This window comes from Parambassis ranga, chromosome 19, assembly GCF_900634625.1.
Source record: "Parambassis ranga chromosome 19, fParRan2.1, whole genome shotgun sequence".
NCBI classification, from domain to species: domain Eukaryota; kingdom Metazoa; phylum Chordata; class Actinopteri; family Ambassidae; genus Parambassis; species Parambassis ranga.
The window spans coordinates 10,244,847-10,366,742 of record NC_041039.1 but is presented as its reverse complement, the minus strand read 5'-3'; the positions used below and the strand labels follow the sequence as shown (position 1 = coordinate 10,366,742).

The following is a 121,896-nucleotide window of genomic DNA, read 5'->3' as shown; positions in this document are numbered from 1 at the left end:
GCATGGTTCCTGTTCGGCTGAGCTCACAATGCTTCAACTTAATGCTTCACTTGAACTTCATCATCATTGTTTACATGTTTTGCTTTAAGCTGGGACTCAAAACATGCCTGCAGGATTGTTTCATGAAGGACATTGTTATTGTAGTAACACTCCCAAAGATGGCGGTTGTGATGAGATAGGGAGGGAGGTAGCAGAAGAGCCAGACTACTAAACGGGGTGGAGAGAATGAGCTGCTTGATATCCTATGAGCAACAAACTCAAGTGACCCCATTCTCTGCTCTCTCTCTCTCTCTCTCTCTGTAGCTCTGATATTCCCTCCCTCCACCCTTTCTCTCTCTCCTTCCCTCTGTACTTTCCCCTCTCTCAACAGCCTAGCCAACTGTGAAGCAGTTGTCCAACACGCCCGTCAGCCTGCCAGCCAACATGTTGGACTGAGTCCCATTATACACAATCATAACAGACAGAAAGGGTACATGCAGACAACTGATAGAATTGCGCTAAAATTGAGGGCAGAGGCGAGTGGCAGGCAGTCACTCTGGCAGCAAAGTTGGTGAGCAAGCACAGAAAGAGGGAATAGTCCTGGGCTGTGTGGCTCTTATAGCAGGATAGGCTATATGAGGCCAGAGCAGGCTGGGAAAGATTGTTACAGCTTTGAGCTTCCACATGTGAATGCACCGCAAAACCCCCCCTCTCCCTTTTTTGCCTCCCTCCCACAATCCTCCCTAAGGATAGAGCAGTGTTTTAAAAGAATCACAAACAACTGCCGACTCCAAATTCTGCTTTTTATTTCGGAAAGACAGACAAACCTGCTTTGGCTTCCTTATCCACGCTGAGCTGGAGGCAGCCTGATTCACTCCTAAACAGTACAGTCCCAGGATGACACTCAGGAGGCATTGGCTAAATGTGTGACTGGCAGGATTCCACACAAACATTGTCAGGATATTGGAAAAAAAAATGTATTTCCTGCGGAGAGTTAAATGACACACAATGTCTGTGTGATAAGTTTGAAACCAGAACTGGAAGCTGGTTGAATTAGATGAGGACTGGAAGCAGTGGGTAGCTTCAAGATTAAAAATACACATTTCAGCACCTCCTTCCTCACTGTGCTATGTGTGTAGTACTATGGTTGACCGACAACCAGCAGTAAACTCCACAAACACCCCTCATGCCTGGGTTGTGCCCCTATATTTACATTGTTTAACATGATGCACATCTCATTCACTCATCACTTACAATAAATAATGCAATAATATGTGTAACATTTACACCCTACTATCCAAGGCTAAAGCAATGCATGGGCAGTTAGCCAGCTAGCCCATTAGCTCTGCTAGATTGATCAGATATTGTTTTTTAATGTTTAATAGCAAAACTTAAAGTTTATTACCCACTAGTGGTATAAATAGGCTTCTAGACACACCACATTCACAGGTGTCAAACCTGGACATCCTCAACAAACTTCTGTCTGCCCAGCATCTTTAAACACACACACACACATATACAGTATAAGGGTTGCACCCTCCCTCTGCTGCATCTTCCATTTTGGATCGTCAGGGTGCCAGTCGCCAACATGTTCTCCTTCCCAGCATCTCATCAGTGGAAACCCAGAGAGTATGTCCCTTTAATTAGACCGCCCGTGAAATAATGGTGCATTAATGACATTTCTATGGGGGCCAATGAGCTGGAACAACAGAGGAAAGACTAAATCACAAATCAATTCCAACAAATGTAATTAAGGTTTAATTAGCCTCTAGGGTGTCACATGAATGCCATGGAGGGGATGATGCTGAAGAAGAAAGAAAGAGAATGGGGAAGTGAAACAGAAATTTAGAGAAAGTAAGATGATCGCAGGTCAGGAAAACTAAGTGGGCTCTTTTTGGAACCACTAGCCCATGTATGTCATTTGTTATTATAATGGTATTCAGTGCTCTCAGTGCTTTGATCAGTATCAAAAGAAACGCTGTATAGCGTCTGTATGCTAAATGTGTGGCTCTTGGCACGTGCCGGGGCGGTTTTAAAGAGGAGGGCTGATTTAAAGGCAAAACTTCCAGCGTGGAGCCGCACAGCGAGCACTGGGTAGAGAAGTGCTAATTCTCTATAAAAACAGCAGCATGTACGGTTAAGCCCAGCAACATTCTGGTGTTAAAAAGAAAAAAAGGGGGGAGAAAGAAAACAACAGAGGGGAGGGAAAAAAAAAAAAGAAATGCAAAACCGCAGGGAGGGTTTGGATAGCACTGGCCTGCCTCGCTGGATGCCACATCATACAAACACAGACTCTCGCGCCAATAAATGAGCTTCATAAACTGCAATTAAAACCCTGGGCACTAATTTAGTGGAAATGGCAGCCTGTAAAAAGCGAAGACTGTTAGAGAAAGGAGTAGAGGAGGGAGTGAGGCAGAGAGGGGGAGACGTTTCTGGACTTCAAGAAAGGTGTCTTTTTCATCTCTGACATTAATGCAAAACATGTTCGTACATTTTTCAAGCTTGTACCACACACACAAAACAGACAGACTTAGGCAATTATGTATAATTACTTGCAAATACTGATAGATATTGAGAGAAAACAGAATCTCTCTGAGATATTCACAAACACACGATGTCTCTCATGTACACATCTGCACTCTTTGAAGCCTTTCCAGAGGCTGGCAGGCAGGTTTGTCATCTTAGAGGTGTCGGGGGTGGACTAGGCACGGCTGACGGGACACATCTGCCAGGTCTGCCTGTCCATCAGGGTCAAAAGACTATAGAATGAGGTGTCAGCTTTGCGATAACAAGCCACACACACACACACTTAAATATATAAAACACATCAAATGCATGGAGCTACAGAAACCACTTCCATAAACACATCTCACTGTGTAAACCGTCAAGTGACATACTTGATATGCTCGTCAGGTGTGTATGTGTGTGTGTCTTAGGGCTGTAATTAAGTGGTAATGTCATGCAATGCAGTGCAGCTCCGTTAGATAGTGTTGTAAATGGCGAGTGCGGAGTGACGACTGACTATCAGAGGATGGGGAAATCAGTGTGACTGTTGCAGGCGCAGCTGCGTGTGAATTCCTTGTAAAGCAGCAGCAGCCATCCCTTCACACAGGATGGGTGGTTTCAACACCTCTTCCTGGTTAAGGTTACTGCTGAGTATCGTCTGACCTTGAGCTGGCTCGTCTTCCCCTCCTGTAAGACTGATCGTAAGCTTCGCCTTCGAGTGTTATTCAAGGAAGCTGCACAGTCAACTCGTTGAAACGGCAGGAACACGGCAAACATGGCAGCGATGTCAGTAAAAACAGACAAATACAAAATGTCACATATTTATATGTAAGTAATATTTTACATTTTTATATGTCATGGTAAGTGTAAGTGCACACCAGCGGTCTCACCCCTGAGAGAGCTACACACAAGCTAAGACCTGTGCCATGTTGCCTTTTTTTAATTGCTTATTGATTAGTATGTCATGCTGTGACAAAAACAGGGGAAACAACAGAGGAAAACCTGGAAGTGATGAGAGCTGAAGGATGCAATGCATGGCTGAGCAGGAGGCCTGTCTCAGAGGGGGCGAGCGCAAAGTTAACTCTGCTGGAGAGTATATAAAAGTGGAATGTTTAAAGCCCGCAGAAAGAGGGGGTTCCAGTTTTACAGCAGGACATTATTTTTGTTTAATTTTTTTTTGTTTATTGCAGAGTTCTTGAAAAGTTACAGAAAAGAGCTGCACTAAAAGAAAGAAAGAAAAAACAATCTGAGTATCAAGTGAACGTTTGTTAAAGAGAAAAACAACATGAGCTTGGCGACGGAAGTTTGAGGTTTATCACCACCCCAATCCTCTGCGCTATCTTTTTTGGGTTTCCTGTGTTTTCACCATGTGCCCTTGAGGACTTTGTGCATAAGCAGATCACATGCAGTTTAAATATAAATTCAGCTTAGTGTAAACCTAACAGTCAAAGCATGTAATTTGATAAATAGGTGTGTATTAAATAGGTGGGCTTCCCTGTGGCATGAGTATTGAAAATATGTGTAAGGCTTGTTGTTTATTTAGGTCAAAGGAGAAGAGATTTTATCTTGTAATGTACTTTCAGTGCCCTCAAATGTGAAAGGAAAAACAACACCTTACTTCAAAAGCTACAGTCATTCATGATGAATCCTGTTTTTGTAGTGCTCAAGTAACTTTTATGCCCATGCATTGAGATGATTATATATATATATATATATATATATATATAAGTATTAGTCTCTATATCATCATGTTGATTCTCTTTCATTATGACTCATTGCACACAGGCATGCGAATGGGAAACGATACCCACGTTGTAGTGATCAGTCAGGATCAGATGTTGCTCATCTGTGACTCCTGCCATCTTTCCCAGGGCTACAAAACAGCCAGTGAGGAGTGACCCATAATCCTCAAATGTCTCCCTGTGATCCACAAGGAACCTACTGCTGATCTGATCCAAATGAGGCAGAGAGGAAAATCTGCTTCTCTTGATCTCTGTGCAAGAAAGAAAAACAAATTACACACATACACACAAGGACAGTAAAAGGACCACAGCAGCACGATGGTTATCTTGCATCACCATGTGTCCAGCTTCGAGTGCAGAGATTTTAAGGAGGGTTGTCAGGTTCAGATTTCATTTTTTTTCTGTATAGTTCAAAGTTAGTATGTAAATAAACCACCAAAACTCCCATTGCAGCACAGGCACTTTACTACACTAGCATAAATTCTGCTTTTTCCTGTTGTCTCTGCCAATGTTGGTGTGGTTTCTCTGTATGCCTACAAGGGGTGAAGAGGAAGTGAAGACTTTCTTGTGTATCTCTACAGCATCTGCTGGCTCCATTTTGTGGTAAATATGACTAATGCAGACCATTCAAAAAATAATAATTTAAACGACTCCTTAAACAAAACCACACACATGCACATAACATTAATACACTATTAGCTAAGATGATAATGTATTGACTGTATGTAAGCTAGCAGGACTTTACTGCAGACTCAAGCTGCATAACAGTCTAAATTAACTTTCCCTCTGCAGTTAATATCTTGATTGCTGCTGTACGATGAAGCGGCCAACTGGCATGGTAGTAAAACATATGATGGAAATTAGTTCTACATTGGCAGGAAAATTAACCATAATCCTGTGCAAAAGTTCTCTCTCAGATTTGGAGCTAATTTGTGGCCGTAAATTCCTAATTTTATAACCTAAGCGGCAGAAAGTAAAGATACAAAGTGTAAAGACTGCTGAATGGATGGGCATGAGGTGAGTGTGTGTAATCTGTCTGGAAGAGTGCCATGTTTCCTTGTAATCCTCCTCATCTGACTTCTCATTATTCCAGCGCTGATTGGGGAGTGCAGTTTAATAAGGGCTAACCTATAGCAATGTCAGGAGGAGGCTGTAAAAACAGTCAAGGATTATCACGCCCACAACGGGGCACACAGGAGCAGCAGAGGCAGGCCCGGAGATGGCCAGATGTGTCGCGAGCTCAGTGACAGTAGAAGAGATTAAGGTCGCACTGTCCTGGTTGGATTAGCGCCAGAAGCTACATGATGCTAATGGGCTGGCACTGCCAGGCAGAGTGAAAGCGTCGGTAGGCTGGCAGATGTCGACACAAGGCTTTTATGTCTGTGCCGGGCTCCTCCCTCCACATGGCTCCTGGTTCTACACTGCAAGCCATCTTTACCCACAGATAAAAGATAAGAGGTTTAGTAGGTGCAGCAGCAGGGCCAGAGGTCAATAACCTTTGGACATAATCATGGACAGAGACAGCTTTCATATACTTTACTATTGTCTCTGTAACACACACACTTTTATGCATCTGACTTGTTTATTAATTTCCTCAACATAAAATTTACTTTAACAGCTCTGAGTGCTATAAAAAAATTGAAAGTAGACACGGACACCTGTGTAACGTGTTGCAAGCTTACTGATATTTTCCCATGTGAATCTGCCAGAATAAACTGACTTGAATTATGATGAAATCCTGTGATTTGTAAGAAGATCACTTGTTGATTGGCACAGAGAAACATTATCTGTATACCGCACACCATAATCTGAACATTGCCACAAATGTATGAAAAGGTCAAACTGGTTTAATCATTTTTGTTGATATTTTAACAATGAATGCCTTAAACACTAAAAAAATGGCAGCACAACGGACAGTGAACTGGCCAAGTAGGCAGGAAAGTGGCAGGCAGACTAGATCCTCCAGGGAATGGATGGAAATGGGAACGTCCACATTTCTAGACAGTGACTGGCCTAGTTTCAGAAATACAGTCCATTCTCTCTCTCTCTCTCTCTCTCTATCCATCCTCTTTTCTATCTCTCTCTGTTGTAGAGCAGCCAAACAAATCATGCAAAGTTAACATCAAAGTTTGCACTCAAAGGTCACTGGATCTCTCAGAGAACAGGCGACCTCTGTGCTGCTGGGGGATGGAGTTGACCCAATGAAAGCAGCAAAATTGCTGTCTGATATTTTAACCTCCTTCCCTGATCTCCTGATCTCTCATACCTCCACCTACACATTCAAATATTATTTAATGTCTCCCCCCCCTGTCTGTCTGTCTCTGTCAGGCCCTCTGCTATTTTAAGGACACAGGCCTGTTTGAGGAGAAAGCCGGCCTGTCACTTGACATTATGGCCGATGTAAGACGGGCGGAGTGACACAAGGTGCGCAAAGCCTAAAAAAAAGAGATTTAGTCAGACTAGACTTTTACATTTGCTCTCCTCCTCTGCTTCTTCTCTGTCTGTCCTTATACGTCGTCTCCCCGGACAGAACAAACACAGAGAGATGTGTGGAAGAACAAGAGGGAAAGAACACAGAGATGAAGAAGAAGACAGAGATGGAAAAATGAGCCTTTAACAGAGAGAGAAAGGACAGAACATCAGAGCAGGAAAGAGAGTCTTTGGAGCGAACCATAATCCAATAACAGGTCTTGTAAAAAGACACGCTGACCATAAAAACTCCAGAGAGGTTACATGAGGACTGGAGCTGGATATATAGAGTGTACCCCGGCTGATGGGACAGCAAGAGAGAGACAGAGAGGGGAGGAGAGAGGACATGTATGTTCATTTGGTGATCCCAAAACACACCCTTCCTCCAATGTTTCAATCCAGCAGAACCCCCCACCCCCACACCCCCCACCCTTCCCTTCCAAGATTTCCCCTGAGAGAGTCAGATGGTGCCACTCCACTCCACCCCCCATCCCAATTCCATTTTTTTTCTGTTTTAACCCTCCTCTCCCTGTGTCACTCTCTAACTCTTTTTCTTCCTCCCTTGGCATCGTATCACTCATTCCCATGGCACTGATGTGTGAAGAGCACTGGGGGGGGTGGAGGGGTGGGGGGGGCAACAAAACCTCCACCAAGGGGCCTCTTAAGTATTCAAGGTCACTGCTTGACAAAGCGTATGCTGCAGCGCGTGGAGTGTTTCACAAGGCATGTGATGTTTTGCAATATTCGATGCGCTTCCTTGCAAATCTGATAGTGTGTGTGTGTGTGTGTGTGTGTTTCTATATTTGCGAGGACCTGTTTGACTTGTTTTTTTAAAGTTTTGGAAAATAAAGACATTTAGCCCTAGGACAGATTTTTAATGGTTAAGATGAGAGACTTAGTTACAATGGTTAAGGTGTGGGAAAAATAAGAGTCTTCACAACAGCTGAGTTGTGCAGCTTGTGAAACAGGATGACCTGTGGACAGGGTGTGTCCGAGCAGCGAGAGTGTTTACACTCTTAGATTTTCTGTTTCAACATCAGCAGCCCTTTTCTAAACACTGAGTCGATTCACATGAGTTTGGATGTAGTTTGTTAAATCACCATGCGATCACATACATCTCCAAAGTGATGACTTTTCAGGAAGGAAATTAAGCTGCAGTATTCTGGCTGTGTGGGGTCATGAAATGAGAGCCTATCTGTCAGCCATCAGTGTGGTGGTTGATCGTTAAAGGTGATATACACAATATATACAAAACTGCTGCTCTGTGAGTGTCGAATAAGTGCATATAACATCTACTGGCTGGGGTGGAGATAGGAGAAGATTGTTTTATAGCGTGCGATTCAACTGGTGTGCTTTAACCGACAAGCAAACAACACCTGTAAATGAAATTAGATCAGAATAATTCATGAACTATATTCTTGTCTCTTGTCTGCTTTAAAAAAAAAAAAAACAAACAAACATTATAACTAAAATACCAAAAAGCTGTTTCACCTGCAACATTATGAATTTTTAATCTGCCCTTTCGGCTCTGCTTCGGGCCTAACTTGAGTCTGAGCAGCAACGTTTGCTGAACAAAACTGATGCTAAATATATAATATGATGCAGTAAAGAAAACAAACAACCATCCATCACAAGTGATAGAAGACTCACTCACACTTATTTCGACACACACACTGTGGGATGACAATGATGTAGGGTCTGCGGCCGTCAGCCAAGCTAGCATTGATCAGCACCGGCTGTCAGTGCACCACCAAATCAATCATGTCCATTGATCCAGCATCATGGGAAGAGTGTGTGTGTGTGTGTGTGTGTATAAATGGAGAATGTTTGTTGTTGCAGGCTAAGAATATGATATTAGTCCAAAATTAGAAGAAAGCTGAGATGATGAAAGATGCTGATTTACAAGGTTGCAAGGCTAGTGGGGAAAAAGTGTTTCTCAGTTGCTCAATAAAACAGCATGAGATTAAGGCTGAGCCAAGATTTGTGTAGTACACACAACAAGTCCACTCCATTAAGGATGCAAATGGCAGCATCCCTTAAAGTTTCCATGGAAACATTTTTTCATTCAAATGAAAAGCTATCACACCAGTTGCACCTACGTAAGTGCCAAGTTGGATAAACAATACAAAAAAGTTCATATAACGTGTTGGTGGGTAAAACTCAAGGGGTTAAAAATTCCAACAAACACAGAGAAAGTAATGTGGACCCAGTATTATCAGCTTTGGCCGCACACCCTGGAACAGAGATCAGAGTAGATAAAGAGGAAGAATAGAGCAAAAAAAGAGTGGGAGACATGGCCCCAAGACCTATGTGTCTTTAGAGCCTCTCAATCCTCCTCTCCTTTTTTCAATAGTCTGCCCCGGCGGTGCTGAAGATGTTTGACACAGACGTGCTGATAAAAGGCAAGAGAATAAAGAGAAATGAATGTTACAGTTGGTGGGATGAGAGGGATAGAGTGTAGTAAAGAAGGGGGAAAAAATACAAATGATGCCATGATGGTGGAATGAAGCATACTTTTGCTCCTCTTATCTATCAGGAGAGGAGATGAAAAGTGAGAACCACACAGGGGGTACTACGTAAAAATCACATCGCAGGAGAAGAAGAAAGGAGAGAAAAAAAACAATTGGAACATGAAGATGGTTTGATGGTTTAAGAACAATGTCCTGCATTCTTTCTCCTTACTGCAAAACTGCACCCACCCGCCTGTGTCCACACACCGCCTTCAAAACACAGAAAAATGCTGGTGTCCTCACACACATGTTCATGCACAGAGGTACATTTCTGTAAGAAAAAAACAGGCAAATTACACATGAAAGGATGTGGGGGGAGAGGTGAAGGGTGGTGTGTTGGTGGTGGTGGTGGGGGCAGAGCAGGACGGCTGTTCTGAGTGTGTGTGTCTTTTTATCAGGTGAAGGAGAAGCGGAGAGTGGTGGTGGTGTTGGTGGTGTGGGGTGTTGGTGGTGTAAGATTTATCTGCTGCCGTCGGAAAACTTTGACCCCGGAGTTGTAAATCTGTCAAAGGAGTCTAGCCAGCTCAACAGGAAACACGAAAAGGAAAGGGGGGGTTGAGGTGGGTTGGAGGAGTGGGTGGGATGTTTGAGGGGGGTGGGTGTAGGGAGGTGTGTGTATGGGGGGAGGGGGGGCACAGCCATAAGCTCAAGTATTTTAAAAGAGCCACTTTTCGGAGTTGAGGTTTGGAGAAGAAGGGGGTGAGGGGTAAGGGTGGGGGGGTCCTTGCCATGTTTACAATCCTGAAACTGATCCCTCACAGCCGGCGAATCTCCCTTTAGCAACACACACACACACCTAAAAAATATCAAGCACAGAGCTTGGCAGGAAATGAGTGTTTTGATCTATGAATGTGTGAATCATATTTTCAGGCAAAGTGTGGGTGGAGTCTAATGTAAACATTATTATTACATATTTTTTTCAGCGTAGACCACCAGTTAATCACAAGGCTGATAATCATCTTGTGATAATGATATTTCCATCCAAGGGCCTAATCTAAAATGCATGTGTATTGTCCCCTGTTTACCTAACACACACTTACATTTTGGAACATTCCGATCTGTGTTCATCTCATGGCCACATTGAGAATTCAGGGTTCTTCTATCTTTTTTTTTTTTTCAAAGCACATCTTCATTGGGGGATTTATCAGATCTATTAAAGAGATTGCTGCTTAACCCCTTGTTATTTTCCACATTTTTCTTTTTAGATGAGGCAAAGATGAAATTTTACCTTGATAACTTTCAACAATGCTAGTTTATCCATTTACATGTATACATACGATGACAGAAGATTGCAGGGTGGAACAATATATCTAACAAAGCTGAGCATCCACTAATACAAAAATGATGGTCAGGTGGATCCACATCCAGCGTTGCATCAATAGGCTCACTCGACCTAACATGTTTCCGCTGGGACAAGTGTGACCGGTCTGTCCTTTGCATCCAGTACTGCGAGGCCGCTCTGTGCCAGAGGGCAGGGCAATTGGACACACATTACATGTACTAAAAGCGTCTATTACTGAGCCCTGGGAAACGCCAACACCTTGGCACAGGGTGGCACGCTGTCACAGGCTGCCCTGGGAACAGCTCAATTAGCCACCTGGCCACTGCCTACCCATCACAAAATTGAGGCTTTCAGCTTGTGGGCAGAGGTGCTGTGGATCAAGAGAATTGGGGTAGGGGGCCAGGGGTGGGGTGGGGGTGGACGCTTTTGGCAGCCAATCGGAAGAGGCTTGAGGGAACACCTCAACGTTGGATGTAGTCTTTTTCACTAATCATCCATAAACCATCTCCATGACAGGAGGGAATGAGATCATCCAAGAGCTATTGTTCAATACTAGCAGCCCACACCTTCACATTACATTGCTTTAACCAAAATCCCACAGGAAAACAATAAGGGACAATGACACGGCTGAGCTATTGTCAGCTAGTTCATTCACAAATTACTAAAAGGGGGTTTTGAGGCTATAGTGTGACTGCGAAGGAGTATAGATTTGGACAACAGAGATGTGCAGTTGCATGTAAAAAAAAAATCCTCACGAGCGCTGGAGTTGCTGTGGGTGTGTGTGTTTGCATAGATGCATGCTAACAGAGCTGAAGCCAGTGTGTGAAAGGGCACACAAGCTTGGTCTATTTTCTGCATGTGAACATATATAGTAGGTGTGTAAAAGACAAAGAGAGAACAAGGGCATGGTTAGCCTGTGCCCCAGACACACACAGACACAGATACACACTTCTCACATTACTGTGGGTGAGGGACTTTTTTTCATGCTTTCGTTGACTGAAAGAGAGAAAGAGAGGTGTGAAGCCTCAGTCACGCAATGCCAGTTTTTTTCATCCTAGCTGCATGTGTGTATGTGTGCGTGTGTTTTTTGGGTGCCATGGCACCAGCAGTTTACCAATTTAGTTTTGTATGTTGCGGTTAGGGAGCCTCTCACATACCTACACAAAGGAAGTGACGGTTCGAACTTTATGCTCAAAAACAAATTAGCACCTATAAAAAAAATCTGTTCTAAAACTAACAACAATGAACACAAGACACAGCTTCACTGACCGGGCTGCCTCCATCAATGTGACGCACGCTGGTGGCAGCTTTCTATATATATATATATATATATATATATATATATATATATATATATATATATATATATATATATATATATATATATATATATATATATATATATATATATATATATATATATATATATATATTTATATTAATATATATACATGCACACATGCCTGCAGGCACATGTGTTGGCATGAGGGGGTAGGGGGGGCATTAGAGGAGGGCATTAGAGGCCACATTTAGGGAACTTGTTGTGGTAACAGATACATGTGTGGTTTCATTGGAGGGGAAGTGAAAGCTTGGCGCTGCAGCTGTTCATGTCTAGAAGGCCTCATCTTTGCTAACAATGAGAGAAAGGAAGTGAAGAGCAGAAATTGCCTCTCGTGCCACTGTTATCAGTGTTACAATCTATCATGCATGTGAGTCAAACTGCAGATTATAGGAGGCTGGGCCAGCAAGACACAACAGTCACAACTTCCATTTTTATCAGTCCTTCCTTGGTAACCGTTCACAGTTGATAAACAACACATATTTAAATGCAAGTTGATAAAATTGAGTGATTCATTTTGCTGACAAATCAATTCAGAGAAGGTCATGGTTACACCATATAGAAACTGGCACAAAGCCTCACCTAGACTGTTTCCTCTTAAGCTATGTGTCATCTGTACCCACAAAGGTCATGACGGCTGGCAGTCTGTGTGAAATAAAACTGAAACATATTTTTCACCCTGCTGTAATGAATGGGACTTTTTGTACTCTGTTTGTCACTTGAGTAAGTCTTGCATGAACAAGACTGTACTGTATTGCACTGTGGCCTCTCCCAGGTGTTGAGGTGTGTGTGATTGTAGAGAGAGAGTGAAAAAAAGAAAGAAAAAAAGAGTGTGCTCAGATTTTTTAAAATCAGCAGCGAGGAGTTGAGAGAAGTAGAGTTGAAGGTTGTTTTTGGCGTGCACTCAAACGTCCCCCACACTTTACCTCCCCGTGTTCCACCCTTACCCATCTCACAGACTCCCACTCTAAGCCCTGAGCTCCAGTATGAAATCAACATTGGGCCTGCAGGAAATGAGAGATCTCCACAGGAGATAGAGGAGGGAGGGAAGGAGGGAAGGAGGGAGGAGGAGACGCAAGAAAAACAGCAGAAAGAACCATAGATTTGACTTCTGACATCCAAATGTCTACTCTTCATCTCATGGTCCCTCTCATTGTTTTTAATCCCCTCCTTCCTCTGTCTCTCTATCTTTCTGCCTCCTTCAACATCTGCTTGCTCTGTGTGTTAGAGCATGCAGCTGTGTCTGCATCCATACAGTGGAGCTGGAAGGGCTCGCCTTATGAAAGGCTCCGGGCTTGTTGTTCTTTCCTGGCACAGTAATTCGCTGGCTAAGCCAAGAAAGTGGACAAGCAGTGAGCTATTTCAGCAGGGCCTTGTTTTTGTTGTTCCACACTCAAAGACAACATGACCTCATGTGACCCCCCCCACCGCACAGCACCGCACCCCGCACCGCACCACTCTAGCTACTCTCGGCTGGAACACAGTGAAGTGTTCAAGGTGTGGGAGGCAGATCACGGCACAAGCGCGCGTGCGACACCAAAACACACCCGAGTCTGCGCTTTGCTTCAAGTGTTTTACTTCAAAACACTGTGATTTAACAAGAGAGGCCACCTTAAGAGACGATGTCTCCGATGTGCAGAGCAGGGGCCAACTTTCAACGTGCATACAAATGTGTGCATCCCTGTGTGCAGACTCAGATAAGCGAGACAGAAACGGAGACACACACTCATACACTCAAATGGGTGGGGTAGCAATGAGGGGCTCGGTTAATGGCTTTTAAATTTCCACTGAGTGAGTGACTTACAACTGTGGAGGAGCACAGCTGTTCCTGATTTGGGGAACAAAGAGGGGGGAACGGCAGCGATCTGAGAGACTGGACTGGGCTGCTCTCATTTAATGGGCTAAAATCTCCCAGGAATGACACAGATGTGTGTGTGTGTGTGTGTGTGTGTGAGTGAGAGAGAGAGAAAGAGAGCAAGAAGGAGACTGTGTGTATTTGCCCATAAGTATCTGTGGTCATCTTTCATGTAGTTACTTTAGCTCTGTCTCTTTCTTGTGCATGCTTGTGTGTAGGAGGCAGGGAGGGCAACAGGATACGTCTGCATCTACAGCCATACATTAGAGCAGCAGAGCAAGCGAGAGCAGACTTATGGCTCTACAGAGCTGAGGAACAGTGAAGGTCAACTCATTTGGGAATAAAGAGGTTCAGATGCATGAGATTTAATGCAGGAGGGAGAGCAGGGAGGAAGGGGAGAGGCGATTCAGGCCAGAGCTCGTCTGAGCATGTCAATAAGAGTTGAAAAATCTCCATCAGCCAGGTGGAAAACAATCTCTGCTTTCTTTGATCAAAGATTTTCCAGGCAGACAACAATGCAGCACGTTTGAATGCAGCCTCACTGTCACATCAAACTTTTTTTTTATAGTGGAGTTCCATCCCTTGAAATACTGCTTCCTGACCCCCCACCACCCACCCACACAATCTACCCACTCACACACACTCCCCTTCTCCCCTCAGAGTTTGGCTTTGTTTTCTGCCATTGGTGAACGCAGACCTTTTCCTTAGAGTATCCCTATCCCCGCCCCCTCCCTCGCCTTGTAAAACATAGCAGGTCAGCATCACATGACTGAGGTCTAGGACACTGAAGGCTGGGGCCAGCCCTCTGCCACACAGAGCAGGAGTTGGGTGTCAAAGTACGCATGGGTGGGGCAGCGTGGAGAAAGAAGGACGGAGAATGAACAGAATAAGGAGAGTAAGTAGAAAAAGTAAAAAAAAGTGTTTGCAGTAACAATAACTCTCTCCAGAGCAGCTGAAACCACTAAAAGAATATTATTTCCATCCATCCCTCCTTCCCTGAAGAACACCTTTCTCAGTCCTCATCTATCACCTGCTTCCAAAAACAGAATACCCTTTTTTATTCTCACCTCTGGTCTGAGATGCACAGTCTCCATCTACATCACAGAGCGGGCCTGTGCCCACCCCCCCAACACCACTACCAGCAGCACCACCATCCCCGCTTCCATTGAGCGATCAGAGCTGACATACATATGGAACACACTCATCCTGGTAGCACTCAACAGAGAGGGGGAGTGGAGAACATGCACACAGCCATACATGGACCCACATGCATTTACATGCCAGCCCATCAATCTCCATGCACATGCATTCATATACATACACAGTAAATCTGCTTTTCAATTATGCTGTGTATAAAGTTCAATTGCTTCACCAGGCTCAGTCACACTCACCCCGTGTCTGACACTTTTTTATTTCCTTTAATTTAAGTTTGTCGTATCCTCCTGTCTGTCTCTTATTCACTCTCTCTAGCTCTTATTTTTTGCACTAAGCACTTTGAGTGTGTCCCCAGAGGTCTCCTGCTTTATAGCAGGCCTGTCACACTAATAGATTTCACCTTCTCTCATTTTCTCTCTCACTGTCATTCTCAGCCTCCTTCTCATTTGCTGCCCAATACAAGCATGGGAGTCTGTTCACCACAAGATAATGTAACTGCATCTACCGAGGCCATTAAATATGTGTTGCTATTTTTTTCTCTTCGGAAATGGTGTGGAATTCAGCCTCCCTCTGTGTTATTGTGCAAAGAATTTAGAAGAGAATATCCACACATGCTACTGACATTAAAACAGAAAAAAGCCTAACACACCACTGGCAGCATAAATGGTCTGCATTTATATTACACTACTTCACCCTTTCACACTCAGGCATGGTGCAACCACTGGCAGCAACTTTAGGTTAAGTGTTTTGCTGAAGGATACCTTGGCGTGCAGCCATGGCGGGGGTTGAACCGCCAACCTCATACCTCATTGTTAGTAGGAAGCTGCCACAGGTAGTAAGAGTAAGAGACAGCAAATTTGAGTAGTGGATGAATTAACATGAGCAGATTCTGATCAATTATTTACATGTGTTGTAATGTTCTCTTCCTGTGGAGATCTTACATACCAAAGGCAAGCTTGTTGGGATTAATTAGGAACGCTAAATTGCTATGGGTGTGAATTGTTCCTTTCTATGTTAGATAGACTGGGAACATGTCTAGTTTGTACCCTCACCTCTCACCTGTTGCATTGACAGCCAGAGAAGGCCCCAGCCCCCTCATGACCCTGTTGTAAAGGAAAAAGTGGGTTCGGAAAGTGGAAGGATGGGTGGTAGCACATGTAGTCGTGCTATTACTATTTGTTATATGTGGTGTGATGGTGCAAAATACCACATGAAAAGTGTGAATTATTCGACAAAGTGTCAAAAACATGACTAAAAAATCTGTTAGAACAGTGGAATTGGAGAGTAGTCAGTTCTTTAAAACAGTTCCTGTTTTTCACCTAAAAGCAATCCAACAAATTTCAGTTTCCACCCAATACACTGCAGTGGACTAACGCAACATATTATTGCAAGAATTCATCAGCGCTGATGTTTTAAGGCTTTAATATTGTTTAACTTCAAGTGCTCTGTTGTTGAAATAGACAGAGAGCTGTCAGTGTAAACATTGGCCTCCCTGCATATTTACTTCAATAGAAAATCTGTCTGTCTCTGTTTATGCAGGGGTTTGTCAGGATGCACTCTGTCTGTGTCTGTGACAGCCTGACTTTGTGCATCTCGTGTGTTTGGAAATGTCCCTGACTCTATCGTCGACAACCTCACCTAACCCTCTTCCTCTTCCTCCATCTCCTCCTCCTCCTCCCTCCCATCCTCACTCCATCTTACTCATCCCACATGTCACATCACATTTCTCAGGCAGCCTCAGGAAAAGGGCAGAGGCCTTACGAATTGATGTGGGTCGCTTACAAGAGCATGGCCAACACAAGGACAGACACACACACACACATATACACACATATAAAGGTAAACTCTGAGGATGAAGTATACACACACACTGTCCTTCACCTGTCACCTACTTTCATCTGGAGTGTGTTAGTGACAGAACTGCAGCTTCAGTGTCTGCATGCAAAACATTTGTGAATTCATAAATCTGCGTGCACACGCTCGCACACACACGCACTCACGCGCACACACACACACACTTGCCTTTGCCACACTTTTTCTGACAGAGCTATGGCAACAGTGCAATGTTATACCACATCGGTGCCCCAGTAGTTTGGAAAGGGAAGCTCTTACTGCCTGAGCTGGGCAATGACGCCACCTATTGGTGACTTTGTTCTGCAGTAGGAGCTGTTACAGAGAATATATGAGATGAATAACCAGTGATATTGAGTGCATTCATCATCCACTGACAGTAAATTCACAGAAGAAAATTGACATTAGCTCATAAACATCTATCACAGGCCTGTGTATTCGGCAAACGCACATTTGAGTGCGGAGTGTGCGACAGATGCAGTGGAGCAGAAGGGGGCTACGGTGATATTTTCCCTCCATGCTCCACTGTTTTTCTCTTCCTCTGTGTCCCTTCTTCTCATCATCTCCTTTCCCATGATGCTTCTCTGTAACTCCTGATTTATTCCTCTTCCCCACAGCCTACACACAGTCTTTTATATGTCCAGTTAAACAGCTCTCTCCTCTAATTGGTTAATGGGGAGCAGAGGGGTTTGCTGTTAAGGGAAATCCCAGGAGCCTTGCCCAGGGCCTGCTTTATGCCCACTGGACTGGAAGGGAGCCAAAATGTAGTCCCCTCCGCCCCCACCCCCCCCTCCCTCTATGCCTCCACTGGACTGGAGATGATCCAAGATGGATGCCTTCAGGGCTGTGCTGCTGTGAAACTTACACTATTGTACATGAAATCTGGAAAAGAGGGGCTTTCTCAGCAATGCTCAGTTATTATAAATTACAAATGATTGATGTTTCAACAAATTCACATAACACAATGTTAAGACACCAAACTGCCTCCCTAAATATGACTTAATGAAAGGTGACAAGGACAAAGAAATTACATTAATAATGCATCAAAGCTTGATCCATTAACTCACAGAGCAAATTCCAACACAGGAGTGGCAGCATCATATCAGGTGGCCTGTCCCGCTCAGAGCTTTAGAAAAACGCTCTATGGAAAAATGGAGCAATTTTTAGAGATGGTGTCTTGAAGCTCAGTGATCCACAATGCTTCTGCATGCAGCTGCATCCCTGAGGACAGAGAAAAACACAGGATGGGAAGAGAGGGGAGGAGAGATGGTGGAGAAAGAGGAAGAGGAGGGGAGGAGAGGTGAGAGGGAGAGTGATGCAGAAAGGAAATATAGACATGGTGTTCAGTCTTAATATAGATTCCTCTGTATAAAAGGTCAAAAGGAGCGAGCAATGTCCGATCTATGGCCTTAATCTGATCTCGCCCTCTTTTTCATGCTTCATGCTCAAGTATACTCGACAGAAAATTTCAATAGCAACAAATTCATAATATTCAGTTGACTTTAATGTACCCCCCCCCCCCCCCCCCCCCCCCCCCAAGCCATGCTGTCCTCATGGATCTATAGTCCAAGATGGTTGATCAATTCCTAAAACAAGCTAAAAAGGTCAGAAATACCACAAAAGTTACAAGCTTAAAACTACACCATAGGCCACACATGCTTGCACCATAAATACTGTAAAAAAAGAGAGAGGGATCTTGACTTCCATCGCTCTTTTTATTCACTTATGTTGCTTGTTAATAAATACAGAATAAAAGCTTTAGGAACATAAACCACAGCTCTCACTTCTCCTCACACAACAAGTGAAGCAGAAGGCAGTAAAAAGTGAAATGCTCCAGTGGAGCTGCTCACTGGCCAAAGGATGGGCCTTTTATCCAGCAGCATCCAGGCGTGAAAACGTGTAATGGTATAAATATGAAACAAGATGCTGCATGATAAATCAGCTTTTGCCAGATACTGTTGCTGAAGGTTAAAAGAGAGGTGCCACCTTGTTCTTTGAAACCAGGATGAGACGATAGCGTAGTATTTTAATTTCTCTTTATCATAGTGTGAACTCTTGGCAGCCGCCAAGGAACAGAGGTCGAGGTTCAAGCTGTGACAACTGCAAATGTCAAATGACTGCTCCCCTACTGTGACTGTCACCTTGGTTCATCGTTTAGTCAGCCAACCAACCAGAAGGAAGATGTTAAAAGAGGGGGGAAAGCAAAGTATAGAACTTGCATCTCAAGAGGGTAGGAGGATGAACATAGGAAATGTGGCATTGCATAATAGGAAATTGCAAAACGTGTCCCATTTTATACCACGTCACTACAGTAGGACCTAGCGTAGTGCTGTTAGTAGACAGGAAAGAACATTTGTTTTGGTGGTGGTGGTGGTGGTGGTGGGGTTAAATGAAAAGATGAGGGGAGAGAGAACATGAAGGGCTTATGGCGCTGTCTCTGAGCAGAAGACATGGAGTGACGGAAGTAGACAGCCAATGGTGTGTGGACATAGCGCTGCGGAGTTGGTGATGGGGGTGGGGGGATGGTGGCAGTGGCGGGTGGAGATGGTGTGTGTGACGGTGGGTGGGCGAGAGCGCGGTCGGTGCTGGTATTTCTACCCTGTCACATCGCGTTAGTGTGCAGTCGAGCACAACTGCTGAGCACACCACTCCGGACAGCTCTGCACACACACGGGGCTGAACCACACACACGCACACAGGTTTAAATTCACAAGGACACACTATCTACACTTGAGTACACACACTCACTCACATGCTGTAATCTCCCACGAGGACCACAAGGACATTGAAAATAAGTGAGCATCAATGGAGATTTGACAGAAACCAGAGGAGAGTGCTCAACCTCACAACTTTACTTCCATCCATCGAAAGGAAGCTCGATTTCCTTCACACACACAAGCGTTAACTCTTGATGGAAAATATTGCATCCTCATGTTCTTGGCTCAGCATTTCATCAACACACGCAATATCTTGTTTTGGAAAAAAGCTCTTCAAGCCCAGATGTGCACAGAGAGTTACAAATGAACCATAACAATTTACTTTTACTGCCATCAAACACACTGCAACACCAGGCGGGGAGAGAGGTCAGGAAGCATCATCAGCGTCAAACAAAGCTAATGTGTCAGCAGGGACGGAGCAGTCAGCTCATTCACTTTCTCCTGTAACTCTATGCAACATGGCGTTGTGGCCTTGAGCCCAAAGTGCTTTTACACAATGTTTTTCCTTGAGAAAATGAGAGGGAGATGACGGTGCACCGTTTACTGTGACCCTCCCCATCTCCCCTTCAGGCAGACGAAGTGAGTAAAGCAGATGGAGAGGGACAGAAAAAAAATTGTATAAATGCTGCGTTCACACAGTGCACCCCATGGCCAAAAAACAGACAGGAGAGAGGGGGAGGAGGGTCGGGGATGGACGGATGGGAAGGAGGAGGAGATAGAGTGGTGAGGTGTGATGTGCGGTGACCCGAACTCTTCAGTGACGCCATAAGCTTTGAGGCACGCTTCAGCTGCTTTCAGCAAGGACACAGATACTGTATAAACCATTAGCTTTGTGGCCGGCTGTGTGACAGGTCAGAGGTCAGCACTGCACAGGGGCAGAGAGGTCACAGTTACATAACTGGGCCTTTATTAAAATCTACAGTGGTAGCATCTATAAAAGTTCTGTTGTGTATCATACATTATGTGCTCTAAAACAGCAACAATCAAAGGGTTAACAAAATAAAAGCCCCCCCCTTCTGTGTTACAGGATGTGTCAATGATACAAAACATTATTTCTCTTGCAGATTAATCAGACATTGTAACAACACACTAATATAAACTGTTATATTTGTCCTCATATGCTGAGTGGTGTTTGTCCTCACCTACACAGATTGGAATCAACATCATTGAGTCACAAGTTACTAAACCTCAGTCCAGTAAACAAGCTGCTTGATTTGCTTAGAAGCGGGCACTGTGCCATAAATAAACCAAATCAGAGAGTAATGCAGCAGAGTGAGCTGTTAATACCGCATTTGGAATAAAGTGTCTCCTGACTCTCTCCATGAAAAAAAAGAGAAAATAAAGCAGCTCTGTGATTTTTTTCTTCTTCCTACATGACTGAGCAGAATGTGACACTCCACAAGAAGCTGTCACTCAGACAGGTGTGTACTGAGAACGCACGGGGGACACAGGTAGAGTGAAGGGAGCCTCTGAAGTGTCTGATTCGAGGTGGTGGGAGGGTGAAGGAGAAGGAGGAGGAGGAGGAGGAGAGAGAGAGAGGCAGAGAAAGATGTTATCACTTCCATCTCCTCCTCCATGTTAGTGTGAAGGGAGTCGCAGAAAACAGATGACCTACATTTTCTTTGAGACAGACTGAAACAGCGAGGCCTCCCTGGATTCAGAAAAAAAAGAAGACAGAGTGAAGTAGGGAAAAAAGGGAAAAGCAGGAGGAGGTGTAGAAAGAGAGAAACAGGCAGACTTCCAGTTTGACAAGGCAGACATAAAAAGGCAGTGACGCAGACAGACAAAAGGAAACAGGGAAAGTTTTGACGGTAATCCTCTTCGACTCTTCCTCCCTTCCCTCTCCGGCGGTTATATAAAACACATCTAGAATTCTGTTGTACGCACTTCAAAGAGCCTCCGCCGCTTTGCAATCTGCATATATGATGCGTCCAGGGAACTGCAGGAGGGGATCGTGAATGTGTGTGTGTGTGACTGGGAGGAGTGTTTGAGTCAAAAATAAGCTTCTTCAGAGAGTATTTAGATTACTTTGTGTTCAGATGAGCCACTTGGATCTGTGACTGCTTAAGTCTTCAGAAGACAATCACACTGCCTCTGTTTATCAGAGAGTGTTCTGACTGCTAACACTGCAGTAATCATTAAAAAACAAAAGCACCAGTTCATTCACTTTACATGGCTGCAAAGCTTCAAGGTGGAACAGCTGAATGATATCATATGGCTTCCGACTGAGAGGATCATAAAGAATAGAAGGCATATCCATTACACATTCGTCACAGAATACTTTGCCCCTGCTGTGACTCTGTTACTTGAATAATGTGGCTGCAAATTAAGCCATCTTACTAAAGATGAAAGTGTCATAAGAGAAGAGAGCTGCTGCTTCTGTGCCAATGCTGCCATCTACTGTTAAAAGAATGCAGCTACTACATACATTTATATAAACAGATATTTTTACTTTACTTGATTTTTACTGCCAAGAAAAAAAAATGTGATCAGTTCTTAATAACTTTTCATGTCTAACCCCCAATTTAGAACACAAATACTAACCTTTTAAAGGTACACTTCAGATAAGGGTCTACCAGGACTCCAGTCCTTGCAGTCCCTGCAGGCCAAGCAGAAGTGCTGCCAGTAATAAAACACAAGTAGTTCTGTCAGTTCTGGTAAGCCAAGCAGACATAACTCTCTGAGAAGGAGGGGAGGCGTTCATATTAATACTTGTACAGGTGAAGGAGGACGATATGAAGCCAGTTTGATACATGTGACAAAAGTATTTGAGATGGGATAAGAACATGACTTCCGCTGAGAGGCTTGACTGTAGAGATGAATCATATAGCAAGTTTAACATGATGAGTGAGTCATTTCTTCAATGGATATTTTCAGCTGAACGCTAAATTTGTGGGAACTGCAGAGAAGTTTAAAGACTCAAAGTAAATCAAATCACAAGGTTTTAATTCAAACACACACGTGTAAAAAAAAAAAATGGAATTGTCCCCATACAGGTTGAACCAAGCTCCACTGTGCAAGCGTGAAGTGCAAAATAAAATGCCACTGAACTTATTACAGACTACATTTGTCATCATCTTACCCAATCACAAAGTGCTTTAAACAAATTAACATATGATACAATGGTGCCCATAAAAATAGATTTGTCAGTCTGTGTTGACAACATTCTGTCACAAAGGAAACTTTCGATTTCACCAAAGTACATGTGTTACATTCATTCATTCAAGGTAAAACCTGATCAACCAGACCAGCTGCATTCTGCACACATTCCTACATCCAAGTTATATTTACAGTTCACTCTAAACATGTCATGTTTACAGTTTTATAGTGATGGAATGTACTGAAGTTATAATGTATAAAGAACTGCACTGGCGTAATATAAAAAAATGCTGTAGATCTTAAAGGGCCAGTTCGTAGGATTTAATTGCTTTGGAGTGTGGGGCAGTGTATGTACAAATTGATGTTTTTTTTAGATGGTTGCTCAAATCTCACCACTAGGTGTCTCTTAATCATACAAACTGGTCCTTTAATTGAAACCATAAAGTGTTTTCAGTTTGAGTAGTGTGAGTCAGTTGCCTTTGAAGTAAAGAAGCAATCAGCAAATCACAAGTGTACACAAACTGCCCTCCTGGCCTCAGTTGTTTATGGTCTGTAATGACTCAAACAAGACAACAATCCATCTTATCATCACTGTTGTCTTTGCCCATATCCTGATCTCGTGACTGTCTCCCATACTTATCCCTTAGATGTCTCCCATCTTAAAAACAAAACAAAACTAAAACTAGCCTACAGGATTTAAAAATGTAAATAAAAGGGGACTGTAATTACAGCCTCTCAAACATTGGGTGTCCTGGTGCTCACATGTCTGCTTCTCCTGTGCTTATTAGTGATGCTGGAGGACTTCCTGCTGGATTTGCAACTCAGCGATCCTTTGGATCTCACAGGACCTGGCCCGGGCAGCGCCTTTTCTCCTGGTCTTTCCTCTGTCTTCTCGTGATGGAAGGTCTGAGGATTCTCACAGATGTAGATGCAGTCTGGGGTGTAGGGATCCTGGCTCATGAAAAACCACTTCCTGGAGCTGTGTAAGAGTTCCACACAGCTAGAAATAGCTGATAGTACCCCCACACCAAAGTAGAAGCAGAGGAAGACTGTTTTCTCTGTAGGACGGGAGGTGAAGCAGTCCACCGTGTGGGGGCATGGGAAACGGCTGCAGGGGTACTGTGCCTGCACAATGAAGCCGTACAGAAACCATTGGCCCACTAGAAAGCCAATTTCTGCCACAATGCGGAAGCACAGATTGACGATGTAGAGCCTCTTTAAATGCTGATCCTCCATGAAGTATTGGCTGCTGGTTCGACTGCATATGGAGCTATCACTCTTCTTGTCATGATGATGTGTGGCATACATGAGGTAAAGCAGGGAAGGTGTAGCAATAAGGACAATATGGAACACCCAGAATCTGTATTGGGAGATGGGGAAGGCTCTGTCGTAGCACATTTGTTTGCATCCTGGCTGCAGGGTGTTGCAGTCAAACTGCTCTTGCTCATCTTCAAACAGGTCACTGGCCACGGTTCCCAGGATCACTATCCGAAACACAAGCATCAGTAGGAGCCAGAAACGACCAAGCATCGGCGAATGAGCCTGAAGGCTATCAAAGAGTCCAGAGAGGAAGCTCCATTCACCCATGATTGCACCTCTGTCAGGTAAGACTTAGAGATCTATTCACCTGTCTGTCTCACAGGAAAGGATGATCTGCAGGTCAAGGATTGGTCCAAGGTTTGGGCCCTGAGGTACCAATGACCTGAAATAAAAAGCAAAACATTATAGCACCTACAAATGCAATACAAGCAGATCACTAAGTTAATAAAATAATAGCCTAAATTATTTAATTATTTGCTTTAACATCTATTCAATCCCACAATTAAAATCAGTAAGGATCTTTTCAAATACTAACCAACAAATCATAGATTGCCTATCACACATTTAAACTCATTTCAATCACATAAAAGCTGCTACATGCCAGCTACTCGCATACAACATCAAACAAGCCAACAGTAGCAGGATGACAAACAGTTCAGCCTGATGTAATGCCTCACTGTAAAAATAAAACCTCTTCACCTTTTACCACCGAACAGGATTCTGGTTTAAACCAAAAAGACATAAATCCTCATGTTCTTACCATTTTACTGTATATTCCTCTGCTGTTCTCTCCAGATGAAGTATGATTAAGTGTTTAAGGTTCAGCAAGGTCTTATAATTGAGAGGGCGGCAACAGTTTAGGAAATTCCTGCAATGTCCTAATCTGCTCCCATCCAGTCTCAAATAGAGGCGATGTTTACCCAAGAAAGGCAGACTTCTTGATGAGCATTTCAAAGAGTTTCCTAAATGGCAGGAAGGATATAAGTTGTACCAGCAGTTTCACCACTCACATGGCATAAATGCACAACATATGTGACATGAATAAAAAAGAAAGAAAAACAATTAAAAAGTGAAACAGCTATTTACCTCTGGACTTCAAACCATTTTAATGTTACCCAGAAGTACACCAACTTATGTAAGAACAATTTACTTAAAATGGAGCAAATTCCCTGTTGTCATTCTAGCACAGTGTATCTCCGTTTAGCTGATACTCCTCACTATCTTAAAAGCCTTAATCCGACTACACACAGGCACAAAACACACAACTGTGAAAACAGAGTACGGTACAACAAATTCACAACTTTATTATTAAAACGTATAAAGAACACTTAGAGAACATTTAAAAAGTTGATAAACACAGCCAATGAAATATTTACAAGACACAAACAAGGGAATACAAAGAAACTTAATCTGAGTCATCGGAGTCCACGATGTAGGCAACAGGCTTTCGGGCCCGTGAGGGTTTATCTCGTGGCTTAGCAGAGACTGGAGCTACTTCTGCTTGGAAGCTGTCATCATCGTCCCACTTCTTGATTTTCTACAAACAAAAAGAAAATATGCAGGTTTGAAATCTGTCAAAAGTGTCTCGAATTAATACAAAATGGTGATCTTTAAAGGCATGGTGCACAATGCCTGTAAAGATTGTTTCTAATAAAAAAAATAAATAAAATAAAAAACAAAAGAGTAAAAACTGACCTTGCCAGCAGCAGTTGTCTTGGTCTTGAGGCGTGACATGAGGTCACCCGAGTCGCTGTCCGAGTCGTCACTGTTGACTTGTTTCCTTTTTTGAGCAGGTTTTTTTGCCTTTGCCTTGGCAGGAGCCTTCACTTCACTCTCCGAGTCACTGGAGTCAAAGGTGGGCACTGCCTTGGCTGCAGAGCTAGACGCAGGTTTGGGCTTGGAGAGAGCATCCAGAATAGATGGCTGCTTTGCATCTAGGGAGAAATCATCAGGGGAAACAACCCATGTCAACTTTTTTTTTTTTTTTTTTTTTTTTTTTTAACCACTGGAAGAAATATTTGAAATAAATTAGAACAAAAAAGCTTGAGTTACTACCTGCAGCTTTTTTCTTGGATGCAGCTGGTTTCTTGGTCGCAGCAGCTTTCTTGGGTGCAGCTTGTTTAGGTTTGGTTTTGGGTTGAGCTGGAGCCTTAGGTGCAGGCATCTGATCGTCCGACTGAGCTGTATCACAAAGTAAATAAAACAGTATTCCTGAGCACATCGTTTTCAAGCTTCCTCACAAGCATCCTAAGAAAATACTTACAGCTTGACTTGGAGTCACTTTTTTTGAGTGTTGTTTTGCTCTTTGCCGCTTTCTTCCTGTACAGAGATGACAAATATGTAAAAAGAACCAACTACTTTAACGGTAAAACCGTTTTATGAACAACTCATCTGTTGTTTCATGCTTACGTGGGCTCTGGAGCTTTGGGTGGTGGAGCTGGAGAGTCTATGTCGCTGTCAGACATAACATTAGCCTCTGGATTGAAGGAGGTGTCGTCATCACTGATGACAGCTTTGCGTTTTGGAGCATCTTTCTTGCCCCAGTCATCAAACTCATCTTCACTATCAGACATGTTGTATTTCACAGCAGCTTAAAGACACATAAGAAATGGAAAATTTAGGAACGCTGAAGTTTATTTCCTCCGGGATTTCCCTAAACTGAAAGAGTAGTCGACCAAGTTGGTTCAGTCAATGAAGACTAAACTGAGATCAGAGCACTAATTAGCAGGAAGCATTTCTAGATTGTCTCACAATCAGGGGAGAGCTTATTTTTTTGTAAAGTGAGAGTTACAACAAACAAAACAAAAAACAGCAATACATGGCAACCTGAAACAAATATGCTTGAAGTTTAGGGGATCGGAGCCTTTTTGTAGACTAACCTTTTGTTTTGCGAACTGCACGCTCCCTGGGGACAGCTTCTTCCTCTGCCTCCATGTCACAGTCGGAGACACCATCAGACTCCTCATCTGACCATGGGTTCTTCTTGGGCTGCGCAGCAACTGGCTTGAACTGAAGAGTGGTCTGCTTACCAAGCTTGGATGCTGCTGCAAAGAAGAAGAGTGTTTTTTAATGCTGTATACTGTGTTGAAGCAGCATCGCTGCTAACAGGGTTCCTACACATTGCTGTGGGCACAGTAGCTTATACCAACATATTAACAAAGCCAGACAAGATTAACCAATAAAAATGGAGTAATATCTCTGTTCACTACATACTGCCCTAGTGCCATTTATGCCTACACATACATTTCACATTTAATGCTTAAATGAAAAGATAACTGTACAGACTATTCAGTTTTCTTACTGAAAAACATAGTGTTGAGAGTATATGTCTGTCCTGCTTTTTTAAGTAAATATTAAAGGCACATTCTCAGTGACAAATGATGACGTGAATGAAATATTTTCAGTTGTTCTTCAATATTCTCTCACCTTTCCCCTGAGTCTTTGTTTTCTTATCTAGTCGTGCAGCCAAGCCAGTTTTCTCAACAGAGTCTGTATTTCCCGCATCTTCTTCAAACTCCATCTTCATCACTACATCTTCAGTCTACAGTGTCAGAAATTAGATAAAACGTGTGTGATATAAAATCTTCGAAATTAAAACATTGTTATATTCAGGGTTCCTACACATTTTCAAATTTAAAATTCTGTCTTTTGTCATCACTATATACATTGCTCAAAATACATATAATCCCACCCTGACACATGCACATCCTCACAGAAAAGTTGACACACTAAAACACAGATGTGTGAAGATGTGAAACACATATGTTGCACAAGTATGCACACAGGCTTACTGAAGCTTATGTAACATTTGAAAACAACCATTCTTGTATTTACTATTGTGTTATATGAAGGCTCTGTATTAGTTCCACTGTAGCTCAAATATTGATTGTCTACATACCAAGATGTGCTGGAAAGAATTTATAGGTAATAGAACATTCAGTAATGTCATTGTCGAGTGACATTAACTCTGGTGGAATTAATGAGCATCCATACTATGTTGATCTAACTTTCTATTACGCTGATTTTACACGCCAGCGGGGCAATGTCACTTTCTCTGCTCTACTGAGGGTTAACCAGTTGATTTGTTAGAACGTTGTCGACTGAACTGGCAAACTAGTTAACCTAGATGGGTATCCAAGTAGGCCTACTTATCTTCATGTCAGAACAGTCATTACTTGGGCGTCAGAAGCATTGAAAATGTAATTATTACAAGCAATATTTTTTGTATAATATTATGGGGGGTCTAGGGGTCCTCCTCCCGAAAATTTTTAATTTACTAGATGCCATTTCCTGCATTCTGGTGGATTTTAACAGGTTGTTAAACACCTGTTTTACCTACAGAGGTAAATGCTTAGTTTCCATTTCTTGAATCAGATCAGATTGCAGCCTGTAACCCTCCTCCTCATGTCCATTGCAGATAACAAACAACTTATCATCAGCCAAATAATACCGTCTACTATAACTTTAAGTAATCAATAGCTTCCTCCCAACTTTTCTTTGTTGAATCTAACATCAATTTAACGTCACCTAGAGCAGTGTTTGCGAACCCCCGTCTCTACAGTCTCTGGGTTTACAGTTCTCTGGTCTCTGTATCTCACGCAGCGGAGTTCACCCCAATACACACAGACAGACACAACACAAAAGTCCGCTGGCACAGACGAACTACGGTACAATTATAAAGCTTACCGTAAACTAATAATAATTTTTGTACCAATGAAGCAAAATTAGATCGCAATGTCTATGATCACTCGAAATGATAAATTGTTTAACATGTCAGCAACAACAACAACCCTTTACAAAACCCTCCAAGGAGCTAATCTTTTTCAAAAAAGTTTGTCTGCGGCATGTGAACAACGCTCCTCATTTGCATAACGTTCATCTCCACTAGCTCCTCTCGACTCGCTGCTTTACGTCACAATTGACAGTTTGAGAACACAGAACACCGCGTTTCTCTCCCTCTGCAGGCATTGCAGCACATTTCCTTGGCAAAGTGTAATGAAATACGTTGGTCGATATTTCTGAAAGTTGAGCTGCATTTTATAATGTAGCGGCAAAGGTCTGGAAACAAATATTTTTCCATACCCTAATTTCCCTTTTTTCCCAGACCTGGAAAACACTAAAATCACATTCCATACTTTTCCATACTGCGTAGGAACCCTGTATATTTCACATGAAATAAGACTTCAACAAACAAAATAAAATAATTTTAATGGAATCTAAGAACAATTGGAAAGACATACCTTGACTTTTTTGACTTTCTTGCCGTCACCTTTCTTTTCCGCTTTCTTGTTAGCCTCAGCTTTCATTGCACTGGTGACACGTGGAATGACACGGCGGCCCTGTGGTGTGGGCAGAGTCTCCTTCTTCACCTTCAGCGCCTTGCTTTTTCCAGTCACCTTTATAGGCTCCGGGTTATTTTCTTTGGCCTCAATGCGCTGATAACAAGAAGGCACAAGATCAGAAGATTTTTTTGTCACATCTGGACTGGACTTTGTCACATCTGAACATCTGTATGTGCCCATGTGACGAACAAACTGCATTTATAGTTAGATGTAAAGCAAAACCATACCTCCAGTTCCTCTGAAAAAGCAACAAGGTCTTCCTTCCACAGGTCAGATGGAATTTTCATTTTTAAGGTGTTTAGCTCTGCCATCTTTAGATCATGTAGAAAAGGGGACAAAGACAAAACAGAAGTGAATTTAAGTGTTGTTAAGTTTGTGTGTGTGTTTTTTTTTGTTTAAATCAGTGAACCTGTAGCAAAGATGAAACGCCTACCTTAGCATCCCGCTGTTTGCACAGTTCCTCTTTCTTCTCTTTGGTCAAGAACCACATTGGCATGCTCAGCAAGTAGTTATAGTCAGGTCCAGTAGTTTCTTCTTTGTCTGTTGTTTCATCCGCCTCCTCCATCTCCTCATCATTCTAATGGGATTCACACACTAGTCATATTTAGCGCTCCTCACAGCTGTAGATAATGACCATATAAAGAGCATTTTACCTTCTCTTGAGCCTCTTTCCAAGCCTTGACTGGGTCAGAGTCGTAGCCGTTCTCCTGCAGCATTCGAATTAGTTCCTTTTTAGGCTTGTTCTCTACAAGTAGATAGATATGCATTTGATTTTGATGTATTTGGCCAAGGAAAACCAAAGCACTCTCTAGGTTTGAACATTTGTGGTTAAATTGACTGCAAGAGATATCTTTAAAATAGCTATTATGCAGCATTCAATATTTTTACACTGTAAAATCATAAATTATCAAACAATCTACTAACCAATGACCAAGGTGCCCTGAATTTTCTCCAGAATGAAACGAGCCTGATTGCTGAGCCTAGAACTCTCTGCCCCCAGCATGCCTAATAACCAGTCCTTCCTCAGCACATAGTACTTCATTCTCAATTCAAAGAAGTCCTTGAAGATGTCCTCCACAAGCTCATACTTTTTCAGGCTGCCCACATGGTCAAACAACACCTAAAAATGTCAGGTGAAAAATCTTTAATGTGGTTAAGATGTCATTCTTCCTTTTATGAAGGTGTACACGTGGGTTTATTCCATTACCATAGAATTGCAGGTGAGGGGGTTCTGCAGTTTGAAGACTTTATGGAGGCCAGCAGCCTCTGCCTCAACAAGTTTCTCCTCTGTCATCTTGATCACAAAGCGCACGGTGGAGTCAGTGTGGTACTCCTTGTAGTCAGTGATCAGAGGAGGAACCTTCTCCGTGCCATTCAGCATCGGCTCAAGCACATTCTCCTTGTAGGTCTACACCATAAAAAAAGTGTCACTACTTGAAAAGGTATAAACAGTATGTTTCTGTCCCTATAAAAAAAGCTTGAATAACTAACCTGTGTCCAGGATTTGACAGGCAGTTCAGAGATCTCAATGGTGGTGGAATCAATAATGGCCACCTCTCCATTATTCATGTAGTGGTTGTCCGCCAACTGCTCAATGGTGCCTTTGAAGCCTTTATAGTTTGGCAGCTATTGGGGGAAAAAACACTCATTATTTGTTTTGGATATCAAATACAGAAGAGTTGCGGATCTTAGAGGCCACTCCCTGTTCTCACCATAGGCAGAGGTTCCTCGCCATTGAGCATGCGGTGGATGTTGTTGATGATTTCACGTACGTCATAGTTGGGAAGTTTGCTGGCCCAGCCTGTGCCGATACCTTCAGTGCCATTCACCAGCACCATGGGGATGATGGGAATGTACCACTCTGGCTCGACACGCTGGTTGTCATCATAGTTGTACTTAAGCAAGTTGTCATCCACAGCTGGGAAAACAAGACGGGCCAGGGAGCTAGAAGAACAGAAAATAATTAATGAACTGAAACATGTCTGTCGACTTAGAGGATTTGTAGTCTGTAAGAGCATGCAGACCTGAGCATGGTGAAGATGTATCGAGGGCTGGCAGAGTCCTTGCCACCATGCAGCCTAGTTCCAAACTGGCCCAGAGGCTGCAACAAGTTCAAGTTGTTGCTTCCAACAAAGTTCTGAGCTAGACCAACAATGGTCATCATCAGAGAGCTCTGAGAAAGAAAGTAAGAAAACAAAAGTTTTACCCAATAGGCAAACAAATGTCTTTTCCCATATATATGTTTAACATCAAATCTACAGGCCACACTAAACAAACAGGATAATCTGCATTGTTTGTCATCTCACCTCTCCATGGTGGTAGGCAGACATCTCAGCCACAGAACCAGCCAACTGGGCCACCTTCACCTCCCGCTTGTCATTTCTCTTGAAGCAACAGAAAAGCACTTTCCTCTGCCCTGGTTTCAAACCTATAATACAAATACATGCAAACATTAAACAACCGTAATCACACAGTATTGCTACTATGTTTTTGAAGCTCATAAGCACTTTACGCACCATCCACAAGGCAGGGGATCGACCTCTCGTTGTCTGAGTTAGAGAAAAGTACCAGCTCCTTGTTTACAAAGTCGTTGTAGGAGAGGGACTTTGTTGCCTGACCATAAAGGTAATCCTGTACAGAGACAGCCAAACATACGGTCAGCCATAATACAAAAACAGCGACACAAAATTCAAAAAGTGTAACAACATTACCTCAGGCAGGTTGTGCTCCCTGCGCTGCCGCCTGTTGATCATGAAGTTAGTGAGCCACTCTTTTCGCTCATCCACTTTCTTCTTGCTAAAGGCCTGGCCAATACAAAAAAACAAACATTAAATATCCACAAGATATGGAAAGCAGGGATAATTCAGAATAATTTGCTTACAGGAAGTTTATTAAATTGATATGACTAAAAACTAGAAAAGCATTTCCTGAAGAAAATGCAAGTTTGATTGCCGCAGCTGAAGCATTGCTTTGAATGCTGATGTGAAGGATTGCTCTGAATTGCTGGAGAATCTGCAATCTGAATTTAATTTGCTGAAACACGGTTAAGAATTTAGAAAGATGAAGCTCTTATTTGGAAAAGTAGAAAATGTTTAAATATTATGAAGCTATGAAAGAGAAACAGCTGAAGACAAGAACAGTATGAAGTCACGACCTTAAAGAATAGCCTGTGAATATACCATATGAAAGGTCTGAGGCTGGAATAATACCATAAGACTATAAGAAGCTCAGGCTGTGTGATTTGAGTGTGGAATAGTAGTATACAGCTGAAGGATGATCAATATGACAGAAATAATGCTTGAAGTCTGATAAAGACTTTAGTGTGTCAGCCTGTCACCATGGTAACAGCCCTGCCTGCATCCATGGCATCCTAATGTGTTTGAAGGGCTCTCATTGACTCCCATGTTAATTTGAGGGTGGAAAATGTTGTATTTTTAATATTATAATATTTGTAATTATTATTGAAGGTTTCCGGGAATGTCCTGAATGAGCTGAATCTTTTTATGTTTGAATTGTTTGATCGGTCAATGCATTCTGAAGATACGATGAGCCAAAAAACGTAAGGAATAATAATAAAGATGTAGAAGAACAAGAGTTTGATTGCCTAGCAACGGCAATCGAACCAGAATGAACTCATAACATCTTACAAGGGTGATAGCTTCATCGTCTTCGGGCCCAGAGTACTTAAATGGGATACGATGTCTCTGCATGTCAGAGAAGTACTCCTTGGCTTCCTGTGATGTGCTGGTTCCCAAACCTAGATGGGCAGAGACCACAAGAGAACAATTAATTGACATCAATATAATAACACACAAATCTATCATACAGTTAATTAGTGATGGGTTGCTTACTTGTTGGTTTTACTACCACACAGGGGTTTATAACAAACCTTTGTAGTACTTGATCTTCCAAGACTTGTAGTTGGACTGGCTGTCCTTCCATGCATTGAACTCAGGGATACTGTAGAAGGACAGCTGGGATTTCTTAAATGATGCCTAGGAAGTGGGAAATAAAATGTCAGCAATCATCGTTCGCAACACTGCCTTGTCATTGAATGTCATCCATTTTTGGTTTGAACACTAGAAGACAGTTTATCTTCACATTTGGGACTTTGTTTTAACAGTTTAGTCCTTTCTCTAGGCCCTGCATAAATTAGATAATTTAGCATAAGACATAAAGTGAGCTCATGTACCTTGATGATGGGAGTGATGAACTCCTCCAGGAAGTTATGACGCAAAAGAGATGGCCAGTTGTGGTGGATGAAGTTGATCAGTAAGCCCTTAATGTGGGAGCCATCTTGATCCTGACAAAATTATAGTAATATAGTTCAAGGCAAGTGCACCAAAAACTGAAGCTTAAGAGCAACGCATGATTTCTTAGAGGAAAATTAAGATCCACTAAAACACCTGATCTGTCATGATCATGATCTTGCCATAACGCAGAGACTTGAGGGATTCTGGGTCACTGTAGTTCTTCTTGTACTGAAGGCCAAGGATCTTGATGATGTTGTTGATTTCAGCGTTCTCCATAATCTGAAAAAGACAACCAAACAACTCTGTTGTTTACTAAGCCACACTAAAACTTAGTAAGAAGCAATTATATTAATACTATCTATTTGCATTCTGTTCTTACTTTGCAATTATTGAATGACTGAAAATACTATTCAAACCAACCTGTTTGTGTGAGGCCTCCCGAACGTTAAGCATTTTTCCTCTAAGCGGGAAGACACCGTAGCGATCCCTGCCTACTACTCCCAGCCCAGACACTGCAAGTGTCTTGGCCGAGTCTCCCTCAGTAAGGATCAGTGTACAGCCAATAGAGTTCTTCCCACCTACCACAAAAAAGGATTAGTTCAGGGTTACAGGTACAGGAGTAGCAACATACTTGCAATCACAAGTCACTAGACTGTATCAAAAAGTATATATACCTGCATCGTTGGCATCATCAAGCTTTGGCACACCTTTGATTTTTGAGTGTTTGACAGCCGAGCATTTTTTGTTGAGCTGGTTTTGAGCCTTGAACTTCACCCAATTCATGATATTTTCCACAATTCCACAAGATGAGGCCTAGTGAGAACAGAAGAAGAGTAACTGCTGAAATCTGAATAACTACACAACAACGGATTGCAGTGCTGGTGTTTTTTTTTTTTTTTTTTAAATCAGCACCTGTTTAATGAACTTCTCACTCAGAGAACATGTGGACCCAAAGTTCTTCTGTTGCAGTGTCATGTTCTCTTTGGTCTGAGAGTCAAAGGTGGGGTTCTCAATCAGGGAATTGACAAACAGCCACATGTGATTCTTCACCTATCGAAAGATTGCGCATGTTCAGTTATGCCTTTAACCAATAGACAAAGGAATATTTGTAACAGCTGCCCCAGCAGTTTGGACAATTAGACTTAGACTGTACCTGAAATGGCTTGACTGCCACCCCAGCTTTGTTCTTCTTCTTCACGACTTCAATCAGCTTTCCAACCACCTGGTCAGCCACATAGTCAATGTGCCTGCCTCCCTAACATCCAGAAGACAAACATCAGAAGACATTCACAGTAACTATAAATGTCCTAAGTCTTGTGTCTAAGTCACAGGGAGTCGAATGAACCAGGGTTTTTGGCTTAGTTTTCCTTAAAATGTACATTTAAAATAGGCTGACAAATTAAGAAAAAATATACCTGGCACCCTGTATTTTAACTGGCTTAAAATGTTACATTTGGATTTAGGATACAGTTAAAAATACATAATTCATTAATTACTGTTGATGCCACTAATAGTACAAACCATGCCCTATAGAGAAGATCTACTACTGTATTGTTACCTTCGTTGTTGCAATGCTGTTGACAAAGCTGACTTGCTGGAAGCCCTTTTCACTCATGGTGAGGCAGACTTCCCAGCGCTCATTGACAATCTCATGTATCACAGTAAGGGGACTGCCCAGCTCAGACACCTTGTCCTTCAAATACATGTCCACATAGCTACGGAAACCTGTAACCTGGAGAACAAGAGCTGTTGTTAATGCTCAGTAGATATAAACAAATATCAGCTGACAACAAGGAAAAATGTGAAAAACCAAAGTGCACTGGAACTTACAGGCAGCCTCTTGCCATTGAAGAACACATGAACGCCCTTTGTGGAACCTGCAATGTCATAAGCCCTCCTTGTCATCAGAGCCACTGTGTCTTTGTCCAGGACAGTCATCTTAAACTTAGGAAGATCTGGCCTGAATGTGATGCAAGTGTAATCATCTCCATCAAAGTATTTGATGTTAGCATCTCCTGCTCTGCCCATGTTGTCATACCAGCTCTGTACAAAACATGGACATATGTTAAAACACATCCCTACATCAGCACAATTTACATTTACAAAAGGGGCAAATGTGGTTCATCATTCTTCCTACCTGCTTGAAGACTTTCTTTGACTGTCTGCAGGCAGTCTCAACAGTGAACTTTGTACTGAAGATATTACAAAGCTTTGCACCATATCCATTACGACCACCTAAAGAACAAGTATTAATATCAGGATGCAAAGTTATGTTGTTATAACATGACAAATCAAGTTGATTTGTCACTGATATATGTCAACATTTAGGGTAAAATAATTAACCTCCAAATCGATATACACAGATAAAGATGTTACTTTAGGCTTTAAGACAAAAACTGAATTACTCAATAGCCCAAAATGAGAAAAACTGGTCTTATTATATCGGGCACTAACCAGTGACTTTCTTCTCATCATCATCATAGTTGCTAGAAGTAAGGAGCTGTCCAAAGATGAGAGCAGGCACAAAGACTTTCTCCACTTTGTGCTCCACCACAGGGATGCCCTTTCCATTATTCCATATACTGATGGTATTGTTTTCACTAAAAAAAGAAAGAAAAAAAAAATCATACACATACCACCACAGAAACCTGAATAGGAGCAGCTTTAAAGCAAAGCAAAAGTGCTAAAATCATAACATTGGGGTGTTTATATCATACTTACACATCTATGCTGACTTTGATGCAGGTCATGCTCTTGTCCCTCTGCTTATTGTCAGCTGCATTTACTATTGGTGGGATTAAAAAGGGGTTACATCAGTAAAGAAGGCTGGCTATGAGATGAACAGTATTGTCTAACGTACTTATCATAAGCAGTTTACTCACCAAGGATCTCATCAAAAATTTTGTACAGCCCAGGTACAAATGACACATCACGGCAGTTCAGTCCAACACCCTCATCGATCACCCACATTTGCTGATGAAGAAAGTCAACTGATGAATGCAAAGATCTCACATGCAATAATACAATATTATTATCCATGGGTTCTTCTCATAAATGGCCTGCAATACATCATCACCATTGGAATGAAAATCAACAGAAACTGCTCAAAGGAATCAATTCATCAATTTTAGGAACACAAATATAGCTATGTGACTTCTTACTTGAGTGACAGGCTCCACAGAGCCTATGTAGGAGTCTGGTCTGAGCAAAATGTGCTCCAGTTGTGTCTTCTTCTGATAAATCCTCTCCACTGATAGCCGCTTTGGATCCTTCTTTGTCTTTTCCACCAGCTTGTTTTCAAAAAAGGCCTGGTAACAATAACACAAAGATGTATTTCTTGTCTTGCTTTTGTGCTATAGGTGAGCTTCAGAAGGTTGCAGCAGAAAAATGTTTTAAGAAAATTCTAGAAGTCCAGATGCCTTGCTTCAACCTTCTGAATGGCAATGACCTAAATGACTGAGAATCCTTATAGATATATAGGTGAGCTTCATATGACACGACTACACTTATAAGAACTGCAATGTGTTAAACCACCTTCACATCGCCGTACAACTATAGTTGAATTTTAAAGCGAACATAACCCACAGACAAATTGATTGACACAAAATCTTGTACTGATTGATGTCGTAGACCTACATTATACCGACACATTTTCATTTGATTTTCACTCTTGATTACGATGGATAAAGTGCCCACTAAAGAACATACGTAAATGGGTATATTAGGTTTTTGGCGTTAGCGAACTAGCAAGACAATCAGTGTTGGTACCATCACATCGGGACTGCCTCCCATGTGATGCTCTCATGTAACGGCGCAAATCAAGCATTGTTGTTTTATTGACCAATGGATTTCGCAAAGTGTGTTTTTAGTTTTAACATTACGTGCAATGAAATTACACACTGGCAATGATGTTATTGTTACCAAACTGTGTTAGCTACCCAACTTTAGCCGTCGCTAAAAGATTTCACTCTCGCTCAGAGCAGCAGCAGGCAAACTGTTACGTTTAAAAGTAAATTAGCTGCAAATAACGAAGTAAAATTACCTTCAGTGGTTCCGCCATGTTTCTTGTATTTGGGACTGAACTCTGATACTCAAAAAACCGTTTACAGCAAAGTAAAAAAGCTCCTGTTAATCCTAACGACAAATGTTCTCCTAGCTGTACTAAAAGATAGGAACGTTTGAAAATTCAAAACTCGGTGGGAACCTCTCGCGCCAGCTGTATTACCCAATCCAACGAGAGTCCACGAGACACTCTTCTCCAATGAGGAACGCAAGTCTGTCCTTATCCGGTTAACTAGCCAATCATCGACAGTAAACGTAAAATGAGCACACCCACTTTGTCACACGGCCAATCAGCTTTCCAGGTTACAAACAGGAAGAAATGCCTATTTAAAATCATAGTGAGTAAACGCAAAAGTGAGTGTGATTTTATTTGAAAATGTAAAATAAGTCTGTGTTATTTGAGTTTGTCGTTGTTTTTGGTATATTGTTCTGGTAATAAAGCATTAAAAAACGCAAAGGTCCTGCTGAGTGGTTTGTTTTACCCAGAAAGGTGAAACGGCGTTTCTTCAATTTCGCCGCTTCCATGTGGGGTCATGGGACACGGTTCTAAGTAAAAGTACACCACAAATGTTTGTTGTTGTCTCAGAGATAAATTAAATTGTTAATGTTAACATGATTATGTAAACGTATCATGTTGCCATGTGTCCAAGAGATGAAGTGACATGTTGATGTCCAAGCATTATCAGATAGAAAAGGTAGCACTTGACTATTAGGACCAGCAGACTCATATCTGTTGTGTTCAAGGTATAATATTGTAACATTCCATAATTAAAAAAAAGAGTATGTGTGGAAATGTGTTTATTACTTATTTATAATAAACAGAATATTAAAAAATATCAATAGTAATTGACTCCAACTGTATGATATTGTTAAAATCCCTATAACCCCTGTATTGCATTGTAGTTAAGAATGCTGCCAAACAACAGAAATGTGCTTCAGCCTGTTCCTTTTTTCAGTTGTGATCGTGAAAGTGATTCATGTATTGTAATATATATGGCCAAGAATAACCTCATTCATTCAACTAATTGTAACAGATGACATATGTAGTTAGCAATGGCACTAAAGCTAATTGCAGCCAGTGTGAAGTGTCCGACACAGCTGCAAAAATGACAGACGTCCACACTTTATATGTCGTTTTCATCTTGCCACAATCCTCACACTCTTAATGTCACTTCCATATTGGTTCACCAGGACATCCGGCACAGCTCTACCTCGATCTCTACCTTTGCATTACAAGGCATGTAGCACAGGCCACAAGAAGATCTGAGTCCATCATTTTTTCAAAACATTTTATTTAAAAGGGAATACTGAGCAGTAGAATCTCATACCCAAAGCAATGTTATGTGCCAAGGAATAAGAGTTGGCCTGATATCTGACTCTACATACAATACATGTGTATCAGAAAAGATGCACATTGCAACAAACACTTGTTATTGTTTACATGTTTATGAACAACATGCAGAGAATGTGTCACAGGCAGTCATGTTAATATGTTTTATATGTGACACAGCACACATTTGCTATGAAGGCAGTTTATTATTCTGCAGTTTCTCTCAGTCTCTTGTACACACACACACACACACACACACACACACTTAATACTTTTTAAGTTGTACATTTGCACAAAGACTTACAAAGACATTTCCCTCTGGGATTAATACAGTATCTAAATGACAAGACAAACAATAAGTTTGGTCCCAGACAACCAGAGGGCTGCAATTATTATGCAAATATTAATTAGAATCAGGAAGTATTCAGTACCAAACAGGAAACAAAGCATGGGTACATTTCAATAATAAAAGGCTAAATAATGAGAGTTGCAGGTTATGCTCTCTCACATGCCTGTTTATTACAGGTAGGGTAGGACATTTTGAAAACTCAGTGAGAGTCAGCCAGATTTCGAAAGTAAACACATGCCCCTTTCTCTCGAAGCTCATCCCGAAGCCACGCCTCCAATCACATGGACGAGCATTACCTGAAGACGAGCTGCGGTCTGTGACTTCGGCCATCATGCACGTACCTCTCTGGTGCTCGCAGAGCAGGAAGAGAGTGACAACCAGCCAATACTCCGCACAGGGTCGTCCCGGAGGATTGGCTGATGTTTTTAGCGTTTTATAGCTTCCACAGATGATTAATATTCTTAGTTTTAATGCGAAACTGCCGAACTACCCTACCTTTAAAAGTTTGTCCCAAAGTGGTTATACATCAAACTGTATTTTCTTTTTTGTTTTTTGTTTTACTCAACTATTTATTCTGTTTTCACAGAGCTGGAATTATCAAAATGAATACCTCCCTTATTATTATACAAACCCATTTTCACGTAAACATAAAACACATTCTCTTATGGTATATTACATATTTATAATGCAAGGGTAACTTTTTTTTTCCCAAACAAGAAAATCATCTTTCAATTAAAAATGATTGCACATAACAGCTGGCTAAAATATGTCAGTGACACAGGGCAACATTAAAAATGGCACTCTCATTAAAAATACATAAAGATTTAAACAAAATTGTCCAATGTGCTTTTCTTAATCTTTTACAAAATGAGGATATGACTTTTTTTCCTAGGAATAAAAAAGTAAGAAAAGCTGCTGAGAATAAACAAAACTGACAGACCTACATAAAAAAAAAGGTTTAAAACAGACCCTTGCTTTTCTTCAGATTCTTTTGCTTCCAGTTTGGCAGGGCATTGAACTCAACACGACTCATCTCCAGAAGTGTCTGCAAAACATTAAAGCAAGAGAATAAACAAAGAAAGTAGGATACATTTTATTTGTAAAGTAAACACCCTGCTGTTTTTTTATTTAAAATGTTTCTTTCTAATTCTACCTTGAAGTCCTGGTCAGACAGGTAATCCTCCAGACGTAGAGGGTCCACTCCCTCAGGCGGCGGCTTCCTCGTCAGCTCCTCGATAGAGTACTGCTCCTTACTGAGTTTAGACAGCGCCTCCTGCACTAAGACTACTTTGGTCTTGGAGCTCTCAGCCTGTAAACATACACAAACAGTAGGTAAAGTGAAATAGTGGCATTTCCATCCATGATTAATTTACTGACATGCTGCAACAGCCCTTCATCCCAACACCCACCTTTGTAGTAACACTGGCATCATTTTGCCAGTATGGGAAAATGTTGGTGAAGGTCAGAGGTTCACAGCCTGCTAGGACCAGGTAGGCCAGAGGGGGGCGCCGAGGATTCTTCTCTGTAATGAACCACAAAGGAAATAAACATGTAATCACTTAGCTATGGCTACGGAGTACTAATAAAAATGTAAATTTTAGGATGATTTGGAAGCTTTCTAGTGTCTGCATTTTACATAAATGTCTGCTGATGTGCAATACAGGTGAACCTGTTGGAGAAAAAATGTAGGCCATGTGGCTCAGTCACTCTAACCTTTGCAGTACTGCAACACAGTCTCCATGGCGCACTTCCTCTCATTATCCCAGCGCATCTTTGCAGAGCCGGTGCACGGTGAGTCGTCAGGCTGCCGGCCCTGCCACAGATAGACCTCCATGTGGTTGTCCAGCAGAAACAGAGCTGGAGAAAGTAATGGACCAGGATTTTGTGAAAGTGTTGGCAGCTAAAAAGGCTTGAAAATTACACGGGGAAGAACAGCTTCTTTAGTGTTGTGTCTTAGAGATCTGTCACAGCAAAATTACCGATATTCAGAATAAAAATAACTGTGCTGTATTGGCAGTAGAGCAAACCAGAGGTTGCAGTGGTGTGCTTGTGTTCTACCTACTGCCACGTTCCTTTTTGTGCATCTTTCAGTATACTACAGTGTAGATGATGTGTCACTTGTGTATGTATGCAATACCTGGCTGTTGTGCTGTGTAGAGGTTCTCCTGCAGGAAAGGCATCGCCATGACTCCGTCCGTCACCCTGGCGGGATAATGCTGCTCTACCCCTTCAAATACTCCGGAGCGAGCGCTCAGTCGGAAGAGCCGTGGTGTGTAGTTGTACTTCCCGGGATCTACAGACACAAACACATACTTGTTGATGACCTCACCTACACATGATGTGTCTCTAAGAAATCTGTAGCTGTCCATCCATACCTTCCAACATACAGTCGTAGGCCTTCTTGTCTTGTGTGCCCAGAGCCTTCACAAATTCTGTTGGTTCAGATCCTTCCTCCACCTCCTCCACCTTTAAACGGCTGCTGCTGCTCAGACCCAACTCAGCAGGACACCTTTAATTAATACAAAACCCGTTAGTCTTTGCAAGCCCCATAATCATCCACCAAACATGCATCCTGTGCCATACCTCTGGGTTAGTTTGTCCACAGCTCTTTTGGCCACCTGCTTGGCACTTGCATGTGCTTTGCAGCCATGCCACAGGTAGAGTTGGCCTTTCTGAGCATGAAGCACCACCAGGCTTGCACGGGAGCGCAGACTGGCATTCTGACACTCCACCTCCACCAGTGAGGCCTCCACCTCTGTCTCGCCACGGACACAGAACATCCTGCAGCCACCTGCAGATGAGAGGCAGTCATTTGCAGGAGACATTAAAGAAATTTAAAAAAACTATGCTGCAAAACATTTTGTATTTACCTGTGTTGTCGGCACTGTTGTCTCTGCTGCCCATGTGGATGATCAAACCTCCCTGGAAGAGCTGCAGGAAGCAGGGTGGCTCTTTGCCTTGACTTACCAACACCTGGTTAGCCAATCAAACAAAAAAAAAAACAACACTGATGAAATAGTGTCAGTACAGTCATTTAGGACCTGGCATTAATGCTGTGAAAGAACACAGTGTATGTCTGTGATGAACTGACTTGTGATCCTCTGTGGCTCCCCAGTTCCACTGTCATTAGTGCAGAAGTTCCTTTCTCACTGACACTGGAGTGGCGCCCCTGCCAGAAAAAACATGCAGTCCTCTCTCTTCCAGGTCCGCCAGTACTCAGCTCCCCAGGTTTCTGCCGCTTCCCCACTGACAGACCAGAAGAGAACCACAGTAAATCCAGAGGATGTAACCAGAACTGCTGTTGACACACTTTGCAACCACACTTACATTCACTTCAGTGACATAATGGCCCCCTCTCAAACATGCCACTGTTCTTTCTTTGCTAAAAACATGACTCACCCAGTGTGGTGATAGAGTACTTCCAGCGGATGATGTAGGCATCACCCTCATGCAGCTGGCCCAGACTCTCTTTAGACAGCTCCTCTTCACCGTGCTCCTTTATGTGCCAGGCTTCCACATCCACTGTGGCCAACTCTGCCTGTCTTCCATCCTCTGTCCTCACCAGGCCATGGCCCCGCTGGACATCCACTCCCTCCAGGATGGTCTTCACCGGCCCTGGTTCATTGTCCAGCAGGGTTTTGGCATCACATTGCTGCAGGTCCAAGTCAAGTACGGGACGTACAGAGGTGTGGACTGGGCTCTGAGAAGGAACACTTTAATTTAGTTTTCATTTTGATAATTTACTCTACAAAACAATAGATAAAAAGCCAGAAGATAACAGGACAAAACAAAAACCCAAACAAGAAATACAGTGCCATTAAACACAAACAGCTCTCACATTCTTTGGGCCTCTTGTTGCCTACCTTGCACTCCTCTGCTTGAGATGCTTCCTCCTTCTTCCTCTCAGCCCAGTCCAGGAACTTCTCTCTGAACAGGGACGTCTCGTTGTGCTCTGACAGACGGCCAAACAGAGTCCAGCTTGGTCGACCCTCCCCCTGCCTGATTTCCACACACAAAACTTTCTATCAGTGCCGCTGCAGTGGCAGGGTAAAACCACTAGAGGCTACAATAACACAACAAACGATTTAGTAGTCATTCATGTCGACTTTACATGTGAAGTCACTACAAAATATGCAAAAACCTGCATCAAGCAGTACGATCTTAAACATCTCGTACTCACTGAGGCACATCTTTATTTGTGCAGGAGGCGTCTAAAGGGTTGACTCTGCAGCTGCTGTAGTCGTAGCTGCCAGTGTAAAGCTGTTTGCCCAGTTTGACTGCTACTTTTCTGTCACTCAAGGGCACATCTTTCCCAGTCCACACATACACTTCACAGCCAAAATCGAACACAAGGACCTGTAGAAAGGAGTAAAAAAATTTAGGCTAAGAAATCTAAAGTCTGCATAAACGTCTTTGACTGAGTATTACCTCTTTAGAGTTGAGTAATGACACACTCGGAATGGAGGCCCAGGCATCTTCATGAGGCACCAGTTTGTCTCCCTGAAGTCTGTACACTCCATTAGAGTCTACCACACCACTTTCAAACAGCTCGTCCTCCTCTGGCTCCCCCGCCCCTGTTACACACACACAGAGCAGAAAAACTGTACAGTGTGCATCTCAAATGAGTAGGTGCTACTTTTCACTTAAGTGACATAATAAAGTGTCTGTGTGTACCTCTATATTCGCCCTTTCCACCCAGCAAGCTCCAGAACTCTTTGGCCCATCTGCTTTCAGTGTTAATGCCCTCCTCTAGCACCGTTACCTGAGGGGCTTTACAGCCGAGATCCCTTTTGGCCTGAACGAATGACGCCATTTCTGATGCCTGATCACACAAAGCATATGGTTACGCCTGAGTTCCTTTAGATTCATCACAGGAAAAATGTTGCTTTGATTTTAAAATGATAAGCACCTGTCTTAACAAGCCAAATATGCAGTACTCTTTTTATTCTTTGCATGGTGTACCTTAGCTTTCTCGATGACGTTGGCAAACTCTCCACTCCACATGAAGCAGTGCTTTGGGGTTATTAGCAGGAAGCAGTCTCCACTATTTAGAGAGTGTGCTGTGGGTTCCACCAAGCGCACCTGGACATGCCGCCGGCCTACAAACAAAATCAGCTTTTACTTCTTTGCAAAATCAACTACTAAATTAATTATATTTTCACTCTATTTGCCATTTATTCTAAAAAAGAAACATGACACGTTTTATTATTCAACGATTTATAGAAAACAACTCCTCTTGTTTTTTCTGACCTTTGATGCGAATAAGCATGAGCTTATTGAAAGGCAGTGCGCTGTTGTTGGTCACAACATCTGTGGACTTCACGCTGCGCAGGCTGACTTTGCGAAAGTTCTCCTTGCTGGCAAGGCCCGCCAAGGCTACGTCAGCCAGGTTAGAGTGTTTTGCCACTAGGTGGGAGCACACAAAGACATAACTAATTTTGAATCTCAAGCCAGTGCACTATTGAACTATCAGACCATGTTGCAGAACATGCTACCTACAAAGATAAGTTGTAAAGGTTTTTCAATTCCTTCTTTAGTATTAGACTGAGTAAAGTCAAAAGATCACTGAGGTTAGTCTAGTCTGAGAAGTATCAATAGAGGAACTGAATATAGAGAATATGTAAGGAAATATATATAGTAAGTAAATATAGTATCACGAGTGAGGAGTCTTACTTCTCTCCACCTGGATTCTCTTGGTCTCCACTGTGGCCACATTAAGCCTCTGCTCTGTGTAGACCTGCCGGATGTCATTGCGGGCAGCCAGGGCCCGCAGAGGGTTCCTGGAGCCTTGATTTCTTCTGGTTGGTCGCACAGATCGCTTGTGTTCTGCCACAGCAGAGGTTAGCCTGAAGAAATTATTTATTGATTTCAGAGAATGACAAATACGAGAAAATAATTTAGACAACTTTAAACTGATATTTTTATAAACCTTTAAAAAAAACTAATACAAACTAACTTTGGTGCATCAGGCTGGATCTTGCTGAAGTCCTCCTCAGTCAAGACCACACTGGTGTCCTGTAGCATGATGGGTGAGATGGGTGTGTAAAAGTTCCCAAACGTCTCCTCATCGTCCAGCGTCATCACTTCTTTCTCTGTTTCTGCAGTCACCTCGATGGTGGAGGTCTGGGCTTTGCTCATGCCTGACATCAGAAAACACAGGAAAGACAAAACAGGATCTGTTCATTTTCTGTGGCTATTGAGGGTTTCTTTTGCAGAATTGGGCTCAAGGTGATTCACATGTATGTATGCATGTGCTGGATCGCTTGTGAGATGTGCAAGTTTGTCCATAAACTACAGGGAGATATACCTTTATTATGTAACTTGTCCAGGAAGGATTCCAGCTTGTCGAGCCGTTTATCTCCCTCCACCTTGCCAGCAGTCCTGCTGGAGATTTCTATTGGGTGGAAATAAATAATGATGAGTTTGTAGTGGCATTTGCATGATGTAGTTATTATCAACAGGAATTATTGAGCAATTTTAGTCACTTAACATGCTAGATTGTTAAAATTCATGCATTGACACACAGACCTTCCTGTGGTTTCACGGGTGTGGCGGTGGACTTCTTTAAAGCAAGCGGTGACTCCTCCTTTTCAGTTTCTGACACAAGACCTGGTAGAAAAAAACAGTAATCTGTAAGATGCTTTGCATTAACTCCCATAGACAACCTTTACAGAGAGACCTGTAAACTGACCTCTCTTGGCCATGCGTCCAGCTACAGTGAACTGGATCGAGTCATTGGCTGCCCCTTTGCCTTTGCTCTTCCACTGCTCCTCCTTCTCCTTGAGGATCTTCATCCTCTCACCCAGAGACATCTTGGGCTCAAGATCTACATTGGACTTCTGTGGGAACATTTAGTTTAAGCATAATTTAACTTAGAATTTGTTTTGTTAGAATTCAACAGTTGTGATTATGCAGTAAAGTAACACAAAAAAGTGCTGACACAATCATGCAAGCAGATTAATTCAAGGATGCACTGGAGAAAAATAAATCACAACTTTCTAATTATTTCTGCAGAAACATTCCAAGACAAACTACTTCCAGTGTTTATACAATGTTTATCAGACTTAACACAAACATGAAGAATGTTGAGTCCTGACAATAAAACACCAAAGTCCCCTTTTAATACACTGAGGTAATCCATTACCAATTATTCACTAGAGCATTCTTAAAGTGATTTACGTCTGCTGCCATTTTTGCACCTGAACTCCACCATTAAAAATGAATTAGCGGTGGTTTAACTGGGCCCACAGTCCCAGTGGAGCACAGGAGCTGTGTTAGAGTAATTAATGATATTCCAATCCTGAATATTTGAAGCATTTTATGGCCCTGTGTGGCTTGTTTTTCTTTTCTTTTCTTTTCTTTTTTTTTGCTGTCACCCCCTCTCCTTCTTCACCAATAATGCGTGCTGCATGTAATGTACCATGATGGTGACTTCCTTTCTACACTAAGTTACCCACAGCTCTGTCCATAACTCCATACTATGACAGCATAGGAAAGAAAGAAATTCCACAAAGAAGCTGCTCGTAATGCAGAACATACAGAACTGATTCACACAAGGGTACCAGGAGCGCAGCTTGTACTGCATATAAAGGCAAACAAATGTTTAGGATTCCCAAAAGCAGACAGCTTGTTGCAGTCATACTGCGACCATGAGCACCATCTTTACTGTAAGCTCCAGAGAGTTGACTTAAACATCTGCAGATGTCAGCAGCTGTGGCAAGCTGCAACTTGGCATTAGGAATTAGAACTGGAGGAGTTTTCTTAAAATAAGCTGCCCATTCTCTCTTTTTTTTAAAAAAAAACCATCAACATTAAAGCCACCATAAAATCACATGGCTGAGAGACATGAGAAAAATGTTTTCTGACCATTAGAGTAATTCAATTTGCCTCCAGGTCTGTAGGGCTACTCAGTGTATGGCATACAGACATAACAGCTGTACTAAAACACAGCAGAAACTGAGCTGCCTCCTTACCATGACGAAAAAATTACTTCATGAATCAAGGCAAGTCACTCTGGAATTTAAAAACAGCCACAATGAAAAAACATCAGTTTTCAATTAGCATCAACACACATGTTGACACCATTAAACACTCGTCTTCACAAATAACCCACACACTCTCTCGATCACTACATAACCCCTTTCTTGTACTTTATTGTCAAATATGTTGCATCATGTGGTTAAATATTAGCCTGACATGAGAGAAAAGTTCAGAGAAATACTAGTAATCACACTGGCATGCACTTAAAGGGGTTTGTACAGTTTTACAATATTCCTTTCTTTAACAGGCACACAAAACTCAAAAGGTCACTTGGAAAAAACAAAGCTAGGCTCAACCTGCTCTACGCACTGGCTGGACAAACGTTTATACAACAATACATAGTAAATCCTGAATACTGCAACCTTGTAATATTCCTTTCTACAGCCATGCTGCATTATCTGTCTAATCACACAGTACTGAAGCCCTCTCACACACCGACACAGCCCCTTCCAGCTAGCAGCCCATCTCTGGAGTTAATCAAAGAGGGGAAATACCTTGGCCTGACGGGACCCAAGAGAGGGAGAGGGAGGGCCTCAAACACCCACAGGAAACCATTTTTCTCAGCCCTGCCTTACTGTACGCTGTAGGCATCACATCAGCCAAACCACTAATACAGATATCGACCACCTGTGGACAAGCAAACCACATTTATGTCGGCAAGTGTGCTGACAGTTCTTACTTCTTAGCAGGAATCAGCAAGGGAGTGGTTGTCCAGACTACAGGTTCAGAAATTGGAGCAAAATATTTTTAAGGATTAAGCCCATGCAATCATACACATGCACACACACACACACTCACCTGAAGGGATGGGGAAAGGCTGACAGGCAGGTGTCAAAGAAAGGCAGTCTGCAAGTCATAGGAACAACAGAGGGCAGAGGAAACAGGAAGAGGTGAAGAAGAAAGGAAACATTTTTGACAGGAGAAGGGACAAGAAGCAGGCCAACGTTACACTGCAGCAGCTGGAAATTAGCATGGGAGACTGAAGAGGAGATATGGGTTATTTGGCTGGCATAGAGTGGGTGGGATCATTTATAACGGAGCATTAGGAGAAAGCAAAGATTATAAGAAGAATGAGTCATTTATACTTATAAGGTATAAAACAAGCCAATTTGCTTGTGATGATGGCAAAGGATGATCCTTATTTAATTCTAACAGTCTGCTGTGCCCAACTGTAGTTGATTATCTCTAATACAGTTTCTGAGAATGAACACTTAAGGAAGATATGAACTGTTTATGTGTGGGAGCTGCAGAGAGATTTCAGATTAGTCAGTACTGAGTCATCACTGGAGTACAAAAGCCAGTCATTTAGCCAATCCTGAAGTATTTTAAAGCAAACCCTGCATTTTGTAGGTATTCTTCTAATGTCTGTATGGATTTTGTAAACGGACACTTAAAAACAGTAGCCACAAAGCAGTAGTTTTGTCAGATACAGCTAATCAGCATCAGGGACACACTACTATCCGTCAATTTTACATGTGATTGACGGTCATTCTTTACAAAAATATAACAGACTCTCTTTAAATTGAAATAACAACAAGGCATCACATTACAACACTGTGGTGTATAGAACAGCTTAGCAAGTTTAACAGGAAACATCTGGAGCTGACCGTAGTCTGCACCACGCAGTCTTTGGTCTTCCACATATCCACCAAAGGGCAAAAACATCTGAACTAACTTGGAGATAAAAGAACCATGAAACATCAATGGACATTTTTCCCCTAAAGAGATAAATGTAACAGGAATAGACGCATGCAACTAAATGCCCCATAGCTAATAGCATCAATGTAGTAATGTGGCCAAACTGTGTATTATCTGCTTTAAAGACATAGGTTAGTTTTCCTGATCCCTACAGTAGCAGCCACATTAAACAGCAGTTTCCAATTCGTAGGCAATAACTTCTGATAGAATTAAAGGGAGAAAATCCGCAGACTCTCTGGTCACCGTTCATGCATGCGAGTGTGGATGATGCAGTTTTGGTGCCATTAGATGAAATGTACTAAATTTTTAAAGACTTTGTGTAGAAAGACCACACAAATGTAAAATGACATCATCAGTATCTGACTGGGGATTTGCTCTAATTTTGGTTGCCTGTACTGACTTAGAAAAGTGGCCTTTTCCAGACAGAGAGTAGATTTATTGTAAGGTTCGCTCATCTCTGGATGATCATCCCCCCTAAAAGAGGATCCTGACAGACACCCAGCCAAAAGATGCATTGTATAAAACCATGACATCATCTCAATTTTACAGTCTAGTTTTTGGGGATTTCTCCACTGCTGGAGTATCATTCTGTGCTGGCACCATTCATGGAAGCTAAATGGATATTTCAGAGTTGTTTTTCTACTCAAATCCACAGGCACAGTGGCCATAGGTACACACAAGAGACCATAAAACCTGCATAAAAACTCCAACTCTAAGCATATGTTTCTAAGCCCTCTTTGCTCACCTGTGCATAACTGCATGGATTGAATGTTTATATCCATTTCTGAGAAAGGAAGAACACACAAGTACACAAAAGTTTGCTTATGGACAAACTTATTTTTCTAACTTTGAGAAGAAAGAAGAGGACAAAATCCAACAAGGGAAGGAAGCCTTAGCTTGGAGGCTTTGCAGGTGTTTGGTCATGGTGTAGGATTTTATTTTTACAAGGGGGTAGTAGGTGTGTCCTTGGTTCTCTTTGGGAGGTTTGCTGAGCCCTGGATCTCTGGTTTTGGCATCACCACTCCCCAAGCCCTCCTAACCTCACACCCTACTGGCAGAAAATCAAGGAAACGAGCTGATTCAGCACAGGGAGAAATGTGTCCACAGCCAAGTCTTTCTTTGCACACAAAGCTGAGGGGAAGCTGCAAACAATTTTTTTTCAGTAACTTGTTTTTTTTTTGTTTTTGTTTTTTTAAAGCAATTAACTCCAGCATAAAGAGGTGCAAGTTGGACAATCTGATGAACCTTTTGAGCTACAGAAAGAATGTGAGTGTTTGTTCACCTTTTTCCTCCAGGCGTTTTCAGCATCTTGGAGCTGGTTGAAGCGATCAGACAGTGGTGTCTGGATCAGATCAGATGGCTTGGGCTTCTTCAGTCGGTCTCTCTTTTCACCGTCTCCACTAGAAATCTCATCTAATCTGAAAAAAAGCAAACAAAAATCTATTAGTTTAAGTTAAGTATTAAAATTTACATGTGAATATTTGTGTGTATGCTTACTTCTGTTTGAGCAATGAGCTCTGGCTTCCATCCAAACTGCTTTCCAACTCCTCCACATCCTCTGACACTGTGGAGGTCTGCTCCAGGCTCTCATCTGGCGAAGGACTTCTCATCTCTACGGAGCTCCCTCTGCTGCTACTGCCCTCACTCAGTTGTCTATCCATGCTGAAGCTCCCACCATCTGTAATATCATCAATTAAAGACTCATCCTCTTTGTCATTTTCCTTGTTGACCTCTTCTTCTTCTTCTTCCTCCTCCATGTCATCTTCCTCCTGCTCCTCTTCCTCCGCCTCCTTACTCTCGGCATGGCTCAGGGTGAGGCTGCTTTGCCGGGCTGGCACATGCTCCGGTGTCGAACCCTCGCTGTGGTCTGACTCCATGCTGGTAGAGCGGCTTTTCTTGAGGATTCCCTTGATGCCATGAGGCCCAGAGTCTTGACGCTGCAGTAAGGAGGGAGACTGGCAGGGAGGACTGGGAGGGGGGGAGGCGTCTCTGTTCTTGCTGAGGGGAACAGCTCTTTCAGAATGGAGACTGGAAGGCTGAAGTAGAGGGAGGCAATGAGAGGTTTGTTTTTATTACCAGCCATTATATTTAAAAAAACTGGAAAAGACTGGTAAAGCTGCAATAGAACTTTTGATTATATCAAGACCAACATTTTCCAGCACCTCTGTGTGTTTCCATATAAAAAGTAAAAACCAATTTTCAAAACAGTACAATACAAAACCACAGACAGAAGCTCCCATTCTAGCTACTCCTGTGTCAAGGATTCAAAACTTTATTTACTTTGTCAATAAATCTGACTTGTCTGATGATCTGAGAGCATACTGACTGTTCAAAAGCAGCTATTATGAATCTAAAATACTAATATTTCCCTTTAGAATGGAACATAGTTTTGGCTGTGTGTGTGCAATATGTTATCACTTGAAGGACACAACAGCAGCTGGAACAACAGCAGACATCCTACTGACAGGTTAAAGGTTAGCAGGGAGGGCTGATTTAGGAGGAGATGAAGGAAGAGGAAGATTGTGAGGCCAGCTGGGTGTGAAAGTGCAACTCTAACCTGGTGGTCTGCTTTAATGAACTCCAGAGTGCATGACGTGTATGTGGGTATTTGTATGTAGAAAAAAGATCAGTTTAAGATCTGGGTGATGTCATTCAATTCTGTCCAGATGAGTATGAGTGTGTGTGTGTGTGTGTATCTGTGACATCAATCATAATCTACAAACAAAACTAAACCAGAGCAGAGGGGAAAAAAAATAAAGTTTAGGTGAGTAAGAGGTTTGGAATTGGCCTGCATGTGGTGGAAAGAAGTAGAAGTACAACAGCAGCAGCAGTGTGAAGTATGATCTAAACACAATTCATAAATATTATCTGATGCATTGATATTGCTTTTCATATAAAAGGACACCTCACCCCCTTCTCCTCTGCAGTGGCTGTAAATTCACGCTCCTGCTTCCATGAAGCTTCCTCTGTGGACCTCTCTTTTACTGCCTTGCCTGTGCAGGTTACTGGGAGGCTGAAATGTCAGCAAAAAAAGATAAAGGTGTTAGGTATGCACTATGAGCAAGTTAAAACCAACAGACAATCACTTGGGGTTTTCTGATCAATGTAGGCACTGACCAGCATAATGATTTGTTGATTTGAGAGCTAAAGAGGATAACAGCCTCATAGAGCTTTTTAGGAGGAAAAACATTTTCTTAACAATGCCTTCTTGTTTAGGTACTTAATAAAAATATTCAGATGAAAAATGAGTGCTTTACTGCATGCAGTGTAATTAGTTTTACTGAACCAGCCCAGTGCCAAAGTTCACTTATGGTCACATACAGTGAAATGCTTCCCCCGTTAGGAGCAAGCTAAAACAGTTTGTGGTCCATTCAAACTCCATGAATGGATGAGTTATGGCTTTAAACTATCCAGACTCACACAAACTACAGTGGTTACAGTGCTAAGTACAGTCTGGCTCGTGGTGCTACAGCTATTAACTTCACTCTGGTTTGCATCACCATGGCTACCACTGACCCCAGAGTGTTTGTATGAAAGAAAGTGTTAAAGGGCAGCTCTGCAGGTTTATCTGGTTCATATCTGCAGCTGTTTACGACATTAGACAGTCAGTCTACTCTGGCTGTGTGTGAATCAGTTGGTGTGAAGTGAAATTGCTGAAATATTGTACTTGTGCTGTGAAGCACCACAGCCTATAAAAGTCACTATGTGGAAAAAAGGCAAACCAAGTTTTATTTAGATAGTCTGACAAAGCTGCAATGACAGTCAGTCCTAACGGCTCACCTGGTAGAAGCTTCCTTTTCATCACTGCTGCTTAGCTGATGCTTCACTCTATCAGCGGCGTGCCGACTGCTGCTTTCATCCTCTGTTTCCTCCATTTCCTACAGAGAGAAGCAGCAAGGCCGTAGCCTGAAGGTTACACTTACATTTGAAAGAAATGCTTCTGAAGTCCCACACTGGCTGTAAAGAAGATTCTTGATAAGGGAAGTGAATGAATGAATAAGACTCCACCCATCCACATCAGAAGAGTAGTTAACCCCTACAGTACCACAGCTGAGTTGTTTAACAGTCGTGAGGGGAAAAAGAAGGGTATATTAAGTCAAAAAGAAAGTATGAGACATCTTTACACTCCGAGTACATCAGCTTAAAATTTAAATGGTAAGGGATGAAGGCTGCTGGTACCACATTTTCCACATTAAAGTGAACTATCCTCAGGGGAATCATTGTGGTTATTATTTTTTGACATCTCTGTGGGTGCACTGTCTGACTCAATCTCCTTTTTAAGACACTTAAGTTGGAAGGTCGTTCTTTAATATCCATTTACTGGTTGCTAACAGTTGTGAGGCATACATACAAATTCAATAATCCTATTGTTTCTGCTAAAAGTAAAAATGTACAGAAAAGGACCTGATTTCTAGTTTGACCTCAGTCCACACTTTTCTGAGAGGCTGTGTGACCTGGTAAAAATAAGTGGATCTTCAGCTGTAAGAAAAATACCAGCAATCATTTTTATAATTTAGAACACAAGTGATGCTCACTGATTATAAGGTGTATTCTACTCAGCAGGATGTGCTGCCTTCTGCAAAACACATTCAGGAAATTCGCTTAGAAAATATAAATGAGCTGCATCTCTCCATGCACTCCTTTTATTGCCTCCATCCATGCTGGAAAGCAGACGTTCTGTAACCTCACTCCTGCTCTGTCTCCTCTGATGGAGACACTGACTCACTGGAGGAAATAGAAATGAGTGATAAGGAAAAAGTGAAGACAAGAAAGGGGTATCAGACCCTGCTTAAGAAAGATACCTTAAAATAAAAGATCTGGGTCAAAACAAAAGCCAAAAACAGAGTGAGTAGAGTGACTTTAAGATTGTTTGTGGGAGCTTGCTTTCCCAGCAGGTTTTTGGTTGGAGCAACTAGCTGCCATCTGGGTTCACTTGGCCAAACTTGGCACCAGTCCTGGTCTGTAAAGGCCAAGTTAGAACAGCTATTTACATCAAACGTCATGAAACCTAACCACTTCTGAAACCTGAGCAGCCTGGGAAAACCCAATTCTCGGTTCATTTCTAAGCACACATGTGGAGATATCCCTCAGGACCGGGGACATTATCAAGTTCTTGTTCCTGCGTACATCTTTTAGTCCGCTAGCCTCTTCTTCCCACTGTTTTAAACCCCCACCCCCCCTATGGACTGTGTGAGGTGAAGTCATGACTTTGGCCAAGCTAGCATCCAGGTGCAGGACAACTCAGCTCTGTATGGAACAGCTCAATTTGTTATTAATGGAGCAAACTTCCAGAGGGGAGTTGAAGTGTACACCAGCTGCACTGGAAAAGGCTGTAAGTAAATCAGCAAGGAAAATCAAAAGAATCAACCATAGACAGCAGAAAATTTATGATTTAGTAACTGCGCCATCACATATAACTTCCTAAATTTATACTTCTAAAACCATTTGTAACTACAGAATTTTAAAAAGTGACAGCCTGGTAGAGGAAAGGTACTTCCTCACATGCTCTTCCATCACTTCAGAGGCTAAATCTTCAATCCAATCTGGGGACCGACAGGCTATTGAACGCTGAGCAAACGTGAGCAAAGGGCCAATTTTTCTGGGATTCCAGTGCAGCAAGCGGATATCAGGAAAACAGATATCAGCCATACAGGCCAAGATTGCCTGTCCATGTGCCAATCATTGTTTGCTCGACTAGCCGCAAAACTGGACTTGGAAACAGGACATGACGCCTACGAGCAGGCAGCATACAGGTCGGTAAACAGGATTGTTTAATAAATTTGGTTAACAAATAGGATAGGTAACGACAGGGCCTTTCGATTCATTTGCTTTTCACACGGACCATTTAAACGTGGTCTACAAACAGACACAGAAAAAAGCTACCCATAAATTCATCATATTCACAAGCACATATCACAAGCAGTCACAAAATCCAAAAACCTTTCATAAAGAGAGTCAGATATTAAAATATTGTACCTTAAAATTGGACACCTTGGAGGTTACACTCTTTCTGGCTGAGTCCTCTGGCTTCTCATCCACTGTAAAACACACATTTACATCAGAGTGACCATAAACAACAATGAGTATTCATGTGTTCAAACAGTGAGTAGTCTTCCTGCCAGTAACATATTGTAGTAACAGCAAGGGTGTTGCCTGATAAGACAGACCATATGTGTTTGGTATCCACAACATGATGCATTGTTGGAGGTCTGAGGAGACATGCAACTAGAGAAAACAACTGACAGGCACATTCACAAAGACAGCCTGACCAGGTCATTTATGGCTTGCATGCACACATTGGTCTATCTCAGTCAAAATACACTCCAAGGGGCAATAAACTGCACACACACTCACTTAAAGTCTTTTGGGTCAAGTGGAAGTCATTGTCGCTGAAGAGAACAGCTTGAAAAACCTAGATTTATGAAAGTGACAATCTTATTGGCTTCAACAGTGTTTCTAAGAGGTTTTTGGACCAGAGACTGAAATAAAAGGAGGAATATTTACCTTGTGTTTGGGAATATACACTGGAGAGAATTATGTCTCATGTGAGAGGTCTAATCAAAACCAGTCTTGAGAATGTAATCTTCTAATCTGAACAAAAGGAAACCATTACGTTTAATGGTATTCCCCAACAACACAAATTTCTTAAGTCAGCACACTCTGATCCACTCCCACTCTAAATCTGTTTTTATTGCCCTGACAATGTGACATTTCAAGCCAAAATAATAGCATGTCTCTGACAAAACTCACAGTTTCCAATGGAAGAAAAAACAAAAGCTCCAGTTTTGATTTATGTCTCCAAGCTCCCCTGCTGTCCAGAACCTAGCATGATTTAACTCAGATGAAGAAACATTAAGCATCGCAGACTGGTGACTCCACTCAGACTGTACTCTTATAGTTTTGACTTCAGTCCAAATGTTTTTACATCATCATCAGTCCAACATCCAAACTAAAGAGGAAAAAAGGAAAACTAGAGATGGGGGGGGGGGGACTCTCTTAAGACTCTTCCATAAGTGTTTTCATCCATCCTAAAAGGCAGCTCTCTTAGAGCTGCTGAGAGCTTATTGGATAGGCCTTTGACCTGGGAATGGCAAATAAAACACACAGTATAAAGATGTTTATATGTATGAAATAAAAAGTGCCAGAAATTTACATTATTGTTAAGGGTTACAGTAAAGGTGTTCTCTCAGAACCAACAAATGCAAAAAAGAGTACTTTAATTCAAACACAAAGGTCTTTTTTAACTAGCAAATGTCTACATGTACTGTATATATTATTTGGAGAAACCCTTGGCCTGGACCTGGAATTCAACATTGACTCCTCTGCCAGCTTGGACAAGAAGGCCAATCAGCCATTATGAATGCACTGCTGAGGCTGTGCAGTGCAGAGAAGCCACATGTGAGCCATGTGAAAATGTATGTGGTATTGTGTGTGACAGTCAGTGGAATATTGACAGCACCAAATGACTGCTCATTTCTGTCCTCACGCTGCATTTTAAATTTCACACCCTATCATCACAGATCAGACCGTTTACTGAAGAGAAGAAAATATAGCCAGCACTACTGCTGCAATGACACAAGAGATACAGAGGTTGGCTCCTACGACAGAATATAATCTGTGTTTGGATAAAGCATGTGGTTTATTTACACATGAATACACCTGCTCTGTCGATCAGAAATAAAATAAATCTTTCAGACTTCCTGATTTAAATTAAAGGGCAAATAATAATTGTAATTGTGCAAATAAGACATTACACAACAGCTTAACATGTTCTTAACATGTTATTCAATGTGCCATATAACCTCTGTCTCTTCTCTTGTGCAGTCTAGTGCACACACACAAACATCACTCACTGGCAAGTAAGCAAACACAAAGCAACGCAGACAGTGAGAAGCATACGGGTGGTTAAATAGGCAGAAAGCCATTGACACAGACACAGACACCCGAGCTGTGGGCTCAGGTGGCTGAATGTCAAAAAGGCAGCCAGCAGTCCGTGTGTAATTTTGGCACTTCCTTCTCATTAAAGCAGAGGGCCTTTGCACACGTAATCTTTTTGTGTGTTTCAGTTAGATGGTTAAATTAAGCATTCCCAGTAAATATCTGCGAGGAACCACCTTTATGGAAGGACAAGCACAAAAGAGTCTCCAAACATATGCCAAACATTATCTCCCCCACTTTAAAAAAAAAAGCATCACCTGAGGTAAAACATTCACTTTAGATTATACATCAACAACTAACCCGAGCCAAGCACATCAGTAGGTTTATTTTCTTTCGCTCCTCATCAGTGAAAGAGTACTAAAAAGCCAACATCTATAAAACCAGGTTGGTAATCTGACATCAGCAATGAGCTCAGTGTTCCTTTCACGCTGAGTAATATGGGACCTGAATGACTTTGGGGATAGCGAGGTCTGTGGAACAATAGAGGATCTGAGTGCAGTGAGAGTGGAGAGTTCATCTTACCCTTTGGCTTCTCTGTGTCATCAGTTTCCAGCAGCCTAGCAGAGACAGAGAGACAAATGAGGTCACTCTGCAACATAATGAAGTGATGACAGAATTTACATGTGTGATCGACTGATGCTTAGCAGGAAAAATAAGCGGTCTTACAAACACAGACGCACAATCCACACTTGTACAAAATAACTGGATACATACACGAAAGAGACAGAAATGCAGCAAATCACTTACTGTGCCCCATATGCATCCAATAACATTTATTTATTCTGCTCTCCTGGTACCATGTTTTCCATGATATAACAGCGATGCAGTGTCTGAAGGTGGCCACTCATCTCTAAGTAATGGGCGTTAAAAATGGATGGGGACAGCAGCTGCCTGTGGGGCAGCAGCGATGATGTAACAGGAGGAGGGAAGAGAACTGCTTCAAACACAATAGAGTATCATGGTGGACATCTGGGAGGGGTCAAAGGTTATTGAAGAAGAGGACACAGATGCAAGCTGATCTGCTGTTTTATTTATTGGCTAAATAAAACCTGCTCCATATGAAATGCTTAGCTTAACATAGTGTTCTGCTCAGACACACATCTAGTGATGGTGTACGACAGCATGCCATTTGCAGGTGAAATCCGAGCCACTTTGTTTTTTTGTTTTTTTTTTTTTAAATCAGATCATGGAAATGTGTAGAGGGTGGAGGCTTTCTATCCTTTTCTATCACAAACTAGCTGTGATAATACTAAACTGTATTCCAGGGTTGGGTCTGACTTTCTATTGTTTGAATTTTCCATCCTGGTGTCATGTTTAAGTACAAAAATAATATACAAAATTATTTTTATTGCATAATAAACAGGTCCAAGTTGAGGTTTGCTTACCATTGAAATTAGTCTGTTTTGTGGCAAAGTATTTCTGGCATGTGAGTAACAATGCTCACAGTTACAAGCGAGAGTGAATGTAAAGTGCAACACTACATTCAACACTGGTGATCTCCACCTCAACCTACTGTTGTCCTCGAGATCTAACACCCTCCTTTAGAACCACACCCACACTTTGACACCCGACTAAAAGAGAGAGGTGACAACAGTGCACTGCCAAAACTAACCATAGAAGAAGAATGGTGTGCAGTGCAAAGGGAGTGCAAGAAGTGAAACAGCAATTCAGACAATTCAATTCAGAGAGTAATGGGAAAGTTAAACCCATCAATTTAAAGCAGGTCCTTGCTGCTAGATACAGCTAGACATACATTTTCCACAATTTGTTTATCGTTGCCATTAAAATGTGCCCATCTGTTTTATACCATATCTTTCTAGTGAATTCATCCCTGTAATGCCTCAGTTAACTTTAACTGTTGTTGACAACACACTGAAGACCTCAGCCTCACTTCACAAGACAAAGGCAGAGTGCCAAACATGCGGGTGGCCAACACAGGTGGCAAAACAACCCAGAAGGCCATGTGTAACTAATGTCTGCTGTTCAGACCCAGAAGCTGCTTTTATCCAGTGTTTGAAACATTAATGTTATACAGGATACCCCATTTGTGAATCATATTTTTGTTCAGTGATTACTTTACTGATTAGTTTGCCGGCATTCTCTCCAGATATTTTGTAGCAACAGCTTTAACAAACTTTAACTACTCACTGTGACTGTCACTGTCTTCTCTTACATATAAGAGATAAGAGATATACAGTACATAAAAAATAACAAATGATGTAATGAAACACTATACAACCTGCGTTTCTTAAATTACTAAAGGGTATTTAATTAACAATAAATGTCAAAATGTAAAGGTTTGGAATGTCACCCTTCAACTGTAACGTCACAACCACAGGATTCCTGTCTGTGGAAGATAAACCTGTTGACAGACGTTTTTCATTTTCACTGTGACAGCAGAGCTCCAGTTTCCTTTATGCTATTCTGTCACAGACAGACAAGCATGTCACTTATGGACGATAGTGAATTTTATAAAAGCTCCAAACACATAGCACAAACTAAACTAAACCAGGAATACTGAGTTTAAAATACAAATTAAAATACAAAATGACAGTTCAATTACCCAATAGACCTGAGGTTTAAAGCAAAAATATAAACCGCCAGTGTCTAACAGCCACTCTGTATGTTGCATAAGACAGCACAGCGGAACTGTAAACCTCATAACAAAACTGACAAGATTAGTAGCTTACATGAGAGGCATGTGAGACAAGCACATCAACACACCAAGCAGTCGACGTGTTCTCTTTAATTAAAAATGTACTTCACTCTGTATTTTACCAAATATGTTTTGTGCTGTGGTGAGTCAATACTCTTAAGAGACGTTTTTATTGCATTTCATGAATTGCAAGACAAAATGTAATCCATATCCAGAAAAATTACTTGGAGCAGGTTAGGAAGTCACTCGTTACAATATTTTGACAGATTTAAACACACCATCCTGCAACTTGCCATTAGCACAAACTTAAAGATGAACACTTGATAGCTTGGATTTGCTAAGACATGTCAAGCTACCTTTTTTTGACATGCCTTTTCTCATTAAATTAAGTGGTTCATAAGATCTAACTGTCCATCAATCACATTCATCTTGATATCTTGCTTCATTAGGCATGAGCCATGAAAACTTGGCAGGGCTCAACTCTGCACCAGCAAGCCCCAAATTCTGACATTATCTCAACACTCTGTCCTTCTCAATGCTTCTCTTTCCATCGTCACTGCCTCGGGCAGTTTGTTCAGGAACAGACACGTCCGGCTATGTGCACACACGAGAATCCCCAGCTTGATTACAGCTCAAACATCCCCAGACCTTCGACTGGACATGTTTTACTCCATTTATGTACAATTCTAAGTACAGCATTACCGGCAACCAATGAGAAAACTGCCAAGGTCTTCCAAGTAACCCTGACAATCCCACTTAGTAGATTTGGTAAATATGTGCGATCCCCCCATTTCACTGTGAACATAAACAAGCAGCTTGTATGTCATCACAGCAAAACATACCATGGCAAAATAAATGTGGCTGTGCTCTACACACATGGCCAAGTTTGGGAATGCTAGCAGTTGTGTTTACTTCAAACGGTAGATAGCACTAAGTGTTCCCCAAATGTGCTGATTTGTTCAGTCACTGGGGGCTCATCTACAGTAATGACCATCTTTGAGCTGCAGTACATCTCATTGAAGTATTTGTTTGTTAACAATTGTGTGTAAATGAACTCACCTGGAATGAGAATACATCTTTCTGGAGCTGATGGCTTCTGATTTTGTGTCTGTTTTTAGCTGAATAGTAGCCTCTTTTTCCTGAGGTTCATCCTCAATGTGTTCCACAGATGCTTTATTTCTGAGGCCCCTCCTGGTATACATTTGTTCTGATCCATTATCCTCACATTTATCCCTCTCCTTAGTTGCTGAAGACACCGTTTCGGATGTGTCACTGATCTTCCTGTCCCGTCTGACATATTTGGAGGTGAATTCCTCTGTGTTGCCATAGCGCTCAGCCAGCTCCCTCCTTCTTTCAGCTTTGTAACGAGCGATTCGCTCAGCTTTTGTCTCTGGTGCAGAGCTCTGCAAGGTGTCTATTCCGTCCATCATGCAGTTTGGTGGCGTTTATGTGATGAAATTCAAAGTTGTTCCTTCAAATGATGTGGTGTGCAACTTTTTTTTTTTTTGGCTGATCTCTCGTGGCAGCAATGTCTCACTCCATCAAAACCACCACAGTGCTGCAAACAAGGAAGGAAGACATCATTAGCAAATCACAATTAGAGCACAATTTCCGCTGGCTGGTTCTTCAAGGCTGTGCAACATTGAACCAAAACATGTACCTCTGAAAACGCCTCAGCTGCAGATCTCCAAAGCCCTGCCCAGCCCCAAGCAACAAAACCCCCCAACACTCCCTCCCTGAAAATGATATCAGCCAGCTGAAAGACTGCTGACCACCGCATTGAGACTCTCATATAACCTCTGTTCCAGTGACTCATTTTGAGCTAGTTGGAAGGAGGAGAGAAATAACAACATCACATTTATTTCCTTACTTGTTGTGGCTTAATAGCTGCTAATCCCTGCTTGGAAATTACCCTAATATATAATGATTTTATATTTTTACTGCATATACAATAATTGAGAAAGCTTACATTGCCTGTACCTGAACCAACGTGTTTTTTTCCTGTAGAGTTGTACATAGCCTCTCAAATAGTGCACGCTAGAACAGGCCTTTGCTCTCTGTGTTCGTTGTAATGATAATCAGTTAAGGATCTCCTTTCCACAACTTTTAATACCTAGTGAGTTCCATTTAGGAGGTAAAAACTAGGAGGCTGAATTGAACTCATTTTGTTCCATTAAGCATTCACAGAGCAGAAAACCGCACATGGCTCGGTTGCAGCGGTATGAAAACTCTACTCACTTATGTGCATCGCCAGCTGACAGCAGCAATAACCATCATATGTGTACTCCATACTGAATGCAGGGGCTTTTCCACAGACATTTCTCACTGCACAAGTATGCTAACAATTCTTAGCGACAGGAAGGGAGAAGAGACAGAGTAGCCCCTTGATCTCCCTTCAATTATAGGGCACAAGTTAATTTAGCAATTTCTCCCATTTATAGGATAAATAGCATCATGATGTCTGGACAATGTTAGTAACAAGAGTCAAGAAGAACCAAAAAGAGAATATGATAAATGGGTCAAGGCAAGAGGGCAAATAAAGGTGAGACTAGTCATGAGGTGGAATAAATGAGTTGACTCCAAGAGTCTATTCCACAATGATGTCAACCTTCAAAAAAAATCTCCAGTGCGCCCATTCTGACCATGGACCACCTGCTGGTGCATAAAATCCAACCCAGAACCAGGACTCTTGGTCCCCCTGAAAAAAAACAGCTTTGAAATATTACACAGGAAATTAGTGTGACTAAGAATGTGTGTGTGTCAGTTTTCACCTTGACCTTTCTGATTCAGTGTTTAGCTAAACACTGAGGGACCTCCCGTGTGTACATTTAAATGCTGCTTAACCATAAAATGTGGCCGAGCCGAAAAAAATTACATGCTGTCTGTTAAGTCTAGGGATGTCCAAGACACCTACACTGTCCACCAGGACAGAAGTTTTCCTTCAACAGATCCCTTTACACCGGTTCAGCGTACAGCACTCATAGCTACTTAAAGAACAGAAATAAGAACATAATCCAGCACCAAGGCTCAGAGAAGGACAAAGCTTTTTACAAATGGAGTTTATAGATTATGAAAACCAAATGGCCAATTAAACATGCAGGCATAATCGATTGATAGTAGCATATCCACTACTTCTAAAGTACCTCAGCTCAAGACAAAAGGATGTAGTTCAACTAGAGGTTTTAAAAATGTTACGGATGTCCGTCAACAAAACATACAGTACCATTAACAGCCTTGACCTGCCTGAAATACAGGACCAACATCAAAAACAATGATGAATGTGCCTTCCCTTTTGGGTACAAACTGAACTTTGCTCCAAAGCAAAACCCCTAAATTGCCTTATGAAGGCAAAAGGGATTCTGACTTTGGATGTTGATTGCAGGACTATGCACACTTACATAATTCACCCAGGTCACTACCTATAAAAGGAGAGCTACACAGAATGCTAAAGCTTGCCCATGGAGACCCAGACTATCGAGGCTGCTTTGTTTGGAAGCTGCCTCTGTTATTTTAAGCAACAAGGGGGGGACTGAACACATGGTGGTGAGTCATACGTTAAAAATCATCACCCCTCTATCAAAAAAAAAAAAAAAAAAGTGAACTCACCCAGAAAGTTTGCTTTGTTTGGTGATTTACGCCACCAAAACACATGCATGGTGTCTCTACCTATTTATGGCTGTTTCTACTGAAGTACAGATAAGTGGAGCAAGCAGACACATAAGGGATCAAACCAGCCTATAATAAGTACTAGCACTAATAGCAGTACAAGATGATAGGTGGTTTTGGAAAGGGAAAAACCATATCTGCGTCCATCTGCATTAGATTACATCAGATACAATGTGAGCTGGTTAAGTCACAGCTGTCAGAAAATGAGGTTTGTTGATATGAAAGACACGATCGGCTTTTGTGTCACTGGTAATGTGCATCTGTCTCGCTCAGTATGCAGCTATACCAGTCCAACCTGCAGATTCATATGGACAGTATCATTTCTGGTCCTCAAGAGCATGTAAACAAACTGACTCCACAATTTCCACTCACCAGAGTGTTCTCTGACCTTTTGCGGCCCATTGGGGGCCGTTACTGGAGAGAGGAAGATCTGTCTCAACAAAGGCCAAGTGTGTCACTTCCTGACCGTGCCCCATATCCTTCTTCAGAAAGGCTCGATTGATCTGGAAATGTTACTCGAACCTGGCAAATGACCAAAACTCTCAAGAGATATGATGGTTACAGGCAACAGGAAAACTCAGACTCATTTCAAGAGCAGGACATTAACCTTCACATTCAAAAGGGTTTTGGATTTTGTGATGTTATTTCCTCTTGTAGCGGAGAGAAGTACTTAATGATACATCTTTACATATTTACGTCTTTGCAAAGACCACAAAGATTCATAATAAACATTTCAAGGCTAACAAGCGCCACAGACAACAAATGGAGAAGTTACAAAAGAAGCAATGTGTGAAGAAAGTTTTTGCTTCTTAATCCTTATTATTAAACGTGACATAATTTAAGATTTCATTAAACAAAATGAATAACAAGCTGCTGGTTTATTATTCAAATTTGGTAAGTTACGACAACAAAAGGAAAAGTACCTTTCATGAAGCCATTGTTGCTCACAACCCACCAAGGTCATTATGTACACAGGTGGAGAAATGGGAAGCACATGCACATTCATTCCCTGATAAGGGCCAGACAGAGGTCTGACCTGTCGCCGACCAGACTGTGTATTCTCTCAGAAATCGCATGTCTTCACAAGCGGACAGAGCAGGAATGCAGTCGACACCCTACTCATAAATGGTGGACTTGCATGGGAAAGGTAGGGGATTTTTTACTGAATTTAAAAAATGCTGGCAATGCTCTACCTTTAACACTGCTGAGAGATTTTACACCTGAAACGGCAAGTTAGACCTAAACTGTACACCTTCCCAAAGTTGTATTTACACTTTCAATTGACAGTGCACAAGGTATATCAGTGCTGTGTATATTGTGACAACATTTTGCCAGGAATCCACATAAAACAACCACAAGCATCCAAGAGACTGTACAAAAAGAGGAGGCAGCTCAAGACAGAGCCAGCTGCTGACACATTTTCTTCCTGAGGAAGAGGGTGGAGATGGGAAAGTTTGCTGTACTGAGAAAACCAGGTGCCAGTGCAAAAACAAACTGCTTTCTATTTCTACAAAGGGATTTTCAGCTGTTGCTGTTCTGAAAAATACATTTCATCCAGCTTCAGGAACCATAAAGGAGCAAAACAAAAGATGGAACTCACACGTACACAAGTGAAAAATTTCAATGCACATGATAAGTGAGTGACTTCTAAAAGTACTGCTTCCTCTCTTTGAGGCCCGGTCATGTTATGTGTGCATCTAAATATAAGTAGAGAGCAGGAAAAAATGTGTTTTATAAAGTTTACCTTTATTCTCTTAAAAGTGAATCCAGAAAAAAATGACATACTGTTGACAAATCCAATCAGGCAGGAAGCTTTCAAGGCACATGTCCTGCAGTTTCAACATAAAGTATGTTTGCATAGGTGTCTCTGCAACTAGGTCATCAGACCAAACACTGAAAGCAGATAGGCCTAAGTACAGGTCACCAAGCCCTAATCCAATAACTCCATCTACCACATACTGTACATCAAGCACTAGTTTCCAACCAAGTTGTACAACCATACAATGCATCCGAAAATGCAAGCTAGAGGAGGCGGGCTAAATGCAGGGTGTGTCACACCCTCATACGACAATCAACCACATACTGAGAGCCCAATGTGTTCCTCATTAAAAAGCAATCTTTCAGCACTTAAAGCGGTTTAAGTGCCCTGCCTGCAGAATGCAGTTTTAATTGCTGCTGCAGAGCCTCAAAACACATCTACACATCTCATTGAAATAGGTCTCTGCTAATAGAGAGCTTCAAAGGATACGTCTGACAGCAGGGTGTGTTGGTCTAACATGGCACAGACTCTACATTCACATGACTCAAGTCTCCCTGGTTCTGAGCTGTAAAGAAAAGGAAAAGGGGAGGGGGGGGGACTCTGTTTAAGAGGCAGAGGAAGGAAAAGCAGCTGAAGGAGGAAGAAGCGTAGGGATGGTGGAGGAGGGAGGATGAAAAGAGTTCAGAGGAGAAGAAGGGTGCATACAACAGGAGAATTGAGAGACGAATTAAGAGAACAGCAAAGGTCAGAGCAAAGGGGAAGGGGAAAGGAGATAGAAAAAAAGCAGGAGAGAATAGGCTTTTTGTGGGGGTGGATGTGATGGCTTTGTGGGGCATGTGTTTCTAGGGTGCCAATGGGGCCCAGAGTGGTGATATGGTGGCAGAGGGAGGAGAAAAAGATCTGCTGCTGAGGAGGAGGAGGATGGGGCAAAAACACAGTAGAGGGGAGACTAATCCATCTCCCCCTCTCCCTCCCTCTGTCTCACAAAAGACCCAAACTCCCTCAAATCCCTTTTACCAGAAGTCCTGCTGACTGTAGCCAGTCACCCGAAAGGGAGTTGACATAACAACCCCCTGGGTACTCATGCTTGCAGTCTGCTTTGCCTTAGTAACTGACACTGTAAAAATGTACTGCTCTGCTTGAGGCAGAGTTACCTCTGTCACCAGTAAAAACAGTGTGCTGCTTCCCCTCCATGAAATCTTTGTCAGCTTATGTCATTCAAACTCATTAAATACAGTACAGCATGTGTGTGTTTTTCTCTGTCTGCCTCTTTTTATAGGCCAGCTCTTTGTCCCAGTCTTCCGGCTTTCCATTTGCTGCATTCAGAAGAGTCATTAAATGTGACGTATGGGAAAGCAAACAACAAGTAAATGGACACACACAATGCAGCGCACACTAACTAGGCTGCAATCGTGGAAGCTGGAGTGGTGAGTAGGAAGGGTGGGGTTTATTGTGCTCTAGGGGGATCATATGCACACATACACATATTGTAACACATAATGTGCCAAGCTGGAGTCCTTACAAAGACTTCATGTGGGCCAGAAGCAAACACCCACAGCTTTTAAGACACATGTGGTGTAGTAGCCACAGTAAAAGCAAACAGACTGACACTAACCCCTTCCGTGCACAATGAAATTCAGAAATTACTGCCATGGTCCAGCAACACTTTAAGTTTATAATTTTGGCAACTTATTATGGAAAATGTGCAAACTGACCAAGACATTTATCAGCAGACTGAATAAAAGCAGGGCCAACCATTCCACAATTACACTAACGAGTAATCAGTTCCCTTTAGTAAATACAGAAATTGTAAAAAAAAAAGATAAAAAGTAAAAGTAATCCAATCCACAGAAACGTGTGATGTGTGTAACTGTACGCACACACAATAACTACATGTATATGAATTACTGTTGCCATATATTTCATTCTTCCACTAACTTCATCCATAGGTCTACACAGCTGCCATCACCTAGAAACCATAATGAGATTTTTTTTTACGCTTGTCAACAACTTATCAACATGGACATTATCCCCAGAATGTGGATCTGTAAGATTCAAACAAGACTGAACAGACAGAGGGCAACATGAGGGGGGAGTCTGTGGGGTGGAATGTCTCATCCGGAGAATCCATGCTGGTGGGGTTTCTCCCTCTCGGCTGTCTGTGCTGTCCACTGTGCAGAGCAGACACCATCTGGCCAGCTGGAATGCTACTGAGCAGGGGGTGGAGGGGTTAAGGGGTCTCCTATATGGCAGGGGGATGGGTGATAGCTGGGAGTATTAACAGTAGTCGTATTAACCATTTATTGTCAGACATTCTGAACTCTTTTGCGCAGAACACAACTGTGATGTAGAATCAAACATCTCGAATCAAAACACATAATGTACCTGAAATGTTCATTAGTACAGCATTCCTTAATTTTTTACTCTGCAAATATAGGACACATGCAAGCAGCCATTAAATCCCCTTTTCATTTTGCACTCCAACAGAGAGTTATACACTATATATATTTATATATTATTTATATACTATAAATCCCTTGTTGACAGGGATAAAAAGTGTCACATCTTTTGAAAGCAGATTCAAAAGTCTTTGATATTATGTTCTACGACTTGTGATGGTGTCGGATGAAACTGTGCTCTGGCGCAGAGCTAAAACAAAGTCAAATGCAGCACCAAGAAAGTTGCTTTGCTTTCCCTACTCATGGAAACTATTATGCGTGTGTGCAAATCAAATGAAGGGCTGAAGTATAACCATATGTTTATGAGCCATGCAAATATTAAACTGGCTAAAAGGCGTCACTGAAGTGGGCCCTGGTGGTGCAGTCGCTGACCAAATACAGTTAGCATCATGGTGTTGAAGCTGGAAGCACTCCGTTCTAACTGCTATCCAGGTTTATAAATATGTCTTAGTGGAGATTAGCCTGTGGGTAACCCCAAGCACTTGTCCCAGTGGAGTTCCAATTGCTCACACTGTCACATCCCTTCTGCTTTATATAAATATTTGGACTGCAGAACTTCTGAGGAGAGAGAATAGGTCAGAGCTAAAAGGAGGGGAGAGATGGGGTGGATCTTGTCCAGCACACTTTTGCACTTCAGCTCCTGCATGATACTTAACTGTTAAGTAACACAGGCCAGTACTGTATCATTCATGACTGGTAAACGCTCATTAAACATGGCTTTACACTGGCCAGGTGAAACAATATTGACTGAAATACCAAGCTGTTCCTACATTGCTCATAGGCCACTCAAAAGAAGATAGACAATCCTGAGTCCTGACTGTCAATCAAGTGGAACGAAAGAAGCTTGTGCATTAGGACCAGTATTTAGGTGAGCAATGCATTGTGTGGATGACTTCACTAATCCCAAAGAGGGACTATTTGGCAGTTAAAATCTGTGTTTGTATTTACTTTGGGTCTTTTCTTTTTAGAGCCTGGTACTTACATTCCTAATCCAACAAAAGGGTTTTAGACATGCCCTTATTTACCTTTCAGTCATCATCACTCTCTCTGTGGAAGCTCCAGCCATTCATTTATTGATATAAGAACATTTTGACAGGCACAAAGTATAATGAGAGCTTGTCAATGCATATATTGCATAGAAAGAAGGTACAGTACACAGCCACAACAACAAGCCAATTCTCTGAACAGGCACACCTTGTTGTTTTCTTTTGTAGTTAGGGATACATGATCTGAAATCTGATTGACATTTGCACTTATGACAATGAGCAATGAAGAGAAAAACAAGTTCGCATCCCAGTACAGAACAAGACAAGTCTATGCAGCAGGGGCCCCTTATCCACGGCACGCTCCTCCACCCTCCAAAGGCCCTCTCACCACTGTTGAGTAACAAGATCCCTGCAGGGGCAACAAAACACCATCCCCAGACTGACACGAGGCGTTCAGGTGAATGATAATGCCTTCTACAACCACATCACTTCAGCCACACAACAATGCAGCGTCTGTCTCTTTGTTTAGGGTCTTTACACGGTCTAAGAAAGAAGCAGGTAAAGAGCAGCAGGATTATGTTAGTGGGACAGAAGAAAACATGGCATGACATGAGCCACTCCCTGCTTGGACACTGTCTGCTCCACACACAGGTAACTGTGCATTATCCAACCACCAACTTTTCCTACATAATAACAGCAGGACAAAGAAGCATTATTAATGAGCTGGAGAGTAACTCTAACATGTGCTGTCCTGCTTAGGACCTGACACATAGTGTGTGTGTGTGTGTGTGTGTGTGTGTGTGTGTGTGTGTGTCGTATCAAGGCATACATCAGTTTTCTTTTTCTGTCTTGCTCAACACAAGCTGGCCCAGAAAGATTGTTTGGGAAGCCTGTTGTGACACAGGCAGCACAGTGGGAAAATTACAGTCTGGCAAGCCTCAAATACCATAGCCGTTGGATATGAAGGTCCAATGCTTTTTATTTTGTAAGAAAAAGTAACAGCTACTCTTGAAATGATGGATAGCAGAAAATAGAAGGAAGCTTCTTTTTGAAAATAGTGTTACAAGCCTGACTAGTGTATCATGTTTCTCCCCATCATGAGATTATTATGATCAGAAAGGACTGGTGAATGATGACATGTGGCCCAGTAAAATCCTTAGAAACAAATACACTCTCACAAAGTGTTACCATAGTTCACAGGAAGTCTCGTTCATAAGCAGTCTACAAGTATTTGCATAGTGGCTGTGTGACACAGATAACACAACTCTGATTCCAAACTATTCCATGCCATTTTACATAATGTATTGCTGTGACCATTTGAACTGCGACTGAGGATAAGAAATCATTTATATACAGTGACTGTGGAACATGAAGCCAGTTCAGCTTTCACACACCACTTTGTTTTCACAGGTGTTTTTTGTTTTGTTGCAGAACAGCCCCGGGAACTTTTGTGTCAGTGTTTGCAAAGGGACGGCTTCTTAAGGGTTAGAACAGAGGGCAGGAGAACGCCACTCAACAAGTCCCTGTTGACCCACTTTCCAAGTCTGAAGTTAAGTCAGTAAGTGAAGATAACACTAGCCAAAATAGGGAAAATGATCAGCATGCACATCAACAGAGTTGCAAAAATGAACTATTCATCTTACGTATCCACAGCCACCTCTCACTCTGGACATTTAAGTAAAGCAAAATATTAAACACAATCCCAACTTTCCATAGATATCGCGATATTACGGTTACCGTGAATTCTTATTAAATATCTGACTGAAAAAAGAGAGAAATATCATGCACTGTTTTCAAGCGCAAGATTAACCAAATAGCTTTAGAGTCATTATTAAGGAAGGAAACTGTGCTGACTAACGCAATGACAGCTGATGGGTGTTCTGTAGTGTGTCGACACAAAGTAACGCATCATGTCCTTGTAGTAACGGAGAAAAATGACTGTCACATATGAGTGTTTCCTTAAACACCTATTACATGACGTCAAATCGGTAACAGGAAGCGTAAAAGCACAGTAGTAACACTCCAACAATCAAAGTGACTACCTGTAATATACTGTAATATTTACATCCCTTCACGGACGTCTCATCAAGCGACAGCAGACACAACACAACATTCTCTGAGATATCATTAGAAGACATCTGTTTAAACAAAACGACACGAAAACCGCAGCGCAGGCTGCATTTGGAAAGTTCGTGTCAGCGCTAATTTTAACGCGAGGATAACGACAGCTGTTGCAACAAATGATAGAGAACCACGAATACTTGCCTTCTTCAGAAGACAGGCTAGCTTTCAAAACTCATCCTCCACAGAAACTCAGCAAAGACACGACTCAGTCACGTCCGTGCAGAGCGGAGTGACTGCAAGCTGCTGCTGCTGGCAGGTCCAGTCGCTTCAAACTTAAAATGCCTTCTCGCTTCTGATTGGTCAGAACAGCGCCGTGCTGCGTTCACGTGATTCTAGTAAACGGCCCTTTTCTCTAGGTTGTGAATAAAGCCTACGGCTTTTTACGTGTGTATTTTTTTACGCTGCCATTTACGGTGTTAGGTATGGGGTAATCTAAGTATACATTTAAGATACGTCAATGTTTAACTCATTGTTGACAGCATTTTATATTTTCCGACACCTACCTGATTACAAATCATTAATCTGCGTCCAAGATTAATCAAATCATCAGTCTTTGGTGGTTATTGTTCATCTGGAGTCCAGGAACAATCTTCTACTTCCTTTTTGGCTTAGCTGGATAATGTAACAACACTGGGATATATCAGTGGCTTTGCAGTGATTATTCACAGTCATGGTTCACAGTGTGTTGCAGCAACCCCTGTTGTTCACATGTAGACAGTGCAGTATGTACCACGTGGTTTTACTGTTGACTGTTTAAAAAACCAAACATGCAATCAGTCTGACAGGGCAAAATAATTGATCACATTTAGTCCATTCCTAGTGACACCAACATGTATCTGATGGATGAAGAAGTTGTCAGTGATGTCATAGAACTAGCAGTGCACAATACACTGATGACAGTTGTGCCTGCTTCTTCTGCTTATTAGGGTAGTTTGTATATTAACTCTTATATCTACTTTGCCTCTCTTTTCAAGCCCAGTTTTTCTTGTTCCCTCACTAACACAGGGAATGGTGTAGCTGCTGTTAATGACATTTTAATTTAGAATACTTACTTTACTTTATAATACTTACAAGCCTACATTACATAATATTGATGATGGATATTAGCCTAAATATTAAAATTATGAGGGAATGGTTAAACATGATCTTTAGAAATGAGCATTTTACACATGTGGAATAAAACACATGTATTGTGCATATTATAATGATATTTTCTTGCATTTTAGCATTCCAAAACTATACCGGAGGAGATTATGGCATAATTTCTTCCTTTATGTATTTGGTCTGATATATGCTTTATCATATTTATATATTTATAACCGTTCAACAATATTACAAGCTTTCAAAAGGACCACAGGCTTTATTTATTTGTTTAATTCACCATTTGCTGCATTGGTTACACGGCACCATTTCCAGATTATTGGATTTTTGCACGTGCATACATACTCACACAGACACACATATAACAATTTAACATACTGGGTGTGTCTTTTGAACTGCCTCAATTTGTTCACCCAATTCTCCAGCATATTGGAAAAATATATCTTTGCCTGGGATGACAAACACATTTACAAATACAATTTTTTGTTCTTTCATGTTGATGCATTTTGCTCAGCTTCTCTGTCTTCCTTCAGCAGCAATTTAGATGGGTAACACCAAGCCCACCTGTAAAACATACGGCCATTAGTGTGAAGTACTGATGATTGGCAGCCATGACTGAAGCCAAAATGTGCTGTGAATCATGATGATATCTTAGCAGCTTGAGATGTGGATAGTGATATCACTTGACAGGTGGAGGTATCACTGCAGTGAGTACCTTGTCTGGGCTCATATTAGGACACTTCCAGTTGTATAAGTAGTAATGAACATTCCTGTCACTGATGCTGAATTTGAGATTTTCCAGAAACCTCTTGTTATCCATCACATCAAGAGCAGAGAAGATGTCAAAACCTTTCTGTTGGTGAGGGAAAACCATATGTGAGTAAATTAAATGTTACTGCACTAAGGAAGGTACACAAATTTGATGTGAGATTTGATATGAGAGGTTTAGTAGGCCACTGCCCACAAACTAAACATTTCTAGCCTGTCTGTCTTTTTCATAACTGAACATAATAAAAAGCACTTGATAAGTTAATCTTATTTTCTGCACTCACAGCTTTAGCGATGACCAGTGTGTCCTCCATGAGGTCGACCAGCTCTGTGGCAGTAGAAGCTACATAAAGGAGGTGAGCTGCTCTGAGGCCAGTGTGCACTGGATGATTTAGCACTTTAAAGGTGTTGCTATAGAAGCTCACCACATCTGTTAGCATACCATCCTCCCCCTGTGTGTGAAGAGAGACAGTAAATCAGTTAAAAAAAAAAATTGTGCGAATTCTTTTTCCCTCTCTCTGAAGGAATTATAGTAAGGTTTCACCTCTACCACATAGGTGTCAATCACATTCTCCCTCGGCAACAACCAGTGCTCTACTTCCTGCAGAGAGAAGAGGGGGCTGAGGTGAAAGTTGCAGAGGCTCGTCTGGAGTAGTGAGTGTATCCCAGGAGCATCTTGTTTGGTCATTGGGCGCAGGCCTCGTGTCTTTGTCACCTTTGTGGAAACAGAATTATAATTTTACTGCAAAAGCAGTTACAACCTTTCATCACTAGATGGCAGCACAGTCCAACCTCAGGCAAGCGGTTAAACTTGAGTGCTCTCTGCAGGTTCATGCTCTGTCTCAGGCCTGGGTAGTTGAGCTCCATCAGTTTTCGGGTATTCAGAGGGCGATGCCAGTGTCTAAAAGGGATAGTTGGTTTAAGGCAGATGTTTCTTCATATATGTGATGGATTTCTACTGTGCTAAAACTGAACGGCGTGGCTTTCTCCACGGCAGCTACTACCTGCAGGAGCTTAGTGGTGTTGGTAGCACTATGCCAGCTGTGTAGACAGCCTGGCAGAGACCTTGCTGGTTGACCCGTCTGGTGAGCTCTTGAATCAGAACGGGAGACATCCGCTTGAGGCGCAGCTTCTTATGCACACACAGGAATGTGACCTGTACCACCCGCTTCTCTCTGCACACACACATCCTCAGCCTTAGCTTTGAGACATTTGCTTGCAAATTGCTACAGTTATGTGCTCTGTAAACTAATATTACTCATCGGATTTCACACACACTGACACAAATGTATTTGTGCATGTATTTATGAGCTACTTACGTCTCATATATGCGGAGATCTGCAGGAACAGCAGCGATGAATCCGACCAACTTCTTGTTGCTCTCTACTCTCACTCCAAGGTGCCACTGGGCCAGACAGTTCGGTGGCTGTAAAGCCCTTTAGAGGAAATAATGAATATGACTCTGAATACATATAAACACAGCTCAATATGCTCTGATCAATCATATTTCCGGCAAATGAATTAAGCATTACACGACAAGTCAGAGTTTTCCTTTGCCTCAAGGCCAAAAAAATCTGTGCCAGTTCCTATTAAGCCAACATAAATTATTTGTTTCAGAGTAATTTTTTTTTGTTTCACTTTCCTTTCCTGAAGATGGTGATACCGTTTACTCATAAATTGTGCTAGTCAGGTTAGAAATTGATGCTGTCCTACTGATGCTTCAATTCAGTGCAATGTAGAGGCTTAAAATGATGTGTGATTACGCTGAGCAGCTTCCAGCTGTGAGTCTCAATGACTGTGTGAACGTTAACCAGGACTGCAGTGAGGCAGAGCGTGTGCTTCCACATAGATGAATAATAAAGGGTTTAAAGAGATATTAAAGGATAACTTAGGGATTTGTGAACCTGGGCTTTATTTTTCACATGAAGTTCTGTGTAAATTGTTAATAGGGATAAAACTCAGTCCATCTGCTTTGAGCTTACCATTGAATATACTCCAGGGAGAAGTCGAATCTAATAGTGTTGTCATCATCTTCCATGTAGTTCTCATTTAGGAGACTGCATAGCTCTCTCAGCTGAAATAAAGGAACATTTGTTTAATGTGTGTGGAATTTAGTTGTCATGTGTGATGTATTTTCTACTCATAGCTTACCACTGGTGCGCTTCTCAGGTCCAGAACATCCCAGCAGAAATCTGAAGGTAGCGAATAGGGTTCCTTTCGGAAACTGCCTTCACCTTCTGCTATTATTGGGCCATGAGTCGTGATGTTGTCACCTGAGGACACAGGACTTGATCATTAATACTTTAATGATGGACTCAAACAAACAAGTCTCAACAGCATCTTGAGCCAGCCCTCTGAACTAGTTTGTGGACCTTTTCCTAGCAGACAGCATCCATAATCATAAAGCATCCTCAGTGTGGTGCCACACATGTTGTGAAGGAGACTGATGCCACTCTCATAAAACTACAAAGCCAGCAGGTGGGTAACCTACAGGTAAGGTTAGCATTACCTCAAGTGATAATGCTAGGCTAACAGCAAAGCTAAGGGTGAAAAAAAGAGTGCCTATCACATCCATAATGTCAGTTCTTACCCAGTCTGGGAACAGGCTGCGTCTCCCAGAAGCGATAGTTGTGTCTTATGGCCTGTTGCATGGTTTTAGGCAGAGTTGGACCCAAGGAGAAAAGGTGAAGGGCTTTCTGGATCTCCTGCTGTTTCTTCTCTGGCAGAGAGTCCAGCTAACAGGACACAGTGAGGACAGGTTAAAATGATAATGCTATTATACGGAATGCATACAGTGGACATTAAAAAGTTTAAAATAATGTTAAGAGAAAAAGGAAGAACACCTCCCGGCTGTGTCCAAGTGTTGTTGTCAGTCAAAGAGTAATATAGAGGAGATATTACATGTTCAAAAAACAGAGCAGAATATGCATTCAACCTCACACAAAGACACAAACCATTGCAAACGGGTCTCTGGGTCCCACTGGCCTCCAGGCATCTTCCTTCTTCTGCTTCTTTTTGCCCTTTGTAAGGCTTCCACTCTCTTTGTCTGTCAGCTTCTTATCAATACCAGACATTTTTATGCTCCTGTATTTTCCTGTAAACTCAGATCAATAGATCAATTTCACTGAAAATAGACAGCACTGGTGCGCCTACTTTGAATCAGTCATTAAAAATAAGCATGAGTCCTTGAAGCTTAGGGTGAACTGGGTTGTTTTCTAGCATATTTGCAGTTGTTCATCTCTTATCTCAGCTAGCAGTGAGGGGAGGAGAGCGCCCGCTCCAGCTACCCAGCCCAACTCCCACCCAGCTCACAGATAAGTAAGAACAATACTGACAATTTAATATAACTTCTCACGGTCTTCATATGTCAGACAGCTGTTGAATGCAGCCCTCTGGCAGATTAAAAGTTTGCAGCAGCTTGATCCAGGTGTCAAATTTAATTGGTTGAGTTTGTCTAATTGCAAAGTTCCACTTTATTTAAAGTGCAGCACTTTTTACAGAACTTTCCTATCTCCCGTGGACTTGATGATGAAGTTGACTATAATTAAAATGACCACAGAAATTAGCCGCATGTTGCTTTTAACTTGATTATTTTTGCACAAAAATAAATGGCAGCATTTTACTGAAAATGTTTCAGGACCAAAAATTAAATATTGTCATTACACAGTGTGTGCTTTATGATGTTTGAGTAAAAATCAATGGAAATCTAAAGAAGAGCATGGACTTGAGATGAAAGAACATTTAATTTAATTTTAACTAAATATCCATTTGATGAAATAGATATGTAGGTGTTTTCACTGAAATTAAGAGTTAAAACTGCTAATATGTTAAATTTTAATGAAGGAAAAAATCAGGAGCATGTTGATTACATTCAACTTGTTATTACACATGTACGTATACAGTCAACAGTTACATTCAAACAAGTCAGTTCAGCAGTTGATTGTCTCTCCTTGCTGATCCGTCATGTCCCTTCTGCTAACAGTAATCTCAGACGGGGAGCATTCTCCTTTGTACACCCCAAGACAGGTACAGTGCAGTCCCTCTGCAGTTGACTGTGTGCTGCTTGGATTCATCTGCCGAGTATCCTCATGAGTGCTGAGCTTAATTCATCTGTATAATCATTTGTGCTATAAATGGTCCACTGTGATCTAAATGCTTTTAACAGAAATGTACATGTGTTTTTTCATGTTTAAAGTGCAGCCTGCAGCTATTTTTGTCCATGCTACATGCTTCTACTGTGTTATTATCCTGCCACTCCAAGCTAAATGCTAGCAGGAGAAGGATGCTACTGTATTAACACCTGTCATCATTCAGGGTGAGGTAGATGAAATCATAAACAACTACTGTCACATCACAACAAAGTAGCAAGAGAGGGCAAAGGAGCATGCTCCTCTTGAGGTTCAGGTGTTTCAACATGATGTACCAATTAATGGTTGTCAGTGGATTTTTCTTTCCTCTGCTGTGCTGGAGGGGGAGCAGCAGGCAGGAGGAACATACTGGTGACACTGCTGGCTCAGCTGCACACCCTTGGGTTAGCCAAGGACTGAATATAACTTTCAAAACATGTCTGTAAGGCTGATCTGATCCTAATACACTTCATACCTATGTCCATTTGTCTTTATATCTAGCATATAGTAACTGTTCTGTGTAACAAGTGGCAACTGCCCGCCCACCTTAGCACCACTCTTACTCCACCTCTTTGGCTTTTGTCTCAGAGCTTCCCCTAGAGATTTAAAACTGCTCTTCAGAAACCTATGGGTGACATAATGGATACTTTGTCCATAGACATATACAGTCTATGACCTGAATGTGTACACTGCATGATAAAACCACATTGTTTCTCAGGCATTTTTGTTCCTTGTGAAGAGAAACAGTCAGCTTAAATCTCTTCATTCTGTGCTCCAAGTCGTATTGAGAATAAAGAGGAGTTTAAGTTGTGTAGTTAAGGCTACCATTTAGATTGACAGGACTGAGGAGTTTGTTTTTAGTACTTCAACATGCCTTATATTCAGTCCCAGGCCTCTAGATGGCACAAAAACACCTACAGCCCAGGACAGCCAATCAACAACAAACTGCAGTGTGGAAAATGTGTATCTTTTCTGCTCGTGGGATATAAGGATAACCAGGCAAAGGTATGTTTGCTGTGCGTGTGTGTGTGTGTGTGCATGCCGATGTGTATTTGTCTGTGTGTGTGTGTGATTGGTGTTGGTGCCTGCAGTACACAGAGCACGCACACACACACACACACACACACACACACTTGCACACACAGTCGGAACCATTACTAATCTGTAAATAGATCTGTGTTGCTGTGATCTCTCTGCCGAACAAGATCCTCCTCGCTTTGCCTCGCTTTTTCTTCTTCTTCCCCATCTCCCTCATCTGTCTCAGCCTCTGTACCTCTCTTGTTTGCGAGGCTGGATGAATGAGCAACAGTCTCTGCATCTCTCTGCTGACTCTTGTCTTTCAGATTCTCTGACTCACTGTCTCTTAGATTTCTTTTTCGGCTTCTTGTTCTGCCCCCCTCCTCACCTTCACCATCTCCCCCCTCTCTCTGTCTTTGGCATTTTTAAAACTAAACTTAATTCTTCTTGGCACCCATAGCTGTCAAACAAGTCATCACAGTCAATTAATATTCCCAAAATGTGCACATTTTTCCATTAATAATTTTGCAGCCAAACAATCACTGATGAGTGAAAGAAGCAGCAAGTTTCTGTTGTTGCAAAATGCTGCCATTCTTTCCTTTATGTGCTGTCTTTTTTCACATGTTATTCAACATTTTGATTCATGACTTTCTATTTTTCCATTTTTCTTTTTTTTTCCCTTGGTAGATTTTCTGGTGAATCATTTCTCCTGTTGAAAGGTCTAGTTGAACTTCCACTTCTGGAAGATGGTTTCACATTATCTTCAAGCACTCTTTGATATGATGCAGAATTCATAGATGAGTAACTGACTGTGAGCTGCCCAGTACCTGAGGCAGTGTAGTAACCTCAAACCATCACATTTCTACGACCAGGCTCCACTCAAATCTGCAGCAAATGTGTCTCCTGGAAGTGGCAGAACTCAATTTTTTCCATGTCACGTAATTCCAAAGGTCTTTTACCTAAATTATCCACAAACGATAGCCATTGTTTTTGTTCAGCAAAGGTGTTTTCCTCTTATGCAAGCTAATAGTTTGAGAAATAGAAGGAAATAAATGCCATAAAATAGCAAGTGGACCCTGTGCTGTCTGTTTTATAGCAGAAACCACACACAATTTAGGATGATGTGTACACACATTGCATTTACATACATGCTTATCAGACTGTCCAGATGTAAAGGTGTCTGGACTGCAGCCGAGCTTACTGATTCCCTATAAAAGCGATCATAAAAAATCGATTTGATTGATAAATAATGAATCACATGCTTTTGTTGTTTTGTTATCGCCTGGAGTAAAGAGAAAGCCAAAATGATTCCTGAATTAGCCACAAAAAGCGGACCTGTGGGTCAGACTCGCTGGTTAAATTGGAAGAGGCAGCACCTGTCTCTTCCCTGTCAGTGGAATTAGTGCACTCCGGCTTTTGGGTTCTCTAAACATCTTTTCATCAGAGAGTTCAGTGTGCTACTTTGATGTTGCCAACAACTCAGAAAATGAAAAGCTTGGATTTTGTCCTGATTGGAGGATCCTCCCTCTTAAATCATGCAATCACAGACCCTTGTTTGTTAATATTATTTGGCCTTGTTGCAGGCCCTGATGAGCAGACCAGGCAGCAGTATTTGCATTCACCTTGTGCTCAGAGATGAATACAGTTCCCTTTTGTTGTGTCGCTTTTACATATTAGCTGGCTGGCAGGAAATAATGGCAATTTTTCATTTCTGTACCGGTCTGCCTCCATCTTACATTTAAGGCATGTAGCTGTCATCATGACTAAAAGTGAAGCGCAGGTTTCTGTATCTTCAAGGGCATGGTGGATAACTCTTAGATAAAATGGCTGTTGTAGGAGATCGAAGCATTGACTTTACAATAATTACATCTACACCCACGGGCAACCTCCACCTCACCTTACTTTCTGTCCTCCATTCTGTCCCCCCCCCTTTTTTTTTTGCAAAGAAATGAACCAGAGACACTTCACCTGTCTGGGTGAAGGAAATTACACCAGGTATGTGTCGATAAAGTTGTGAGGGTTTACTTATTGTCTAATGTACAGTGCTACAGTGTGTGTGTGCAATTCTTTTATTCATATTGTGTGAAGAATATTTGATATTAAGCTAGTTTATGATTGTGTACTGAGTGTTAAATTTGTCAGATGTATGCAGTGTTTAGAGAGCAACAAATGAGAACTCTTTGACTCCCAGTTAATATTCAGTGAACAAGCTAAGAACCAAGCTTAGCTAGTAGTTGTCATTATGTTTTATAAATCTGGTAAATTAGCCTCTAGTCTGACAGTTAAATAAGGCCAGTCTTTTGGCATCAGGTGATTTCATCTCACCGTGATACACAGCCCTGACTCTGAGCTTTGTTGTGTGAGTCCTGCGTTCATATTTTTCCATGTGTCACTTTAACCCCTCTGGCTCTGCCTCCCTGACAGCTACAAAACAACCAGCATGCATCTTTTTTCCATAGTAAAAAAAGAAAAGAAAATGTTGCCAACAAGGAGGCCACAATAAATCCAAGCACAGTACATCACCATGTTTGTACAGCATCAAGACAAACCTGTCAAATAGAAAAGGAAAAGACAGTAAGTAGTGCATGGATATAAACCAGCTTGATTCTTATAGATTTAGATGGAACATCCCTTATACAGAATTAATCATCAAATTTAACATAATGCAACCTGTCCTTAGGTATTATGTAATGTTGATCTTGTTTCTTTTTTTCACATAATGTTGTGTTTTATGCTAAGTTAATGGGCTGTTGTTTCCTTGTTGGCTACACTTGCATACAGGTCCTATACATCTCAAACAGCCTTTGAAATTCAGCTGTCTCACTTGTGTCTGTCTCCATCTGTCTCTTGTAACCCCAGACCGTGAAGTCTACAAGGCCTCCAATGGTGTTTCATACCATGTGACAGAGCAGCAGATATTGTCAATCCATGACTTGTCCCTCCCTGTCCCCCACATCCATTTAGTTCCTCCTGGTAGATACTCACCAGTGCTGACCACAGGTGCACTCCACAGGCTTCATCTCTGAGTTAGGATCTGGCCCTTGTGAAAGTTAGTAAGAGACAACTTCCTGTCTCCATCAAAATTTCTGCAACAATGGAACTAATTTACCAGTATTTGCTGTTCAAGCTTTTCTTCTTCAGCTCGATTACATTCAACTTCTTCTTTTGGATTTCAGCCACAGTGGTTTGTGCATTCTGAAATCACTTCTATTATTCTGGCAGCCAAACTAATTCCATGCTTTAAATGCACCCCCATATGCAGGTTTGGATATCTTCCACAGTGGTGAAGTACACAATCACACTAGTCAAAATGTACTCGCATTTATTGGCTGTTGGCTCGTATTACTTTTCCCACTCTGATTGTATGCGATGCACCTTATCTGAGACAGAATTGGAAGCAATATGAAAACAGACAGTTCACACAGCCTCACTGTGCAAAGTAAAAACTGCCAGCAACATCCTGTCATCTCTTTTTGTGCTTGTTTTGTTCTTGTCCTATCTATCTTGTTTTGTCTCCTCCTCTTACCTGTATTTATAATCCTTTGTTCTCTGCAAAGAACTCTGTGACAGCCCTGTTTGTGTGAAAGGGGGCTTTATAAATACATTTGTCTGACACCAATATTTCCAGAATAATTTTGTAACCCATTTAAATCAGTGAGTGGCCTGACTTTGGATCCTGCACCAGTTTTCCAGGAGCACCAAGGCTAAAAAAGTTAAGACTTGAAGGAAAACAACTCTCAATCTGACAGCAGCAGCAGCCGCCTTGGGGTCAGACAGATAACTCAAACTTAAGTTGAGTCAGGAAAGTTTGGCCCCATTTGGGACGATATTTCATCCCAGTTTCATCACAAATCATCATGACAGAAGATGCAACACTTAGACATACCCTATTATACCCCATTATTACCACGTTCTCTGCTTTAAAATTCAGACAATTGCCACAATCAAACCCTTCTTTCAGAGGTTTACTGTAATCCTATCAATGTATTACTGGACAAAATCTGTTATTACATCAACTTTTAAAAGCATAATAATAATCCTCAAGAAAACTTGAAGGGTCAGAAGCGTGTTTCAGATGAGGATGTGGGTTTGAATGCACCACTCATGACGTCATACTGGATGGCAGAAGAGGAAATGGAAGAAAGAAAGCAAGAGTGATTAGAAGAGAGGGAAGTAGACTGGATATAAGGGCTGTGTGTTATGGATTAATGTTATACAGGCAACAGAGCAACACATATAGAATCATAATTAGGTTACATGGGTTCTAAAAGTATTTTCTGGTCAAACGTCTTCCTATATACAATACATAACCTGAAAGCATGTTGACCTGAAGTGAACTCTTTGTGTGTGTTTCTGCATAAAAGCATACAGAAATTCAGCTATTTTGTATACAGGCATGTACTGTAATGTTAAGAAAAACATTTGTCAGTGAGTGTGAGTCTTGCACAGGTGTGTGTGTGTATTTGTGTGTGTGCCATACAGATTAGCTTCTGATCCCTTCGTAAACCAGAAATCAATAGGTCTCAGTCTGCATTCAGACGGTTAGACAGACAGTTCTGCTTCAAAACATCCAAACATCACCTCTACTCCACATTCAGAGCACACAAATGTCTCTCTGACATCTATGAAAGACAGAGAGAGAGGAAGAGAGCGGCAAAAAAAAGAAAAGGAAAAAAAGAAAGGGAGGGAACAGGTCTATTTTTGACACCAGTAAAAAGGTGTGGAGCAACACACTGACAGAAAAGACAGACCGAGAGTGATGGAGCAGGAGACAGGAGTTCTGTTTTCCTCATTGGATAATAGAAAAAGAGAAGAGAAAGATGGAAGGGATAAAAAACACAGATGCATAGAGTAGAAGAGTTTTGACATCTACAAAGACAAAGAGAAGCCTTTCAAGCTGTAACCACTGTTGACAGAAACTAAAGGGAGAAAGAGACAGAGGGGTCAGAGTAAAGACAAGGAAACAACAACACAAAACAATCATTTTTAGCTTGCTGTAACATTAAGGGTCAAATGAAAGCTTTTGCCATTGGCGATATGGCTTTTACATGTCACCACAGTATTATTATTATTTGATAAAAGCTCTCTGTTAGCTATTCTTAGCTTGACAATTAGTGCTGAGTCAACACAAAAGGTCGAGTGAAATGAAATGTATCTGTTTCAATTCATGCTATATGTAAAGAGACAACATATTATCAGTCAGAAGAAACCCTGATGTTAGGATGTCTGAATGTCGGTCAAGCAAGCATTCAGCTATATGTAGAAGCTAGAATCCAAGTTGCAAACAGACAGCAGAAGCATTTTCTTTTTAAGGTTAACAGAGGGAGCTCCATCAAAGTATTGATCTGGGTGTATCAATAATTTATCAACACAATATGTGAAGCATAAATGTTGACGTGAGCATGGTGCTGGTGAGAAGGTCAGATGTTCACCAGTATTAAATCTATGTCTATGGGGTTGATATTTCAGTCCTTGGAAACAGAACGTGTGTGTGTATTTCCCACGCTGCATCTCTGTGTGTTAATTGTCATGATGGTAGCCAAAAAGGTGACTGAAAGCAGTTTGTTAGTGTAAAATGTGTTTAATCTTATAAATTACGTGTTCTAAGACCTACCTAACCCATCACCCACACACAACAGCGTGGGTTGTCAGGGGCACTTGAGCCCCAGACTCCTGAGTCAAGGTCTGCTGCACTGCCTGTACCCCACAATCCCACTGCTCAGCATTGACTTTTGAGGCTATATTGATCCCCTGATTGGATGACATTGTGCAATATTCATGTACCTTCAGCCTGGTACAAAAGGACAGCAGATTTAATCAGACTTTGGTAAGTGTGTTGCTGCAGATGTTCCCTCATAACTTGCTGGTAGACAGAATGTCAACCAAGTCATTAGGATTTGAGTGTGCATTTACATTCTGTGCCACATTTCATGGTAATCAATTTGGACCAAAGTAGAATGATGGACTGATGGACTGACAGACTGACAAACTGGCCAAGTGACAAAGCCGTCCAATGGAGAAAAGAATAGCCTGTGTTTAATACTCCAAAATGTTACCTCAATGCCAAAATCACAATAAAAAAATGGATATGAAGTCTTAGGAAAGGAGGATGATGTGGCAGATGAGTCTATGCAGACACATGCATACTGCTACCTTCATCTGCACGCGTGCATGATTGACGCATGCTATGCCAATGCTGGCACAGAGGGACTGGCAATGCTTGGTTGACTTGCTGGCAGAAATGGAAGGATTGGCATAAGGTGATTGACTGAATCCATTGGACTAACAATGAGAATGTGATTTTCAGGCATTATTTTAGTCGCGGAAATGAAAACGCACACACTACTGAGAATTGGCTTGAACTTTTCCAACTCCTGCTGAATTAAACTTTAAACCACAGGGCTCTTGTCCTGCTGAATGAACACAGCTAATGAGGGACCACATGCTGTGACACCTCAATTGCCAACACATACAGACAGAACAGATCAGAGGAATAGTGCATTGTAATAATAGGTTATATATAGGGAAAAACGTGAATAAGGCTAATTTTTTTTCAATAATGGAGAGTATTATATGAAAGTGTATGTTAAATTTGAATTGGATTTATGGTACCTTAGGGGATAGGTAAAGGACGTGTGAAGTCTGAGCTGAAATGCTAACACAAGAAACTAGTGCTTTAGTGGGTTTTTGTGGCTCATTGATATTTCCCTGTAATAAAAGAGAAGATCATTGAGTTTTTTATAGATTTGCTCATTCTCCAGCTCCCAGCTGATTTATTCAGCACAAACATTATAAAGAGGAGAAATACAACGTGCAGTGGAGCAAGCTGCACACACATAAACACAAACAGAGTGCAGAAACAAGAGCAAAATGCATGGACACAGAGGAAAACACATGAGGACACTTGAAATAATGCCATGAGTAGATCTTATCTTTCAATTAGCTACATAAAAACAAGAAACAACTTCAAGAAATGTGCCAAGTTTTTTCAAGAATTGTAGAGAAGTTGTTTATCTGTGGGTCCAGGCTGTCTTAGTGTTTTCTCTCTTAATATTTCTCACTGTCTACCTTCACCCTCAGGGAGTAAAATATGTCACTGATTTAATCATTACTGTGACTTGAAACACAAGGAGGAGCCAACAGGAGTAATGCAGATACACACAATCCCATATTCCTGCATAATTAATTCATTGATTGGTGGTGTCTTCCCTTCCGTGCTACACAGCCAAGATGGTGACCATTGAGGAATGTCCGTTGTCCTCTTTGTGGTTCGCATCAGCACAATCCAGTGCATTGCCCCACTTCTCAGTGTGAGTACATTTAGCCACTCGAAACAAAAACAACATTCTACCGGTTGGACACTGTCCTCACAAGTTATTCCAAAACAAAATACATTTACTTTCAGGTGCCGAAGCCCTCCAGCAGTTGCAGTAATTGACTCTTGCCTGTCAGGTGTTGTTGAAAAGATGATGTTATCACAGACTGACACAGTTAAATAGGAATGGAGCTGCTGTGAATGGCTGAGCCATCAAAACATGTAAGTGAGATGAAAATGCACCTTGTGCTCCCTAGATGACTTTAATACCCAGTGTGTAAGAGAAGGTAATACTTACATGGTATTGTAAATGTAGCATTGTTTGCACAAAGAGAAGTGAGGATGACAGCAAACGAAAAAGAAGCTGTAATGTCAGCCACGAATGATGGATTGCTTTTATACTGAAACACCCACAGTGGAGCCTGTTTGATTTACAAGGAGAAGAACAGGTGATAATGGCGTGATGAGGTGACTTCCAACAGATGGCTGAACATAACTGATGAGCAGCGTAACATTTGTGATGCTGGCAAAGGACGGGTTTGACAATTGAATGATTGTTGGACATGATTGGTTTTCCCACCACGGGGGAAAATGTGAATCACTCATGACTACAAAAAGTGTATGATCCCAGTTGTTCTCTTTTATAATTATCTTTCCTCCTCTCCTCTTCTGTTGTCCTCTTTCTGGTGCTCACCATGCCAAATCCAGCTGGCAAAGCATCCAGAACTTGTCACTTCTGCACCACCTGTACAGTCACGTTTGCATAGATTTTGGCAATTAGCTTAAGTATCTGTGCATTTCCACAGATAATTCCTCCACAAGGACAAGGTCTCAGGTTTACATGAAGCATGTGGATAATGTTATGAAACATTTAATTAAATGTCATGAAACAAAAAAATATGAGCATACTTAAATTAAAACTGAGTGGCAGGGGAAAGGGCTGGCTTGGTTACAAAACATGAAGGAGGATGTATTTGTCTAGTGGTTCAGGAAAAAACAATAAAATAAAAATTACAAATTACAAAAATACACAAAATAATGTGGGATCATGACCTGATTCATGAGCAAAAAAAGTGCAAATATACCAATTTAGTGGATGCATTGGTACCTGATATTGTTATAATAAAATACAACAGACAGTTAGGTGTGGGGTAAATTAGAAAAACACTATGTCTGTAAACCAGACAAAATTAAAATTGAAAAAGGTCTTTATTGTAAATAAGAACCCGTTCTTAATAATCTACCTGGCAATATAAAGGTTAAATAAAAAAACAAATATAAGAAAAGTTTGGAAAAAACTGTGGATGCGCGTTCCCGTGACGGGAGCGCGTTTTAAGGGCCACCTGGAGAGGATGCTAGCTAGTTGGCTGCAACAAATGAAACTCTACTCAGTTTCGCTCATAAAACAGCTCCGACAGAAAGAGATAAACAAGTTTAGTTGCTTCTATGTAAGCGACAGGGTTCCTGCGCTGTTTTAGGTGTAAGTGGACAATTGTTAAGGTTAATTTATCCCCAAAAACGTGTCCCAACGTGTAGCATGACAACCGGATATGGACGCAAGTGCTCCAGCTAAGTGGCGCAGCTCACTGAAGAAAGTCTTCTCCACAACTTACTGGACAAATGGAAATATTATGGAAAATCATCACCAGGTAAGCTAGACCCTGATGCTAATTGTAGATACAAAGATGTGGGCTGTGTATGCTGTTGTTGTTGTTGTTGTTGATGAGTGTTTCTAATGCTTATTGCTGTCTCTGTTGTATCAGCCAGCTGTTTGATCACTGTGTTTCAGTCATACAGTGTTGTTTTCCCTTTGCTTGGTATATTTTACACAGTTTATTGTTTACACAGACTATTGGGCTCTTGTGTTGCATTCTAGAAAGGTGAAGGTCTGGCCCCTGTGATTGAAAAAAAACTTTATGAGTATGTTGGTTAGGAAAAGTTTGCCCTGTACTATAAAATGATATTTTTGTCTGAAATGAAGTCCACTGGCAGAGCATGCATTATGCGTGATATTTAATCTACCTCTTGATTAAAACCCATCATGAGTATGCCAAGATGATGTACTACAGATTCATATTCGCTAACTGCTGCAGGAATTATTCACTTTATTTTTCTGTAGTACATAAAGTTAAGTACTTGTCTGATCTGTTTTTTAAGTGTAAGAACAGAAAAGTGTTGAGGCCATTTTACAAAATATAAAAGTTTGATATTGGTCAGAGGGGTTTGATCTTGCAAGATATTGCGGCCATCAGTCATTTTTATATGCTGATGAACAGCTGCAGCAGGCATTGTTTGAGGACATCCAGGCAAAAGTGAGTGGAGCTGAAAGAGTGCAGAGTTCAGAAATGCTGCTGTCTGCCGCTGCCATCCAGTTTCAGAACAAGGGAAGCAGAGCTGGGGGAAAAAAGTGAACCATCCATTAAGGGTATTTCAAACGGTGTAGCCGAAGATCCCTGCTGAGGTGGCGTAACTAATAAATCTATTCTGGACTTGCATTGCACGTATCACCTCCCATGCTTTTTCCAACAGCATGGACATCGAGTTTGATTCCCTGCCAGAATTATTCATGCTTCCCACTTAAGCCTCAGAAGAGGGATGGTGCCATTATTGGGGCACACAAAGCACTCTCTGGGGAAATTAGGGCATTCATTGCCATGTTGGAGTGCAGTGACACACTGAACTCAGCCAGCACAGAATTGAGGAGGATACCGGTGTGTAGCAGTGATCAGAGGAATATTCAAAATAAAATCAAAACAGAGATTGGGAAGATCACATATTTAAGAGAAAAACCCTGCAAAGGCAGAATGAGTTTCTCAAACAAATCAAATGTACACCTTAATCCATGTCCCTCTGCACGCTTCTACCATATCATTGCTTATTTTTCTGTAGCCCCCAGATTTACACGTGTTTTATCTCATCTCTGTGTGCAAGACACACTAACAATAATAACACAATATGGCGTTTAAGGCGATGAGGAGGGAGCACACATTGGAAATCGTCTCATAACTTTCAGGCTTCTTTTAAAATATCTTCTATAAACCAGCCTTATATGTATGGCATCCGTTGACCTCAAATGTTCCTCCAACAAAAAGTAAACTTCACAAAGAATTCATTCTGCCCACTTGTAAAGAGTCTTTCACACTGTATATGTCATTTTAGATATTTTTCTCTGGTGCTGCAATTTTTTCCTTAAGATCAATAAAGCTAATCTTATCTATCTCAACATGCTTTTGGGACATTTAAGGGGAACAAAATAAAAAACAAATGAAAAAGGAGATGGAATGGCACAGGCAGAGCAAGCTCTCACTAGTTTTGGTGTGAAAAAATGCGCAAACACACACACTGACTAAAATGGCAGCTGAGAGAATGGTTTATTGATTTGTGATCATGGCAGCAGTGGTATTTCAATCCTTTTTTTAACCAAGAGAGGAAGTTCCATCGAGCCATTTATTGCAAATGACACAATGACTGCTTGTTTGTGTGTGCTTGTAGGCATGCAGGAGTGATTTTTCCGTTTGTTTTTGTGTGTAGTATCTGAATGCAGTAACAAAGCATAGGGGTTAGAGTGTTGAGCATGGGTGAACCACCCATCCTGCAGGGAGTTTCAGAGAGGGTTCAGACAAGTGTTCAACGATCAGAATGAAGAGAACAGGGAGAGAGCAATCTCAATGGAGACACAGAGGCAAAGAAACAAAGGAAGAAGATTGAGAGTCAAAGGAAATAAAGGCGTGGAGAGTTTGAGAAAAAAACAACAAAAACACTGTCAGAAACAGTGGAAGGTAAAGACATAAAAGAGTATGGTGCTGTGCAGAGTCAATGTAGACAAAATGGAAGACAGTGTTCCCCTTAATTTTAATTGTCAGTCTGTATTATACACTTATATGACTTTAATGTTACCAGAAGGTGAATTAAGGGGCGAGACAAAGAGGGACAATTCCCACAAATACATCTCTGCTGTCTTAACATGTCGGAGAAAGTGCAGTTGTTTAGTGCCTTAAATGTTAATCAAATCTACCAGATTTATTGATTCTAGTTCTGTAAGATATTTACAGTACACCAACTGTCCTCTGTATGATAACTCTATGGTGCTGTCTGTGGTCCTGAAGCAGCAGACTATCAGTTTTATTATGTTGGATCTATAGTTTGCTATATGCAGTTTCCCTTTTAATTTCTTTTCCTCTTGCAACTTTTGAACTACACATTAGAATTTTAGAAAAAAAAAAAAAAAACGATGGCTGCACTTTATATAGAAAAAAGTTTCAAAGGCCTGGTATTGTAACAGAAAGACATCTGTTATAAAGCACAGTCATTTTCCTATTCAGCGTCTCCTGAACCTTCTGCTTCACTGAAGCGATGAATGTTCGCAGATGAAAATATTCTCAAATCAATACACAAAGCGAACACAAATGCCATATTTCCATAATGATTTTCACTGCTTTTGGTTTGACTGGTGCTATTTTCATTACATCATTTGGTTATGCTGCCCTGTTCTTTGATGGCATGTGCCTGGAAAAATGTGCAGCCCCAGCTGCTTCTAGTTCCTAATATTTGCATAGTGGATGGACATTAATTCACTTTATTGGTATTGCTTTCTTGTATCTTGTAGCCTTGAAACTGTGCAGTAACCTAACTTTCTGGAGCTAGGAGAGGATATCTAAATCTATCTGGAATAGAGAAAAAGCTTTTTCATGATAGGAATATTAGCCGCTCTTTGTTTGTTGCTTCTCCATCCCCTTTCTCTTAGTGACTCTTCCTCTCTCTTCCCTCTCAGTCTTTACTAACATAAATCATTGCTGACAGACAATAAGCCCCTTGTCTAAAGGTTTTAAGTGGCCACCAAAAGGTCAGAACATCTGAAATACCTTAGAGAGAGGTATGAGAGCACAGATACACACTATCTGCTGTTTAAGCAGCCAGACCGATGACAGTGATCCAGCACTCGGCAGACTGCAGCTGGTTCCTTTGCCTTCAAGACACAAAATGTAGCTGGATCAAAAACCGAGACGATAAATGACAGAGCCAAAAATGCCTCAGTGTATTAAATCTATGAATGAATCTATGAATCTAACCAGATCATTCCGTGACACAAACGTATAAAGCTGATGGGTCTTTCATTTAATTACACCACACATACTAGCCAGCACTTTCAATATTCTCAATATTCTGCCAATTTCAATATTTTGATATATTTCTGAGCACCTTTAAACTGTTATTAGCTAATATATCATTACAGAATCATTGCAGCAGGTCCATAAATTGTTCAGTGAGTCTGGTTCTGTTCCATTATTGAGCAGAACAATTCATTTTTACCATATTATCTCTAGATATTTGGCACATTCTGAAGTAGAGAAAAAAGTTTGAAGTCTTCTCTCTTGACTTCAAGGGAAGCAGACTGGTTTCATATGTTGTTTTGATTTTGTTGCACATGAATGCGCTCACACTATTGCAACAGGTTGTCTGTCTCCGTTTTCATCTTTCAGACGTACAGTATACAAACTCCGACTGCCTCTGCCACTCAAAGTTCAGTCAAGTTGTGAGATCAGGATCTTCTACTCCAGCAGTCTCATTTCTGTCATGTTTTTAATGTTGAAAGCGTTGCACTGACTAATTGCTGCTTCTTACACTCGAGCGACAAAGGATATAAAGAGGAAGGCTGTAGCCCTGTGTTTGTGTTGAAAGATTAGGTCACAGCAATAGATATTACAGCGAAAAAGCTGAGAGCTTAATGTGTAATCTTAGCATATTGCATGAGTCAATGTGTCTGAATGAAGTGTCAAATTGTGTGACGTGGGTGGATGTTGAGTAAAATTAAGCATGTGGTCAAGGTTTTAATGGCTCTTTATTCCTCTGCTTCTCCATTCATGTAGGGGAAATACTGCGAGGATGTAGAGATACAAGAGCAGTCGGTACTTTATTAGTTTTAATAAGCAGGGATTCTAGGAGGAAAAAGGGAGAAAAGTGAGTATTTATAGACCTATTCATTAGCTATTTCCCACATACTCCTAAGAGACATATCTATTAGTTGCTAAAAGCTGTCTTATTTAGCGTTTAGTCACCCTACTGGCACCAAAAACTGTATAGTGGCTTATAGTGAATAACACAATAACAAAGTGGAGTGAGGGTGAGTAGAGGATGCTGCCTAACTCAAACACCACTGCTACAAAAGTAACTCCAAGTGATTCATTAGCCAATACAGTGTGTTTAGTTGTATCACATGGTGTTGTGTATCAGCCAGTACTGCAATTGTGAGAATTGTGTAGGGTGTGAAGCCAGTGGGAGGCACAACATGTAAATAGATCAAAATCTCTCATTCTATCAAATTTAAAAAAAAAGGAAAACTATTTGTCGGAGCAAAGCATCTCATCATTTGTGAGGTTACATGACAACGTCATCATCATCAAACATATTTACAACTGTTTAGGTTCCATTTTTTTTGTTTACCTTCCCTTATATATAGTTCACTAAAACCTTCTTACTCCTGGCTCCAAGCCCTCAAAGCACTCTCAGTCGAAGCAACCGGCGGTAAATAAAGGTGATGATGATAAATGATGTACAGTTACTGAGGGAATATTTTTAATTTAGCCTTTCTAGAAGAGCGGCGTAAGAGCTGGCTGTCAACTTCAGAGAGAGCACATCTTTGGGGTGATGCCATGTTTTCATTATAGAACTGACAGCATGCACGCTCTCTGGATCTAAAGCATGCTCTCTCAACGTACACACACGTGCACGAAATGATGAATTTTTACATGTAACATCTGGATATAGTCTCAAGGCCAAGCAGGGCCTCAGTGGAGAAGATCCACTGAAACAAACATTTCAGAAACTTGGCTATACTGGTTACTTGCAGAAACATATTGTTTTTTTGTTAATGTTAAACATTTGTTTTTGTGTTTCACATAGAAAATGTGCTGCCATTAATCCAGTCCTCGGTTTGACTGCAGCCTTTTATAGAATCAGTGGTGTTTTGTCAGTCAGACACAGGACGATTTAGCATACGTGATATTACATATGATTATATGCTAGAACAGCACTTACCTCTTATTTAAGCTGATTTATCCATAAACTTAGTCCAGCATGCTTTAACTTTGCTAATGTAAAAGAAATTACAACTTTGTTGTCTCTGTAATCACTTATTCTCTTGTCTCGTTCTTTTGTTTCAACAGCTTGCTTTTCTCAAGACTCCTTTTCAATCTCTTCGACTTTCAATCTGTCTTTCAAATCCCACCCTGTATCCTTTCATTTCCTCCCTCTCCCTTCGATCTCTATTCACCCGCTGAATTAAAGCTCGTTTTACAGGGGGGGAATCAGCCGTGTTATTATCATCAGCAGCGCTGACTAATGTCCCTTAACGCAAGCATTGAAATGCAACAATCAATTTGAGGCTTTAATTATTAAGTAAGTATCGGTGTGCAGTTTGTGTTAGCAGAGCTGCAGATTCATAAATGATTAAAGATATTCAGTCTGACCCAGCATTGTGTGTATGTTTATGTGTTTTCTGAAAAGGGAGAGAGCTGTATATAGAAATCTACTGCTTTGTTGATTTAACAGAAAGCTTTTGACTTGGCATGAAAGACTGGTGTAAATTAAAGCGGTATTGGTGGTAAAAACCCATGAATATTAATCATGAATGTGCAGCGAAAACATGTTTTCAGAAGGACACGGAGTGCAACAACATCTCGGCTGTAAACTGGAGTAATGTCACACACTGCATCCTAAAGTCCTTTGACAACGTGATGAAGGGTCTCCCTTGACACGACAATCACGCTCCAGGCTGTATTGTATTGTTAAGAAGTTTCCCTGTGGCATATTTTCATAGTTAATTAATATGATGATTCTCTTGCACATTAGAGGAGAGGTAATTATTAATTAATAATCTTACGACATGAAACACTCTGTAGTGTTTAACAGCAGCTTTAAATGTGTGTGATCTTGTGTTTAAATTACATTACACATTCATGTTGATCATAGACCCATTACTTCAAATGTCACATTTCCAATTTGTTTGTCCACTTTCAGAGTCCACCTGGTGCCGCATGTGACAAGATTGTGATTCAAATCGCAGCAATCATCAGACTGTCTGCGTGTGTGTGTGTATACAAGCCTTTGTGCAGGTGAGTGGTTGTGTCCATAATTGTGTACATTTCCTCCCACATACTTATAAGCAGGCATATGCTGAGGTGGTTTTTTCCTCTCTCTTTGAAATCCAGCAATGTGAATCTTGTCCCTCTGCACCTACGGTCTGAGAAAATCAAGTTAAAAAGTGTGAACAGCATGGGTTGTTCAGGTTTAAGGCTTTGTAGTTATAAGGCCTTTGATATTTGGCGACTTTTTAAGGCCACATCAGACAGACTCTGCAGGTTGGAGGGAGAGCAATTAACTGAGTCATAGCTGATCTAGCATTAGCAGATCATATGAAGAGTCCCCAAATTCTCTGTTGGTATTTTTCCTTCAATTTTATAGCCTAAGTAATTTTGGTGCATTATTTGCATAAGCAGCCAAGCAGCAAAAAAGTTTTTCTGATTCTGATTATATGTATCATAACAGCAGTAAGTGGTGTGACGTGTTTAACTAGCTTGTGTAGTAATAGTCAGAGATCATTCTGGTAACAATCAATAAGCACATTAAACATTTAGCCTGTATAGCAGATACATGTGAATAGATCCTGAATCGACCTGCAAAGTCTCATCAGGGTTTGATGTGATGTGCGAACACTGACTCATGCTGTCATGAGCTTTTAAGAGCAAGATGCACTTTCAAGAATGTAAAATGTTTCTACCTGCTGCTGTGTGCGTTTTTGAGAGCTGACTGCTCAGACAGCCAAGTGCTGTAATTTACAAAAGATATTTAGATGTAAAGTGAATGAGTGCCATCATCCAGGTGTTTAATGGTTTCATTGCAACCACTAGCTCTCCACTTCTAAATTGAGGTGCCTAAATACCACCCTACCTTGCTATGAGCGATTATCTCCTCACTTAAGACATCGTTCTACACTTTAATAGTCGCTCAGTGTATCTGAGTGTTGATTGGCTGCTTGCTGTGAGCACCTCACCTCCTACCCTGCCACAGCTCACCTGCTCATTAGTTTGTGATTTAGAAAGCTAAACGTTTCCCATAAGGTAAAGTCAGGTTTGGCTGTCCACTGTGAAAGAGACAAAGGCAGCTGTAAAACGGGAACTATTGGGTGTTATTAGGCTATTTACTGCTCCATTTGTGGTTTTATGGCTGACGTGATGCTCTCAGGAAATGAGTTTGAAAGCGCTTTGTTGGCGGGCAGGGGATTATAAGATTGGGGTCCTAGAAATAGTTTGGCTGCACAGTGGTGGGCTGGTACTCAATCTCTCCTGTTTTCTTCAGTGTTTACGTCTGTTTTCCACCTTTATCTTCCGCTCCTTTTCCCTTTTGTTTTTGTCCCTTATTTTTGATCACAGCAACTGCAATTTCTTACTGATCGTTTTTATTCCCAGTGGAGCATATACCCTCTGTATCATCACTGTTTCCAATGAGTCTGTTTTGATGACACTTTAATGGATAGTTACAAAAGGGAAAAAGCATGGAAATGACAAGTACGGAAGTGGGTAAATGAAGAGTGCCAGTAGGATAAAAAAAAAATTGCAAGCAGTTGTTTAAGACAAGAAATTCAGTTGCAGGCAGACCTGATTTATTGACAAACATGATTTAAATGTATGCACTGTAGCTGTGCACCGTGCCATTGGCCCAAACTTTTCACCCATTGTTTTATTAAGGGTGCTGACATCTGTCCTAACCTTTGCATCCTTGTACTGCATGCCTTCATGACTTCAAATGTTCCCCGTAAGTTCAGATCCAAAAGCTGATTTGCATTCACATCACTGTAAAAGTGGAGTCTGTGTTTAATTTGTCGGTTAAGCCATGACGTGGGTTTAAAAAGAAAATTGCTACACCACTTTATGCTGATTTCAACCTGCATGAAGCATTTCAATCTACATAATGTCCTTATCACATAGTGCCACAGGGGCAGCTTGTCTCTGTGTCTTTTCTTTCGTTTACTCTTCCTCTCTCTCGTCTTACTCGTCCTGCTCCCTCTTTGCATTTTGCACAGTCTGTGTTTTTTATTCTTCTTCCTTCTTAAGTTTCTCTGACTTTCTCTCTGACGACCATAATGAAATACGAATTGAATCGACTGCTTAAAGGAGAAGTTCATTTTATTACAGGGTATGTCATCAAAATCCCCATTGGCAGATAGCAAAGTAGGGTATGGTCAGATAGATAAGAAAATCATTATATCATGTGAAAAGATGCAAAACACATAAAATTAGAAAATACTAATGTTTACACGAAGTTGATTATATTGCACATTTTTTTAAACAAGTTTTATTTTCTCTCACACAAATAACAGATGCAGCTTTACGATCATATCTTGTTGTACACAGACGCATGGTGATCTTGTTTAGCTTTTTTGACAGTGGCCACAGGATTTAATTGAGTTCCTGTCAGAAATTTCAATTGTTCAATTTCTCATCTGTCACAGCATTGCTGAGTAGAAAATGAAAGCTGGAGGATTTTTATCCTTTTGTATTAGTAACCTGTCCATTCAAAGGTTGGAATAGAAATGGATCAAAACAAATAGAAAATGAGACGAAGGCAAAAAGATCCACTGATTTCTGATATACTTCTATTGATTAATAGTTGTTTGTTGTGCAGTTCATAGACACTTTTTAGTGTTTTTTGGTAAAAGCATATACATGTAAGGCTGTGAGTTATTGCTTTTTTCTACAGCTAAATCTTTAAAGGTCAAGAAATTATCAGGGGACCTGTCGTCTGCCTCCAGCACCTGGTGTTCTGATATTTTTAACAACACTTTGACTCATAATCCTTTGTCGTCAGCTAGTTTCTGAATTCAAGTGATTAAATGAACATAACCAGCTTCCATGCGGCGATGAAGCCCTTTGGTGTAGAGGAGGCTGTAGATTAGCGTCCCTCAGTGTGATTAAGCCCTCAATTGTCAAATTTGTAGGAGCGTTTTTTTTTTTCCTTTTTTTCCCTTTCTAGTTAGACTTTGAAAATAGAGCATGTTAGCTGCTTTTCTAATTATCGTATTGGCTTCTATCCAGAAAAGTGCAGAGGATTTTTTTTTTTTTTAGTATTCTGACCAATCAAAAGCTCCACACCCTCTGACAGATTTATGTCTGTGCCAAGGCTGTTTTGAAGCCACCTCGACCCATCTTAATTCTTAGAGGTCACTGCGTCTCTCTAAAAGTCTTTTACTTGTCATGCATATTTTTAATAAATAGGCAGAAGTTTCCTTCTAATTGTTTGAGCTACTCTAACTTCAGGCTTATTTGAAATGCAGCAGCTGCAAAGATCAAGGTTTCAGCATCCTTATCTGACACTTTTAGATTAATATTCTTATGGTACTTCTACTACCAACTTTAAATGAAATGAGCCTGAATTGAGCTAATTCACAAATCAGCAAAAAGGGGAAAAAACATCTTGCCAGAGAGTGGAACTACATGACTATTACACAAGCACCAGTGTAGAAGGGCTTGCTGGTCCTTGTCAGGGCCCACACAGGTCACTAACTGGTGTCCTTGGCTGGAATGAGATTGTAACAGAGTTTATTTAAACTGTGAAATGTCCAGCACAGAATTAAATAAAAAACACACAGCTTGACAAGCAAGTCTCCCGCTGTGTCTGACAATGAGGTATGACAAGGATCTTTGACCTGTGATCTTTGACGCTTTCATTACATGCAGGACGGGGAGGGGATTATTCTTTGGCCCTGAGGCAATTCAGGAAGTGTAAACAGCAGGAGCTTTAAACAATACTTCTCTTCCTCTGTTATGTTTGCTTTAGTTGCAGGCTGTGAATAAAAATCATTTGATTGATGCATCATTTTTATTATTAAAGCTAGAAGTACTTATGTACATGTATATGTAACTCCTAACATGAAGTAGTATTTCTTCTAATGATTAATCACTGTATAAACAACAAAGTAGGATACACAATGTAGTCTTTATATTTGGCATCCACTTTTGCCAAATACTGCTTCGCTGCTTCACTAACCCTTTTCTCCATGTTCCATTACATTTTATTGAGAGATCCACTGTAGTTATCAGAGCCAAAGGGATTTCCTTTGATGTTTTTGCCACAATATGAGCTTGGTAATGATGAGCTACAGTCGAATTTCAGCTTTCAAAGTTTCCCTTTGATTTCAATGGTGTACAGTAGGACAGTGAGTGTGTCTAATTGGCTGTGAGAAGTATGAACGGAAATGCACACATGCAAAAAGAATAATATAAGGGCTCATGGTTATGGATAACATGTTTGCTACAGACAGAGAAACACTTGCAGGGTAAAAATATTCATATCACATAATACAGTATATTGCAAATAGGTTCACTCATTATTCTTTGAGGTTTGCTTTTGATAAGGTACACTGAATTATTCAAGCTGAAGAGTTTCAGTGATTTAAATCTAAGTAACAGGTGAAGAAATATTGTATTCAGTGGCCACACACAAGCACGTCCAAGCACACTGCATTGGACTACAGATAGCACTGCAAAAACTCTACACATTAATTTTGTAAAAATGCATATGGTTTTTTTTGTATCACGTAGGGAGGCAAAAAACAAGGATTATTATGCAAATTCATTCATATTCTATTTTATCGAACCATATTGCTGTTGTTTTGTCATTTCACACTTGTATTCACAGTTGATGTTGTGTATCATAATTACTTAGGTGCACTGTTGCACATATTTGTCAGACCTGTTTTTTAAGTTACCATTGTGTTGTTTTATAGGCCCATAGAAAAAGAATAAACACAGATTTTTCAAGTTGATGTGCCTAAGAATGGCTCATTCAAATTCCTGCGGCGTTGTCTCTGTGGACCGACCCAGTAGAAACTCTTAAAGTGAAGGTCATGTTGCAACTAAAAGTTGTTTAAAACCGTTGAAGTGACCTTTAATGGCCATTTAGTTTCATACCTTTCCATTACGTTTACTTTAAACTCTTGACTATAAAGTAACACAATCTGACTCCCTCATATTAAGTCATTTTACTCACTCATCATCCACTTCTGTTGTTTTTAATATTACCTTATATGTTCCCTGTTTTCCCCTTACATGTTTCATGCTTACAAGTTTCTTCCTCTTTAATGCTTTTTTTTCCCCTTTAAAAATGCAATACGATATGACATAAGATTAAGAAGGACCTTTATTTGTCCCACAATGGAAAAATTGCATAATACAATATATTTTATGGCCATTCTGGGGAGCTTGTTGTATGCAATGTACACACTGACACACACAGAACAACATAACCTAGATAGAAAAATAGTCCTGCATGTGATAGGAAACATTAGGTTTTATTCTTGTTCGTGTTTTGTAGATTATTATACTGTTATGTTAAGCTATACTGGTGAAAACGAGGCTAAGATTTACTTTGGGGAGTTGTACCATATAAACCAAATATGGTGCTCAATTCACAGGTAAATGTTGGCTGTCATCGTATACATCACTCTGCAGACTTGATTGATTAGTTCTGCTTCCAGCTGCCAGAACCAATTGATTTTCAGTGAATCATTTCCAGACTAATATTGTGTGAAAACTGGGCTTGTGGGATTCACATAAGACTTCTGACAGGAGATATTTTTTTCATGGTGTCCATGCTGGTATTCTGGAAATTTGGGTTAAGGGATGAGCAGTAACATGTCACAGCAGGACACTGTCTGAATGTAAGAAGAATTCTCTCTGTGGTGTGACTGGGGCTCTACAGCGCAGTGTGTGTGTGGTTTCTTGTCCACAGCTCCCAGCAGGCTTCAGGGGAAACTGACAGGGACTGGTCTTTGAGTAATGGGTTTCTTGCAAGGTACAGTATGTCTTAAGCAATTGAAGCAATGTTGCTGAAGTGTGAGCACCTGCTATCACATCTCTTATGCAGGGGCAGGGTGTTGATAATAAACAACTTGGCAGCTGTCTTCCTGTGACATCATGCTTAATGCCCCTTGCAGCTTCTTGGCAGAGATTCAGGAGAAGTTGGTGGATGTTTTCTGGTGTGGGCTCCTTTGCACTTGACTGACATGAAGAGTCGGTTGGCAGCTTTCCAGATTCTGGCAGCAAAGACCATGGTACCAGGCTGCTGGTTGGACAGTAAAGGATCCTACAGAGGCTAGTCTATCACCAGACTACCAGCCTTTTCCTAATGAAGCAGGAGGAGCTCGACACCACAGGTCCCTCTCTGCATCTGGCTTGTCATGTGGTCGGATTGAGCGGAGTGAGATGTGGGCTTCATAACCTCACATTTCCTCAGTGTGATCTGCCAGACTGAACTCACACCTTTGAGAGTGCTAAAAATGTTTATCCAGGAGGTGCTGGTGGCTTTGGAAGGTGCAATTAGGTGCAATGTAGTGGTGCCATGTGGAATTATAGGTTGGATGTGGGAGTGCCTCTCACTTCTTTATAGTGCAGGTGCTAGTACCTGGTAGAGAGTGCTGCTACTTTTCAGCTTGGAGCCTGAGGCAGTTTAAACAGACAGAAGGTTGCATGTGAAAGAACACTTTGAAAGGATGAGGCTTGTTTATTCATTGCAAATTCATGTGTAATGATTTTAGCTGTATGATTCTAGGGAGTGAAGTTGGTCAGTCGATCTATTCACAACTAAAGGATTAGTTTAAAATGGTCGAGCATAATGAATCAAAATGGTGAAGATGGTATACATTATACAAACATCAATAATACTAAGGTCAAAGTGTACTGCAGTGTTAACAGCTGCTTAAGGGTGATGGCATTGCTTTAGACTGTTATTGTAATGCACACTGTTAAGGGGAATTATTGTATGTTATGCTCCACAGAGCAGAAAGTGCTGTGCATACGCATAAAGGAAGTGCAGTCGGTACTCACCAAGCATTATGGGAAAAGTCGAGTAAACATTAATCAACGTTCTATGGTGTCCATTGACTTAAGACGGAAAGCATTTCTAGATTACGCACAAGCTACAACACTGAACACTAATCCAGCTTCCTGACACTTTCTGAGCATCACTCATGCAGAGACCATTTCTTGAGGTGGTCCATCAGACAGGATAGTCGACCTAAAAGGTGCCACAAAGGAAAATGTATTTTATCAACTTTTATATTTGATTGACTATATCTCATATCAAGGTTTATAAAAGGAAATGGATTAAAAATCCTTTTTTACACTGATAAATATGACAATGCTGTCTTTTAGCGAAGCTATACTAACATGGTTGCAGCTCGTGGTATTGTTATATTTGGATATAGGAAGAAAGCAGTTGAATTTCAAACCACTCCTTTAATTTAGTTTTTTTTTTTCTGTAGTTTGACTTACTATTATACCTTAAGAAACAACACAAATATCTCTCAGGGTTCAACTAATTTTATGCATTTTTGTTAGATTCTATTCATTTTTCTCAGAAATGATAATGACACATTCACTGATGTTTGGTGTCTGTGGTTTAATATTTACAGTGAGAGAAGAGGATCTGTGGCTTTGAACAACAGCCAGCATCGTAGATATTGCTGCATCTATTCCAGTGTTCAGGGTGAAGTATGGGTGGATGGATGCCTGTAATTGTTTTATGAGTAAATACACTTGGCTCATTTCTTCCAAGTAAGCCTTAAAAATGTTCAAAGTGGAAGTTTTCTGTAATCATTTTTTTAGTAGGACAAATGTGACAAGGTGCCAAAAGGCAGGTATCTACCCTGATAACACTGATTGAGGTGTAGCCAGAAACGCAGCATGGTGGGTTTATATAGTCATCCAGAGAGAACAGTAAGACTAATATTACAAAAATGAAGTACACGTGGAGTATGAAGTTCATAAAATATAGAATGCTTTCACACTAAGAAAGTGATACCAGCATCAGCCCCAACATTAGTTGTATTTTACAAAGAATATTTGTAGGATAAGTGCGCTAGAATATTTTCATGCATGGCCGCTGTGGCATTGCACAACTGTGCCGTAAGCAGTACAAAGTTTAAAGGATATGCCCAGTAATATTTAACTGCTGAAAGATTCTGTTTTTTCACTGTGTACTGCAGGGAAATAATAACTCAAAAACAATTACACAATCTTTCAGTCAACCAACAGACATATACAGTATGTTACCAGGTTAATAGTGACATCTTCATCAGAGAAGGTTTATAAATGGAGATTATCTAGATATTTGTGTTCTGTGCGCTTTATTATTCAGCCGCTACTAAACTCAAAGATTACAGAAAGAAAAGTTTCCAGGTTCAGTGGGTGTTGGTTCTAAGTTATGAGAGGTGATGTCAACTGTATTCCTTGGGGATACTCAGTTCAAGAGAATGTGGTCATGTTTGGGTTCAAAGAGATTCTATTTTTTATTTTTTTCTAAAAACATTGTCATCATTGTCATGACATTATGGCATCTCCCAGGCTTCCACATGTTGAGGACTAAACCCCAACCTTTATTCATTGTCATTCTGTGCACACATACACAAAGATATATTTTATTCTTAGAAAAAAAAACATGCTCAGTCTGACTTTCCCTCCACACAGACACACACTGACACACAGTTAAACAGGAAATGGAGGCGGTGATGAAACCTTAGTGTAATGTTTAGAGCTCAAACTTCTGCGAGGACTGACAAATGTCAATCACACCCTCAAAACACATTATCCCCATTTTAGTCCGGATTTGTGACTCTGTCTGTCTGTCTGTGTGTGTGTGTGTGTGTGTGTGTGTTAGAGGGAGTGACAAAGTAAACCCAGTGATATCTGAAATTGGATCACAAGATTAGTGAACTACTTGGCTTTTGTGGACACATGAGATGCCGGAACAACTGGACAATGTCAGCTCCATCTGTAACACTGTCCACAGAACACTGTGTGTGTAATGCACATTGTACTATTAAATACAAACATAAATGATGTTATGATGTATTGTTATTTATTGTAATAGTTACAAGAATAGTAGTGATAGTTTACACATTGATGAAGAAATTCTATTTGTTCTTTGTAACTCTGTCTGTGGAGTCCAATTAAATGACCCCAGGACCACATCTTAGTTTTTGCTGATGTTGTAGGTTCACTTGCTTCACTGGGCTGTGACCTACAGTGTCGAGTTGGGAGGGGGTTCATAGCCAACTATGAAGTTGCTAGGATAAGGTTCAGCGCACCCCGAGACTGAAACCACTACACACTTCTGGAAAATGATGGATTCCCCTCTTAGGTTGGGAGTAAGATGCTCTCTCAAGTTATAGGGCAACAGTACTGCAGGGTAAAAAGGGAGCTGTGAAAAGATGAAACTCAACATTAGTTTACATAATACTTTATATAAAAAGACACATTAAACAGTAAAAAAAAGGTATGGCAGAACTATTTCTACAACCAGGCAACTACACAGACGGCAGCATGCATAAGAAATTTACAGCTCAATGTAGGACCATATAATGCATCCAGTGTCACAAGCAAGAGCTTGTCGTCACAAATAGTTGCACTGTCTTCTGCGCAGTGATTTGGTAGCCATGTAGTTACATTAGAAAGGAGAGAAGTATGATGTATGAGGAAAATAATGTGTCTGGTGTTTCTTAAACTTAAAAACTTTAAAAGAAAAATGTGAATGTTTGATATCAGGGTGAACTGTCTCTTTATTTTGAAATGTAATGGTCATTTTATAATTGAAGCTATGTTTTATTTTTAAATCAATAACCTGGATCTCTGTGCATTCAGTGGGGCCTAACATTAAGGCAACAGCTGCAGTGACTTTAAAGAAACACCAGACAAATGTTGCTTTACATATTGGCTGTGGCACACTGGCAGCCGCATTTACTTTGATAGACTACATAAGAATAGCAGAGTGTAGTATATTTTGATGTTTTTGGATTGAGATGAGAGTTACAGGAGCTACTGTGTAATTGTTAATGATCACAGAAATAGCTGTGTTGTGTTGATTTGTCTTGACTTTTAATGTGTGTAAAAGAAAGGTAAACTGACATCTTATCGGAAAGTGTTACTCCTCTGTGTTTTCACATAAAGGGTTGAGATTGGAACTGGAGCCAAAAGGCACACAGCAACATGAAGATTTGAGTGCTGGCCATGACAGAAAACCAGTCCCTCTGTAAAAAGAGAAAAACATCATTAGTAGAGGAAATGCACAGTACTGGATTGTAGAAAAAAGGCTGCTGGTGGGCACAGGACAAGTCACCTAAAGAAAATAGCTGCAGCTCATGACAGAAAAATCATTACGGGTGTGAACAACATCCAGTCATATCACTGCTAGTCTAGAAAGCACTAGTGTGAACGCACCACAATACACAATTTGTACAAGACCAAGTTCATCAGACTATAGCACTTCTCAAAGATGCATGTTGTGTGGACAGCAGACAGGACATGTGTCTATATACTGGTAATAAACTATATGCTAGAAGACATTTAAGATGAAGGATGGCAAAATAATGTCTCTAATGTTTTATTACCAGCCAAACAGACAATGATGTTTCCTGTCACAAATAGGGAGATACAACATGACAAGATGCTTTTAAAAGAGTGACAGCACTCGCTCATTGATGTCAAAATAGAACAGAGAGCACCTTTAACTGATAAGAATAGGTACACAAAGAAATCAATGCAGAAAGGAAGGGTCAGGAAAACAATTTGAAATGAAGATGTTTTATTATTCATACACTTCTAAGTAATAAAAAGCAACATCACTGAAGCTGACCAACACACCATGTTATCAGAGACAAAAAAATAAGCTTGTGCTATGCTGGATTTATCTGAAGACCTTTTATTATTAGTAGGTTGAGGGTGTGTTCATCTCAAGCAGCTCCACTCTGCTGGGTTACTCACACTGGCAGGTGGAAAATGTCCTGTACTATGGTTCAAATGAACTCTGGCAGTGAAAGATGATACTGTAAAGGTTTCATTCCACACATATCTGAATATAATGTCACATGACGTAAAGTATGTGACTCACTAGTTCCAAAAATACTCGAAGTAGTGGCTTCTCAGCAACGACCGTAACACAGGAATGTGTTGAATGAATATTAATGAAGGATACAGGAAGGATGTGTGTTGGGTATTATTTTAATGAACACATGATGAGGTGTTATACATTATCTGCCTCTCATATCTTTCTGTTTCACTGGATTGAAATTGTATCTTTATTTCCACACTGTTATCTGTCATGTCTCTCAGGTTATATCTACTCTTCTTCTCCCTTTCTCTATGCCTATCACATGATCCGTCCTTCTCTTTGTCCCTCTTTCCTTGTATCGTATTGATTTGATCCTGTAGTCTCCCCTAACACTCATCCCGGTTGGACGGCCGCACTAGCTTATGATGCAGTGAAATGTCAAATACCTTTGGGAAGACAAGATTAGAGAGCTCAGAGCCATCTGACTGTCCCCGTCCCCCCACACTTCTAATAATTTGCTCCTGCCCACCCCCTCTTCCTCTGTCTCCTCCACTTCTCCTTCTCACCTCTTTGCTGTTTCCTTTCCTCTCTTATTACTCTTTCCCTCTGCTCCCTGTCTTCCTAATCCTCTCAAGTGCTGGTTTTCCTAAAACATATTAACACAGAGGGATCATCTTTGTCTTGTTGAATTAAAATGGAACTGAGAAATATCTGAGTAGTTGCTGTCAGGTTAAAACCTTGTATATGCAAGGGAATTAGGATGAATTACAATATACGGTATATGTTGTCTTTTACACAGATGACCCTTATTAACTCCATTTGACACATGGTGGTGGTTCAGGGTGGGGTTTAAATTAATGCCAGCAACATCAGTCAGGCACCAAGGCACTTTGAGGGAAAATCCAGACAAACCTTGATCCTTTTTATTCCCTTTTCTAATTAAACAGCAAAGGTTGTTGGAGCTGCACAGCCCACACGTATAGACAGACCAACCAGTTCAGAAACTGTGACCTGTGACTTTTAACAGGTTAATAAAACATTGTTTATGTTTTGATTTCACTTACCGTTATGACCAGCCATGGTTTCTAGCCTATTATAACTTGTTAAAAATGCCTTAATTTATTAAATCATTTTATTCTCCTAAATGATACAAACATTCAAACTGTAAATGTGTTTTAACCCAGTTTCAGCATTTTCTTCTGGTAGTATCAACTCTACCAATCAACTAACCATACTGCCTGTGTGACTGTGATAATATTATATCTACACTGATATTTTTAGCTTTGATTTTGACTAATATATATTTTGCTGCAGTGTCCACATTAGTGAATTGCTTTGCTTCTATGTCTGTAGGTTGTCCACCATCAGCTGTAGGTAATACACGGTCTATGGTGAAGTGCATCATAGATTACTGGTTAGTAAAAGTCCTAATGTGATACTTTGAGTTGCTGCTTTTAAAGGAGTTGCTGCCTTTTGCGTCGTGAGGCCTTTATGATATAGATCAGTGACTGAGTACACTCTCAGTTCAAAGCTACCCTGTTATCAACCCTGAAAAGATACGCAGTATACATGAATGAGCAGATGTGATGCTTTGACATGCTGTGAATGTGACAGTGCTACCTTTCCACTTCTTCTCTTCCTACATCCAGTTGAAGAGATCTTGCTGCATACTGACAACACCCACTTGCATGGATACACATGCTGTCAGCTCCCTTTGAGGCTTTTATTTCGGCTGTGCCTCTTCATAGGCAGAAACATTTTTGGATAAACTGTACCAATCACGTACATGATTCGGTTGAGTCCTCCAGTAAATAAGTATTATTGATCGGTTTTATCATCACTGGCATCCAGTGGACCTCATTTCTTATTTATAACAAGAAAATAAATTGCTGGATGTGTACAAGCTGAATAAGTAATGGAGTGTGTGTGTGTTGTGTGTGTACTTTAGCCCCCTTTTACAACACAACAGCTTAAACAGAAAGGCAGTTTTAAATAATATTGTCAAAACAAAATCCTGCAGTACAAAAATAGAAATGATTTAATTCATACCTGAATACAAAGGCACAGTTCAAGAGAATTAAAACAAAAGTAATCATGTGTGGGGGATGGGTGGGGGTGGGGGGGGCATCACCATGAAAAACAAAAATACAAAAACACCAACTGTCGCTTGCCGCATGAATACTGGCTAATATTCTGTCTAATAAGTCTGCTGCTTTAGAGATTTACCACTGTTAAAGTAGTGTATTCTCATTATTAAGTATTAAAGTTACCACAGTTTGCATAAATCAAAAGTTTCTGTATATTCTAAACTGTTGTCTCTCCCTCTTTACTGAGGATAAATAAAGTTGTTGAAAGTAAATTATTTTACCTTCACCTCTCTCCATCCGTCATTGTGGGAAGCTGTGAAAGCTTGGGCTCCATTTGCACTCGAAGAACAGCAACCCTTTTACCATTTGGTGTTATGCATCAATCTCCTTTAGTGTTACTGTGGTCACAAATGTCTAAAAATCAATAAGACAGAAGTCTAAAAGAGCTTACTGGCAATCAGCCATTGTGATGAATAGACAACGAGCCACTCGATCTCAATGGTTTGTTCACACTGAGACATTATTACCTTGAAAAAGAAAAAAGAAATGAGCACGCATGAGAGGTTCTCAAACATCTTGCCTCTACGAGTCATTTCTGTGCTTTTTAGGTAAGCATAATGTACGGACATTTTACACAGGGCATCCGTACAAGTATGTTTTGCTGTCAGAGAGTTAGCTTAGCTTAGCAGCAATACTCAAAACAGGAAGAATCTGCTAGACTGGCACCTGCACACTGGTGTTCATGCAGCCATTTGGCCTGTTGTCATGTCAGTGTAGTGTTTGTAAAATTGTGTTAGTTGAGGCAGGATGTGTCACCATGGTAGCCTTCTAAACTGATTGGGACATGTTGATTCTGTTTTTCTACTGTTTTCTCTTTCTATACATCAGAAGGAAAAGTTTTCCAGTCTCTGCATGCATAATGCACTGATCACTTTAACTTTAGAAACCCAATAAAGGCAGCAGATGGCGTCAAAAAAAAAATTTTGTTGTACAAAGGCTTTCTGAAATGTAAGGAAAACATTTGTATTGTGTTAAAAAATAAAACTCAATTTGTATAATATAATAATCCTTGATTAGAAGTTTTAAAAATTTCAAAGGTTTATACACAGGTCTATTAAGATAGTTTACAGTAATCATACCATTTACATGTCAAAATGATCTATCATTCATGTTAAATGTTTCCAGCCCACAACTGGGTTTAAGGTTTGCTGCGGCATCCTTGAAACAGATATAGATTTCACATCTCTCTGAACCTGACCATGACCTCAACATTCCCAACCCTCTTGGGAAGGAAAAGAACATCCGGCTTTATATTTCTAATGTTGTAAACCCATGCTGCTCCTCACGCATTGAGAAGATGCAAAATCAGAGGACCAGACACAATAATGCACAAATTATAGGTGGGGAGAAAGTCATATTTTCACAATCATCATGCAGAACAAATTGCTCCATTATGGTTTTTCTAATGCAATCTGCTAACAAACTCATAGCAAAATACTGCAGGGTGTTCCTATTGTGCCTTTTGACCAACCAAACAAATGATGTTTGCATGTCTCCCTGTTTTGCATATCTTTTATAATGTCATCATGTACAGTGTGACAAAGAGCTCACTGGTAGTTTGTGTGTGTGTGTTTGTGTTGTGTCCCTGCAGTTTTGTTCCTACTGGTGCTGGTTGAAAGGGAAGTCTTTTGTATATTCACAGCAGGAGTCTGTACTGTAGGCAAACACACACAGCCAGGGGAGACATATTAGGATTAACACATGCTCACTCACACATACATACAAATAGAAATCACAAACTCTGACTTGTAAATTGCAAATAAGAAAAACAACTAGCAAAAAAAAAATCATTCAGCTCCTTTTGTCATTTTTGGTTTGCTGCCAGAGGTAAAAAACCTTCATCTGGTCCTGGCAGAGCTGTTGATGAAGGAACAGGAAAAAAACTAAAAATCCTAAAGGCACTATATAAACTAGAAACAATCTGCTTAGATAAAACAAATACATGTAGAACTATAAAGTAATAATGTCGACTTTCCTCATCTCTTAAAGAAGAGGTGACACATTTATGAAATATCACAGGTTATCTGAGGACAATGCATTCTGTGTTTGTGCATCCCTTTGTGTGTGTGTGTGTGTGTCAAATGTTTAATTCATTTCACAACCCACCAAGGACAAGAGGGAGATCTGGGTTTTGGAAACGTGTGTATGTTTGGGAATTTGGGGTTATCCTGTGTTGCGTGACTGTGTTTTTGTTTATCATCGCTCAATGCCATCTGTTAAATAATGAGTCACCTGTTAAGTCCATCACACCACTACATGTGTTTCTCTGTGGGGCTGTCGCAATGGCTGTCGGAGAGAATTAAGATTCACCACATCAATGATGCGGATACCTTTATATTCATGTAAACACATGTTGATTGCAGTTCTACAAATCCTACAGCAATAAACACATTATGATTTTGTTCTCTGACAGTAAAGCTCCAGATACATTTGAGTTTAACTAAGAGTAACACTTACTGAAAATAAGTAGCTGGTCTAAATGAATGAGAGGAAAGACCAATTTTTTTTTATTTTCCCTCGTACAGCAGCATCATGTGGGGAAGTTGCTACAGCAGAAATGATGTCTATTAATCATAACAATTGTTTAGATGTGGCATGCGTTGCCATGTGGAACTTCACTGAGTGTGTGTGTGTGTGATACTAGGGTTCACGGTGAGGTCAGCAGCTCTCTCTGACACCAGACTTCTCAATGCTCATTTAAATGCAGCACTAATTATCACACTGATAATTACAGACACATTCAAACACAGAGACAGAGACGTGCATGGGTGTATGCGCACGTGGGTGCACATATTGGTGTTAGGTGATTCAACAGATAATGACACGAGGGGAGAGGAAATGGAGACACACGAATGCATCACAGAACAAGCTGATTGATGTTTAATGAACAGATTCATCTGTTAAAAAAGTCTACCCACAGAAGTAGTTCCTCTCTACTGTAAAGGGGCAGATGTTCATCCATAGACTTGTTTTGTGAAACACATACCGTTGTTTATTTAACAGCATTTTAAAATGCAAAATGCAACAATTTAAATAGCAGTGCTCCACTTGCAATATTTACAAGAACAAACTTTGTTTGTATTCTCTCAGTGGAAAAAATGTCGGCGCATCTATTAATCGAGCCATCAGTCTCATTAGTTTAACAGCAGTTTAAAAAAAATTACTTTAATATTCAGGAATCATGCAATTTCACGGGTACTGGCTATGAAATATCTGGGAATGTAACATCCTCAATAGAATAACAGCACTTTGCCTATAGGAACAGAAAAACTTCACATTACCAAATTTTCTGCCTTGAACTTTTTTGTGTTTTACAAATCAGAAAGTTCTAATGAATCCATCCATCATCTTAACCTGCTTTGTCCTGTACTATAGGGTCATGGGGGGCTGGAGTCTCTCCCAATTGTCAATGAATGAGCGGTGGGGTACACTGCTAGTCGCCAGTCTTATCACAAGGCTAATATCGAGACACGAACAACCACAAACTGTCACACTGACCAGTTTAGGGTCGACCAAGTAATCTAACATGCACTGCTTTGGTATGTGGGCATGTGGTGGAAGTCAGAGTACCTGGAGGAAAAATGTCTAAACTCTACACAAAAAGGGCGCGGTCGGATTCGAAGCAGGAAACGCTAACTAATGCACCACCCAATCAGACACTACTAGGGTTGGGCGGTATCCGAATTTTGACACCGTCAAGCGGCCTCCACATTTTACCCCGGTGTACGTGAATACCGTGTTACAGGCAAAGACAAGTGCGTTGCAGCTAGCTACAGCCCCGCTCATAGATGCCACAAGTGCGCAACAATTTGCCATCACTTCTCCCGGACTTGGCTTGAACTTCCATTGAGAGAGAGAGAGGGGTGTGTCTGCAGAGCCCCATCAAAACAGCACACCGCAAATGTCTAATTTTAATTCAGCTGCTGTAGCCTACAATTCACGGCAGGTAAAGTGCATTATAAACTGCCTGAAACATGACAAGCGAGCTTTTTCAGTTAATATAGTTTTTATTGAGGCCATTTAAAAACGCATATAGTGAATAGACTTTTTTTAAATTTCATGCTGGCAGCACACCGCGGTATTAAACTGGTATGAGCCTGTCCCGATGTGTTTCTGTTTGTTTTTGTAATTTTACCATGTTAAGAGCCTTGTGCAGTATTTATGTTAGAAGTTACGCATGGTAAAAAGAAACACTTGTCCGGTAAACTGAAAACCTGCCGGTCAGTTTTTCTAATGGAAACAATTAAAATGATAAATGTAGGCTCAGACAGCGGCACCAAACTGTTGGCTTGTGCCTACACCGTTCAGAAACTAAATACCATCTCAGCAGTGTTCTTCTAAGGGACCCGGTCACAGGTGCGACTATAGCGCGCGCTCTCTCTCCTCCACGCTGTCACGTCATGTTCATAAACTTTATCAAAGGTCTCCAAAACTAAAATATATTATACTACTGAAGTGAAACTGAAGATTCAACCACACAAGGCATCAAATAAAATATGTTTATTATTTGATCCTTATTTTTTATATAAGTACATTGCAATTTTTTTATTGACGGTATAAAAATGATACCGTTGCTACCTGTGTGCCCCGCCGGTATACCTTAATACCTTAATACCGCCCAACCCTAGACACTACATAAAGAAAAATAAAGAAAATGTAACTATAACTTGTGGTGTGAGTGGCTGTGAGAAAACTAGTTTCAAGTTAAGCTAAAGGTGATATATGACCATAAATATAAGCAGTAATGATTACCAGTATGCCAAGTCAAGATCAGGAATGTAAAAATGTTGATTCCACTCCGTCTTTATGTGAAGCTGTTTTTCTGCACTTTTTTCTTATCTTCATCATCAATGCCTCTCTGCCTTCCAGGCCTCTGGTCTGTTAGTTTTGTGCATGCATCCCCCTTTTAATCTATCTATAACCTCCATCTCTCTCACTCCCCTTGTGTATTTGTGTTCTCTTTCTCAGGACTTGCTGAACTTCAACCACTTCTGCTTAGCTCTCAGCAATATTTAATTGGCATTTCCTTTCAGCACGCCAATCAAAGGAATCGTCCAATCGGGCCGTTTCCCCTGGCTACTGAGTGAAATGGTTCCTGTGGTGTGAGGACAAGTGTGTTCCCATGACGACTATATGAGTTTTTGTTCCCGTGGTGATATGAAACTTATTCAAGTTCTTTGATTTCCCAACGGACCAGAACAAGAGAGGGAGAGTGAGAGGGGGTGAAAAAAGATTTGGGAAAGGAGAGGGGGAAAGAGGGTAGAGAAAGAACCATGGAGAGGTAAAGACAGATGGATCAAGAAAAATTGATTTTGAGTGGAGTAGTCGGGGTGGTGCGGGGGGTAGCGATAGTCGAGTAAAACAAAAAATGGAAAAGAAAGGCAGAAGGACAGGACTAGTGGCATGGCTGGAGGATCAAAACAGATTGTTGTTTTTTCTGGTTTTCAGGATCAGTGAATTGAACAATCTTGCAGCAATCTTAAGTTTATTACCAAGTTTTATTGCAACACAATCTGTTTATCCATCCATCCATCCGTCTCTTCTCCCTCCTTTTTTGCTTGTTTCTTGAACTCATTCACACGTAGTAACCTACATTTTTGTGTGTGTGTCTTTCTGGCTCATTGAATTGAATAGACCTGCAGGAATACATTTCTCCAAGACCTTGTTGGTCATGTCTTCTTTCATGCCTTGATCCTGGTGACAACCATGCTATGTTTTTTTTATTGTTATTTTGAACAGAATATCTTGGACTGGTGATTCAGAATTCAAACAGAATTGGACACGAGTAACAAACCCTGGATTAGGTCTGTAATTCGGACGTACACACATTTGAACTCTATCCATGTTCCCTCAAAGCACAAAAAAATATTACGGGCTAATATAAAGCATGTTTGTTTACATCAACAAACACTGGCTTACGTGTGCAAACAGATGCCTTGTAGAGTATGACGAGTCAGTGAAAGACAGAAAGTAGGAATGAATGAGAGAAGTGAGACAGAGTGAGATTATACATTTGTATAATGTATAATTGGCGCCTTACATATTTAAGAAAGGTAAAATACTGCATATGTTGAGCCCTAATACAGCAATGCCATTATTAGAAGAAATTGGGTTCAAATAGATGTTACAAATAGGTCAGCTCCTACAGTCGTATAAAGATCCCACACAGTTTTTACTCATTCATGTTTATCAGACCAAAGAAGCTCAAAGAGTCCTGGGAAAGAGTCTAATTAGGTAAAAGGAATGAAAATCCATCCTGCGTGGGTGTATCATCAGTGTTTTACCATAAGATTTTTATTTTCAAGACTAAATCCAGCACACTTGTGGTGTTAAAGCTACTGTTCTCCTTCTCACTTCTAAAGTTTCCATGTAGACTTTATTTGAATTGCACTTAGCCACAAAAACAACTGGTGCCACATTTAGTAATTTTTAAATCGGAATCAATCAATGCAAATTGTTGTAATTTATTGGCTGATATCAAGCAGGATTGCCAACATGTTTCTGACTATGCCTACTCTCCAACCTGTCTACCATGTGGGGAGGGGGAGTCAGTTTTCCCTAACCCATTTCATTTTACCTTAAGTGTTGACAACAGATTGACAACTGCATTGGTCCTATACATGGCTCGGATTGGTCATTTGTTAGTACTCCTATGGTGCTCAATGGACCAGCCATTTTTTTTAACTGAGAAGCTTTTGTTTTATATCAGATGAATCTGTCAGCTTCAATCAATTGGTAGATGGATCCAGGTAATATAATTTACTGAGGAAAAACATCAGATTTCAGCTAAGTGACAAGTGTCAACATCTATGACCTATTTGCATTCAGTGGGGGGAAAAAAAAGGTTTATGTCCCAGCCTGGCCAAGGGATAAAGGAGACAACATTAAAACAAATGGATCTGGAAATTTTTATTGCTAGTGATCAAAGTTTGTGACAAATTAAAGACACTTTTTTACAGGTGGTGCTAAATAAAAGACTTAATAAAACAATGAGCTAAACATGGAACACAACCCCTCTGGGAAAATGTCTCTACAAAAGAAAACAAAATGCTTTTAGTGTTTATTTATCTTCTTTGTTTTAATGAGCATGCATATTTTGTTGTACTGTGTACAGCAACACCTCCAACCTTGTGTGACATAAACAAAGCAATTCTACCCATGTGAGTGCAGAAATGCAGGAGTGTGAATGCAATTGAGCACAAACTAAACTTAACCCTTTTTAAAAGGTGCTTGATCTAAGCCTCCACAACCTAACCAGCAACACGCCCACCATGTTAGAATACTCAGGTGAGTAGGCAGCTGATTGGCGGAAGGACAGAGTCAATCAGTCATGAGGGTGTACCCACATGAACCAATCAGAGGCAGGGGATGACACAGACATTTTTTTTCCAAGTGACTGTTTAGCTGAACCATTAAAATTAATCATTAAAACATGTGCCTAGCTCCATGCTGTGTACAGAGGAGCAGGAGTCACTGCCTTTCAGATTTAAAGACTTAGGAGCCAGCTTCCTACTAATTCTTCTGAAGTTTTAAATTACTAAACAACTCAAAGTCCCCATTGGCAATGTCAGTCGAGTTCTTTTGTTAGTGTAGATCCTCTTGTCAGCATCAACAACAGGGCATTGTAGGACATTTTGTGGAGAAATAATGTTCTGGAGGTCGCTTATTGGAAACTTTTCTCCCCACTGGCAGTCTAAGTTAGCTGCATCTTTTCGTTGGCCTTTAGTTCATATAAAAGTTGGACACTTTGCTCTGTTTATCCAGTGTTTTGTTAAAAAGGAGCTAAATTGGATTTGTTTACCCAATCACGTCCTGATTTAACAGTCTAGAAGCTATTTGGAGTTTGTTGTTCAGATTCCCTCTTCACATTTCTCATTTGCACAAACAAAAGATTTTAAATGAGGCTTAAAGCAAAGTAAACCTCCGCCAAAGGCATTCTTTTGCCAGGTAATCTCTGGTGCATGTGTGTCTAGTCTGTCAAGTGTCAGGTATGAGAATATAAGTCAGGGCTTTCATCTGGCATCACAAACACACCGATAATTAGGCGAGTACACACACATGCACACTCCATACTGGCTGATTGGAAGTGCGCTCCTGTGTACACCCAAAGGCTCTTGTGCACCTGCTACTGCAGGAAATGAGAACACACACATAATGTAATGAAAATGTGTGAATGTGTCTGTACACAGACATACATACACACAGACACAGGCTAGAGATGTCTTGGCTACACTATGTTATTGGCATTTGTGTTGTTTGCAGACAGATTTAGAATGTGTTATTTCTATAAAAGGGCCAAGTTTAGGTTTTCTATTTTTATTTCTGAAGGCTGAATCAATGCGTTTCTTTTTTCAGATTAGTCTCTCTCAATGGTTGTTAATAGCTTTAAAGTTAACAATGTACAATAGCAAAGCATCTGAGAATGTGTTTTGTTTAGTTGGACTGAAAAAGGAAGCCAGTGTAAACCTCACTTCCTTAAATTCTCACTACAAAAGTGAGGCTCAGAATGCACAAAATGCACAATTTTACAGCAGAAATGTGTCGCCTGGTACCACAAACACTTGTCATTGCAAGATACTGATGGCCAGAGTCACCACCATACATAAGCCTTATGGTTGGTCTGTTGATGACAGTGTTAACTAGGGGTGGGATGGTTCAGGAAAAAAATCTGAACCGCTTGGTACACGTTTTTCGGTTCGGGGCGCGTGTTCTTTTCATTTCTGGACATGCGCATCAAGTAATACAGAGGGGCATTTTTACCACAGCATTGAGACGAGTGTTGGCAACCTGGCGTCTCTCTCGCTACATTTTGCGGCTTTCCAAACTTTTTAAATCTAAAGCAACTAGTGACTCTTTCTGGGGACGTTTGAAAACTGACTTGAAAGCACGTATCATTCTGCAGTCAGGCTACTCTCCTCGACAAGCAGCGACCGTGAGCTCCTCCCCCGCCTCAACGCACTCACAGCCGGTCAGTCTCTGTGGCTTCAAGCAGCAGATGTAAATAGCATATTTCAATGGCAAAAATAAAAATAAAACCACGGGCATCAGTAACGTTAGCATTGCATAGCTTAGCGTAGTCATAGAGTTCAGTCTATCAAACTAGCATGTTGTTCTATGTCTGATGGTGGGAGTATGTGCGCACACGTGTCTGTGTTTGTGTGTCTGTGTGTCTCTCTGTGTGTGTGTGTCTGTGCATTTGTCTGTGTGTGTACACGCATCACGCCTCTGTGCGCAGACAGCAGCGGTGAATTGTAAACGCACAACCATGCAGACAGAATGACATGCTGCGTGCAAATAAGATAAACAACATGAGCTGTTCAGTTTGTTTAATAAAAGAACAAGGTGTAGACCTGTTCTATAGGAAAGGTTATCTTAAATGGCTTCTGTTGTGATGATCTGGTGCTATATAGAAATTAAAAATAAATGAAATTGACTTAACCCTCATGGACTGTTCGCAAACACTACCCTTATGTGTTGTTCGGGACAAAAACGTCCCCTAACTTTAACGGTTTTAAAAATATATCAGATAAATATTTTTTTGAAAAGACCTTTTAATTAACTTGTTCTAATCAACAGTAGTGAAAAAAATCATTTTCCCCCAGGATTTTAACCCTTTATCGTCACTTTTATAAGGGGTGGTGCTGAAAATTGGAAAAAAACACACAAAATGGCTCATTTTTAATAGAAAAGGTGAATGTGGACTGGATTTTCTTTAACCTTTATTACAGTCTTGGTCATGTCAAACATCAGTAAAAAAATTGACTTTATTGCATTATTAGTTTTTGCACAGCACTGGATTTTCATTTTTTCTCCCTAATGTGTTGTTCGGGACAAAAACATCCCCTAACTTTAACGGTTTTAAAAATATATCAGATAAATATTTTTTTGAAATTTTTTTGCATAGACCTTTTAATTAACTTCACTGATTTTTTCACTACTTTTGATTAGAACTGAAGTTAATTAAAAGGTCTATGCAAAAAAATGTCAAAAACGTTTTTGTCCCGAACAACACATAAGGGGGTAAAATTTGCCCACAGTGTACTGTTGACCTATGAAAAATTTTAAAATCATATTAACAAAATTTATGTAAAATTAAGCTTGTTGAGCAAAAATCATTCATTTTGTTCACATATTGACAAAGTTATGGCCAAAATAAACAGAAAAATTTCCCTCAGAGGACAAAAATGTCCCGAACAGTCCATGAGGGTTAACCTAATATAATGATGGGGAAACACTGAACTGATTCTTAAATATGTTGAATGTTGGATAATTAGGATATATTTTATGCTCATCTATGGTATTTCCAGAGTTGTAAAAGTAGAAAAAAACTCAACAATGTAAACCGAACCGAACCGAAAACCGTGACCTCAGAACCGTGATACAAACCAAATGGTGGATTTAGTGAACCGTTCCACCCATAGTGTTAACCATTCTATTTTCTTGATTCAGCCCAGGTGACTGAAGGACTTTCTCAAAGACAAGGAAAGATCCTTAACACTGTTAACGGACTGTTCCAATGTCTTTGCACCTTTCAATTCTAACAATGAAATTTTAACCTTTGTTAGTATCCTTGCTGATGGTAAAATTTGCATTTGAATAGTCAAAAGTCAAAAGAATTGAAGATTGGGAACCTTTAAGCAGTGTAAATATGCATACTCAATAGATGTACATACATTACATACATTACAGACCATTCCTCTGACTTTCAGACAAACCTTCAGTGATGTGACTGATTAATGGACACTGTTTGACATTTTGTGCTGGATTTCTTTCTTTTGAAGTGAAGGCTTGTTTAAATGTGGGGTATGTGTAAAATATGTCAGCAGAACTCGTATTACAGAAACTAATCCTCCTTTTCTTCCCCTTGCTTGCCTACTAATTTGTTGTATTATCCTTAATACCGAATAATCCACCTTAAATTCAACACACAGTGCTGTTCATTCCAGAAAACACATGTACAAAGTTTGCATTATCACAATTTTAAAAACTTTAGTAAAGACAACAAATTTGATTCTTGATAAAGATTCTCAGTCATCCAGGTCATAATACGTAGAGAAGATTGAAGCAAGATTTTTTTTTTTTTAAGATACTTTCATTGTATCGGGCTACTCGCCTGACATCCAAGATGGCATCCAAGATGGCGGCGCAGACACGTGCGGCGGCTTCTCTCTCTCCCGATTCTTCATTGTTTTCGTGTTCTATGTTACACGTGCCGCAGACTTATAGCAAGTCATCGCCGTGTTTGTATGTCAGGAAGCGCACATACAGCCGTGAGCTACTTTTTAACATCAGCAGAACTGTAAATGTTGAGTTAGACCCTGCAATCGCTGTAGAGCTACGGGACTGTGGACTACTCCGCCTGCCGGCACCTCTACCGGCCCCTGCAACACCATCTCGCCCGCAGTGGAAGCGCCACAGGCGGTGTGAAAGGAAGCAGAAGAGGGGCAAGCGCGGAGGGATACGGACCAGGCTAGCAGCTAATCCACATAAGCCGGCCATCCCTAGCATCGTACTGGCCAACGTACGCTCTTTGGACAACAAAATGGACTATATCCGGCTACTTCGCGCCACACAGAGGACTATAAGGGAGTGTTGTGTGTTTGTGTTTACGGAAACATGGCTGAACGACAGCATCCCGGACTCCGCCATTCAGCTCGACCGCCTAGCGTGTTTCAGAGCGGACAGAGCCTTGGTTGAAGGAGGTAAGACCCGCGGCGGCGGGCTCTGTGTTTACATCAATGACTCTTGGTGTCGGGACGCTGCTGTGGTCTCAAAACACTGCTCGCCACTTGCGGAGCTTATTATTATAAAGTGCCGGCCGTTTTACCTGCCACGGGAGTTTACAGCTATACTGCTTGTAGCTGCGTACATCCCGCCGAGCTCCAGCAACAACAACAGGAGCGACGCACTGAATGAGCTCTACCTGCAGGTCAGTGAGCAGCAGACAGCCCACCCGGATGCTTTTCTCATCCTGGCGGGTGATTTCAACCATGCAGACCCCAAGACTGTGTTTCCAAAACTTCACAAACACATAGACTTTCCAACTCGTGGCAACAACACACTGGACAATGTTTACACCACCCAGAGAGGCGCGTACAAAGCCCTCCCCCTCCCCCACCTCGGAGCTTCTGATCACGTCACTGTTATGCTAATGCCAGCATACAGACCACTGGTAAAAGTTGCCAAACCGGTCCGAAAAGAAGTGAGAGTGTGGCCGGAGGGAGCCACAGGAGCTTTACAGGACTGTTTCAGCACAACAGACTGGGATGTGTTTAAGCAGGCTGCAACCCACAACAACTGCACTGACCTCCAGGAGTACTCAGAGACTGTCACTGCTTACATCACCAAATGCATTGATGATGTAACTGAAACCAGGACTGTCAGCATTCGAGCCAGTCAGAAACCATGGCTGACAGGGGAGGTCTACAGGCTGCTGAGGGCCAGGAACGCTGCCTTCAGAAGAGGCGACGACACCAGCCTAAAGTTAGCCAGAGCCGACCTGTCCCGTGGCATCAGGAAGGCGAAGAGACAGTACTCCAGGAGGGTTGCCCACCACTTCAGCGACAGCAGGGACACCCGGAGCCTGTGGCGGGGGATACAGACCATCACAGACTACAAGCCCCCACCACAGACCTGTGACAGCGACACCTCTCTGCTGAACCAGCTGAATGACTTCTTCGGACGCTTTGAAGCACTCAACAGCACTCCTGCACAAAAGATCACATCCTCTCCCACTGACCAGGTATTTTCCCTGTCCCGAGCCAGCGTGAAGACATCTCTCAGCCAGATCAACGCACGCAAAGCTCCCGGTCCTGACAACATACCTGGCCGTGTGCTCAGAGACTGTGCTGAGGAGCTCGCTGAGGTGTTTACAGACATCTTCAACATCTCACTGAGCCAGGCTGTTGTCCCCACCTGCTTCAAAGCCACCACGATCATCCCTGTGCCGAAGAAGTCCACCCCCGCCTGCTTCAATGACTACCGTCCAGTAGCACTCACACCCATCATCATGAAGTGCTTTGAACGGTTAGTCATGAAACACATCAAGACGGCCCTCCCTCCCTCTCTGGACCCCTTCCAGTTTGCATATCGGCCCAACCGGTCAACCAGTGATGCTGTTTCCACAGCACTCCACACAGCTCTCACCCACCTGGAAAATAAAGACTCATACGTTCGAATGCTGTTCATAGACTTCAGCTCAGCATTCAACACCATCATCCCACAGCAGCTCATCAACAAACTGGACCAGCTGGGGCTGAACTCCTTGCTGTGCAACTGGCTGCTGGACTTCCTCACCGGGAGACCTCAGACAGTGCGGGTCGGCAGAAACACATCCAGCACCATCATAATGAACACCGGGGCTCCCCAAGGATGTGTGCTGAGCCCCCTCCTCTTCACTCTGCTGACCCATGACTGCACGCCAACACACAACACCAACATCTTTGTGAAGTTTGCGGACGACACAACTGTGGTGGGTCTCATCTCCGGTGGAGATGAAACATACTACAGGAATGAGGTGCACCTTCTGGCCGGGTGGTGCAGAGACCACAGCCTCTCCCTGAATGTGGAGAAGACAAAGGAGATGGTTGTGGACTACAGGAGAGCACAGAGTCAGCACACCCCTCTGACCATCGACGGTGCTGCTGTGGAGCAGGTGAGCAGCACCAAGTTCCTGGGTGTGCACATCACTGAGGACCTCTCCTGGACTAACAACACTGCATCCCTGACCAAGAAGGCACAGCAGCGCCTCTACTTCCTCCGCAAGCTCAAAAGAGCCAGAGCCCCTCCCTCCATCCTGTGCACCTTCTACAGAGGGGCTGTTGAGAGCATCCTGTCCAGCTGCATCACTGTGTGGTACGGAGCCTGCACCGCCACCTGCAGGAAGACGCTTCATCGCATAGTGAGAGCAGCTGAGAGGATCACCGGCGTCCCTCTCCCCTCCCTCCAAGACCTCTACGACAGCCGTCTCACCCGAAAGGCCCTCCGCATCACAGGAGACCCCACCCACCCTTCACACCGCTTCTTCAGTCTGCTGCCATCAGGAAAGAGACTGCGCAGCCTCCGGGCCAGGACCAGCAGACTGAGGGACAGCTTCATCCACCAGGCTGTCAGGAAGCTGAACTCTCTCCCTGCTGTGCCCCACTTTCTCCCCCTTCCCTGACACCACCCCCCACCCCCTACCCCTACCACCATCCCCTCACCCCTACCACCACCCAAGATAGGAACTCTTTGTACCAGCCACTTTACCAAAGGAACTCTGTGCACCAGTCACTTTTTACCCTGTCATGTCACACCAGTCTCATATAAGCTGCTATAACTTAAACTATTCCTGGACTGTTACATTATGCCAACTGCACTGACTTGCACCATTGCATCTTTTGCACTCTCATACCAGTCTCAATAAGCTGTTATAAGTTAAACCATTCCTGTTTATATTATGCCAACTGCACTGACTTGCACTATACATCTTTTGCACTCTTACTGCATTGTGCCTTCATTATGTGCCTTGTATTTTGTGTGTGCCTCATTGTAGGTACATTTTTTTACACTTTATATTTATCTTTAGTTTTTAGTTACATGTTATATGTTGCGGAGTGAAGAGTAACGCAATTTCGATTCTCTGTATGTTCAGCACATATAGCAGAGTTGACAATAAAGCTGACTTGACTTGACTTGATTGTTTGGAATTGAATTGAATTAACAAAAGCATACTTGTCTATTTGTGTATTTGTCCTCTCTGTTGAATGATGACAGAAGGTTTTAGAAATAAAAAGTCAGAGACAGACGAATCAATGTTTAGCAAAGATCTACAAAAACACGGAGATGAAAAAATTATGAGGTGCAATTATCTACAATTATCATATTAGGACTAGACCTCAGGTATGTTAATCATGATCTGGAAATGCAACAACTCTGAAAATTCATCATGTTGTATTAAGATAGGTGCAAAGAGCCTCTCTCTATGTGCACCGCCATTTTCCCTTTCTCCTCTTAGCTATCTCCATAATGGATCATTTTACAGCCTGTATAGACGATAATTAGATGTGAAAAATAAGGGCAGCACATGACATGATGTTATTTAACACACAGGCCACGTCCACAGATAGACAAACACACACACGCGCTGACAGTCTGTCTCTGGTTAAATAATTATGAGGAAACATTAGAGCGTACCGATGGTTCAGATCAATATCTAATCATCCTATGACCTTCACATATAGGCACAACCACACACGTACATGTGGAACCAGTTTGTGTTGCTGAAGATCTTAATGTTTGTGTATCTACCGCTCAGATTTGTGTTCTCTGTCCTTCACTCAGACCAAATTTACTCACTGTACCTCTTGCCGTCCATTCATTACCTGGCCCACAAGTGCTATGAAGCATCTAGAAATCAATAAATCCTTAGCACATTCCTTTTGAGTAATTAGGATAATTACTGTAGGAGAACCAGGACCATCAGCAAAAAGGAGCTCTGGCAGCTTGGATTTTGCTGTATGGTTTTGCAGTATAACAAATTACTTTATGGCCAGATATTATCTTTCAAACCATGCTTTAGTCCTGGTCTTATTCTGCAACCATGACATTGAATCATTGTTTGTGATGTGTCATGAAGCACTTGCATCAGCCTCCTGGGTGAAAGTCTGGAGCGATGTTACATCCACCTCCACCAGCCTTTCAATCAATCTGTTCTGACATTCATGTGCTGGAAATGATAGCAGTGCTTCAATTTTAAAGCTTTTAAAAAACCTTCTTACACTCTCTCACAATGTTGTGAATGCAAAGCATGCAAAATCAAGGCTAAATGCAAGATATAATTAACCTCTGTGTCCTGGGTGGAAGTCTGGGCATGGTGAAGGAGGGATGGCGTATTAGCCCTTTTGTGCCTTAATTATTGTCAGTCCTTATGCTACAATGTGTGACATTCATTCTAGTAGTTCCATTCAATCCTTATGTATGAGTGCTTCTTAAATTATACTTGTTAAACATTTATACAACACAAGTAAGAGTCATGCTACTTTTCACCCTACTGAGGGCTCAAATTTAATACATATGA

The 121,896-nt window shown here is 41.3% G+C and overlaps 4 protein-coding genes across 5 annotated transcripts; all 4 read right to left on the bottom strand.

Moving 5' to 3' along the window:
- Nucleotides 1-22,394: 22,394 nt before the first annotated feature.
- On the bottom strand, nt 22,395-24,647 carry LOC114452166 (gap junction delta-3 protein-like). Its single transcript, XM_028431323.1, has 4 exons — nt 24,584-24,647; nt 24,087-24,205; nt 23,444-23,987; nt 22,395-23,407 (listed from the first exon to the last, which is right to left on the bottom strand). The coding sequence occupies exons 2-4, from the start codon at nt 24,088-24,090 to the stop codon at nt 23,239-23,241; spliced, it is 717 nt and encodes a 238-aa protein (XP_028287124.1). The 5' UTR covers nt 24,091-24,205; nt 24,584-24,647; the 3' UTR covers nt 22,395-23,238.
- A 455-nt stretch (nt 24,648-25,102) lies between these two features.
- Nucleotides 25,103-37,583, bottom strand: top2a (DNA topoisomerase II alpha). Of its 2 annotated transcripts, none has more exons than XM_028431807.1 (35): nt 37,461-37,583; nt 36,580-36,726; nt 36,301-36,391; nt 36,140-36,203; nt 35,873-36,018; nt 35,556-35,653; nt 35,249-35,461; nt 34,977-35,150; nt 34,572-34,673; nt 34,331-34,468; nt 34,093-34,231; nt 33,839-33,996; nt 33,572-33,697; nt 33,358-33,468; nt 33,055-33,160; nt 32,813-32,922; nt 31,877-31,969; nt 31,682-31,796; nt 31,472-31,593; nt 31,190-31,338; nt 30,878-31,109; nt 30,657-30,791; nt 30,373-30,573; nt 30,090-30,285; nt 29,819-29,910; nt 29,599-29,742; nt 29,393-29,476; nt 29,064-29,258; nt 27,250-27,364; nt 26,703-26,867; nt 26,233-26,413; nt 26,087-26,142; nt 25,879-26,004; nt 25,519-25,757; nt 25,103-25,360 (listed from the first exon to the last, which is right to left on the bottom strand). In XM_028431807.1, the coding sequence occupies exons 1-35, from the start codon at nt 37,476-37,478 to the stop codon at nt 25,229-25,231; spliced, it is 4,713 nt and encodes a 1,570-aa protein (XP_028287608.1). In that variant the 5' UTR covers nt 37,479-37,583; the 3' UTR covers nt 25,103-25,228. The 2 variants fall into 2 exon arrangements, with proteins under 2 accessions (XP_028287608.1, XP_028287609.1); XM_028431808.1 differs by having other exon boundaries at nt 26,703-26,864.
- A 1,958-nt stretch (nt 37,584-39,541) lies between these two features.
- LOC114451514 (supervillin-like) lies at nt 39,542-61,045 on the bottom strand. Its single transcript, XM_028430165.1, has 28 exons — nt 60,551-61,045; nt 57,358-57,392; nt 54,874-54,935; nt 52,678-52,775; nt 51,808-51,910; nt 50,395-50,933; nt 50,180-50,315; nt 45,851-45,998; nt 45,688-45,768; nt 45,467-45,553; nt 45,116-45,299; nt 44,833-45,005; nt 44,410-44,565; nt 44,122-44,258; nt 43,834-43,981; nt 43,588-43,733; nt 43,340-43,515; nt 43,023-43,158; nt 42,559-42,859; nt 42,251-42,405; nt 42,030-42,132; nt 41,743-41,950; nt 41,535-41,668; nt 41,297-41,452; nt 40,873-41,016; nt 40,569-40,681; nt 40,313-40,468; nt 39,542-40,204 (listed from the first exon to the last, which is right to left on the bottom strand). The coding sequence occupies exons 1-28, from the start codon at nt 60,919-60,921 to the stop codon at nt 40,118-40,120; spliced, it is 4,473 nt and encodes a 1,490-aa protein (XP_028285966.1). The 5' UTR covers nt 60,922-61,045; the 3' UTR covers nt 39,542-40,117.
- A 10,876-nt stretch (nt 61,046-71,921) lies between these two features.
- Nucleotides 71,922-75,577, bottom strand: LOC114452318 (glycylpeptide N-tetradecanoyltransferase 1-like). Its single transcript, XM_028431571.1, has 11 exons — nt 75,309-75,577; nt 74,945-75,089; nt 74,506-74,627; nt 74,337-74,428; nt 73,674-73,790; nt 73,359-73,529; nt 73,147-73,255; nt 72,899-73,069; nt 72,639-72,806; nt 72,302-72,439; nt 71,922-72,150 (listed from the first exon to the last, which is right to left on the bottom strand). Exons 1-11 carry the CDS (start codon nt 75,426-75,428, stop codon nt 72,127-72,129), a joined length of 1,377 nt encoding a protein of 458 aa, XP_028287372.1. The 5' UTR covers nt 75,429-75,577; the 3' UTR covers nt 71,922-72,126.
- Nucleotides 75,578-121,896: the final 46,319 nt, after the last annotated feature.

What these genes read in the sequence shown, in the direction of transcription:
- LOC114452166 (XM_028431323.1), bottom strand. An exon ending in ATGAGCCAGGATCCCTACAC is followed by an intron (nt 23,408 to 23,443) that starts CCCAGACTGCAT and finishes GAATCCTCAGAC; the next exon opens with CTTCCATCACGAGAAGACAG.
- LOC114451514 (XM_028430165.1), bottom strand. Translation starts at nt 60,921, where the DNA reads ATGATGGACGGAATAGACACCTTGCAGAGCTCTGCACCAGAGACAAAA. An exon ending in CATTACTCAACTCTAAAGAG is followed by an intron (nt 43,516 to 43,587) that starts GTAATACTCAGT and finishes TCCTTTCTACAG; the next exon opens with GTCCTTGTGTTCGATTTTGG. An exon ending in TGTGTTGCAGTACTGCAAAG is followed by an intron (nt 40,682 to 40,872) that starts GTTAGAGTGACT and finishes GGTTCATTACAG; the next exon opens with AGAAGAATCCTCGGCGCCCC.
- LOC114452318 (XM_028431571.1), bottom strand. Translation starts at nt 75,428, where the DNA reads ATGTCTGGTATTGATAAGAAGCTGACAGACAAAGAGAGTGGAAGCCTT. An exon ending in GCAGCCTGTTCCCAGACTGG is followed by an intron (nt 74,628 to 74,944) that starts GTAAGAACTGAC and finishes CTGTGTCCTCAG; the next exon opens with GTGACAACATCACGACTCAT. An exon ending in AGTTTAACCGCTTGCCTGAG is followed by an intron (nt 73,070 to 73,146) that starts GTTGGACTGTGC and finishes GTTTCCACAAAG; the next exon opens with GTGACAAAGACACGAGGCCT.
- top2a (XM_028431807.1), bottom strand. An exon ending in CTGTGGAGCCTGTCACTCAA is followed by an intron (nt 36,392 to 36,579) that starts GTAAGAAGTCAC and finishes TTTCTTCATCAG; the next exon opens with CAAATGTGGGTGATCGATGA. An exon ending in AACAAAGACTCAGGGGAAAG is followed by an intron (nt 26,868 to 27,249) that starts GTGAGAGAATAT and finishes TCTTCTTTGCAG; the next exon opens with CAGCATCCAAGCTTGGTAAG.